Genomic DNA, 121289 nt, shown 5'->3' on the forward strand with positions numbered 1-121289 from the left:
TATTAATGAAAAATAGTTCATAGTGTGAATATGTTATTTTCACCATTCTGGCTAAATTATAGCTAAGATATTTTTGGCCAAAAAGGATTTTTCCTAATCAAAATTATCAATAATTATTTTCATAATCAACATATGACAAATAAAAATTAACGTTAAAATATTTTACTAATATAAAAATATTCTCGTAAAAAATTCGAATAACTTTGAATATAAAAAACGGAAAACTAAAGGTTAATGTGCATACATTTCTAATTATATTATTACTATCGAGTATAATCTTTCTACCTCGTATAAATATAAAGGTAAAACTTATATATATCAAATATATTGTTGTTGAGTATTATTTTTGTTGCTCCCTTTTAATTGTTATAATTTTACTTTTTAGAATTAAATTATATTTTATGATATATTTATTCATCATATGATATATAATTTATAATACTTTATATAATTTTTAAATATCTAATTTTTTTAATTATATAATCTATACAATTTAAAAAATAATTCAATGTAGACGGAGGGAATAAAAAGATAGAAAAGGAGTAGAGAATTTGGAAAGCACAACATTGATGGTGATGAGGGACGAAAAACTAAAAAAAGAGAGAGAAAAAAACGCTACGTGTTACAAACTAGGCATAGCTATGTACGTTTAGGGAAGAGAGAGAAAAAAAATGAAAAATCAGAAATGCGTACAATTATAAAAGCACCTAATTCCAATGGTGAAATATCACACTAAGCTTTATTGAGAAAAAAAAATGGAGGAATTGGAGAAGAAGAATATTACTAGTATGAAGGAAGAAGAAGCAGAAGAAGAAATTGATAATAGTTTTGTACCTGTTTATCACTCTTTTGCTTCTAAAAGTTATCATTCTCACCTTGTTTCTGATGATTATTTGTCGATTTTAGCATCCAAAGATGGCGAATTTCTCCTTTCTCCCACCGGAGCTCAGGTATGATTTGCGTTTTCGTTGTTGAAATAAACTATTAACTGAATACAGAGAAAACTGTAGCTTATATCCTATAACAGTAGCATTACGGCGAAAAATTAACTTACAGAGTTTGCGTATAATGTTGTTGTTGGTGATGAGATGTATACGATTCCTTTTCATTAAACTATAAGTCTCGGATTTGAGTTTCGAGTATGAGAAAGAATGTGATAGAGAGTGTTTAACGGGTGCCGATTCAAATTAATGGAGATCTATGGAAACTGAAGGGCTCAGATTCGGCTCTGATCCCTACTAGGAAAATAGAATTAATTATCATTTATCAATGGGAATTCAAGAGTATATGAAATGAAGTTTACATATTTGAAAATTACAAGTAGAAGCCTAATAGATACATTGATTTGAGGAAGTGAATATGTATTCTTTAAGTTATAATCTTTTTGTTCTAAGTAGCACTTGAGAAATCACGAACGTAGATCTCGAATTACGATCTACTTTAGATGATTTGAATAAGGACATGTTGGTATCTCAAAGTAACAATAGTAAATGGACTAATGTAAATTTGATATCTTTGGTATGACCATTATCTAATTGGAGAGTTACAACTCGAAACATTGTGAAGCTGCAATTGGTATAGTTATGGTCCGCGATTTGTTAGTATCTTGAATTTTGCACTATAGGCGTATATGATAGCATCCCCTTTTATGTATTTATCCGTTCTCTATTGATGTAAAAGGTCCATTTCTCTCCGGACATGATAGTCTGCGTGTTTGTGTGTGTGTAATCGTTAAACTCAATGAGATGATCTTATCTTTTGCTCCATTGGAATAATCTTACATGTACTTTAATGATGTAGTGGTTGTGTTGGTGAATGACACAGGTGAAAGTTTCGGAACTTGAGGGCAAAGTTGTTGGCCTTTACTTTTCAGCTAACTGGTATTCACCATGTACGAAGTTTACAAACCTGTTAGTCAATGTGTATCAGCAGCTTAAGGAATGCAGCAATATCAATCTCGGTTTCGAAATCGTCTTTGTTTCGTCTGATGAAGACTTAAATGCCTTCAATACTTATAGGTCATCAATGCCTTGGCTTGCAATTCCTTTCTCTGATTTGGAAACAAGGAGAGCCCTTACCCAAAAGTTTGATGTCGAAGGTATCCCTTGTTTGATAGTTCTACTACCTAACGATGACAAATTAGACACTGCAGTTATTAAAGACGGAGTTGAACTCGTGTATCGATATGGAGTCCAAGCTTTTCCGTTTACCAAAGAAAGGTTGGACGAGTTACGAAAGAAGGAGAAGGAGAAACGTGACAACCAGACATTGAGCAGTTTGCTAACACACGATGCCAGAGATGTTCTTTCGGGGCATCCTAGTCCTAAACAAGTGAGTCAGTCTTTCATACATGAATAGATTGTGAAACGTAGTGCCTCTTGATTACAACTTGTTACATGTTAAATGCGTACTCGAGATATTCACCACTTCTATTGTGCATACTTTTATACATTTCACTTTGTAGGTGTCTGTTGCTTCTTTAAAGGGGAAAACAGTTGGACTTTACTTCTCAGCTCAATGGTGCAATCCTGCGAAAAAATTTACTCCGAGGTTAATTTCAGTCTACAAAAAGATTAAGCAGCAGCTAGAGGGAAAGGATGATGAGGATTTCGAGATAGTGTTCGTATCAAGTGACCATAACCAAGTTGATTTCACAACGTATTTTGAGACCATGCCCTGGCTAGCAATCCCATTTGATGATCCAACAATCAAAGCTCTAGCTAAGTATTTTGATATCCGAGGGATTCCGAGCCTAGTGATATTGGGCCCTGATGGTAAAACAGTGACCAAACAAGGTATGTAGTATTATCACGTGTTACCATCTCATTTGAAAGCTTTCATTACTTAATGTTATGTCTCGACAGGTAGGAGCCTCATCAACTTATACAAAGAGAACGCTTACCCATTCACAAAGACTAGAATAGATATATTAGAGAAGCAAATGGATGAAATAGCAAAAGGCCTTCCTAAGACAGAGAACCATTCGGGCCATCGACACGAGCTCACTTTAGTACCAGAGGGCCATGGGGGTGGAGCTTTTATCTGTTGTGATTGTGATGAACAGGGCTATGGATGGGCTTACCAATGCCTTGAGTGTGGCTATGAGGTACATCCCAAGTGTGTGAAGCCCGTGCGCCACGACCCAGAAAACTAATATATTGGGCTGATCTTAGGTTCTTACATGTTATATGTAGAGATAAATAGGTAAAAGGATACCATGATGTATAATTGGGTATAAATCATGTCTTAATGACATGTTATTGTGAATTTTTAATGGGCCTTTGTTTATGGAATTCACAACTTGTAGTTGTTGGTTTGAGAAGTCATCAGATATGAGCCTTAAGAAAATCACAAATGTACATAAAAATGTTTTTATAATACTCCAGGACGAGTCATTATCATTCTTTGTGCTATTATGATAAACATGTTATGAAGAATGAAGCCCCATCTCCACCAACCCACACCCCATACTCTTACACCTCACTTCAATTTCATAGTATTTATCAAAATTATATATAAATATTTTCAAAACGATATTTATTATTTATATATATGATATGAAAAAATTTACTTATTTTCTTAAAAAGTATTTTTCTTGAACATTTTCCATGAATAGTGAAGTTAGTCGCTCAATTAGTTTGACTTAAGTTGATTGGTGGTGTGTGATTTACTTTTTTTTATTTCATTTGAAAAGAAATGTCCCTTTTAAATAATTTTTTAAATTTTAATTTTTTCACTCGACATGTTTAAGAATTAAAATAATTTTTGATTTATTTGATAAATCTTTAATTTCAAATTATAAGATTCAATTTTTTTTTATACTTTTTAAAATTCGCTAGTAAAAACAAATTGAAACGAAGAAAATGTATTAAAAGTAATCAATATTAACCATTTGATTGTGATAATTTATGAAAGAATTTTGTCATCTAATTCAACACGTTAAAGTAACGACTGGAAAGTTCAAAATCATTTCTTTCTTTTCATATAGATACAACTTTTAACACAGTAGTTCAAAAATACTAGACGTGACATTTAATATAATTTTCTGAATTCCCTAATTAGAATTTTTTATTGCATTCGATCTAAGGATTAAGGGTGTAGTCTATTAATCAATAATATACATTATGTATTATGATTCTCAAGTGACAAAAAATAGTTAGTAATTCTTTTTTATGTGTTTAAGCTTTAGTAAATAGAGTTATCTGTTACGTATGATAATAATAAGTAACAAGTATGCAATAAAATTAGTCAAAATATTGTTGGGAAAGACAAGACACTAACAAAGAATGCCTGACAGGATAACAGCGGAAGAATACCCAAGTCTATACTTTCCCTTTTCGATTTGAACCAAGAGAAAACAAACAACCACAAGCAATATGATAGTAAGGCAGCAAGTAATTCAACCAAACAAATATAACAAGACAATAATAAACCAATCACACAAGACATCAAGATTTACGTGGAAAACCCTTCGATGTGAAGAGTAAAAAACCACGGGACCAAAAGCTCCACTATAATCACCAAGAGTTACAATATTGTTCTCCAAAATTGGCCACAAAACAAAGTGTCAAACAACGAGCAACAACAAAATAAGATTGCACCAAATCTAGAGAATTAAAGGAGCAAAATCACCAATTTCGCAGCTACTGTTCACGACAGCAAAACTGAAGCTGCAGACCACCAAATCCAACTCTGTCAGTTCCTAATCAAAGATTGAGATGAAGATAATATGCTGTCCAAAAATCAGCTCAATCGGACAAGAAACGAAGCGGGAATCGCAATTTGAAGTTGGTTGTTATGGCTGGATTTTTGACTGCGAATTTCTCTCTTTTTTCTCTCTTTTAGCTGCTGAAAAACTCTCTCTGAAAAATCTGAAAATAAGACCTAAAATAGGCTTATATTTGCCTCATAAGAATGGGCTTATGGACAAAAATGGGTTGGTCCAAATTGGGCTTTTATTTGTTTGGTTGAATTACTTTGTGTAAATTAGGTATATAGCATTTTTTATAGTAATATTCTCAAGTTATAGCACTAGAGTTTGAATTTCATTGTATAACATTTAATATCTCAAGTTATAGCATTTTAAAAAAATATATAATGTTAATTTTAAATTATTAAAAAGAGTTGTTAAAATAAAAAATAAATTTAAAAAAGGGAAAAATTAATAATGGAAAATGAGATCTTTTATTAAATAAATTAAATATAATTATTAATTACTGTTAATAAAATGCCATGTTTTAAGGGATTTTAATTTTTTTTAGATTAGTTAGTGCCTTAATTCTCTCAAATTAGTTTAAATGACATTAATTTTTGATTTAATTCCTTGAAAAGCTCTACCAAATTGGCATAAACGTACATGTCATTTTGTTTTCCAAAATTTCACATTCTTTTTGAGATTTGCAGATTTTACTTTCATTTTTTATTAGTAGTTGAATAAATTTTGGCGTTGAAAACAATTTGATTTGATTTGATGGAGAACAATGTGTCGATATTAATAAAACATGGTGGAAAGTGGAATTCATCATATTGATTTTTGTTATGATTTGTTGTTTTAATTATGAATTGTTGGTTTTAATTATATTTATTGTTTTGTACATGTATAAAAGTGTTCGATTTTTTTTTTATTATTGCTAGATCTAAAATATAGTTTGTATGTTCTTTTTTTTGGATAAACAATCAAGTTACGTATGGCATTTTGAAAAACGATAAGTAAATATAAATGTGTTTGAGTTGTAATTAAATTGAAGATTCGCGTGTCAGCTGATTTGTGAATAAAATAGAAAAACGTACATTTATTAACTAGACAAATAATAATTAGATATAATTCTTTGTACAAGTGAAGTATTACAAATATATGAATAATGTCTAAAAATTATATAAAATTTGTATTTAATGGTAAAACTTGCTCAGATAATATTCAAAAAGTAAGAAAATGTAATTCTGTGTACTGGTGAAGTATGAAAATTGTATTAATTGTGTATGAAATTTATAAGAAACTTGTATTAATTGTGTATGAAAATCTATATTTTGTTAAACTTACAATATATGTTTCTGTTGAAATTATAATATATATTTTGTATTAATTTTGTATAGAAACTATATTTTTTTTGTTTAATTGAAATAATGTATATGTCAGTGAATGATATATTAAATGTGTATGAAGTTTGTATGAATTATTTTGATAGGTACAGATACAAAATCAGAAATTGGTCCACATTTTAGACCGGTTACAACAACAAATTCTTTTAACCCAAGATGTAATTTGGTCCCTGTCATTTTTAGTTTCAAGAAGAAATATATGTCGTAACATCTGACATTGGATTTTTATGTCATGCAAATCATAAAAAAATTCAAACGGTGTTTCTTGTAAGAATTGTTGAAACTTGTCTTGACCTAGGAAGGTCAACAGATCCGCAAACACAATCATGTTAATACATGAAGACAAATGTATTTGTATCTTCTTCTCCTATAAAATTGGTAAATTAAACTAATACATTTATCATACTATATAATGTCATATAAAATCATATATATATTGGTATGTTAAATGGACATTGAATTCAATTCATATACAAAGCATACAAAAATTGTACATCAGTTCATACACAATGCATACAATATTAATACATATTTAATTTTTTTTAAAAATAATAATTTATGACTTTTAAACTATAAACTACTACTCAAACAGTACCACTACATTAATTCATACATAAAAATCAGAACATAAAAAATATACAGCTTTAATACTTTTAATAATAGTAAAAAATATACGACATACAACACTAATACATTATTCATACACTGATATTGTAATAGACAATATAGCATTTCATACACATAGCATACAAAGTTAATACATTAATGCATACATTCCTATAGTGAAATATAGTAATTATTTTATACACAAAATCATACAACATTAATACATTATTATTTATCAAAAATCATACTTTGTTGTAATCCAATTATATATTCACAAATCATACAATATTAAATCATACAATATTCATATATAATTATAATATACAATACTAAAAACTCAACTCATATATAAATCATACAAATTTCATGTACTATACTATTGACAAATAAAATCAAAATTAAACATAACTAAACCGTACATTTTAATTGAAATTTGAAAAAATCTTTTTACTGACCTTAACAACTTGTTTTGGTTTATTTGTGGCTTATCTCTGACCTACCAATTTCAATGCCTTTTGTTTTTTTTTGATTTTGTATTTATTAATTCGTCAGCAAAATCATACTCGAATTCAGATGATGCTTGAATTTCTTTTCCTTTCCTCTTCTTCCCTCTTTCCTTTGCCTCTTTGTCTTTGTTTTTTTCATCTTCGATTTCACTGACTTAATTTCTCTTTTCCAGTTGATTTGTGTGTTTGAGTTTGTGACAAAATGTTAAATGAAGGAGCATGAAAGTCCTCCGATCTTGATTTATCGACCAATCTTCTACTTTTACGTGGTGTTTCACTACCTTTCTTCGACATTCTATACGAACATAGTATGGATGTTTGATTTGGGGGATGAACTGATATGTGAGGGATAATGGGAAGATTTGGGGAACAGTAAGGGAATTTGGGGAAGATGATGTTTTAGGCGTGTGAGGGAAGATTGAGTGTATTGGGGAAAAATTGTAGTGTATTGATTTGAATGGGGGTGGGTAATTATTGGGTAACTGTAAAATAGGGTGTAAATTAAAATCAAATCCCTATTATTTAATTTTTGTCTTTAAAAAGGTAACTATATAATGTGAATTTAATTAATAATAATTTTATTTTAAAAAGTTAAAACTGTAAAAAGGCAACTGTATAATTAATCAGTAAAAATTTAAAGAGTTTAGTTTAAAAAAGATAACTGAATTGTTTTAGATTTTGATAAAATCCCTAAAATTTTGTAGTTATCTTAAAAAAGGTAACTAAATATTATTTAATTTAAATAACTTTAATTAAGAGTTTTGTTTAAAAAAGGTAACTTAAAATAATAAGTGTAATTAATTACATTGGTTTAAATATGGTAATTGAATTATTTAAATAAGTTAATTATTATTTTTAAAAATTAATAAGAATAATATAATATTTCTCATTAAATGTGTGTGTAGTGTTATTTTTATAATTACTTTCTGCCTTACTATCATATTGCTTGTGGTTGTTTGTTTTCTCTTGGTTCAAATCGAAAAGGGAAAGTATAGACTTGGGTATTCTTCTCTGTTATCCTGTCAGGCATTCTTTGTTAGTGCCTTGTCTTTCCCAACAGAATGGGCTTATGGACAAAAATGGGTTCCAAATTGGACTTTTATTTATCCACATAGGAAGGGAAAAAAGACCCATAACCCAACAAATATTTATAATAATATAAACAGAGCTACTCGATATCTCGATATCTGTAACAGACAAACCAATGTCTGGTCCACGTCTTGTTCACATTTTAGTTTGTATAAACCGTAAGCTAGCTAAAAAAGTAAGAATAAACCAAAAACAGAGCAACAAAATATCCAAAAGTGACACGGCAAAGCTAAAGCAAAGCACCTCTAAAAGCTAAACAGTCTGTTGCAAAAATCATAAAAATCTCCATCAAAAACATTCTCAATATGAATTAAAATACTCAACACCCTTTAAATATCCATCAAAATCCACAAATCTCTCTCTCTCAAACCAAAAAAAAAAATAAAAAAATCTCCTTTTTCTCAAAAAAAATAAAAATAAAAATAAAATCATCAATGGGTCTCTGTTTTACTAAAGAATGTTGTTGTCCACATTATAGAGATGTACCAATTTCATCATCCCCTGAATATAATCCAATTCCAGTATCATCTCAAAAATATCCACAAAATTCGATACCAGAACCAACACCAGCACCAGCACCAGCATCGACTTTTATGCCAAATCAAATTGGTCCAATATTAGGAAAACCATATGTAGACATAAAAACACTATATGATCTTGATAAAGAATTGGGAAGAGGTCAATTTGGGATAACCTATCTCTGTAGTGATAAATCAAGTGGATTGAAATACGCGTGTAAATCGATTTCAAGGAGGAAATTGGTAACACAAAAGGATATTGAAGATGTTAGAAGGGAAGTTACAATACTTCAATATTTAAGTGGACAACCAAATATTGTTGAATTTAAAGGTGCTTATGAGGATAAAAACAATCTACATTTGGTTATGGAGTTGTGTAGTGGTGGTGAACTTTTTGATAGGATTACAGCAAAAGGGAATTATTCAGAGAAAGAAGCTGCAAGAATTGGAAGACAAATAGTGAATGTGGTTCATGTTTGTCATTTTATGGGAGTTATGCATAGAGATCTTAAACCGGAAAATTTCTTGATGGTTAGTAAAGATGATGATTCTCCATTGAAGGCTACTGATTTTGGGCTCTCTGTTTTCATTGAAGAAGGTTAGTTTGTTGCAATTTTTTCTATATTAGTCTTTGACGTAACTAGTAAAGTTGTTGTAACGTGATTGACTCAGTGTGTTAGCTGTGAAAATAACTTCCGGTAGAAACATAGGGTAAACCCGCATACAATAGATACTAGTGCTCTAATCCCGTGCATAACAGAAGCTTAGTGCACTAAATTGCTCTTTGCCTTTTTTTATCATCAATATTTTCACTCAAGTTATTTCCTTCTACTTCCTTTTTCATTTTGACCTTGATTTTAAATTAGGTTCATACACATGAGGTAAAATATTTCCTAACAAAGGTGATTAGGTTCGTATCCTTGAGCCTCCTCTATATATCACAATTCTTGTTAGGTTTATGTATTATTTTTAATTCGTTCACTTCCTACTTTAATCATGTGATATTATTTATTTTTGTCGAGCCTGATTCTCTATGACATGGATGTCTTTGATTGGATGTTATGTGATAACTACTTTGAACATTAAGCTTGATTATAAGGCTCGATATGAGGGTTGATTTTTCAGATGATTACTTAACTTAGTTGTTATTATTTTAGAAAGTTATTTTTTTTTATTTCAGCTTTATTTTTTTCCGATAAAATAATGGCTTTCTAAGATAATAAATACTATTAATTAAAAAATCAACTCTTGAATAGTCTTTTAAATTTTCAGAATAATTGATGATAATGTTAATTAGAGCAATAGTGAGTCTAGTGACCATATAAGTTAAGTTTGATTACTTTGTTGAATGAGTCATGATTAGTCACTCAAATTCTTTAATCTTTATTAAATTATTGTCCTCTGGTCTTTTTTTAATTTGTTTTTTAAGGTTTTAGCACAACACACTCATTAAAAAGCCTATTTTAAAACCCTAGGCTTATGACCTATATGCTACTCTAAAGGTTGATTAAGACTTATTAAACATGTTATAAAAAATGTAAAACGAACACATGCCTTTATTTTATTTCATCAAAATAAGTTTATATCAGAAAAGAAGACTTATGACTTACTGCTCATTTACGCGGTTTAAAGTTTTACAAAAATCATGAAACATGAATTGTTGCAATTGAGAAAAATAAAATAAAAGTGTCAATTTGATGGGACAGTGTAATAGACTTTGGTCCTGTGTTTACAAGACTTTATATATGTGGATGGTTGACCTAGTCAATTGAAAGTAACAGGTCAATGCATATTTTCTTCATGTTCCCGTGTAAAAACTGTAAACACAATGAATATAGTCATGATGATTAGAGCACAGTCTGTCGTAGTTTGATTGAACACGAAATTTTTTAAAAATTGATAGTAAAACTTACTTAGTCCTATCATTTTGGTATAATACGTAAATATATGATCTTTTACTTGATTTCAAGCTCCCATCTAACAATTATGACTTTTAATTTTAAATGTGTACAAATAGACACTTAAACGTGTATACACATTTGTCCTACACAATAAATTTGTGTTCTACGTGACCTCCTACATGTTTTATAAGACACGTGTGTTTCTTTGTTCAATTTTATACAAGTTTAAAAATCTATTTGTACAAATCTAAAATTGAAAAACATAGGTATCAACTGAAGTCAAATTAAACAATATATTTTTATGTATTATGATGCTTTTTATTTAGTTTTTCTTGGTTGTAAAAGTAGAACTTTATATCAAGTGGTTTAAAAAAATAATATTGGGTGGGACATAAGTCATAACTTTGGTACGTATTGTTCACAAAGTTGTCATATACACAATTTATGACCGATTTGTTCACTTTTGTACAAAAGGGAATTAACAAAACTTGCTATGTCTTGCTCAATCTTTCATATGCTTTGAGGTTTTGCCGGACTGTAATATTCATTCTACCTATATTGTTAAATTATTTATAAGTTTTATTGAACTGGCAAAATGTAGCAATATATAATGCACATGTTTATTAAGTTGGATCGAATTCAACAGACATATAAAAATGTTAATGATTTTGATTATCTTCGGATATTAAACTTGCAATAAGCATCACATTTTCTCGAATTTATTATTTTGTAGGAAAAATTTACAAGGATATTGTTGGAAGTGCATATTATGTTGCCCCTGAGGTGTTGAAGCGCAAGTATGGGAAGGAGATAGATGTGTGGAGTGCTGGAGTTATTTTGTACATTTTATTAAGTGGATTCCCTCCCTTCTGGGCTGGTTAGTACACTTCCTTTCGCCGTAAAATTCACATGTAACTTGTCGTAGGGTTTCAAATTTCATAATATAACTCGAAACATCATGACAATAGCTATTTTTTCAGTGACGAGGACAAAAATGGCATGTAAAGCTATGTTTACTTTTTTTTCCCCTACAATGATATGTTCTTAGGTAGAGTAGTTGCAAACTACTTTGTCAAGAAACTCATAGTGAGTTTTAACTAATTCTCTACATTGACGGTGTACTATCAGGTCGTATAAAAGATAATTACTTGTAACTAAGGTGTCGATTTTGATGCACTAGTCTTTTGTTGTAATAGATAATTCTCTCTGTAGTTTTAATATTTTTTTATACGTAGATCAACTGAACAAAATGTATTAAATTGTCATACCTCTACTATTTTAGTATATCGTTTGTAATTATTAGCTTCCGCATGATGCTCTGTGATCATCTAATGTTCTGTTTTCTTGTACGTGTACATCAGAGACTGAAAAGGGCATATTTGAAGAAATTGTTAAAGGCCAATTGGATTTTGAATCATCTCCATGGCCTTCTATATCTACCTCAGCAAAGGATCTTGTGAGGAAAATGTTAACAATGGATCCTAAAAAACGAATCACTGCAGATGAAGCCCTCCGTAAGTAGAGATACATCTCGATATGTGTTAATTTTCACGTATAATCACTAAATGTTGAATTGATAATGAAATCATTTTGAGTAATGTATGATGCAGAACATCCGTGGCTTATGAAAGACGGTGAAGCATCAGACAAGCCTATTGATAGTGCTGTTTTATCAAGGCTGAAGCAATTTAGAGCTATGAATAAGATGAAGAAACTAGCTCTTAAGGTACTGCAGAGTAACATGTACTCCCTTCGTTCCAATTTATGTGACACATTTTCGTTCTGATACTGAAAATATATATAAAATTTGCTTAATAGGTTATCGCGGAGAACTTATCAGAAGATGAAATCAAGGGACTGAAGCAGATGTTTAATAACATGGATACTGATGGGAGCGGTACAATCACATACGAAGAACTGAAAACAGGGCTATCTAGGCTAGGATCAAAGCTTACTGAATCTGAAATAAAGCAATTGATGGATGCAGTAAGAATGTTTAGATTTATTTGTGTCAATTTTATTATTAATGTATACACTTTTTTGCATTACATTTTCGTCGATTGCAGGCGGATGTTGATAACAGTGGGACGATAGACTACATCGAGTTCATTACTGCTACTATGCATCGACACAAACTCGAAAGAGAAGAGAATTTGTACAAGGCTTTCCAGTTTTTTGACAAAGATAGTAGCGGGTATGTATGTATCTTTATCTGCAAATACAGTCGAACCTCTCTGTAATAACGCTGTTTTTGTGTGGATTTTTTTAAGCTGCTATAGTGAAATGTTGTTATTGAAAACATATAATACAACATAACATCAAAAAATACGTTATGGTGAAATGTTATTCGTGAGAATTGTACATGATTCTTGGTTTTTTCGGGTTTTCTTTTCACAGATTTATCACAAGAGATGAACTTAGACACGCGATGGAAGAATATGGAATGGGGGATGAAGCTACAATAGATGAAATCCTAGATGATGTTGACACAAACAAAGTTAGTCAATTCTCTTATGATTCTTCTACTTTTTTTTAAAAATGCAACAAAGTTTTGTTATATAATTTCTGTTTTCATATATGTAGGATGGGCTGATTAACTACGATGAGTTTGTCGCGATGATGAGGAGAGGAACTGTTGATGAAGTGAAGCCAAGATGAAAAAATTGAAAATTTCTTCATCTATATGGTAGAGTTGCAAGCATTTTCCTTGAATAAGATCTCCTCCTGTTGTGTAAAAATTGTAATATAAAGTTTGGAGAGGAGTGTTCAGTTCTTTGTACAACCAGAAACTTATTTGAGTGATAAAAAAATGTAATGAAGTGCACTTTTGCGTTAAGCTTTTACCAATGTAAAATTAAGTGAAAGTTAAATAAAAACTACATAACAAAATCATGTTTAATTTAAGATTATATATTGCTCGTATTTTTTAAAAATATTATAGTATTACATTAACAGATCAACATGAATTACAATGAGATAATTTAATTCTCGATCATTAATCAGAGACATCGAGTTCAATTCCTTTGTGAATCCATATTTAGTCCACTACAATGCTAAAAGAAAAAAAAAAACCTCTATCTAAACGACACCGCTTTGTTTCATATCTTCTTTTTCACCTGTTCTGAGAATAACGCTAATCCTTTCCATCCTCACGGGACATTGGCGATGGTAGCACTCAATACTACGTCGTTCTCTTTGCTTCCACAAAACCCAAAACCAATTTCTCTTTCTAGGGTTTCAAGCTTCATTTGCAGAGCATTTACCAAATTCCCCGGAGACTCAGATTCCGACGACTCACCGGATGAAATTCCCGGCCGGAGGTCCAATTACTCCGGCGTCAAGCTCGAAGAAACAGTTGATAGCAAAACCGGAAAGCTCCGACTAGATTCATGGGTCAGTTCCCGGATCGACGGAGTTAGTAGAGCTCGTGTTCAGTCTAGCATCCGCTCTGGTCTTGTTTCCGTCAATGGACGCGTCACTGATAAGGTCCCACTGCTTTACACTCAAAATTATATATGTAGTAAAAAAGAATTTGAAATAATAATCCATCTTCCAATAATATTTGTTTTACTGGTTTTAAGCTTGATACGGAGTTTAAGAGGTAAGAGACTTTCAAATGTTGTAGAATGTACCAAAATATCATTCAAGTTCGTGTCAACATGTCACGTGGAAAATTGAAATTAAGTCGTTGTAAGAAAAGCATTTCAACTCGATATTTGAAGTCATTTCAATGGCTTATAATTCTGGATTTTTCTCAGTTTTGTTGGTAAAGATTTGTTTTTTTACTTTGCAGGTTTCACATATGGTAAAAGGTGGAGATAAGGTTGATTGTACAATAGCTGATTTGAAGCCTTTAAGAGCTGAACCAGAGGATATACCATTGGATATAGTGTATGAAGATGAGCATGTTCTTGTTGTTAACAAGCCTGCTCACATGGTAAGTTCTAGAATAATCTACTTTCCTCCGTTTTAATTTGTTTGTTTGATTTTGACTTGTCACAGAGGTGGTGAATAAAAGAAAGAACACTTTTTGAAACAGACTAAAAAGGAAAGTAAAACAAACAAATTGAAACGGAGAAAGTAGTTGTTTTGGGCTTGTTGTGCATCTATCTTTGATGGAACATCAATTTGCTTTTTTAGCATGTAAATGGAGATATTCAAGCATTGGACCACGGTGGAATCACCTACCTTAGTTCTTTTTTATGGTGTCTTGTTCGATAATCGGTATCTACATTATGTGCTCTTGGATGAGTTATTTTTTTGTCCATTTCTGGAGCACAAATTCATTAACCGTGTAGATACTCATTGTTAATCAGGAAGAGAACTTTGATAGATGAAGTTTGACGTAATTGTTCCATTCTGGATGTCAGTGTACTTGAACCTTTCCTTAGTTCTAGTAGTGATACAGATCGATTGAAACTGATAACGCGGATGTTTGAACTATTACCTGACTGTTCTGTAAAAGCTCAATGGGATTTGTTTTCTTCAATACAGGTAGTTCATCCTGCACCAGGAAATGCTACTGGAACGCTTGTAAGTGGTATTCTTCATCACTGCAGTCTTCCTACTGTTTCATTTCCGGGTGAGGAAGTGCTTTCTGATGGGGAAGATGCTTCTGATGATGAGTTGAACATATTTTCTCCCAATCGAAGTCCTAATTATGATGACTCTTCTGTTATGTGTGAGTCATCTGTTAGGCCAGGAATTGTGCATAGGTTAGACAAAGGAACAAGTGGATTGCTTGTTGTAGCGAAGGTGATTCCTACTTACAGGCTCTGAAGATGGGTAATTCATGTCTAGATATCTCCTTTACCTTTTGAGAAAATTGTGCTTGTGATACTAGATTTATCTTGCTCAACTTAAATATCTTTGATGTTGTCTCTACAGAACGAGCATTCCCTTGCCGATCTAGCTGAGCAGTTTAAGAAACATACCATTAAGAGAGTATATGTCAGCATTACTTGTGGGGTACCAGCTTCAGTCGCAGGACGCGTTGATATTCCAATTGGTCGTGATTCTAATAACAGAATCCGCATGGCTGCTATCCCTGGAACACCTAAAAGTGGAAAATCTCGTCATGCTGTCAGTAGGTGCTGGAAACTCTTTCATGCTTTGTTTTCTTTGCAATGCGTTAATCAGTATTTGAATGTCAAATTCCACAGCTCCTCCTCAACCACACACACACCACGCACGATCACCCCAAACAAATGTGTAAGTCCTTATGGAAAAGGTCTACTTGCTTCTCTTCAATCAAGTAATATTTTCAGGTATAAAGTAATCGAAAAACTTGCTGGGGGTGGCTCGGCATTGGTTGAATGGAGGCTAGAAACTGGTCGCACTCATCAGGTACACAATATCACATGGATTCTTAGTTACTCGTGACAAATTTTCACTCTTCTGCCTAAACATTGTTAACTTCATTCTTTGCATCTTGATATACTACATTCTTTGAAATCTCAAACATATGTGCTTCAAATCTTTCTAGCCCTGTTATACTTGGCATTTGGTTTAATGAAACAGATACGTGCTCATGCGAAGCACCTAGGTATACCTCTTATGGGTGATGAAGTGTACGGAGGTACGAAGAACATGGCCCTTTCGCTTCTTCAGCCTAAAACACCACCAATGTTTCATGGGGAACTTTCACAATTGGTGTCTCAAATTGACAGACCTTGCCTCCATGCTTTAACCCTCGGGTAAACATTGAATATTATGTTGCATCAATTCAACATGACTAGATACATTTACTCGCATCACTAGTGTTATGTGAATTGATTTGCAGATTTAGGCATCCATTCACAGGCGAGAATATACACTTTACGCGGTTACCCCCTCCTGATTTTGCTGAGATATTAAGCGAGCTACGTGCCATTAAAACTGAGAAGGTAACTCATCCAAACTACTACTAATACTAATAATCCCAATCCTCAGCTCACATTTGGTGCTGAGTAATTTACTTTCAGGTTTTATGAATTCAACACAACATGATACATTGTTTTGATTGAATGTCCATGTAAAAGGAGCAGCAGATTCTTTGATACTAGATCAACTTAATTTTCTCATACGCTGACATCTCGAACACAGTTGTGATAATGTAATAGATAGCTATAATGAGTTTATTCTTTTCTTGTTATATTGTTAAATTACTCTCCTATATTTAATCAGCAGAAGTCGAGAAGGCGACACCTGAAAAAGTATAACTCTTATTCCTATTTGAACTATCAATATTTGTGTTTTCACCTAAATTATTATCAACTATTTGTCAAAACACGCCTTGAAATGAATTTCCTTGTACTTCTTGTGTGTTTTTGTACCGTTACCTCTGTCTTTTTCATTTTCCGTTCCACATACATTTTTGATGAAGAAGTATAAAGAGACGCGAGGTTACAATTATATCCAAGAAGAAACAACATCACAGTTCATCAGTCTATTAAACCAAGCACCATGCAATAGAAAACATAATTCAAACTCTGATTTCTAATACATTTGGCCGCTAACTATTCTGACCTAACTAAACTACCACAACGGTATATTCAGAAACCACAAATATTCATTAGTTCTTCAAAACCGGCAAGCAAATGACCTGCGTATATGTTAATGGAAGTCTGGCAAATAAGCATCACATCTGCCCCAGAAGTCTAAACAACCCAAGCAAGCACCATTCTCCACAACTACAATAAGGTTGGGATCTATTACGACTTGTAACTCGTCCTAAATATCTGAAATGCAAGAAAAAGGTGTCAAACCAAAGAGAAATGCATTTTCCGTGAAGGCAAGAACAGATCCTCTCACATTTTACTGCTAAAGTGCATACATTTGGATATAGAGCAAAATATATAAATTCTAAGAAAGTCGTGCAATTTTGGTAGAATTGGAGATGGAGAGTTGACAACGAGTTAAGGCCTAACTCAGCCAGGATTTTATATAAAATCCTAACATCTGTTTTGTTGAATGCAAGACGAAAGCTTTCTTCTTCTCTGTGGCTATCAGAGTCAAAAAAATCAATTGCACTCACAATTTGAAAGAGAGAGATTAAGTTGGTTTTTTTCTAAAAGATGGTAGCACTTGAGAATTTGATGCGACACTAGCATGAGGCCCCAACTGTCTCACAAGCCCATTTCATTGCTACCATAGAGGAATTGACAGAAATCGCAAGTGTTTGCAAGTAATCACAAGCCTATAGGTAAACGGTTAGGGTTGTATTTTATTATTAACTCGTTCATATGCACAACATACTTCTCACGATACTTGAGACCATGTTCTAATCATCAATCAGCATATATCAAGAGAAAGTTGATTGTGAGGAGTTTTAAGCTAGATATTTGAAAATAATTTCCAAAATGGAGATACCTTTTTGAAAGAAAATTAGCTCTTGTATTCACCAACATGCATCCACTTGGTAGATGACCATTTGTTCCCTTTAATCACAGGGCAACCACCTGGAATAAAATTGTTAAGTTGCACAGATCAAAGCTGTTAGAAGACTAAAAGAAAAAACTAGTTCTTTTAGAGAGTAAAATCAGACATTCACTGCCCAAGACAAGAAGACACAGACCAAATTAAGAGTTTGCTAGCGGTAAACTTGCATCTTTTTCTATAGGAGTCCTTCTAGGGAAGGAAGGAAAGGAGAAACATTTTACATTAAATAAGGTTTAAAGGGTGTTAATAGTAGGAGAGATTAAGGAGAACAAGAAGCACCATGCAGACTTGACGGATCCAAAGTAGCATCAGGCCGCATGCTCCAGAAAAGCAAAGCATCGCCCATCTTTGGTTTGACAGAGAGGCCCCCTTTGGCACATTCTGACAACTCATTCCACCCAGGACTAGAACTGAAGTTTCCCTTTGCTGCTGGAAAAACAGTCTCACCTCCTTCTTCAACATCTGATCTGCATATGCCCCAGATAAGCAAATTATACAACCAATCTGTGTATTCATCATTATGGATGCAACTTAGAGAAAAATCAGAACTTCTACCATATTTATCATATAATTATTTGAGGAATTATAAGCCTTACAGATACATGAGAAGAGTAGCTATACGTTGGCCCCCATTTTTGGTGTTGAAGTCATCAAGGAAGTAGTCATAATGAGGCTCATACTTCTGTCCAACTTCATAATGTAAGACTTGTAGACCTTCTCCATGTTCTGTAAACAAGCTAAGCTAATCAGGGAATTCACAAGGGAAGTAAAGCATAATTATGATCCTAACAGAGGATGGATACACGTCTGCGAATCAATCTTCATTAGTGAATCTGATAAACAAAAATAGAATCACTCACTCGCGTTTTTGTTTTGTGAAGAGGAAAATCAAACTAGTAATATCATATTTTGAAAGCCAGGCAAAAGAACAGCCTAAGATATCTCTAGACAGGGACAATATACATTTAAGTTCTGCAACTAACATGAATAAAATGAAAACCTCACTTGAGTTAAGCTTAACTTCTAAACCTTCGAAATTAAAGTAATAGAAAATTTTGAAATTTAATGATTACTACTTAAGAGGTTTTAAGTTTGCAGCCATTGCTTCTTATAAAAACAAATAAGGAACGTAATCGGAGAATGTTTCCCATTTATAATTTTTTAACAAGAACTCGTGGATGACAATGACAATGACAATAATAACGACAACAAAGAGTTCATACGCTATGATTTTTGTATGGTATCACACAGTCCTCATACCTGCAGGAATGAATGTATAATCTGCTATTCTCTTCTCAATATTTCTGATAATTTTATCTCGCCCCCTCCTCAAAAACATTCCCGAACTTGTACGAACCCTGTTATATGAAACTGTCAGAACATCAGTCCATAGAAAAAACCTATGTTGATCGGACTCTCCAAAAAATGATGCCGCTCAGATGTCGTATCTTACAAAAATGCACTACTTCTGAAGGATCCGACAAACATTCGATTTCATTTTTGAAGAGTCCAAGCAACATAGGAAAAAACTATTCCTTCCTCCATCCTACTTTAGATGACACCATTTAACCCAGCATAAAAAATGTTAGTAAGATTTGTCTACTTTCTGATAGCAGTGGAAAACAGTAAGTAGCAATCGAAAAGTTAATACCTTAAGGAAAACATAGCTAAAATGTAGTTCTTATTCTGTGTAGAAGTTGCATAAAGTACTATTAAATAGGATGGAGGCAGACATCTTGAGGTGTCCTCAAACTGAAATAGTATCAGATATTGGTTTGGAATGAAGGGAAAAAAAGAATTAAGTCTCTAAACCAAGCTACTAAAAGAAAATTATTATAGAATGATGAAAAGACTTCAAAGATGCTTGTTGTGGCAAACTGGCAATCAGTGAATGTAAAGAAATCACCAACTACAAACCTGCTATCTTTACTCTGACCGGTCTTGCTATCAACAACTGATGACTTCACCATGTGAGGCTTAGCTTGATTTATCAAGTATTCACATTCTTCCTTGGACTGTCGAAATGCAAACCACATTGTCACATTCAAACTTTTTCATTTTACAATACCTTAGTGAATCACAAAAGAAAACATAGTTATAATTAGTATGATCTAACACACGTCCAGCCTCAAATTGGTCGGGTATACAATATGAATACTTTGGAACCATTATGATTTATTTTGGTCGGTCTATTCTAACACTAAATAACTAACCTTTCATACAAATGAGTGGTTCTATAAAATTAGCACGGGTGTTTCCCCGTTCCCCAAACAGATGTTTAAAAGTGAGCTATACTCAAAATGGAGCCAAACAAGTGTATGACTTTACCTTTCCATTTGACCTCTTTTCCCACATGACTCGGAGTGCTCAGTGACAACCTCTCATTGTCACCATCTGCATCTCTTGCTACTAGTGTGATCGCACCAATCATGTTCAGGCAAGTTCACTAGATCTCACCGTACACGAGCATACAAATCCTTAACCAAATACCATAACTAATTTAATGTAACAGCAATAGCTCACTGCTATGGATATCCTCATACTAAATAATGAAACATCAATGCAAATGAGTAATACTATAAAACTAGAGGCTCCCAATATCCCACCCTTACATGAGCATATAAATCTCTAACCAAATACCAAACTAATGTGATGTAACCACAACAAAACCTTAGCTCACCTCTATGGATATTTTGCTGACCATTCCTTAGACAAGAACTAATTAACAAAATCAGACCAAAAATGTCTAAGAGTAGTGACATGCTCACCAAGAAATTGTGGTAAACAAATGCACGAGGCTCCCACGATAAGATCTCTGTCCATTGTTCCCCTCTTTTCCCCAGTCCGTCACCTTCCCCTCTGCAAATGAATTTTTTACTCAGAAATACAGCCCAACAAAAACTCATTGGATCGGCAGTAACAGTTATAACATACTCTAAGCATACAAAATCAGTGCAATTAATCAATTCTCTGAAGTCCAAAACAATATACGTACATATCTAAGTTGAACCGCTTGAACTTGATGTGATCCTGAACAGTCGAAGACGACTCATCATCAGAACCAACAGGAAGATTAAAAATGCCAAGAGCGAGAAGCATTAGAAGCACAACTGTTAGCATCAGAAGCATCGAAAGCACTAAAACCACTGTCGATGATCTCTTCCCTTGATGCCGATTCAACCTCCCCTTCGCCATTGCTTCACTACAATCTTCACCGAAACCCTAGATTGATCAAATTTAATGCAGCATTCGTTTATCAAATAAGAGTATTTCCCGGCAATGGAGTTGCTTTTCCCGGTGAGAGTTCGTCGAACGGAAAAAATGAATCGGAGAAATTGAGAAAATCGTATAGGAAGTCTTATTTGACGGTGAATTGTAAAAGGAATTTATATTTATGTATTTTTAGATTATACTGGAAGAAGATTAAAAATAACGGTTTACCTGAAATGACAAATTAGTCCTTTCTGTTGTTTATTTCAAAATTACCTGATTGGGGACTGAGCTTTGGTATTTTGTTTAAAAAGGGATAAAAAAGCCCATGGTTTTCGAAAATAGAGCACACTGAATCTAATACTTTTAATTAGAAGATTGATTACTTGATTAAGTCATAGTTTTAATAGGATAAAGATATTGACGGTGAAAACAATTTCAATTAATGCTTTTGCTTATGAATAGATGTGAAAACCCAAATAGCTTTAGTACGAAACCAGGATTTGTCTTGAGAGTTCATACGAATATATACAAATTATCAATTTAAAATTCGTTAGCTCTAACAAAATTAAAATTCTGAACTCATAAGCTTCAACAAAGATTACAACGATTACATTTGTATTACATAATCTCCGTGCCAAAGAGCTTCACTTGTTAAGGTTGTTGAACTATCACTGTACATCTCATAACACCTGCACAATTAGCATAGCTAAATATCATTCAACAATGGAGAAAAGAAGGGTGGAAGGGAGAGTGAATTGAATAGCAGATCAATATTGTAAAGTTACCCAGCCCACGTTGTGACGGAGCTTGGATTTTCACTAAAGAGATTCAAAAATATGAAAGAATCCAAGAGGATTCAACATCTGCTATATATACATAAAATAATTTTAGCCTTGCAACTTTCAACAGAATCCCTTGCCCTTACTTGGCTCCGCCCCTGAGCCCACTAGTACTTTGATTGTTAAATTGACATTAATAAGCTTCAAACAGTAACATCACCCTATTATTATTGAGGAGGGGACTGAATTTTCATTTGCAAGCAATAACCAAGCTTGGGAACATTCTCCATCTCATTGGTCTACTTTTAATTCTACACGAGGAAAGCTATTTACTCCAAAATTTTGCTTCAATTTTCGAATGTCAACCTACATTTTTACAATTTAGCTCTGCTAACTATGCAATGAAAAGTACTAGTATTGTATAGTAGACAATATCAAGTTTGATTGCAAAGAAGACATACATTCATCAAATAAACATGTCTAACACTAATGACAATAGTTCCAACTTCCAAACTTCTTTCTTTTTTTTTTAAACGTTGAAACTGCGTCTGGATTTTATAGGCACTTCTTTGTAAAAGGGGAACTAAATTTGACCTTTAACTACAAGGGTTGATCTTGGGAAACCAAGTTTAGAGGGCTAAAAAGATAACAAATTGCTATCATTCGGACAAATTCATGATATTGCAGTGAGAGGAAGGCACACAACATATCAAATTGCTATAGTTCACCTTTTTCTGATTGATTTATATGGTCTCATCCATCGACCTTTTGAAACGGACACAAATTTATAAGTTTCCGGTTATGCATTTATATCCAATGTAGTTTGTTTATCTGTATTAAAGATTTTAAGTATGTACCAAAAGTCGACCAATCGGCATCTAACTTGAATCCTACTTCAGATTATTCAATCACCCATTCAGTTCCAGTAACAAACTTATCAAAAAAATAAATGAAATAATGCCCAACGCTAAAAAAACTGAAGTTAATGTCATCCTGTATGTGGTAATATATCTTGTAGATAATGTTCTGAGAAAAACTTGATATTTTGATGGGTGTGTATTGAGAGGGAAAAAATCTGACTAACCAGACTATCAAGGAGTATTTGAATTGCCATGTTGCTTTTCGATTTCTTGCTTTTGTTTCTCAGCAAGTTTATCCAAAGCAGCTTGCAGAGCATCCCGGCCTCCAATAAGCAACCTGGTGATGACTTCTGGATCTCTCTCAAATCGTGCCTCCTCAAACTCCTTTCGGACATTTTCTCTGAGCACATCACGCCACAGGTTTCCTTGAGAGTTGGCCCACATGAAGAACCGGGTAGCACGGATGACATCTCGGTAGAGACTTAGAGCCTCACGGCGGCTGCTAGTGAGTCGCTGTCTATTGAGGAGCTCGTTCTCATCATCATCAAGGCTCTTCTCCTTTTTGACCACATGTCTATCCAATAATTCCTCCATAGTGTCTGGACCATGGTGCAGAAAACGATAGTGATGCAAGAGACATCTTGACTTGAAACTATGGCTCATAGCAGTTGAAAGATTTCGGAATTTTTGGATATTAGCAGTCATCTTTCACCTCAGTAACTTGGCTGGTAGGGGCAGAGAAATAAGACTTCAAAAGCAGGCATATTTTATCAAATTGTCATATTTCACAAGAAAAAGCCAGTAGATCAAAGTGAATTGAAAGAAATGATCTGAAGTAAGAAACACGATTCTTCAAACCGTACCAATATCCATACAGAACAGTCTCGAGTTTCTTAAGAATGCCATCAAACACGATAGCAGCAAGAGAACAGAAGTGAAAGAAGCGGTGCATGTCTTGTGGTATGCAAAATACTAGGTGATGGAAAAAACTCCGACTCTCAAGACCCCTTTTTGGGATAAAATAAGAAACAAATTGTACTCGACATACAATGTGATGGAACAAATACACTAGCATGTATCTTACAAAAGCAATTTCAATGGAACTAAATACACCTTTCAACTGCAATGCACTGTAGGAATAGAGATACAACGAAACCAAAAAAACGACTTCTCTTTTTCATTTGGCTGCTGGTAGAGAAAGAGCACCAGGTCAGACAATGAGTGGACTATCGGAGAAATCTACATACTCGTTCCATTCAGTATAATCAAAATTCAAGTTTTAAAAGTTGCTAAACGATAGATTTCAAAGCAAATATATTATTGAACACCACAGTAAAAAAGAAAATTAGCAGCAAAAACCAAACTTTGGCACATATTAAAAGAAAAAAAAAAGATTGAATTAGAATATAAAAGAGGCAGCTCGATGCACTAAACTCCCATTGCAACACCAACACATAATACAACAATTTATTCTTCCCTGGCACTTTTTCTAACAGTTGACTTGCTACAGCCTACAATCCAGTTTCAATATGATTGAACATAAAAAGTGAATAAACAAAATGCAATCAACATCTCAGTTAAATCAAACACAATATCATTCAGAAAGAAGTACACAGCAGAAAAAAATAATTAAAATATGAAGAAAAGAACGTATTTTGAGCCCTAATTAGAGAAAACATTTGAGATCTAACCTGTTTCATAGAAATCTGCAAATTACTGTCTGGAATTAATGAAAGAGAGAAAGAATCTGTTTGTTGTTAGCAACAACACTTTGGGCAATTAGGCATTCTACGGAGGGAAGAGAAATTGGAAAATAGTGTAGGCAATTTCGGGTCTGAAAATGGGTCAAAAATTCAACCCGCTCATATTTCATATTAAATTTCGAGATTAATACTTCTTATTTTCTATTACTCGACTTTAGTTAATTTCACATATCAATTTTGATTAGAAATATAATTTACTAATTATAACGTTTTATTATTGCTAGTAAGTATGTTATATATCATTAACATAACATTAAGATTTTTTTTAACAAGCAAAAATAACTAAGTTATTTGTGTATTTTAGTTAAGCTAAGGATAAAGAAAAGAAGGCATAGCACAAATTATTTATATAGAATAATAAATTTACTAAATATTTTCATAAATAAGATATAAAGATTTAAAATATCTACTTGTAATTCTATATTATTACTTTGTGATTGCAAGTATTAGAATAAAAACACTTTTAAATTTTAACTCAACGTCTTAAATATTAAAAAAAAAATTATTATCAATAAATTTTTAAAAATGTTTCACATATAACCTTTTTCATTAAGTTGTACGATATCATCTTCGACACCCAATCATTTTAACGCCATTAATTAACATTGGTTCTTTGAAAAAATATAGTTCTAATTTTATTAGTATTAAAACCATTCCTAATTCGAAAAAGAATTGGATTAGTTTTTTTTTCTTTAATGATTTTAATTAAATAAAATAAATTATTATAGGGTTTAAAAGAAGTGTTGGGTGGGGTTTGGGGGATGGTAGATAGGTCAGTACTTAGTAATTAGCAGCAAATTACTGAACACAGCTGAATCCATGGCCGTCACGAAATCTATGGTACGCTTGAATTTCTGCCGCTATTTCCTCAGTTCATTCTCTTCTCAGAGCAAATTTAGATTCTTCAGCTCTGTTTCAACCTCAGAAATCGCCCTCTGCGGCGACGTCGGCGACGGTAAAGATGAAAATGGGGGACCCATATGCCGAACTGAGGTTTTATCTAAAGAAGAAGCTCAAATAGCTGAAAAGTTTCATTCTTTAATCAAAGACCATCATCGGAAAAACCCTACAGCTACTCCTACTTCAATTCCCTTAAACCCTAACATCACTTTCCCAACTCTCTCCTTCGATTTTTCTAGTATCTCCGATAACCGGTCCATTTCCCCGCCGGTCGTCAGCCGGGTTATCGAGAAATGCGGGTCGGTTCGGCATGGTATCCCATTTTCACAGGCTCTAGCTTTCTTCAATTGGGCTGCAGCTCGTGATTCGTGTGGATCTTTCTTAAACCCCGAGCCTTACAATGAAATGATTGATCTTGCTGGAAAGGTACGTCAATTTGATGTTGCTTGGCATTTGATTGATTCAATGAAACTGAAAAATATCAAAATCCCAATTGAAACTTTTTCGATTTTGATTCGTCGTTATGTTCGTGCTGGTCTTGCTTCCGAAGCTGTTCATACGTTTAATCGAATGGAGGATTATGATTGTAAGCCAGATAGGAATGCTTTTTCTGTAGTTGTAGGGATTTTGTGTAAGAAAAGAAGGGCAGCTGAAGCACAATCGTTTTTCGATAGCTTGAAGGATAAATTCGAGGCTGATGTTGTGTTATACACTAGTTTGGTTCATGGTTGGTGTCGAGCAGGTAATATATCCGAAGCAGAAAGGATTTTTCGAGATATGAAGGATGCAGGGGTTCAGCCTAATGTGTATACTTATTCTATTGTGATTGATGCATTGTGTAGGTCGGGGCAAACTACTCGTGCCTATGATGTTTTTTCGGAGATGATTGATGTTGGTTGTCAACCTAATGCTATTACGTTTAATAACCTTATGCGTGTCCATGTGAAGGCAGGGAGAACAGAGAAGGTACTCCAGGTGTATAATCAGATGAAGAGACTATCGTGCGATCCTGATGTTATCACGTATAACTTTTTGATCGATGCTCGTTGTAGGGATGAGAATCGTGATGAAGCTCTTAAGGTGGTAAACGTTATGGCTAAGAAAGGATGTGAACCAAATGCTTCTACTTTTAACCCTATTTTTAGGTGCATTGCCAAGGCTCGTGATGTAAATGCTGCTCATCGATTGTATGCCAAGATGAAGGAGTTGAACTGTAAGCCTAATACAGTGACGTGCAATATATTGATGAAGATGTTTGCAGAATCAAAATCTACTGACATGGTTTTCAAGATCAAAAACGAAATGGACGAGAATGAAGTTGAACCTAACGTGAACACTTTCAAGATTCTGATTTCCATGTACTGTGGGATGGGACATTGGAATAATGCTTATAAATATTTTAGAGAAATGATCGAGGAAAGGTGCTTGAGACCAAGTGAGTCGGTTTATGACATGGTTCTAAAACAATTAAGGAAGGCAGGACAACTAAGGAAACACGAAGAATTGGTGGAGAAGATGGTTGATCGGGGATTTGCTACTCGTTCTGTGTAAAAGGCGTTTGGAATGTAGAACATATCAAAGCTTGGAGGAGAAGCCTTTTTCGATCTTGCACTGGTACTCCACTCCACTATTGTCTACTTACTGCTTAGTGGCGAATTCATTTCCTTTTAGTAAGTTAAGTGAAGACCGTTTTACTTTCTGCTGAATGATAACTTAATGAGAAATATCTCGCGTCTGTTGATCTCGGATAATCAAGGTAAAGACATTAGAGAGTATTTGATCTTGCAGTATAGACTTTAACTCTATTGGGATGTTTTCCCTTCTAAATTTTCGAGTACATTGTACAAGATTTTGCTTCTTTTTGCTATGTAAGTCAAAGAATGATCAGATGTTTGAATACACTTATCTTGAAATATAAAGTTTAGCATAGTACATTGCATAAATGACATGTCAAATTATATTGATAGTGTAAATAATCTTTACATTGTCAACGTATACAACTTTTTCAGGGGGGCTCATCTGATTCGCTAGCCGCGGCAACGATCTAAACGACTGCAGCCTCTGTGATGATGATTAGCTGGAGTTTTTGTTTTTTTTGCTCCAACACTAAGATTTGGTGGAAATTTTATGTATTTTTTGCTGCCTGAAACCTCTGCAGAGCTTGAAAATGCGACAAGTAAAATGAAGCAAAGGACAATAACAACGTTAATGTTTTTGTTTCCACTTGTTGAAGCCATTTTCTTGGTTATGTTTTTTTCTTTTTTTTGTGGATATTAGAGACTAAAAATTCGTTCATATTTATACTAATGTTCAATTCTATTAATATGTAAAAATAGCCTAAGGTAGTACGAATTTTGAGGAATTCCATTGATATTTATTTGGATAAAGATATTTTTTATTCCCTTTTCTCATAATGTTTTGTGGATCGTCAAAATTTTGGTACTAAAAAATAGAGGTTGATTTAAAATTTTAAAGATCTATATTATTCAAAATTTAATCTATTCGATGTTGCTAGCTTTAGTTTTTGTATTGAAACCTTATTTTATTACCAATGTATGTTAAAATGATAAGAAAATATGCGTCTGAAAGAAAAATAGCTAGTGCAAGTAAAAGAGCGTATATTCTACAATAGAAATAAAATATTTTGAGAACTCTTTAACTTATATCATTCTTTAACTTATATCATTCACAAATTTTCAATCCGACTCGACCTACACGTATTATTCACAAATTCTCAATCCGAATCAACCTACACGTATCTTTATCATTCAAAAATTCACTTATCTTTATCATTCAAAAACTCTCCATCCGACTGGATCTACGCGTATCTTTATCATCCACAGATTCTCGACTCGACCTACACGTATTATACACAAATTCTCAATCCGACTCGACCTACTCGTATTATTCACAATTTCTCAGTCCAACATCGACTACATGTATCTCTATCATTCACAAATTCTCAATCCGACTCAACCTATTTCTATCATTTACAAATACTTAGGTGATCTTTTAAGGAATAGTCAAAGTTAACCTAATATTTTTTCACATTCTAATCTTTAGCGATGCTATTTTAATTTTTTTTACCAATAAGTAGAATATCAAAAGTAATATCATACATTTGGAGTACATTTTTTAAAGTAGAATGCCAATAACTTCCTATATTTGAATGTAGTTTATAAATCCATTTGAAATAAAAGAAGATAAAGAAAAAAATTAATTGTTTTTACTTTTTTTTTCCATCAGATGATTTAATTTACTTGGGGCGTTCAATTTTTGGCGCTTAAATCAGATACTTTTGTGGGCTTAATAATTATTCATTCACCTTGCGCGATAATTAAATTTTGAAAATATAATTTGATATGTGTAGTCGAATAAAGAGCGCAAATTTAAATTTCTTTCCAAAATAAAAAATAAACATCGAAATTGATTGACTAATTTGGTTATAAGAACGCGTATGTCACTATAGAGATCGAGGAGAAACCAATTATTCATGTATAATCGAAGAAGCAAATGATTTATTAATTTCTCATGTTTATTTCACATGCATGATATTTCTTACATTTTCAATATATATATAAATAATGACATGAATCAACCTTTTAGGTTAGGCTATCCACGTCTTTGCGGCAACGTTTTATAGCACTGCATCCTCTGTGATAATGATTAGGTGGATTTTGTGATTTTTTACCGCTAGTACTTTGGTTTGGTGGAAACTTTATATGTTTTTTACTATCAGAAACATCCTTTGCGGAACTTGAAAATGCGATAAGTAAAATGAAGCAAAGAACAATAACAACATTAATGGTTTCGTTTCCACTTGTTGAAGCCATTTCTTCGATATGTTATTTGGTGTATATGAATATTAAAAGTTCGTTAATATTTGTACTAACTACTTGTAAATGTTTAATTCTATTAATATGTAAAAATAGCCTAAGGTAGTACGAATTTCGAGGAATTCCGTAGAAATTTTGATAGAGACTAATATTTGTTATCCCTTGGTCTCAAAACAATTTGTGGTTAGTTAAAATTTTAACAAAAATTAGCGATGCATTGATAGTTCCTTATATTTGTAATATTGATATATTTCTGGTCCTTTTACTAATTATTGTTTATTTTTAACGTTTTATTTTGTCCACGATTTAGTATATGAACATGGAGGATCGTTAATGCTTCATGTAGAAGAACAAAGATGATATTGAATCTAACCCTAAAAATAAGGGGTCGATTTAAGATTTATCTAAAAAAAAAAGACCCATCAATAAATAAATCAAGAATCAACTTCTGATGTCGATTTAATTATTGATAAACGAAAAAGTTTCAAATTCAATAGTACAAATTATTAAAAGTTTGTTATTGATTTATTGTAACGTTGCTTTCTCTGAGCTAGAACTCGAGATTCGAGAATTAGGTGCCATCACCCGGAGTGTGGCTCAAATTACCATCACGACAACGAGTTAAAGGACTGCAGCCTCTTGTATAAGGATTTGCTGGAATTTTTGGTTGATTTTTAGTCTCAACATTTGGAGGTGATAGAAATTTTATGTAATTTATGGCATAAGAAACCTCAAAAAAACATGAAAATACAATTAGTGAAATGAAGCAAATTAGAACAATAGAGTTATTTTTTGTGTTTTCACTTGACATATTCATTTATTGGTGATGGTATATGTGAAAGTTATATGGAGTATAAATAATGCAATTAAATGAACTTGTAACTTACCTTCCAGGTATAGTAATTAAGAAAATTTAGATACATCAAGTATTGGATTTTTTTACTAATCATATTAATTAGAGAGGAACATGAATTGATAGTAAGTAGTAATAGTAATTAATTAATATGAAACGGAATGACTAATTAATTAATTAAAGGATCTCGTGTTATTTATTAATTAACTTGCAATATCAAAGGGGTGATTTACGAGAATGATTTTGAGGTGAGCGATGGTGAATCTTTTAATTTCACTTGTCCTAGGAATAAAACTTCAAATATAACAATTTTTTTACTTTTTGAATTTCGACGTTGAAGGTTTTCTTATGAGGTAAACGAGAGTCAAAAGACCATCTATTTTAAGGTCATTAGGTGTAATATACATTATTTCAATCTGATTAACGATATTTTTATTTTCCTCGAGATCAAATTTTTTTTATATATTAGACTTACGAGAACACTTAGATAAAATCTTAAATCTAGATAAAAAAAATTGATTCGTTGAAATTTTGATAATATGAGAATTTCGAACTTTTAGTTTATAAATTTTGAACTATATTTTTATTTTTATTTTTTACTTACAAAGTTTAAATAATCAAATATAATAATGGAAGCGGGTCAATAGGAGAATCCTTTAAAAACTTTGTTCTAATTGTTTCGAGATCCAATATTCTCCTCTTATCCCAAAATTTTCCCATAAAATTGTAATTAGATTCTATTCTTCTCCCACCATTCCTAACATTAAAGACGGATTATAAAATTTATGTATTTCTATAATAATATTAAATTAACATTATATAATGATAATAATAATAATAATAATAATATAATTTACAATTATGTGTGTACACATATAAATTCATAAAACTGCACTATAGATTCGTATGGACAATGTCACTTTAATTTAATTATCAACTTATAATACATTCCACTATTATAACGATTTTAAGTTAATAATATATGATAATAATATTTTTTATAGTCAAATATTTATAAATATAAGAATAATCCAATATATTCACGTGAATTTATAACTATTTTTATAGATCCGTCCTTACGAACATCACCCACACGAAATTGACAGCTAGTCGGACGTATTTTAAATTAAAATCTTGTAGTAGGTCAATGCCAGTATTGGTTTTATAATTATTAAGAGTTAACCAAGTAAACGTAAACAATCAACCAATATTATTTTTTCTAATTTATTATTTAAAAATCAAAGGAATTGTAAATCAGAAGGCAACAATTAAATGGTAGTAGCTGCTTCCACGTTACATTACTTATATTACATGTAAGGTTCAATTTTTTTTTAATTTATATATATCATACCCTTCTTGTATATAATTATATAATAAGAGTATATATTCATGAGTTATATAAATTTTGTCTATTAGTTCACATTACGTAATATGCTTACGAAATTCTGCAGCTATTAGATTGTAATTGACTTTATATACATCAATATAAACGTCTTTTTCTTAATAATAATTATATATACGTATCAAACTTTATAACATTTACCAATTTAAGATATGATAAAATGATAAATGTTTCTTCGATTTTAATTGTCAGTCTCAAATTTGATATTACAAATGAAATTATGTTTGTTTGGTATGCCATACTTTTCTATATGGATTTCCTTAATCGAATCAATAAGTTTTGAATGCTAAATAGTCAAAATACATTATATTTTAAAATTTTAACCTTAGAAAAAGTCATATTATATTCATTTTACGAATAAATGTGAGTCTAGTAAAGATAATTCTCGAGAGAAACAAAGCGCAATTAAATCATACATAGGATTGTTATCAATCTTGGACAAATGAAGGATATAAAACTTTAGTAATTACATGTAAATGTATATTTTTAAACGTGCAAAAATTTTATACACCAAACAAAAACTAAAAAAAATTCAAAAATATGCTCTAACAAATTATCAGTACAACATTAAAATATGTGAAATATCTTTGAAAACTACGGTCCAAAATCAATTTTGGCTGCTTATTTGGACCCTACCCAGAAACTGCATAATAATAGTTGCCACCAAACAAAACTTGTTGTTAGATGTGAAGTGTGAGCATACATATATCAATTACTTGTGTGTACCAAAAATATTACGTGTCCAATTAAAATAATATTTTATTTTATTTGATATTTGAAATTTACAGTGAAACTTTAATTATATTTGGATCGTGTGCTGCATAATCCATTTGATGCCCCCCATAAGATTTTTTAAAATCCTTTTTCTAGTCCATTTTTTCTTCATTTAATAGTGGGAGTGATATTAGGTGACTTTTTATTGTTGTTCTAATTTTGATTTTTTTCTCCCTATTTAATACTAGGATTGATAATAGACGACTTTTTTTTGTTCCAATTTTGAATTAAGAACGTGACCACAAGGTTAGTACAATTTTTTTAGTTCTATCTCGAAGTATTCGTTCAAACTGAAATTCTATCACCAAACTCGATTCAAATAATATATTTCATTTATCATTTTTATTTCTCAAATTTTTTAAAATTTTATATTACGATTTTATTTTATTTTTAGATTCACGTGTCTCTATATCTTTGAAAAATTCGAGCAAAAATTATTTACAAGTACATTAAGTATGAGATGAACAAGCTTTAATCGTAACATAAAAATATATACAGGATTTCATAAAAATAAAACATGTTAAACTAAACTATATTACTTGAATAGTTGAATTCTTTGAAAATATTGTTACACTTGCATCATAGTTTACAACATGATGATTTGTAAACTAATTCTAAGCTTAAATCAACTAAACAAAACTTATTTCTTCAATTGAAGAGGATTTGGTTTAGTCATAGTTCTTCTTTTCCATAAATTAATTTCCTTTTTTGGCTCCAAAGTAAAATTTGGTCTATTATCTCTTCCTATTAAAATTGGAGCTGAAAATGGAATTATTACCTCATCTTCATCTTCAGCTTCATGATAATCATCTCTATCATCATCGGAGTAATATTTCCGATGATCATCAGGTGTAATCTGCACGTTTTTCCAATCGAAATTCGATAAATTACCTTCACGACCACTAGCATATTTCCTCATTTGACTCAAACAGGGTGGTGCTCTGTTTTGTACCTCGCATCTCATATTTGTTTCATTTTTATCAACATCGGTTTTTCTCCGTCTTTGAAAGATATTTTTAAAATTGGATGATTTTTTTTCGAGTGATTTTGGGCGTTCCGTTTTCCTGGGTTTATTGAGTTTCTTCCTCTGTTTGATCTGACCAATGCACGAAACTTTTGGTGATGTTGGTTCTTCTTCCTTTGTTTCGCTATTCGATTTTCTAATTCTCGCTTCAGCTGGAATTATAGATATAATTGGACCAGAAAATCCTTTGTGATTATGATGTAATCTTTTATCTCTACCTGGACTAAAAGGGTGGTTTTGGAATATAACGGTTGCTGCTGCTGCTTTTGGTAAAAATTTCAAAATCATGTTTTTCTTTGGCTTGCTTGGTTTTTCCTTCTCCATTTTTGTACTTTTTTGTTGGTGTTGATATGAAGAACAAAAATATATCTTAGCTTTTTTGGTGTTGAAATGATTAAATTTGAGATGTTTAGGTTGGATTTATATAGGGGGTAAGGATTGGATTATTGACTGAGAAAATGTCTAAAGAGTCAAAAATAGATAAATATTGACTAAGCAAAACCACAGGACAAATCAGTGTAATAAATAAGATTTTATTTTTTGGAAATTTTTTATAAATATAAAGTTTTTAAAAATATTAATGTTTTTGTCTCGGTGAGATAGAGGTAAGATCTGTAACTCTAGCATATTGCCTGTGAAACTAGACCATAATTATTGTTGATATTTTGTATTCAATCAACTTACACGTTTCAGAATTGAATTTTAAATATTAAGTTTACAAATTTTCAATGCTAATAATTTCAATAGTCTTTAAGTTATATGACTAAAATAGGTTTTAAATAACTCTATCCTACTAAAATTAAACGTGAGCAAATTGGAAGATATACTTAATATTCTTTGCCTAGTTAAATTTGAACATGAGATCTTTCTTGTTTCTTGTTCACTTCATTAAGCAATGCAATTAATAGTTCAAAACTAAGTATTTACTATTTTGTTTGCGTCATATTAGTTATTTATTTTTTTCTTTTTGTATCTTTTACGTAATTATAAATAAGAAAAAACAATTTTTCTAATTTATTATTTTTTAGAAACATTCTTACGCTTTCAAAAGCATTGATTATAAAAAATTAAAAATAACTATTTTTAATAACATTAACAACGTAGAATCGCAGAAGTATATTCAAAAATCTTAAAAGGTGTGAAACTACGTGCTAAATCAGCTTTGCCGACATACTAGGAGTTGTTGTCCAATACAAGTTGCCATCGCTAATTAATTAGTACATTAATTGACCTGTTAAACTTATCAAGTTAAATCCTAAGCATTTTCTTAATCTTTGTTTTACTTTTTCTCTTTTGGATAGCTAGAGAATTAGTGTCACGTAACATAATATATACAACAACAACAATAAAAAGAACGACTCAATCTCAAATTATATTATATTATGTCATGCTTCTGATTTGTTTTTTTTTAATATAAATAAATTCAATTTATTTATCATTAATGAAGCTTACCTAATTGCTTAATTTTTTACTATTTGATTGGATAGAATTAAAATAATGAATAATCAAAACCTCCTTTGTCATAACGTTTAGTGGCAAAGGTGAACTCTAGATATAAAATTATAATCAAAATTGTATATAATATTAGTGATAAAACTAGAAATTTTGTGAGGAATATGTAAAATTTAATATATATGTATGAAAAACATTTTCTTATCGATATGTTCTGCACAATTTTCTTTATGTAAATTTATGTAAGTGACCTTAACTTCTGTACAGCTGTTCGATAAGCACCTAACTACCTATTGCGATATAATATCATCACATGACTCGACTAGAACATAAGAAGGAGCTCTAGTTGAGTCATGTAATGATAGAACTCACCAACTCAATAATATTTCACTCTCTTCCCATCCTTCACATTTTTTTAAGTTAAAGATTTTTCGCGCGCTTTAATTAAGATCATTTCAAGCTAAATGATTCAACTAAATCAAGGCTAATAACATTCTCATTCAAAATCAATTATCATGACAATCTTTGATCACTTACAACATAGTTTTACAAACTAAACATACCAAAACTTAAATCTCAACCAAGTCAACTTGGTTTTTTCCCCACTTAACTAGTCCATAATCATTTAACACAAAATCAAATGTCCCAATTAAGTATATAATATGACTTCAACAATATTAATAAGTAACCCTAACTCCTTGATATCTAAGAATTTCTCCAATAAGTTCACCTTTCCCAGAACCAACATACCTTCCACAAATTTCACCATCTCTTATAAACAAAAACGTAGGCACTTCAATAACATCCATGTCTTTCAAAAACTGCATACAACTATCATTCTCATCACCATTCATTCTCGCGAACACGACTGTATCAGCCATCTGTTTCGATAGCTTAATCACTGTTGGATAAACTTTCACACATGGTCCACAATGCTTCAATCCAACGTCGAGGACTATTAATTTTTTATCGATTTTGTGGTCTTGGATTACCTTTTCAACGTCTTCTCTGCTGTGGAGCTGCACTACTTCGGAGTGGCTGTCACCGTAGTAGAGTACATCACCGGCAAGTTGGTCCGGGCCAATGCCTTCTTCCTCGTGGATCTTCTCCATGCTTTTGTAGAAGTTGAAATGTGGTACCTATTGGGAAAAAAAGAGAGCTTATATTAGCTAAAATATTCCATTTATCTTTGAGTTTGATCGTAATTGATAACAATAGGGTTATATATGAGTCACTTTCATAACGAGGGGTATATCAGCTCATGACAAAGTTAAGGGGTATATATATCAGACCTTTTTCCCTACTATTATCAGATCGTGCACGTTATATGGGTGGAAGTTGTAGCAAGATAGTAAGGGTCATAGTGTGTTTAATACGGGTTCAATCGAAACTAGTAACTAATTTAGCCCATTCTATATATTTAATTCACTTAGTAAATTATACATATAAACTTCAAGTTTTGAACCAATAAATTTCAAATACTCGATCCACATCTGGTTATCAAAGAGATTATCTTAAGAAGGGGTTGTAGCTTTCTTTGATATGGATTCACTATACTTAGTATTATAATGCGAAATATATACACTACAAAAAAAACTATGAATTACATGGAGAATTTTCTGAGAATTAATATGAAAATTTACAGAAAAATAAAATTCACACTTTCTTTTTAGTGATACAAAAATCGCTAAAATTTTAATCAATATTATAGTTTTGAAGTTATGATTTCAAAATTGAACCTATCTATGGATCTAAGTCTAAATATTGAAATCGCCTCTTATCGAAAGCTAGATCTAGTCATACTCAATCCATTATATATATTAGATATACACCAATCTTTTTACTAATTAAGTTATATTTCATGTATATCTCCATCCATTTCAATGCAGGTAACATAAAGATCCACAAGTAATTATTTTTTTAAACTATCGTCACATAAATTGAAACAGACGTAATAATACGTGTGAATTTCTAAAATTACCTTGTCAATCTTTTCTCTCCGGCAGAGTGCCTTAGTCTTCTCCGTTTCATCTCCGATCACCAACAAGAAATCGACATCGTTACATGTCTTACTTAAATTCACCATAAAAGGATAAATATTTTTCGAACGTTCACTATCTTTGCCTGCAAATTCAACCACAACTAGTCGATTTTTCGCATTTTTTAATGCTTCATCCAATTCCTCCATACTATTAACCTTTTGTACTCTTTCACTTTTAGCCACTTTTTTCTCAACATCAGGTGCTGCTGTTGCCTTTGTAATCAATAAGGGCTTGTTTGTTTTGAGGTTCTTGAAAATTGATTGTTTGGATTTCTCAAAAGGGAAATTGGAGTAAAGTGAAGGGCTAATTTTTGTAATTGAAGCTAGATTTGGAGAGGGTTTGAGCAAAAAATTTGTGAGAGTAGCCATAGATTAAAGATTTTTTTTTTCAAGAATAGCCACAAAAGGAAGAGGGATGTCAAGTTTAGAAGAAAGGGAGAAATGGAAATGTAGTTTGATATGAGGTTGTGACACTATTGGATTGAGTATCTATAAAAATCAACTTGATAGACTTTGGTTACATAGGAGCCACATATATAAAGAGAATATCAAGTTATCTAGATTTTTTGCTTCTTTTGTTTTTATGTGTGATTTTCTTTGGGTCTTATAAAAATCATAATTTGATAGGTAATTAACTTTGTAATTTGTTTGGCCATTTTTTTCTTAATTGATAAGAAATAATTTGTGGGACAAGAAATTTTTAAAGAATAATTAGTGTTTGATGAAACTTTTAAAAACTATAATTGTATTTATCTAAAAAATGTTTTTAACAAAAATTTACTTTTTAGCTTCTGAAAAGCAGTTACATATGTATAAAAGCACCTTCGAAAATAACAAATAAATTTTTTGACCTCCCGAAAGCTTTGCCAAATAGACTATTAGTTAAAAGTTGAACAGCTTGGTAAAGTTATGCAAGCATCAACGACTAATTTCACAGCTCGAATCTATAATCTATAGGTATTACGAAAATGACTTTACCATTGATTTAAAACTTGTTCTCCTAATAGACTTGGTTGAAGATTTTTATTGATTTTATGTATACACTTCTTACATAATAGAAATAGATGTATTTGTTATATTATACGTGGACTAGCTTATTTCTTTTGCCGTAAAAGGTTTGATAATATAATCTTAGTTTGACTTAGACATATTTGTTTTCTTTTTAAGAGTTCTAAAATGTCAAGTGCTTGATATTTTGTAAGAAAGTTGAAATGAGAAGCGACGTGTTAGGCATACGATTTTTCTATCTGTTTTTATTAGGTTTTGAAGTTTATCGGATTGGCTTATTGGTTATCGATTTATAGAGATGCTAAATTGTTATAGAACCATTAAGATATTGGCTTATCGGTTATTAATTTATCAGTTTTTTATCGTTATCGGTTCGGTTATCGATTTAACCATTAAGATTTGACACAAAAGCAGAAACATTGAAAATCACTTTGAAACAAAATGACAAATCAAATAAACCATGCACTTGAGTTCACAAGTTACATCTTGCTCAAAAGCAAACACTTTTACTTTGTAGAATAATCAAGTGTTTGAGACAACTAAAAATAAAAGTAGAAAATTAATTATCGGGTTATCGGTTAACCTATTAAGAAAAAACTTTAAACCGTTAAGAACCAATAACCCGATAACAAAAAAAATCAAAATCGTTATCAAAATCACTAAACCAATAACTCAATACTATAAATCAATAACTTTTTTATCGATTCGGCTTATCAATTTCGATTCGATTTTGAACAGTCCTAGTTCTTATCATATTTTTTTTCTAGTCTGTTTCAGAAAAAAATGTTTTATTAGAAACAATTTAACTTAAAACTTCAAATTTTAGTCTTGATAAGATAATTTATATCGAGAACGTCTAGTTGTCTAGATTTGTTTTAGATCACGTATTTCAAAAATCTTTCCTTCTTTCTTGTTCAATTAAACACTGTAACATAAATAGAGAAATAAAAATTGAGGAGAAATCCACACAGGACTGGATAAAAAGCCCAAAGGAGAATCAACATGAAATCTCAAGGGTTCTAACAGGCCAATATCAATTGTAGAGTCCAAAGACCAGTCTTATTGGAGACCACATAAACATCCTAGTACTAAAATTTAGTCTTGGCCCATTTTTAAAACCAGTATGGGTATATTCTAAATTTCTTACAATTGCAGCAGTGGGCTTTAATATTTTAATTTTTCTTATCTGTCCGAGTTCTATTGAACATAATAATTTGATATTTGCAACAAGAATTATGGTGAAATGGTAAGTATTCTTTCATTATTAATGAGAAGTCTTGTTCGAGTCCCCCTATTAAGCTTTCAGCTTTGAACTTGCTAGCTACATTGGTGCTCTTTCATTACTCTCTAACATGTATGACTCATCCTCAACACCAATAACAACATAACCACTATGATCCCACATGGTGGATCTAAGGGGTGTACACAAACTTTATCCCTACCTTGTGCCGGAGAGAGACTATTCCCGATGGATTCTAGACTCTTCGTGTTGAACCAAACTTCAACCACTTTGTTATTCCTGTTTTTACATGCTTATGTATCAATTGTCTCGTTTTATTACATATGAGCACCATCTGGATTCACTAACGAGATAGCTATCTTCGATACACTTGAAGAGATTTATTATTGGCAAAAAATTGAGACAGGATATGAAAAACTGGACACAACAGAGTTTATATTTCAGAGTTTAAATAGCACCAACATGGAAAACAACAACAAGAAGAAAGATAATCACAATTATTCTACAAGAGTTGTCTATTTACATATCATACTGAGAAATGGATGGGGTACCATTTCTTACCTCAATAGACTCCTCAATCCATAGCTTTTCGCTTTTCAAGGAGAATTTGGCGAAACAAGACTTTCTACATATAGATTAAGCTCGCTTCCACGGTCACATTCACAACGTGTTTGATCCTCAGGACGATCAACACTGTCATCATCTCGTGAAACATACCACCACACTAAACCTGAAACGTCTTGCAATAGAATTTCATCATTATGAGAGATGAATATCGGCCAAACCACCTTATTTACAAATTTAGGGATCGAACCCACAATAGTCCACGACTCTGCAAGTCCATACTCCTTCATTATCCACACATCTGTCTTGTTTCTATAGTCACAAGTCATACATAGATTACCAGATGAAGACACTAATTTCCAGTTACAAGTGTCACCACTTGGGTTCGGCAATGCTACATTGCCAAACCCCTCATCTCCGGGGTTGAACCATGTCGCGTTACTACCACTACCACCACCAGTGATCCAATGGAACTTTCCTTTAATAAATTTAACATTTTCAGGCAAAGAGATACTTGGGAACTCATGAATGGTTTTCCACGAATTATTTCTTAAACTATAAACACTAATATCAGCAATGAGATAACTAGGTTTACTTGCCACAATTTCAACAATATGGTAATCATTTTGAGATTCAATATAACCAAATCCATAAGCAAATCTACGATTGAACACATCAATTCCTGAATAAGGAAGTTTACTCAACTTTCTAATAGACGGATTCCATAGAAACAGATCCTCAATGTCATTATTATACCAGGTTTTTGAAATAACGAACAATCCATCACATGAACACAAAACATAATAACTTATACCAAAATTATGAAGCTCAACAGGTAAACAGGGAGATTCTCCATACAGGATTGCATTAAGAGAATATGTGCGGAAATTTTTCCATCTACTAGTACGTCCGTCGTCGTGAGTGTGAGTACCTGACCTGATACTAAGAAGCCTGTGGTGAGCAAATTCTCGATTATTGGCTGAAAATTTTACATGTGCTTTGACAAATTCGGGAGTTGAGATGAGAGAACTCCAGGATTTTGAAACAGATCTCATCTTCAGCAATGTTTTTACAGGCAATCTTATGAGTATTTCAACTATTAATTCTATAGGAAGAACTGAATTATCAATGGTTAATCCAGTAATTGACGTTGTTGCTGCTGCTCTGCGCTTCGTGGTTTTCATCGGCGGCGGCGGCGGCGACTCCATTACAGAGGAAACCTAGGGTTTGAAGATTAGTGAATTGGGAGAATCGGTTGACTGGAGAAGTGTTCTTTTAGAGTAGTAGTTTTTTTTTTTTTTTGTAGTCGTAATTTCCGGGATTATTTACTTCTTATTTTACTTTAATTTGGTTTAAGTTTAGATTTAAAAAAATGGAAAAATCATGTAACACATCAACTTAGAAGTGTTATTTTACATGGCATATCTCTGTATAAGTAGATATATAAGTTCTATTTGATTTTTTACGTGACAATTCATGTTTTACACGATATTTTGCGTATTATTTTACATATATTATGTTATTTAAGATGTATATGTTTGCTTGTGCAATATTACACAAATTAAAGCATTTATTTGTGTATATTCAAAATTAAAAGAATGTGCACGGAGATAAATTTATATGGACTAAAAAGGTTCACTCGAAACCCTGAACCAAACGATTATATCGTGTGTATATATGTTTTTTATGTTTATATGTTTAACATTAAACTCTCACGTGCCACAACACAAGTAAATGACTTTGTTAGAGCGACTGTGGTTCAGAAACTAGTAGGCGGATGGGTTTGAATTTGGTTAGCAACATTTTTCAATATTTTTCGCTTGAAATTTTGTACGACATTATTTAGCATATTAATCTCCTCAACGATAATTTTAGCTCATTTATTAGGTGTGCATTAATATACACTTAAATTTATATAGAGTTGAGCAAGTAGGTACATATTCTATTTGGCTTTAAGGTAGTGTCTATTTATTTATTTGTACAAACTTAAAAATAAAAAATATAAATATCTACTAAAATTAAATTAAAAGACATATTCATATACTAAGTAATTAAATTCTCAATATTGTGAGTTTTTCAATTATTTCATAAAGAAAGGAGAAATTTAAACTGTGTTAGCATGTGAATTTTACTTGAAAAGAAAATAGTAATTTGTGAGTGGAAAACTTAAAATAGAGAAATTTGAAGTTTGGGAAACTCCTAAAAGAAGAAATTCCAACTTTAAATTCTTTATTATAAAGTTATGTTATCAAAATATGGAATATTGATTTGCTTATAAAAAACTTATTTGAGATCTTTTACATTTTTTATTTCTTTAAATAAGATGCTATGTGTATCTCATAAGCAACTTACGTTTATAATTCTCTATTTTCTTTTTCTATACTTCCAAATTCCAATAGCTACATCGTGTGAATCCAAGTAGTGAAAACAAAATATTACTCTATAGTATTGGAGAGTTGGAATGGGGTGTGGATAAGGGCTATTAGACTAAGAGTGAAGATAAAAAGCGTGTTGTTAGAGTGCGAAAGACATAATTAATTTGAAATATCACGTGTAAAATTAGATTTTTATATTTTATTTGAAAAGTCATTTTTTCTCATTTTAAAAAACACAAGTTAAAAAAAAAGAATTTATATATTTAACAAACCAAACTTGTAAAAGTTAAAAGAACTTATAATGAACACATCGTTAATAGTTTGTATTTATCTTTTGGAGTTAACGTACCCATTAAAGAAAATTTCATTTAACTAAGCAAGTAATTTTAATATCACATAAAGTGAAAAAAGGACTACACAAATAACCCATGCATATTGAGGGTCGTTTTATAGACAGTAAAGAGATAACTCACTAATCTATATTTTTTCAAGTTATACGATATTTGATAGTTACTAGCTAGTTAGAAAGTAAGTTATTTATATATAAAAATCAAAATATTATCTTACCCAAATAAAGAAAAATAGCTAATATTTACATAAAATTATCTACTCAATGAACTAATGAATTTAATTACCATATCAATCCAAAAGATTAGATAAAGAATAGAACAAGCTTAACTAAATTCTCTCAACCGAAAGTTAAAATTGCTACTATTATAGAGTAAAGGCCTAATATACAAAAATATCTGCTAGTGTAAGTAATGTAATACATATTAAAAAAGAAAAAAAAAAGACAAAATCAAATGACAAAGATGGGTCCTGCCAAAGTGTGAGTCTTTTTGATTAAAATTATATTTTCAAATATATATAAATCACTTTTATAATAATACGAATCTATTTATACGTGAATTATGAAGGAATATGAAGGAGTGCGGAGTTAAAAGGGTAAAAAAAACTGTCAAAAATTCCAAAAGGGCATATCAATTTCTTTTAAAACCAAAACGGTAAAAACGCTAGCGACTTGTACCTTCTGAAAAAGCGAAATCGCTGCAATAGTAGCGATTTCTTAAAATTGTCTTTTCTTTCTTTCTTTTTTTTTTAAAAAAATAAACAAATCGCTCCACACTGAGCGATTTTCAAAATAAAAAATTAATTAATTTTTTCTATAAGTCGCTGCTTCTGCAGCGACTTCCATCAAATTTTTTTAATTTTTTTTTGCTTTATTTAAAAGAAAAATTGATTCAATTTTTTTTAAATCATTGGCAACGATTTTTAATTAGTTTTTTTTTAAAAAAATTAAATCGCTGTAAAGGCAGAGATTTACACTAAATTTATATATATATTTTAAAAAAATCAATTAAATTGCTGCAAAAAAAAATTAGACGATTAAATTAAGTTTTCAAAAAAAATAAAAAATTAAGTGTAAAGCAAAAAATGTGTTAATTAAGAATTCATTTTATGAAAAAGCGGTAAAATCGCTCACGATGTAGCGACTTGTAACTTATGAAAAAGCGAAATCGCTGCAATAGCAGCGATTTCTTAAATTTGCCTTTTTTTAAAAAAAAAATTAAACAAATCGCTCCACACGGAGCGATTTTCAAAATTAAAAATAAATAATTTTTTTCTATAAGTCGCTGCATATGCAGCGACTTCCATCAATTTTTTATTTATTTTTTGCTTTATTTAAAAGAAAAATTGATTCAATTTTTTTTTCAAAAAAAATCATTGGCAACGATTTTTAATAAGTTTTTTTTAAAAAAAAATCAAATCGCTGTAAAGGCAGCGATTTACATTAAATTTATATAATTTTTTTAAAAACATCAATTAAATCGCAGCAAAAAAATTAGCCGATTAAATTAAGTTTTCAAAAAAAAATAAATTTAAGTGTAAAGCAAAAAATGTGTTAATTAAGAATTCATAACATAAAATGAATTCTTAATTAACACATTTTTTGCTTTACACTTATATTTTTATTTTTTTTGAAAACTTAATTTAATCGGCTAATTTTTTTTGCAGCGATTTAATTGATTTTTTTTTAAAAAAATATATAAATTTAGTGTAAATCGCTGTCTTTATGGCGATTTGATTTTTTTTTAAAAAAAATTAATTAAAAATCGCTGCCAATGATTTTTTTTAAATAAAGCAAAAAAAAATTAAAAAAATTTGATGGAAGTCGCTGCTTCTGCAGCGACTTATATAAAAAATTATTATTTTTTATTTTGAAAATCGCTCCGTGTGGAGCGATTTGTTTAATTTTTTTTTTTGAAAAAAAGAAAAGGCAATTTTAAGAAATCGCTGCTATTGCAGCGATTTCACTCTTTGAGAGTACAAGTCGCTAGCGTTTTTACCGTTTTAGTTTTAAAAGAAATTGATATGCCCTTTTGGAATTTTTGACAATTTTTTTTACCGTTTTAACTCCGCACTCTACTCGAATATGAAGTGGCATAGGTTTAGTTTGGTGGTATGTTTGAAGACAAGACAACATTTTTCATAAAGCATACGAGCTTAGTCATTACGTTTGACACTTTGTTAGGATGAGTGTTAACTTCTGCATCATAATATATCGTTGTATTGATTGTTATGTATTATCTCATAATGTATATTACCATACAACAGATAACAACTTCCCAAACAAGGTATGGAAGTCTTAGTTCACCAGATTCTCGTGTTAATGATGTTTACACTTTGTTGGATCGTTCATATACATAATGTAATATAAATATATTATATTGTATTGTAATGTATTGAATATATTGTACTTGTGTTATATTGTATTGTACTTTTATTATATTATATTGTGTAGTAATAACTAGATAAAATATGGCATATCTTTCATGAATATTAAAGATGTGTATATAAAGAAAAATTTATTAACTAGGCAAGTATATGTTTTTTATTTCTCATCCTGTAATACTAATTTCTAACAAAGACGAGTAATAAGAATGAGTATTATTTGAACTCGAAAAACTATGGTAATTAAGCATAGAAATTACTTTATCACTCTAGTGATAGTGTCACGTAAAGTAAAAAAAAGTACACAAATAAAAGTTTTTTAAAAAAAAGTATAACAATTAACTATATAATTTTTATGTTTAAGAATCTGAAAAGGGTTTGGTAAACATTTGCTAGCTATCGAGAAGTAAGTTATTTATGCTTAAATTAATATGAATTTTGGCTTAATTTAAATATTCACATAATTAATATATGTATTATCTAGGTATGAGGAAATCGATCATTTATCTCATGTTAGATTGAAGATGAAATAATTAATATTAATATAGTTAATATTTACGTAATTCTAACTATGCTATTAAAAGATCTCCAAAATATAATTTGTAAATGAACTAGTGATTTTAATTAGCATATTAATGAAAGTATTAGATAAATAAAAGAACAAATTTAAGTAAATTCTCTCAACCGAAAGGTTTAAATTGCTATTATTATTATTATTATTATAATTACCTTCTAGTGTACGTAAAGAAATAAAAAGAAATAAAAGACAAAAAAATAAAATGACGAAGATGGCCCTACTAAAGTGTGAGTTGCTCATCCTCTCGCTTGTACGCTTTAATGCGTAAGCCACACTAGAAAAGAGCTTGTGGTTGATGCACTATATATATATATATATTTTTTTTTTGTTATCTCGATTATTTTTAATTAAAAATTTTAAATTAATTTTTGAAATATAATTTTTTAAAGAAGGTGCACTTGGAATTTTAAGTGGGAAAAAAACTTTTTACTCATTAATTTATTTTTTAAGAAAAGGGGAAAAATTAAAAATTGATAAATTTAATGGAGAAGTAGAAAAAGAAATAAGGGTGACTTGTTCCAAAGCATCTAACCATTATATCCGCAATGATAAGTCATGCTATTATAACCTAGAAATATATGATAACAATAATAATAGTAATTGTTATAATTATTGCAAAAATAAAAAGAAAAAGTCCTCTCAATATTCAAGTGATCTCTGTTGAAGATATTTGAAGCAACAACTTTGTATTATGATAGGCTATTTATTTAAAACGTCATTAAATATAGTAATAACTCTTCAAATTTTACGTGAAAGTGAGATGCTTTGTGTATTAAATTAGTTTTTTATGATATAACGATATTCGAAAGATTAATCTCTCTTTTTATCTATCTATCTATCTATCTATCTATCTATATATATATATATATATACCTCTTCAATCTGAAATTACAGATTGATTTAGTGATTGAGTGAATTTAAAATTTACGTTCGAGGTCAAATCTCAAATATTGTATTTTTATTTTCAAACCTCATTAGTAAATTTTAGTAAAAAAAAAAGAATCTGACGCGTGAATTTTTCGCTTTTTACCATATGTTTCTCTTGCAAGCTACGCATCATTTCATCGTCGCACTTTCATTACGCTTTTGACTTATATGACTCCTCTTTGTATATATTATTAATGTTCCATTATATTCCCCCCTTAAACCAAATATTACAACCACTTTTTCTTTTTTTTCCCCTCTGTTTTTACATGCTTTTATCTTTTATTTTAATATAATAAAATATCTTTTTTTTCCTCATTTCCTTTTACTTTAAACTGCATAAATACTTTTGCTAGCTAGAGTAAATATAATTTATCAAATTGTCATGCAAAAAATAAAAAAAAAAAGACATTAACTTAGAAGAAACATAGTAGAGACAATATTTCTCCTATGATGTGCTGTCTTAGTTTCTTTTACTACTTTTTATAAGATTGTCTTTTTGCTCTTTTCATTTTCTTTAAATTCAGTGTGTGTTTTTGGGATTTTGAAAGAGAAAAATAAGTTAAAGCAATGGAGAAATGTTGTGGTTTGAGTCACTTATTCATGACAGTATTTTTGAGTTGCTTCTCCACATTCATGGTGATTCCACCTATGACTGATATTACATTATCAGCCATTTGTCCAGGCCAAGATGAATGCTCACTAGCTATTTACCTCACCGGAGTTCAACAAGCGGTAATCTTTCATCCTCTCTAACAATCTGATTCATCGTTTTGAACTTATTTGTATTTGATATAACTGTTGTTATCAGTAACGAAGTCAGGATTCTTATTGAGGAATTCAAGAAAATTCACTATATAATTCACTTAATTATGTTATTGTATATGACTATACGATTATGTAAAATAGTTGAAATTCTGTTAAACTTAACTATAATATGAGATTTTGAGTTTGTATATTGATAATTTCTTAATACAAAGTGTTTTCTCATTCGATGTGAATTAAGATCAGTTGAATTAGTCTAAAGAAAAAAAAGAAAAGTTTTTTTTAATATGCTTTTCCTTTTATTAACGTTACTTTAATTTGTGGAGTTACAATCATACTAATACGTATAACCATTTCAAGAAAAAAAAAAAGTAGCAACTAATTTGCTTTTATCATCCATGTGAGTTGTGGCTGTTACTATCTACTTTTTCTACTTATACATAGGGAATCACTTTTAAGATTTTTTTGAGTACCGTAAAAATTATTTACATTGAATATTTGTATCAAATTAATAAAAGTAGAACATATATCATACATATACTTTTTTAATAAAAATATGTTTTTATGATTAAGTAATATACATCTCTATAAAATAATCAATAATATTTATTCATTGCTTATCTTACAATCAAAGCTATCTCTTTAGAGTTTCTATTAAGTTTGATGGTAGGTTTCACCACAAAAATTTGAGGGGAAAAAAATACAAAAATATAAGGACTTAATGTTTGAACTTTTACAAATCTATTATATAAGATATTTGTATACTATTGATATAATTTAACATGTCGTAACAGATTATATCGATTTTATTTTTCCTGATTATTTCTTAAATATACCTTTTTGCTAATAGAACATTAAATTTGTTTCATTATTGGTACAAAAAAGTTGAACTCTAAATGAAATGTACTAATATATATAGTAGGGTAAAGTGAATGCTTTTAATTTGATAGCTAGATAAAGAATCTTAGTACGATGATGAAATATTTCTTCTTTTCCATTAGGTGATTAAAACTTTGATTGAGTTCTGATTAATTCACGTGTAAGATATATTTTTGAACAAATATTCTTTAATATTTTTTAATCAAAAAATTAAACCTAAATTTTCGATTAAAAATGGAGAAATTGTATCCATCCTAATAACAATATGGATCATATATATTAGTACATTTATGGACCGGTTCATAATAGGAAGTTTCATTTAAGAAAAAAGTTAAATACCGTATATGGTCTATTTTATTTTTTTTTGTATAAGAAGTTTCTTCTTCATTGGCTCTTTCAGAAACTTCCTTTTTAACTTTTTTGATCTGATATCTCATGTTATTATTTGTCCAGTAAAACTTTATCTTTTTAGTTAGCTAAAATAAAGAATGAGTTATCTTTTATCGCCTCAGTTTTAATTTACATGGTAGTTTTTGAATTTCGAAATTCAAATAAGTTTATTTTTTACTGTAAATATTTTATATATCTTTTAATTATTTTAAATTGTCATTATCCCCTACAATACTTTTTCCGTCATTTACAAATATATAATTTTACGTAAATTTCTGATTAAACTTAAGTCGTTTGACTTTCAAAAATAAAAGTTTCGCATGACAAAGAAAGTATATAACTAATAGTAGCAATATAGCTTCAAACTTCTTATCTTACTATTAATGAAATTATTTTGTAGTAAACATAAATTTTTGTGATTTGTTCTATATTACAAATTTCTAAAACAATTCTTTTTCCTTGTAAACTCTATGTTTAGCCACACTTTCATATAAATTGGAATGAAAAAAGACATGTTTTCAGAATTTGAATTCGAGACCTCTAACGAATATTTTGGGGCATGGTTTTTTTCACAACATTTCAGATAGTAGGTTTGGGATCATTGGTGATGATGCCAGTATTGGGGAACTTATCAGACACATATGGGAGAAAAGTAATGCTTACTCTTCCTATGACTCTTTCCATCTTCCCTTTAGGTAATCTCTACATTTTCTTATTCAATATAACCTAATCTAATTATTATATTTCCTAAATTTTTTTCAAATCGAGCGTTAAAGTACAGAGTTTAAATTATATGTACTAACGAACGACTTATTATTGAAATGGCCACTAGCCATACTGGCATATAGCAGGACAAAATACTATTTCTATGCTTACTACGTGCTAAGAACACTCATTGCCATGATTTGTGAAGGAAGTGTTCAGTGTCTTGCTTTTGCCTATGTGGTAATTCTCACACTTTAAAACATGAATTTTGTTATCGGATTTTTTTTTTTAAAGATCAAATAGTAGTAGTTTAATATAATAAAATTACGCGATTTTTTGTTCATTTCAGGCTGATAATGTTCCAGAAAGTCGTCGTGCCTCTGTTTTTGGAGTCCTCTCTGGAATTGCTTCCTCTGCTTTTGTCTGTGGAAACCTCTCCGCTCGCTTCTTATCCACTGCTTCCACTTTCCAAGTACGCGATATTTTCAACTAGTATGATTTAAGTTATATATACTGACCGTTTAATTGTTGTTGAATCGATTATTACATGTGTGTAGGTTGCTGCAGCAATGGCAGTGATAGCTTTAGTATACATGAAAATGTTCCTCCCTGAATCGATAACGAATGGTAACATTTGCTCGAAAATATCAGAGACTAGTTGTTTATTGGAAAAAGCTCCAAAGAAAGGATTCCAATTTTTCAAGACATTGCCTTCATTCAGTGATATGCTCTGTTTGTTAAAGACCAGGTTTGGTTAAGACTTGTTTTTTTTTAATCAATCGATCAGAGTCGAATTCAGTATTTGAAATTTATAGTCATTTTGAATGGACTTTGCAGCTCGACATTTTTACATGCAGCTATTGTTACATTCTTTGCCAATGTTGCACAAGTTGGCCTTGAAGCTTCTTTACTTGTAAGTTTAATATCGTATCATATGATACTTCTTTCGTTTCATTTTATATGTTGACGTTTTAAAATGAATAAAGTCTCTAAACATAGATACATGTCATTGAACATTGACGTTCTTTATATATGGATTATTGAACTTAAAAATCTCTGCAGTTTTTCTTGAAGGCACAATTTCACTTTAACAAAATTCAATTTGCTGATTTGTTGATAATTTCTGGGATAGCAGGATCCATATCACAGGTAATTAACTTGATTTAATTTTTTTAATTTGTATATATTCATTTTTTTCTGAAGTTTAATTGGTTTTAAAAATATTCTGATTTCTTTTTGTGCTATTGCAGCTACTTCTCATGCCCATATTAGCTCCTGCTTTTGGAGAAGAGAAGTTGCTTTCTATTGGCCTCTTCTTCAGTTGTCTTCATGTACAAAACAATTTATCTATATATACTTAACTACATAGCCCCTTCGTTTCAATTTATTTGTCTAGTTTTGACTTGACACAGAATTTGAGCAAGTAAACAAGACTTTTGAATCTAGTCATCTTAAACATGTCAGGTAGAATTAAAGTTGTTAAAAAAGGAAGTAAGACAAACAGATTGAAACAGAGGGCGTGTATATTTTTTGAAGCAATTCAAAAACTTTGTTTTATTGATGTTGTCTCCAAATCCAATTGCAGATGTTGCTTTACAGCATTGCTTGGTCCTCCTGGGTAGGTCCCTCCCCTCTTACAACACTATGTTGTTCGGTTTCTTTAAAAACACAGTCGCACTCATGTCAGATTCTTCATTTTCGAAGAAACTAACACGAGTGTTATAACATTTTTAAAGAATCCGAGCAACATGACTTTCTCCCCCCTTCATGCTCCATTGGTTTTTATATGAGTTGAGGTGCTTCTAACAAGTAAAATTCATGCAGGTCCCTTATGCAAGTGCTATGATCTCAATGTTGTCTATTTTTGCAATGCCATGTGTAAGTTCATTTCAAATTAATCCATCTCCTGTTCATTAGTTATAAACATCAAAAATTGACAAGGGTTTATACTAATTACAGTTAAAGAGCATTGCGTCAAAACAAATTGGGCCAAATGAGCAGGTACATATCCAACAATCACTACTTAGTTTGTTCGGGTTTAACTTTAAGCCACTAATTTTATTGAGCCGCCACTGACAACAAGTAATTTTACTTTTAACTTTTTCGTTTTTAGGGAAAAGTCCAGGGATGCATCACAGGCATATGTTCATTTGCAAGTGTAGTTTCACCACTAATTTTTAGTCCTTTAACAGGTAACTAAATAAGCCCTCTTTCTTTTGTTCTGTCAATTCTCTGTTTTTTACATTTTTCGAACTTAGGTCAACTTAATCTGATGATATCGTTTCATTTTCAGCTTTATTTCTATCGCAAAACGCCCCGTTCCATTACCCGGGATTCGGTTTAGCTTGTGCTGCATTTGGATCAGTAAGCACTTTCTCATAATTCATAATTCAATTTTATTTTTGTTGCAATTACTTATATAATATGATTCAATTATATTGCAGATGCTAGCCTTCATTCAGAGTCTTATGATAAAGCCTGATAATAATGTAACCAATTGGAGTGTAAATGATTCAAACTTAGCATAGCCATAGCCAAGCAATTGGAGTAAATTGATTGTATATAGTCTCATGCAATTAGTACTTTATTACAAATTTATTCCAATTTGAAGCCAAAATTTTAGTTACTTGAGGCTCTTCCTAATAGGATATTAAGAATGTGTAGAAATGTATGATAATCCAAGTAGATCCACTAGTACATTGTTTTTTTCATGAAATATTGTAATTTATCAAATCATCATCATGAATGTGATGGAATATCTTTGAATGGAACATGTTTCCTTAAACTTGATAATACTATTTATTATTTCTTTATTTTTCATTAACATCTTCGATAATTTCTTTTATTTGAATACTCTATTTGTAGGAATTAATGAAGTATAGTATTTAGTGAGTTGGTGTAATTGTTCTTTTCTGAAAAATGTGATTCCATTCATGTATACTAGGCAGGCGATAGACTTAATTAATATCGATATAAAAATGAATGTGGTACCACGTAACTAAAAATTCTACCATTAATAGTGAATTCAATGAAATGGGGCCTTATAAAGTGACATAGATATATAAAAATTCATTGACTCGGCTCTATGGAAGGTGAGTAGGGATCAAGAGAAGGAAGAAAATCGTTTTTAATTATTCTAAGGCGGACATAGTCTAATCAATTAAATAATTAAACTTTTGTATTTTGAACTATGTGAACTTCTTCTTTTTTTAGTTGATGATATGAGGTTTTGTTTGGTAAAAGATTGAGTTCAACCCATAACGAGTTACAAAATTATGAATAAATACTCATTTGTTAACAAATAGAAATTACTGCCTAAAGAAACAAATAACCAAAAAAAAAAAAGGCAAAGCAAGTATCCCACCATCATCGATAGAAAAGAGCGCACTTGGAAGAGTGTGATATAAATTATTCAAAGTTAATAACTGTTTTTACGATTTAAATTCGTAATTTATAGATTATATATAATTTAAATTCGTAATTTATAGATTATATATAAATAATTTTATCGTTATTTTAAAATTTACGACATTTAAAAAAAATATATTAAACTCTTTGTTCTGGTTGTTTCGTGACTTGCGAGGATTAACTTGCTTAATTTATAAATTAAGTAATGACAATTAGCCGATTGATCACATGAGTTAATTTGTGCACAACATTCAAAAACAATTTATCTTGGAACTGAAAAAAATAAGAAAACATTGTTGCTGTTTTGTTGGAACCACAGAGAATCAAATAACATATATATTTTAAATTCGTGACAGAATTATATAGTAATTTAAGAAACATTAATTATGTGATACTATTACTCAAAAATTAACACTAATAATAATTAAAGAAACATTAATTTGTCTAAACATATTTAAAAACATTCCAAAATTGAACATTGATATACTCCCTCCGTCCGGTATTGTTTATCATGATTTTTATTTTTAGAGTCAAACAATAAAAACTTTGACTAACATTTTAAGATGCATTTTTCCATCATATTAATATACAATTAAATTATAATTTATAATATTTTTCATATAGTTTTGAAATATCTAATTTTTTTGTTTAAAATATTAAATTAATGTGATTTAATTTAATTTTAAAATTTAGTCAAATTAACTTTTTGATAAACGCAACATAATAAATATTTCTGAACGGAGAGAATATAATTTAAAAAAAAATAATTTGTCTCAAAAAATTTGCTTGTGTTCTATAATTTGTTTTGATATGGCCATGGTAAATATAGACCTTGCGAAAAGCATAACAAAAGTAAACGCATAAATGCAAACTTCCGAAATCTATTGGTTTATTTATTCCCCATCGTCCATTTTATTTTATCATATTTTTTTTCACATTTTAGGAAAACATTAAATAAAAGAATTTAATTATTCTTGATTTTATTAATATTATCTTTTTTTTTTCTTCATGTTTATTTGATTAGGGATAAAGATAACAATTATCAATTTATTATATCTTTTCGATTCTTTAAGTAGCAATTTACTATATTAAAATTGCGAGAAACTTTGAATTAGACGTATTCATTTTTTTATTAACATCTTATCCATTATTTTAGCTCAATTACATAAATACGATAATTAAAATATAAGAAACTAAAAATTAGACGTTTTCATCTTTTCTAATTTTAATAGGCATCCTAACTAATTTATTAGATCAATTACATAAATACGATAATTAAAATGATCTTTTCTATTGATATGCATCCTATCCATTATATAAGATCAATTACATAAACACGATGAATAAAATAGATAGAAGAAATATTTAGTAAAAGACATTTTTTGAAATTTACTCATTCCAAACAAAAATAAGAATTTTGGGGGCAATTTGACCAAAACTTAGCATTTAACACGGAAAATAGCCACGTGTAAAACTATTTATTGTAAACTTCAAAGTCCAACGCATCGAACGTGTGCTCCAATTCTCACACAAATGTATTAATTTGCTGATTTTCTGTTTCTTCTAACCACCACCTTTCTACTTTTTTCCACCACCGTTGGCTACGGCGGAGACACCAATTTTTGTTCATTTTCCCCCCTTCCCGTCGGTTAACCACTCCGCCATAGCTGGCGGTTACACGATTCACCTTCAACTTTTTATATATCACATTGCCTCAAGGATCGTTTTTGTTTTGTGTGTGTAAATTTGTGTGTGTGTATATATATATATATATATATATATATATATATATATTATATATCAATGGCGGATGAGAATTGTGAAAATGTGGTATATCTTCATGGAGACTTTGATTTGAAGATTATAGAAGCTCGAAGGTTACCTAACATGGATTTAGTAACCGAACGTCTCAGTCGATGCTTTACAGCTTTAGATATCTGCCGGAAACCGTTTACTCGCCGGAGAAGGAAAGGTCATCGCCGGAAAATCATCACCAGTGATCCGTATGTGACGGTTTGCTTAACCGGCGCTACTGTGGCGCGTACGCGCGTGATATCGAATTGTCAGGATCCTGTTTGGAACGAGCATTTTAAAATCCCGCTTGCTCATCCGGTTTCGGTTGTAGAGTTTCTGGTTAAGGATAATGATGTATTCGGTGCGGATTATATCGGAGTTGCTACCGTGCTGGCTGAGAAGATCAAGTCCGGTGAGCTAATTGATGATTGGTTTCCTATAATTGGACCTTATGGAAAACCTCCAAAGCCTGATTGTGCAATTCGGCTGCAAATGAGATTCATACATTGTGATGGTAATCCGTCTTATAACGGCGGTATATCAGAAGATTTTGGCCTGAAAGCGAGTTATTTCCCGGTGAGGCACGGAGGATCTGTTACTCTGTATCAGGACGCTCACGTGCCTGACGGGATGTTGCCGGAGATTAAATTGGATGATGATAAGATATTTGAGCATAGCAAGTGTTGGGAAGATATATGTCATGCGATATTGGAGGCACATCATTTGGTGTACGTGGTAGGGTGGTCAATTTTTCACAAGGTGAAGCTGGTTAGGGAGCCAAGTAAGCCGTTGCCGAGCGGCGGAGATTTGACACTTGGAGAGTTGCTTAAGTACAAATCGGAGGAAGGTGTGAGGGTATTGCTGTTGGTTTGGGATGATAAAACTTCTCACAGCAAGTTCTTCATTCAAACGGTATGATATTTGTGCCTTCGTGGATAATTTTATGGTGAATGATTTTCAATTTGATTAATAGATTGTGAAACTTGGTATTATATAGCATTTGACTAGTTGGTGAGGCACATTATAATAATCTACTTTTCCTTTTTGGAACTTTACATGTATGTTGGGATCATGTAGATTGTACAGTGAAGTAATTCTCTCTCACCCTTTTCCCTTTTTGAATCTTTGTTCCTGTTCATTTTAGGAAATGTTTTTCTAGGTTGTATCTTTTCTCTCCTAACATGGAAAGTTAAAAATTCTGGCTCTTTTCTTGGTATTATGGATGAACAGTGAATTCTTTCATTGCAGCTGATAACTATGCTAGGTCCAGGGCTCTGCATAAGTACAAACCGATAACTTTATTCTTGCTTTTTAAACCAACCGGAAAAAGAGGGAAATACCGTGATTCCATATTTTGGAAGTTGTTAATGGAGTAATGGACTATGATATAGGTCAAAGATCTAGTGGCTTTTGAAGATTGAGGCATCACTAGCTAGATCTTATGGTAATGATGGTCCTTTTTGCCTATTATCTGCTTGTGTAATGTGAGTTCATGAAGAAGTAGCAACTCTATAGGTGCTTGGCTTCATTCGCTGGAGGGCCTGATATTCCTTAAGCTTACACTTTTCGATGTTTTTGGCACTACCTTTATGCCTTCAACAAGAATTGTTCTATGGAGGACACTTGTTACCCTCATGCACTTTTGGAAGTTGATGGTATTACTGGACACCTCCCTTGAGCGCATTTAAAGCTCTTGTTAAGTCTATCCCCATAGCTTATTCTGTAAGAGACCCCAATAACCATTTTGTTGAGCTTTCCTGTTTATGTGTGCAGTACCGGCTTAATTTGATCGGTCAAACTGTGTTTGAAGTTTGTTAGGTGGTAGTCTACCTCAGGGAATGAGTGGATTGTAAAGGTAGAATCTTTTATAGCTAGAAGATTACTGGTGCTTGTTTCAAAAAAAAGTTTTTAAAAGCCTTCTCAAGAATATATACTTTGAAGAATGATGTAAGGCAACTGAATGGGGCCTTTCAAGGGCCATAACTGAATCTCAGACTGTGGGGCTCTGTAGCCTTTCATGTAGTTTACCCCTGTGCATCTACTATGCCTTGCTTTTCTTAATATTTGAATTAGTTGTGTAAGATGTTAACTTAATTGCATATATTATTCTTTTGGCAATTTTCGTGTAGTTGATAGTATTTTGATACTGTACTTCTGATTCAATAAGCACCAAATTGTGCAGGATGGAGTGATGCAAACTCATGATGAAGAAACTCGGAAATTTTTTAAGCACTCATCCGTCAACTGTGTGCTGGCACCTCGTTATGCGAGCAGTAAGCTAAGCATTTTCAAGCAACAGGCATGCTTCACACCATACCAATATTTTGTTTGACTCGAGTAGATGATAGTCTGATTATGGATGATTTCTGGCTTTTAAGTTCAAGGGACAATTTTCAAGCCTGAAAACTCAAAATTCTTGATCTTTGTGGCAAACTGCTTCCTCTTTGTCCATGGTATCTGTTTGCCATTTTAATTATCATATTAAAGACCTACAATAAGAAAATTTTCATTCCTTATCTGAGATAGGAGATGTTGAGAGACCTACATGGAAAAAGTAATTTAACTTTGTCAAAAGTTTACTTTAAAATGTGACGGAGAAAAGCATAGGCATAAATATTCAGCCTATATATCAATCACTTGTAAGATGTGCTTGTGTATGCATTTTACATTATTTCTGTGAAAATACTTGTGTCCTACGATCTTGCATAAGATCGCTCCCTCCAAAGACCTGACAAACTATACAAGTTCCTTTTCATTTAAACCATCCAGATAACTTACATTTCTGTTTATATAATATCCAGGTGGTGGGAACACTTTATACGCACCATCAGAAGTGTGTGATTGTGGACACACAAGCCAGTGGCAATAACCGAAAGGTTTCAGCTTTCCTTGGCGGTCTAGACCTCTGTGACGGCCGTTATGATACACCTGAGCATAGATTATTCCGTGATCTTGACACAGTCTTCAAGGATGATTTTCATAATCCAACATTTAGTGTGAGTATTTTTCATTGTAGACCTCTGTGATGGGAAATATATAACACCTGAGCGGTACATTCTTTTAGTAATCTCAACCTGCCAAAATATTACATATAGGCAATTCAAAAAATCTGTTTTTTTAAGCAGTTGATATTTTAGTTTTCAGTTATCTTTTTCTCTTGCAAGCCTAAAAAAATGATGACACACTTTCTCTCTGAACTAATGTTGTTCCTCTCTATCCGACCTTCATTTATTGACCCGGTATCATGTTTTTTATCCCCGAGTGATGTTTTGGGATTTTCCTGGCAAAGATATAATTTTGTCTTTTTTATAGACAGGAACCAAGGCACCGAGACAGCCATGGCATGACTTGCATTGCAAGATTGAAGGACCTGCCGCATATGATGTACTCACAAACTTTGAGCAGCGATGGAGAAAAGCCACAAAATGGTCAGAGTTTGGAAGACGTTTGAAAAAGATATCTCATTGGCATGACGATGCTTTGATCAAAATAGAAAGAATTTCTTGGATTACAAGCCCTTCCTCTTCTGTTCCAAATGATGACCAATCTTTGTGGGTTTCCAAGGAAGAAGATCCTGAAAACTGGCATGTTCAGGTTCACAGGAACTAACTTTTTTCTTCACAACGTAAAATATTGAGTCATTGATTAGGTTTAACTAAGTTAAAGCTAACACTATGTTGTTTGAATGCTTACAGGTCTTTCGATCTATTGATTCAGGGTCTTTGAAAGGATTCCCAAAAGATGTTCTTTTGGCAGAATCACAGGTGCATCACATGCCATCTTTATATAACGTTTGTTTTGAAATTTTTTAAACTTTCTAAAAGGTCCTTGACATTTTTCATTGCAGAACCTTGTCTGTGCAAAAAATTTGGTGATTGATAGAAGTATCCAGATGGCATATATTCAAGCAATTAGACAGGCACAACATTTTATCTATATTGAAAATCAATATTTCCTTGGGTCATCATACGCTTGGCCTTCATACAAAGAAGCAGGTTTATCATCTTTATTCGGAATGATTGTTGTTCCTAATCTTATTTAGCATCATTTGTCTTCTTCTGTGCTTTTGGATTGTCAAAGGAAAGTAAGAACCGTAACTGCCATGAGATATGATACAAATCCAATGTCTCTAACTAATGGAGTTCTTGCTCATTTTATGTTTGGTTGGGTTAAAGAGGAGGATAGGTGGAAGGTGATTAACATGGATCGGAAGGATCATTTACCTTGTTTAATCATGAATAAATAACAGGATAAAGTAAATTGTAGGCCATGGTACTCTTCTACTTCAGAAGTTGTGATGCCTTCAGTTTTGGAGAGAAATATTGTGCTTTTAATGACAAATAGTTAAATTACACTCATGATTCAAATCCCCTTCTTTATCAAAAGATAGGTGATTTCTTCCCATTTGTTTACACATTGGTGGATAGAGTTAGTTGGTACTTGTGCTGGTGAGGTACCGGAGGATTAGTTGAGACTTTTTCTTGTACTTTCATTTATATTTAATATGGAGAATAACCCTTTTTCTTTGAAGTGAACAATGCTAATCCACTTTGGTTCCCTTCTTTTTCCTGTCGTTTTAACCAAATTAAGTGTTAAAGACATACTTTGAGCTGAAATTCATCATTGTATGCCTACTGTTTTTTCACCCAATCATGGCCATTAACATGAATCATATTAGAAAAGACATGAATCATCTCTACTCAAGGAGTCGTACCTTAATGAGGCTGTTTGGTCACCTAGACTACGCCAGTGAAGAGCGGTTTCCTTGGTTCTGTGTGCAACTCTTTATGGCTCCATTGTTTTTTGTTCCCTGATCAGTGTTTGCTTATACTTTAGGTGCTGATAATTTAATTCCCATGGAGCTTGCTTTAAAAATAGCCAGCAAAATTCGGGCAAAAGAGCGGTTTGCTGTTTATATTGTCATTCCAATGTGGCCCGAGGGAGTCCCCACTTCTGCCTCAGTGCAAGAAATTCTGTATTGGCAGGTTATGCAGCATACTATTCTTTAAATGTCAGCATTGTATGATTTGTCTGCTTGACTGTTTTAATCAATAAAATAAGAATGTGATTTAACTTGATCGACTGAAAGAGTGATATACAGTGTCCAACTTTTCGGATCACCAGTGCATGATTTGGTAATTCTTGCCCCTAACACGGGGATAAGTGAGCCAAACGTGATAATCTAATTAGTTTGGTGGATAATTGAATAATTGAGTATATATCTACCTGTATAAGTCCTCCTTTTAGTTTGGTGCTCCTCCTCTTTTACTTGTTTCTCTGTTTTCTCTTCTCTTTTGGATGTAATGAACACTTTCTTAGTTCTGTTGCCATTTCCGAAAGAGAATATAGTAAAGACCTCTTCTTTGCTGAAGGGTACTGACAATTCCATTACACTTCTTGGACTTCAGTTTTACTCCGTTTAATTTATTGAGTTTGTTGTAGTTTGATTCCAGAAACGATCGAAGATTGTTCTTAGTTCCTAAGAGACTATATCCTACGCTGCTATTCTCATTATCATGTTTATCTTGCAGAGGCAAACTATGAAAATGATGTATGGAATCATTGCTCAAGAGCTAAAATCTTCTCAACTTCAAGATGTACATCTTTCTGACTATCTAAACTTCTATTGTCTGGGTAATCGAGAAGAATTACATGGAGAGTCAAAGTCTAACTATGCTTCAAATGGCGATTTGGTAGGAATCTTTTTTTTCATTATGTCTGCCAAGTAATTGTCATGTTACCCTTTCGCTTAACGATGCTTTAAAATCTATCTGATGTTTTTTGGAATTGAAGTGGTTCAATATACTCAAGGATACCCTCTTTCCTTCAGTTAGGCTACTTCTCCAACTGTATGTGCTTGATTGTGAATTTCTGATCACTGAGACAATCTTTTAAGTAAAATTAGAAACATGTTTGTCACTTTGTATACTCTGTATGTACAAGTATCTATGCTAGTTTTCTAGATTAAAAGAAATAAAACTATTCTAACTCGTGAACGGATCTAAATTTATTTCTCTGTAATTTGATCATTTCATGACATCGGCTGAGTACCCATCAACTCTTCTGTATACATTATAAACCAAGAGAATACCTTAAACAACATTTGACCAGTTATAGGAGCTGTCTCTCAAATATTTCCGAAGAACAAATAGTAGCCTAGTAGTAAATGGATCTATTTTTTTCTTTTGTATGTTCAACATAATAGAAGTACGCCAAATTGGCGTGCTGTTACAAAAGAAATCACAAAAGGTTCAGAGATGGTTGTATGAATCTTTTGAAATCCTAGACATTATCTCATTATAGATATCTGTATATGTCCTTTTCTTACTTGAGCCGAGGATCTACGAAAAAACAGACTCTCAACCTTCACCAAAAACTATCTGTGTTGTTGTTATAGATAGACTTGTAAGTACACATAATGATGAGGGCTAATTTTGCCATGAAACTGCCATCAGATTTCAGCTTCACAGAAATTTGGACGGTTTATGATATATGTACATGCCAAGGGGATGATAGTGGACGATGAGTATGTCATTTTAGGATCTGCCAATATTAACCAAAGATCTATGGCTGGTTCAAGAGACACAGAGATAGCTATGGGCGCGTATCAACCTCATCACACTTGGGCTATGAAGAAAAGACATCCACATGGCCAGGTCCGTGAATCTCCTTCCCCAAATAAAGCAAACTAGAACATTTTTGTTTTTGATCAAAAGTAGCAGGAAAATTTTTTTAGATCATGCTACCCTGTCTACATAAGAATCTTCTTGACATATCTGGTTAAAATTAACAACTACAGCTGAATGTAGAGGCGGATAGATCTTCTATTTGATTGGTTCAACCGAACTCAGTATTTTCAACATTGAACATAGATATTGATGTAAAAAAAATCAGTAACACTGCAATAAATGTTACGTTCTGAACACGTAAAAGTTGAAATCACGTTGATCCGCCTTTGGCTGCAGGTATATGGTTATAGAATGTCTCTATGGGCAGAGCACATGGGCAAGTTAGACGATATCTTCACAAAGCCAGAAAGTTTGAACTGCGTGAAGCATGTAAATGAGGTTGCTGAAGATAACTGGAAAAGATTTACAGCTCATGAATTCAAACCTTTACAAGGTCATCTTCTCAAGTATCCCGTCCAAGTAGGTACTGATGGGCAAGTAAGTTCCTTGCCTGGTCATGAATATTTTCCTGATGTTGGTGGTAAAATACTAGGAGCTCGAACCAATCTTCCTGATGCTTTAACCACATAACTCTTCCCGTCTTCCGGTTTTGTAATGCCTGTAAATCAAACCAATTTCGTATAGAATTGGTGAGAATAACTAGCAGAATTCCAACTCAGTGAGCAAGAAATATATCATCTTGGTTGCTGTCGAAGTTGCGCATCATGTTTACTAATGTTATACCATTCTTTGTTATACTAATAATGTAATATATATCTTGTTCATGATGATCTCAAGAATCTCTCCAAATGTACAGTTAACTTTAAGGTAATTTCAACAGATGCAGAGTGAAAATTTTCGGCCATTTGCGGTTATCTATATCCCTTTCTACTATGAGAATTATATTTTTATTCTTTAGTTTCATTGCTGTGAATACGGATAAGTCCATAAAGGTCAGGAGATACTATGTTGCTCGGATTCTCCAAAAACGCTCTACTTATGGATGATTGACAACATTTTTGAAGAGTTTAAGCAACTGAAACGGGTATGTTATTTTACCATCAGGAGGAAGGTTGAACTTTTTGATGTTACAAAAGCAACATTACAGTCCAAAAAAGCTGGTATTAATCACAAAATGACATTACATGGATACATATGCAACTTTAATTTCCTGAGTTTTCATTACACCTCAAAAAGAGAAGGGCAATACTAAAAGGAAAATGTTGAAATTGATGGGAACTCAAATCAACTTTTACAAAACAGAGGTGTGAAAAAAATTAGTTGACAGTAACTTTGCCAACCATTCCAGCTCCCTGGTGAGGTGCACAGTAGAAAGTGTAAGTTCCTTTCTCACTCAAAGTGACACTGTATGTCTCTCCTGCTGCATTCAGAAGATCCTCTTCAGACATGGAAATCTTACTAGCATCCACACCAGCTGGGATTTCATCTTCATCAAATACGACGTTGTGTGGGAACCCTGCATTGTTCTTGAATGTAATTTTCTCACCAGCACTAACGCTGAAGTTCCCAGGAATAAAAGCTAGACTCCCATCATCACCACCAAGCAACACTTCAAGTGCCATGGCATTGCTAGCAAGCATCGCGCTAACAGCGGTGGCAGCAACCACAGCACCGACATCTTTCAAAGACGCCTTCACAGTCAATCTGGCAACTGGGGCAGCTGCCACCTTAGCGGATGCACCGGTGCTAACTCTGGAAGATGATGAAGCACCAGCCTTAAGGCCAGTGAAAGATGGAATAGCAACAGCAGCAGAGGTAACAGTGGCCATTGTTTATTAATATGCTTCTTGTTGTTGCTTTTGTGATTGAAAATTTGGAATCAAGAAAAGGGGAGTAGGAGTTGATGGGGTTTTAATATGTGAGGTTGTAGATAGAGTAACGAAGGAAGAGGTTGATTCTTTGTATAAATGAGTGGTGTACACTTTGATGAGAGGATGGACAGTTATCTGCTGTGAAACAATGCTATTGGTTGATATGGATTATATATCCTATGACGTGTATATGTTTATCTAAAGATGGAAATTGAAGGGCTACAATTATATTGAATGTACAAAAAGTTTAAACTAGTAGAATACATAGAAATTTCAATACGTAGATATTCCATTATGTGGCTCGTCACAATTCCCCTTTGAAAGATGCAGACATGTAATTTATGATAGGTTTAAGATGCGTTTTCGACTTGAATTATATATCTATAGTTAAAAGAAGCTTAGTTATGTTAATGGAAAATACTAATGTGATTATCGATTATTGTGTGGTATGGAACGAGACACGATTAACTTAACCATAGCTCACAAGAGAAGATATTTTCAAAACAAATAAACCCTCGTATACAAAATATAAATATAACTTTACTTGTACATACTAGTAAGTAAAAATATCTACAGTATAAGTGTAAATTTATCTATTACTTGCATTTTCCCCTCGATTAATCTAAAAACCCTTTAACACGATGAAAGGGATGTGATCTATAGGCTTTACTATCCTAATGTAAGCACTAATGATTGCTCCTACGATTCAAACTTCTGGACCTATAGATCAAACGGAGACGACTATACATTATTTGATATGGGGTTCTTTACATGAAGAGAGGACTAACCTGCAAAGTTACCACAAATTTGATGCTCCATGCATTGACATAGAATAGGCCATAAACATTAGGAAATGCAAACTCATATATATATTTATGCTTCTTGTAGGGTACTCTAATGTACTACCCTTATTTCAGTTGTACTGCAATTGTACTAAGTACCCTCAAGGCCTATTCCATCTAATTCTGCTTTACAATTCTAATTCAAAATATCATCACATGTGGACTGTACTTAAAATATACCTTGAGTGAAGGTTTCATACTTAACAAAGCATACATAGAGCAACAGAAAATGATAAGCCCCAAAGCCACACTCTTACAGTGAGAATGGGTATTAATCAGCTTCTCCTGCTCCTATGGTAACAGTAAGGATGAGCTTAGTGCAAAGGACCATTAACCTCATTGCAGAGGCGAATTTAAGATTTTAAGCTTATGGGTTTCCTACAATGTCCTTGAGTTTATACAATAATAATTGGGGCCAAATTCAAATATTTAGAGAAACTGTAATACATATAGAGAGCTTGTGCAGGAGCTACTGAGTTCACTTGAACCCCTAGGTTACCATTTAACCTCACACCAAATCACCTTAAGTGGTAAGTAGGAAAAGCCACTATCTGACCTTCAAATGAAGTGCCAGCAACACAGTTCCCTCAATGGAAAACCAAAATCAAGCAAGGTTCCATTCTGGATAAGTAGCCTATCAAAAAGATTCCCTAACATAACCAACTGGCTTACATCGCATCGCCAGTCATGCTCACTGTCTTGCTTGTAAAAGAAAAAACAATAAATTCCAGCTCAAAAGGTTGACAGCCCTTGAATCTAGAGCTGCTTTTCATTCCAACCAAGTTAGTACTCGATTTCCCAAGTTCACAACAGGCATATAATGTCAAGATGAACCAGCAAAAACAAAAACTCTGGCATGATATTCCAGGGGTACAAAAACGCTTTGCTTTGTTCAATAAAGCCAAAAGGGAAAAAAGGGGTAGAAACAATCTAGCTCAGAAATCATGCAGCTAATTTATCTCATTTCTGACTCTACTAGGGGTACTGAAGTAACCATCGCTGTTACATCCCCCCCTATGGACCACTTATTCACCCAAACCAACCATAGTGTATAAAAATAAAAAGAAACCAGCAGAGTTAGTAAGCACATGTAAACAAAAGCCAAAAAGTGGCTGGCATTTTGACATCCTAGCCCCAAACGAAGCATAGATAGGATATCCTTCAGCGAGATTGTGATTAGAAAATATGGAATAAATTCATCACAAATATTAGAACCCAGCAGCACAAATGTATACGCAAACATCAATAAGGACAGGGCACTTGTCCAAACAAACTCCATAATGGAATCCACAAGATTCAAGACCTAACCAAGATAAGACACATCAATATGCATATTCAATTATTAACAGTCATATAAACAGGGTGTACTTGTTATTTACAGTCATGTGATTAAAGAAACTGCCTAATAGAAGCAAGGGAATGTATAACAATCTAATTTTTACACATCCTTCTATCAGACCTTAAAAAAGCGGAAAGACCTCATCGTTGTCATCATCCATATCAAAATACTTGAAGCCAATATCATTGTCTGGATTTGGATTGAAGTCAGGACTCACGTAGCATTTCATCTCATGGAACAGGTTCAAATTGTCCACAAGCTTGTGAAATACATTGCATCCACAACACTGCCAAAACAAGAAACCAAAAATAAATTAGCTTACATGCCAAGCAGCAGAGAATGCTAAACATTTGGCAGTTTATCCTCCGATAAAGATAAAAGATTCCATAGAAGCGGCTAGTCCCAGGCATATTGTATGGACATTTTGTCGCACAAATTACACAATATCATAAATATTCACCCCAGCTATTACCCAGCCCCCGGAGAGTTTATCAACAAATGCAAATCTTTGGTCTCATCCTCGATATTGAAATATATAAGACCAATACAATGATTCAAAATCTCGTCCGATCCCTCACCCTAAAAAGTTATGTTTCTCAATAAACTTGGTTGATTAGGGTAAAATTGCATCCCTTAGAAACAAGTCCTCTTTACTTTTCTCTAGAAAGTTCCTTACCAAGTCCTCATTACTTTTTTCCAGAAAGATCCTTTCTTACTTCTGAGGGAAGCATTTGTCTTCTATTTTTCGATAAAGATATGAAATAATAAGCTACATAAGAAAGGGTCACTGTTTCATTCTTTCATCAACCAATGTAACTTGTAAGGTTCTTGTTAGTAAAGTACCTGGACAAAAACAGTGCCATCAGTATAGGCGTGAGGATTGATGGCACGAGTAGTTCGTTGGCCACAGACGTTGCAAGTAAAGGCCACACGCATACGCCTTCGCGGAGATTTAGTAAAGAGAGACCAAGGGAAGGTGGAAATCTGGTCAGTATTGGATTCAGAATCAGAACCAGCAGGCACAGGTGGCCCCTCCATACCCGAGCCAGTAGTCCAGCCTCTTACATTAGCTGCACTAAGGACCAAACCCATAGCTGCATCCTGGTGAAAATCCCCGAAAGAGACACTGATCAGAACCCCAAATTCACCACAATATAGTTAAAAACCAACAATTTAAACAAAGAAATAACTCAATTTTGAGGACGATAACTCAAAATCCAGCACAATCCACCGACTAGAATCCCAAATGACCTCAACTTCCTGGAGAACTCGAAAATTAAACCAACGAACGAAACGAACTTTAAAGTGAAAAATCAAAACTACTCTTGCACCCCCCATCAATCAGAACCCCAAATTCACCATATTTTTGTGGAAACCCAACAATTCATTGAATGAAACCGAAGTATATTCGAGATGTGATGTTTCAGAATTACCTTAAATCAGAACCCAACAATTAAATCAAAGAAAATAAATTTAAGCAACTTCGAGGTTGATGAATCAAAAATACCCCTAAATAAAGTAGACCCACAGATGAAAACCTCAAAATCAACATAATTTCATGGAAACCCAACAATAAAATCAAAAAAAAATTGAACTTTCAGGTCAATGGATCAAAAATACCTCTAGATAGAACAGAACCACAAATAAAAACCTCAAAAATCACCATAATTTCATGGAAATATAACAATCAGATCAAATAAAAGTAACAAGTTTAAGCTCGATCAATCAAAAATACCTTGGAGAGAGTAGGATTGTTGAAGATGGGAACGATACTGGTGTTGTCATTCGCATCAGATTGAAGATCGGATTCATTTCCATTATCTGAAAAAACAAAAACAAAAAGATTAGCATTAGAATCAATAAATGATTGAAAAAACATGAGAAAAAATGAGCAAATTACATACTTTTGCGTGAAACTGAAAACTTGACAAATTTACGAGAAGAGAGATGTTTGGATTTAGGAGCAAAAACGGATAGAGAAGGGGTAGTTGTGGCAGAAGACGTCAAAGTTTCCATGGCTATCAGTGAAGCTTTGCAGATTTTTATTTACTTTGTAATGTAAGGAAGATGAAAAAAAGGGGAAAAAAATTGAGACAATATATACTGTTGCCTTTGCCGACTTTACTGTATAAAATTTTACGCTGTTTTAAACAAAATTCCTTTTGTGGTTACCATAGCCGTAACGAAGACGTTAGTAATTCAGTTGATTAAATTTAATTTATGATATAATTTGAACTGTTGAGTTAATTTTTTGCATATTATTTTTGTAATTTAAAATTTATCCGATGATTCGAGTGAATAGTCTTTCGTTTTTCTAGATTTTGTTTGGTTGGTAAGAATATTTTTGCTTTATAATTCTCTTCGCTTACGTAAGTTCGTTTTCCATTCTTACAATTTTTGTATCATACAATTCTTTTTTTTTTATTGTTTTAGACATGACATTTTGCTACTATATTTATTTTAATTGAAGATATATGAAAAAACGGACTCTCTATTTCCTAATTATGTCATTAGTCATGATTACGTGGAAACAACTTTGCTTCTTTAGGAAAATTTCCACATTTTGGGCCCAAGCCCACGGAGAATTGGACTTTAATAGAAAGCCCACACAGATATGGACTTTAATAGAGAAGCCTTGGATCTGTTAGTGAAATGTTCATTTCCTTTTTAAAGTGTAACTCAAATTAGACCTAAGATTTCACAGTTGATCATAAATACCGTATTTTCGTAAATATTATGTGTACGGTTCCTCTCCAAATCTCACTCCTGAAATTATTCAGATATGTTGTTATTTATTCTTAATACATAGGAGCAAAATGTATCAGGCAAAATATAATTAATTGATAAAATGATCTTTTACTCTATAGAAAAAACATTTAAATTCTATTAATAACGAAGATTCTTTATTATTCTTTTCTTTTGGAATGGTATAGGTTCAAGATTCAAGTTATACTATCGAAGCTATTGTTCTTGAAAAATAACTCAGTATAACCTATTCTTCGAAATAAGTTATTCGCTTAAATGGCTGAATCTCAAATATATATATATATATATATATATATATATATATATATATAATTAATTAATTAAGCTCATGTCATGAGATCAAGAACCAAATCGCAGTTTAAGATTTGGAAAATTAAGTTACTCATTTAAATTATTGAATAATTTTATCTTAATTAAACTATTCTTTGGCATTACCTAAAATCTAGGCTTAATTTAAAACTAATATCATTTTGACCATTCACTTGCCCCTTTTTATTTTATTCAACAAAAGAGAAAGAACAAACATACCCTACCAAATACTTATATTTAATCTTTTCTCTTTTGTGTATTCTTCTCATTGGTAGTAGATTTTTTATTTAAAAAAGACCACCATGATGTAATAGGAACAAACATTTAATAGTGTACCTACTTTTTCTTCTTCTTTTTTGTATGTGTTATATTAAAAATAATCACATAAAATAGTTTGATGAAATATTAGTGTAAATGAAGATATACTACTATATGATGTCACCAAGTCCACTTATGATTCACCATAGATTCAAATAGAAATTAATATAGTTTTAAAATACTTACTATTTGATGATGAAACAAAATCACAATGTTTGTTTTTTTCACTACCATAATTTACATGATTAAAACTTAGAAGGTGTCAACAATAATTAAAATAGGAAAGTTTATTTAATCATTATCAATCGTCTTTCTTAAGAATTATTAGAATATATAACTCATTTATTTTTAAAAATTATTTGAATGTGTCAATACTTTCAACTTGTTTATTTCAATCGGTCATTCTAATAGAATAACATGACATACTACAAAGCACTCACAATTGTTTTCTTGATATGCTCTATTATTCGTCATTTATTTGATACTTTTTATTTATTAATAAATGACTTTTTCAAATTTTAAAATTAAATTGAATTAAATTAATTCCTAAAAGTTAAATTAATATACTTAGATGTAGTGTATTTACTATTACTTCAACTTGTAATGTTTCATATGTTAAAAATAATAAATGTTATTTCCTTTGTTCCTTTTTATTGCCTTTTGAGCTTCATATCAAAAAAATCATATAATATTAATTCCTAACGTTCTAATTCATATCGCTCCAATCACCTTTCCAATGATCTTTACGAAATTATATTTAAATTCATGATTAAATTACTAATTTCAATTCTTGAATTTAAATAATATCATCTTTGATTAAGATAAAATAAAAAACGTTTATGAGCTACCTATCTCTTCGAATAGTAAAGGTGAAACTAGATAGAAAGAATATTTTCTAGATTTTTAATAAAGTGATGAATATTTAACTAGTGGTTGTTTTAGAAATGACAATATTATGAGAATATATAAATTTAAAGTAGGGTTTCACTTTATTTATTGGATTTGTCGTCATTTAGGTAGGTGGTTTCTTCCAATAATTTAGGAGGGAATCACCTTCTTTGTCTCCCAGCATTATTAGCTCAATATAAATATAATTTGGCTCTAATTTAATTTTTACTTCCACTTCATAATCTTTTAATTTCTACCTTTTAAAATTTATCATTAACGAACATGGTTTTATGATTACATAAGATATAATCATAAAAAAAAAATTGAAATGAATATAGTGAATATTACAAGTATTTGTTCAATTTATACATTATGTTGAATAATATAGCTCGAATCTCAAAATATATTTTCAAAACATGATGAATTGTGGATAGAGTAAGTGGTAAGACTAATTTATATGCCACAATTTCGATTCTATTAAAGAGTTTGGAAGAATCAATGTACCTCGAGTTCAACTTGCTCTTTTATTGAGTCTCAAGATTCTTTCATGAGAGAATATATGACATATCTTTCATAATTTGTAAATCATAATTGATATATACGAATAGTTTTGCTTTTCTATATTTGTTATATCGACTCAAATATACTTTTATCATATTCTGATTGATGTGTAACGGGCAATTCAAATCACATGGCCCACCCGTGCAATTGATTGCGGTGGTGCATGGTCTATAACGTGGGGGGAAATGCTTATCAAATATAAATAGTCTTATTTTTTCGATTCATTTTTTGAATTTTATGAGTTTAATTTGAGAAATTTCAAGCAAGGATTTCATATTTAAACTTGAGGTAGTTAAGTGAATTAAACATAACTTGAATTTATATCATAAATTTAATTTGTTTAGGTTTATTTTTCATCCGGTTTCTAGAGTACCAACTAAATTTGGATCACTTTCTCTTATTATAGGACTTATTCAAATGGTGACGATCTCAATATAATTTTCTTCCTACAAACATTAATTCGAACACAAAATTCAATACATGAAATTGGATTATTTAGACATAAAATATAAGTACATGCAAATCCAATTGACTAATCCTTGCTTATCTTATGAGACCAAAAAGAAAAAAGAAACTACAAGCTGATTGGAAAATAAATTACCAAACAAGAACAAAATTAGAAGAAAAAAAATTACAATGACCATGCTAATTAAAGCCTAATTAATCATTAGTTTGGATAAGCATAAGCAAGGTGAGTAACAATGGCGGATGTGTTAAATCCATTGAAATTTGATCCAGCAGCTTTTGTATAAGCACCCATATTAGGAAAAATCAGCCAGTCATTAACCTGTAGCTCCGGTAACTGGTAATCCCTTAACACGGTATCAAGTGCATCACAGGTGGGCCCGAATACAGTCGACGGAAACGTTTTCGACCCGCCGCAGTTGAGGTTATTACGATTCGACATGCACGCTAATGGCGTCGCCGTCACCGTCGCATGGTCGTAAAGTACACAGTTCATCGATCCGTATAACCCATCGTTGATCCAGTATTCTTTTAATTCACCTCTGACTCTTTTGCCGATGATGGTTGTTGCTAAAGTGAACGCTGTTTCGGCGAAGAAACGACCTGGTTCAGCGATGATGGTTAGCTCAGGGAAGTCGTGGAAGTGGGTTTCCAGAGCTGATTTAACGGCGGGAGCAGCGGTGGTGAATTGGTGGCCGGAGGTAAATCCGCCGCCGATGTCGAGTACCGTCATTTTTGGCATTCCGAGTTGAGCTGCTGTTTCGAAAACCTGTTTCGCTGCGGCTATGGCTCCTAGATAAGCGTTGGAATCGGCGTCTCCGCTGCCGATATGGAAGGACACGCCGGAGACGGTGAGTCTAGCGGCTTGAGCTGTACGGAGGAGCGGCTCGATTTCCTCCGGTAATGCGCCGTATTTTGGACCCATTGGGCATCTCGCGTTGCCGTCGGTCATGGGTTTGATTCGAAGCAAAAGCTCGCATTTTGGGTGATGTTTACGGATCTTGTAAACTTCATCCTCGGAATCGTAAGTAGTGAGATTAACCCCAATTTTCTCGGCGAAGATAATATCGGATTCCGGCTTACAAGGGTTAGCGAAAACAATCCGGTCCGGCGAGATACCATGAGACAAAACATACTCAATTTCAGCACGGCTAGCACAATCAAAATTGGAACCCATAGCAGACAACATGGAGAGAAATGAAGGTTCAGGGTTACATTTAACAGCATAAAACGGACGGATATTTGGTAAAGCAGAGTTCCATTGTTCCATAAGGGAAACAACTTCACCCAAATCTAGAACATAAAAGGGTTGTTTATCGTCCTGTAATTTCTGTGTTATGATTGAAACCATGAAATCCTGAAGGGCATCTTTTGACAGAGGAACAACTTTTCTCGTATGGCCGTTCTCCGCCGCCGCTGCCACCGGAGCTCCACCGATTGTGGACTGAAGAATGGCCGCCGGATTCAAACCGGAAACAATGACTGTTTGGCCGGCCATTCAAAGAGAAGAAGGAATACCGAAAAATATATGAATTTCTCTGTTCCCTTTGAGACGGAGTAACCTCAAATAATATTAACCATAATATATAGAGTGAAAAATGTGTTATTTTTTTTTTATTATTTATTTTAAGAAAAAAAATAATAGTTGTTAAAAGGGGTAGGTGGTCAACGAAATTAAATTTAATTAATTACCATTTATATTAATCAAATCATAAAGTGCCTACTTTTTAGTATGTCAATTCAAATCAAATCTATTATATCAAATAAATAAATTTTCTTATTACTTATATGTTTATCATTACTCAAAAAAATTTAAATATTATATTAATTTTAACATCCTAATTAGTACTAAACATAATGTTATATTGTATATAGAGAATATATAGTTGCGTAATTCAACTGCAAGCCAACTTCCAAATAATTCGTTAGTACATATTATAGGACCACAAAATAAAACGTAGCAAAAGTCCAAATTGTCATATTATATGCTACATTCCAATTATTCTTTTGGTGGTAATTATCAACCGAAGAAAGTTATTCCTGTTGGAATATTTTTTTTTATAGAATTGAAATTTGAGAATTAATTAAAAGTGAAAAATTTATACTTATTCCATAATATCGACTTAATAAATAATTATTTTATATAATATATTTGTTACAAATTGTATTTTTAAAAATTGATGTCTATTGTTTATCATATTAATAAACTTGTATGATAATACGTGACATTCATCATATTGCTTGAGTTAAAGTATAGAATATATATTTTCTTATTATTATAATTATTATTATTTGGTTTATATGCTTGTAGTTTCACTTGGTACATAATATTAATTCTATTAGAGTCGTTCTTTTAGTTTATCTTCTCCTCTTTCACAATACGATTATTATTAGTCAAATTAATATCGTATAAAGAAATATGTCATTTAATCTAGTTTATATATAAAAAAAAAAGTAAAAAAAAATAATATATTTTTCTAAAAAGAGATTATGCATGATTGATTTGTGGCAGTGTGTCTTTTTTCAACTTTATTCTAATTTTTTTAAAAAATTTAAAATCTCGATGTAAATAATGAAAAGAGCACATGAAAAATGTGAATCTTGTCACAAGGGTGGTCTCAAGGCACTTTGTTTTCGTTTAACTGTTTAATTATGTTTTTTTTAAAAAAATAATTAAGAAGTATGATCAAATAATTCCTTATTAACAATTTAAAACATATATATTTCAAATCAATACAAAATTACTTTTTAAAAGATATTGATCAAGTAAAATATGCTTATTAAATAGTAAAAAAAAATATTTTCCAAACGAATTAGTCAAATACAATTTCTTAAATATGTTTTACTTTTACAAAATACATACAGAACGAATAAAATTTTCAATAAGAAAGCTATAATAAAGAAGTTTTGGAAATTACTTAGTAAACTCCTAATATTAAGAAGGACTAAGTATCGTGCCCATAATAAACGTTATGAATCTCTTTGAATATGGACTCATTTTTATCATAAATATTTTATGTTGACTTTAAAAATTTTCAATATAAATTTTAATTTAATTGAAATTTAATATCAAATAAAAACGTGAAGAAATTACACACCATATAAAAACCAAATAATAAATATATACACCCCTTTTCAACGTTTTCAAGACTCAACTTGTTCAAGTCTCACCAACCCTTTACCAACAAGTAAACAACCCCTTTGGCTTTAATTAATTTTGGCTAGTGGTTTTTTATTTTTATTTTTTTAAAAAAAAAAAAAATTCTTATTGCATACTAGATCTGATTTTCTAAATAATAAAATAAAAGAATTGCACGTTAACATATTATTGCTACATGACCTAATTTGTTAGATCAATTTTACAGCTTCACAAAAATAGATAGTGTGCATGATATTTTCTTTATTATATATTATCTGTATTCTAATAATAAAATTAAAATTTATTGATTAAACTAATTTAGATTCACACAACAAGATTAAAATATACAAACAATAGTGTTACTTATTAATTATTTTTTCATTTTTTTTAGCTTGTACTTAGAAATTTTTTGTTACGAGTAAAAGAAAATTCATTTAATTAATCATGTAAGATTGTAATAGAAGTGTTAGCATCAAGTAACACTGCTTTATTCTCGAGTTATATGCAACAAAGATCTTTATTTTATTGGTAATCTATGTAACAAAGATCTTTTATTTTATTGGTAATATATGCAACAAAGATTTAATAATAAAATAGTGAAGAAGCAATAATGACAATAAAGATAATAATAATAATATATTTTAATGTCATTAGTAGCTACTAAGCTAGAAATTGTCTCTTGTAGTTAATCGACAAAGTTCCAATATAATTAATTATACGGATTGTTTTATACATTTTTAAATTATTTTTGTAATCATGATCCTTGATATATATGTTAGAAAAATTAGAGCTAGAGGATATTGACTTGTTCGTATATAGACCGTTAATAAGTAGTTGAGTGTTGTCCCGTTCTTTTATTTTATTTAAATTCTTTAATTCTATTATTACTAGATTTTTCCTTTACCTTTGTTTAATTACCATAACAATATTGACTTTCTTTTTATTTTTAGCATATGTTTTTTAGTATTATATATTTTCTATACTTAATTTTGTTATATTACTCTATTTAAGTTGAAAATTTATCAAAAATGAATATATATACATCATTCTTTTTAAATCTCACTCGGTGAAATTACATTTCGTACATTATTATTAATATTAGGGGGAAAAAAAGTTAATACACACATCCACTAAAATAATATCTTAAACGCATGTCATCATATAATCAATTGCTTGTGTAAAATAAAGTGTATATAAATTATGCGTATAAAAGCCAAACTCGTGCTAATATTTCATTACATCACAAGCTTTACAAGTAAGTTCTTTTAATTTTCTTTATTAAGAAAAAGTTTTTTTGGTACTTGGATTTTAATAGAAAATATAAACAAATTTATCTAAATAATGTCGTGTTAGACGTGAGGATAAATATGAGGGTCATTTAATTATAATATAATTTTACATATGTCTTTGGATGACTAAACAGACCTAACTATTTCACATGCAAGCAAATTAGGTCAATGACGAGAATATAATTAGAAAATTAGAAATTTGAATTGGCATTTTTATGTCGAATTATTTGTGGAGGGTCCACATTAACGTGGTAACAATAAAGTAGCAGGTTATAGCATGGTCCTTTTTCAATTTTTCCTTCATACAAAGAATCGAATCGATTCGAAATTTGATTTCAGTTTATTTGAAAACAATTAATATATGTGTATATATAAAAGAATTAAGATAACTTTATATATTGTTGTTTCAAAACATTCATTATATCATATAACTTATTGTGAGTATTATATAATACCACCAATCAAATATCGCAACAAGCTAAATAAATATTCATATAATTATTTTTTTACTATTCATCACTCGAACCCGATGTTAATTTTATAATTATTTGTATACAAACTAATTAAATTTTAAGATTATTTTTTTTAATTACTTCAATTAAATAATTATATTTAAATATTATTTTGTAATTGGACCGAACTGTCTCATGACATTTTGGTACATTAGTTAAGACCTACACGTGAATAAGGAGCTTCCTAGCACAAGTTGTTCACAATTATTGCTGAAAAAAGACGTTGAATTTTGTCATATATTAAAAAAAATTGCCTCATTTTGTAGGTTAATGGGGTAGGTGAGAATACTATGTGTAGATTAATGTTTTTAAAAGGAAAATTTTCTAGTCTCCACAAGAAATATATGTTGCTAAATTTAAAGGGGTAGGTAATAAACAGTTATACGTGTCATGATTTTATGAATATATTATAATTGACCCTAAATATTTACTTTACTTGATATTTATATCAAGTTAAACATATAATATATTTGTAGATAAACTTATTACTACATAATAATAATTAATTGACATGTATTTTTATTTTACTAAATTGCTTGTTTGATGTAAACATCCGAAGAAATTCATGTTTAGAGAGGAAAATTTCTGGGTTTCACAAGAAACACACCTTGCTTAATTAAAGGGGTAGGTAACAGTATTGGTGTGCTATAATTAAACACATTATGTTTATCTAGAATATGTTTATGTTGTCCTCCTAACTGAACTTAATTAAACGCAACCTTGATCTGCCACATAACAGTAAGTGATTTATAAAAGTATCAAACTTTTAATAAAAAGTTAAAAAAATATTGAAAATGCGTCTAAACTTAACGAGTATTTAGGGGTGTATTTCACTCATGTGACATGATTAGAAATATATAGATTTAATAGTAAAAGAAAATATATTTTTAAAACTGTCGACGATTAGAAGTGATTTCAATACTTTTATTTTTTTAATAGTAGTTGTATATTTGTGTATTACTTTCTTCTAAAAGTGAAGCAACACGTGATAATGTGAAGCAACCAACGGACTATCTTCTTCCACTTGATTTTTTTTATGGCGCTACTACGATCTTAATCAATACGGATATTTTGTCTTTGTTATTGTTGAAATTAACAATAAGATATTAAATTTTTCAAAGCTAATATCATGAATCGTGACTTTGATAAAAATTAGAAATCACAATTTTTTGGTCAAGCTGCCACAATATTCCAATACATGTCTTGAATATTTGCAACTTATCTTAAAAGTATTTCAACTCATACATCCAAAATTAAGATGTCAAACTCGAGGGGCGCTTCCATTGTTTCTAGTGAATACAAATTGAAATTAGCTGGACTAGTCATTTTCACTTTCTTTCTCTTTTGCCAAGGTGTCTATCAAAACAACTACCTTCACTAGATCGAATGGTTAAGGTTGTGTATCCACTATCCACCACTCTCCTCGGACTCCATCAATCTAATTATACTAGGTAAATTATTTGGAAAAATTACGTAACAAAGTAAATTTATACTATTTAATTACTCATCATAGCTATAATTTGCTATAATTATCACTCGCGACTAACATTATACATTAATTACGTAGTCTGACTTCGAGTTTGTATAATTAATCAGGTTTGTATATGTATAATTTGCCAGAATTTACAAATACATATGTATAATATACAATTATTTGACTTATATACATATACAATTCACCTCTCTCCCACTCTCTGCCCTCTCTTGCTTACCTCTCTCCTCCCTCTCCTAATTTTTCTCGCCTCTCTCCTCCTTCTCTCAATCTCGGTTGCCCTATGTACAAATGTGTATAATATAGAATTATATACATATACAATTTACCTCTCTCCCTCTCTCGCTTGTTTCTCTCCTCCATCTCCCAATCTCACTCGTCTCTCTCCTCCCTCTTCCAGTCTCGCTTACCATATATACAAATCCATATATATATAATATACAATTATCTAACCGATATACATATACAATTCACCTTTCTTCCACTCTTTTCTCCCTCTCTCTCCCAGTCTCACTCGCCTCTCTCCTCGATATAACATGTATCTACAAATTGTAATTATTAAACTATAGCTATGTAAAATAATTAGATTATTTTTAAGTGGCTATATGTGAGAGTTCCCTTTATTATTGTCGCAAAAAGTTCACAATACATTAAGCCATTAATATATGAGTTTTTCTATAATGAAGTCATGGGCTATAATACAGCCCAAATATCGCAATGGGCTAAACCTATTTGGGCCTGAAAGAAATATAGCCCAAATTTGTGTAAAGATCTTTGATATCATTTTAGTAGTTACACTAAGGTCCAATAAGCAATCATAATACATGATGGACAAATAAAGCCTCTATTCGAAGGTAATCGAAGCCCAAATGATCTAATGGATTAGCCCATGCTTGACGATGAACATAATTCTTGAGAGAAGTGAACAAATATCCACTTTTGGACTTAGGTTTAACTTTAAAGTATGGAAAAATACATGAATTAATATATTTTAAAAAGTAATTACTGATTTTAGCGATACTTTTTGTTTATTATCATTTATAGCAATACTGTGATAAATATGTAATATGTATTAAAAGTGAATTATTTATGCAATATATTTGAATTATAATTGTTTTTTAAATATATTGTGTTTGTTTGGTAAAAAATGGTCACATTTGTATTATAAGTGTATTAAAATGTGTGATAAATGTATTATCCATCATTAAAACTTGTATTATATGTGAATGATAAATTGTTCTTTGTAATATGTATTAAATTTTGTATTATAAATAAATTAAAAGTGATCAAGTGAAAAAAAAATTATTATTACTATAAATGATAAATATTTTTTTATTATACCACATTTATGTAAATTTCCATTTAAAGTATGCTATTAAAGTTAAAAAATTGCATATAAGTTTGAAAGTTTTTATTTGTAGCGTGAACTTGTGAAGGCTAAACATCAAACACTATGCCTAAAATTTAGTATGACTAGCTTGGGACTCGAAAAATAGTCTAACTTCAAGTATGTTTAGCTGAAATTTTGATCTTGACGACATTTTAAATAGTTTGCAAAAGTATTTAGATATTTTTTGTTGAACTTGTTGTCTTGTTGACAACTTCATACATATATCGCTGAATGTGGCCTTAATAATATTAAAGTTCATACACATACGATTGAAGATGACCTTCATAAGGCTAAACTTTGAAATTGTAGCTATAACTATACCAAAATTCAAACATATTAATTTGAAGCTAAATTTTACTCTCGGAATATCTTTCAATGATTTTAACAAATCTAATACTTGATTTATTAAATTACTCAAATAATTTATTCATAGGAAGAGTCTTAAATTTTATTTATGCAAGAATTTAAAGCTCTATAACTAATGATTTTCTCCCCCCCCCCCCCCCCCCAAAAAAAAAAAAAATCAATCATAATTTTAATCTTCTTGTTCAACATCTATTCACAAAATAAATAAAAAACCATTTTTTTCTGAAAAAGAATAAAAATTATCTTAGTATTTAATTCAACATTCAAATCTAACACCTACCATTTTACCACAAAGCAAGAACACCACCCAACCTACTATACCAAAATCTAAAAGTAAAATAAAACAAAATCACATTTAATCCATACACCTTTTTTTAAAAAAAGATAAGTTACACATCAATAATCCAACGAATTATTAATTTCTAAAACGACAAGATGCAGTGCACATGACCGAAATTGCCTTGTACAAATTTCGAAGTAAAGTTCGAGAGATTGATTTAAAATTTAAATTTTATGAAGGTTATTTTCGATATTTTTAATTTTAGATCTATAATTATTTAGTTTTGTAGGATCAGGGATATTGAATCTTGGTAAACCCAATACTATATTGCTCCATTCTCCAATAATTTTATGCCATCTCTTTGAATTATTAAAATACTTATAAATATTTAGGTTGTTGACAAATGTTTGTATGTACACGTAGGTCTCACTTGTATTTTTTTAATTATTTGATGCACAATAATTCAATACATACTTTGTTAGTTAGTTAATGCTGCTTGTACGAAATAGGTATTACCACGTTTTTTTAATATAATTAAATCTCAGTATGGAGTAGTTAATTAGGCAATGACATGAGTCACGACTATAGGTTTAATCTGTTCCGCTAATCACTAATCTCATTTGCTACGTCTCTTCGCATTAGTAGAGTACCCTTAAATTATTTAAAATGTATATCATAATTTAGTTAGGTCTGATATTATTTTTAAAAAAATTATGATTAGTTTAAATATGTGATATGAGTAAATTATAATTCATAAATATAATATCAAAATATTCCGAGGAATTACATTAATAAATTCTACATTTTTATGTTTATTTTTCAAATACACAATTTTATGTGTAGATATATTTAACATATAAATAGCAGGGGAGTCAAATATTTAAGTGTGTCAATGGACACTCCTCCATTAAAATATTACACCATATAGCTAAAATAAAAAAAACATATACCATATATTTCATATTGATACTAAACTGTAAAAAAAAATTGATACTATATAATTTCTACACGATTTATATTCAATTTTTCTTAATCAAAATTCTGAATCCACCACCGAATATTAACACAACTCATCTATATAATGTTGGTTGTTATCATGACTTTCAGAAAGATAACATATTTTATATTATAACATGTTATAACTAGTTTAACTTTATTAAAAAATCTTTATATTATATAAATAATTATATTAGATTATTCTTCCATGAATACATTAAAAAGATAGAAAACATGCAGCAATGTTCAAATATAAATTTACGAATACCGATACCATCATTTACGTCCTAAAATAATGAGTTTCAGATTTAAATACTCCACATATTTTTGATTTATTATAGGTTTGATGACAGAATAATAATATACCTATATCAAATTACTAATGAAAAAGAACAAATATTCAATAAAATAATTAAAAGGAAACTTACATAAATATACTAAAATAAAAAAATATTTACCATTTATAGCAATAATATCTTTTTTTCACTTGATCATTTTTAATTCATTTTTAATACAAGTTTAATACATATTACAAATAACAATTTATTATTCATATATAATACAAATTTTAATAATGGATAATACATTTATCGCACATTTTAATACACTTATAATACAATATGTCAAATTTTTAACAAACAAACATAATATATTTCAAAAAACAATTATAATTCATATATATTGCATACATAATTCACTTTTAATTCATATATAAATGGTAATAAATAAAAAGTATTGCTAAAATCAGTAATTATTTATTAAAATGTACTAATTTATGTAATTTTTCCATAATTAAAATACATATAAACTATGATATATTAAATCGAAAAAAAGGTAGGTGAAAAATTAACTTAAAAAGAAAACTTTTACCTTTGCTTACAAACTGTCGTTTAGCTGTTTTCCCCCCTAAGGAAAGAGTATATGATTTCGATGGTATATTAGAAGTTAGTATATCAATTTTCAAAAGATTAAGGAAAAAAATAATATTAAAGTTTGTTCATTTACTATTTCAACTTGAGCAATTTTATTCTTAGTTAAATTTTTATCGTTACATAATAATTCCGTTTCTATGATTCATAACGAAATTTGAATTTGAGAGTATTATAAAATAATATTTCAAAAAATTTGAACCATTTTTCTTGATGAATTTGGATACTCAAAGTTTATTTTTTTCAAAACTGAAGCTCCATTAATAACAAATAGAATACAAGCTAATTTAAACGGATGACCAAGTTATTCAATTGAAAATATAAACCTTTTTAGAGTAACTCAAAGAAAAAAAATTAATCCCTAAGTCCTCCAAAATGAGTTATTAATATATTTCGCTTTTCAAAAATAAATCTAACTAATTTTTAATTTAATCAAATTAAATCAATATTTCGTAATTAAATATAAAAAACTTGAACTATAATTTATTCATATCAATATAAATAAATACTTATATTTCAAAATATTAATTAAAATTCACGTAATTTTATTTTCTCTCGAAAATGTGAAACATGACGAAATTGTGATACATGTCAATCGTTGAAATATATTTTTTGTTCGAATTAGTGTGACTAATGTTATAAAAAAGAATATTACATGTTCTTTTTATTTATAGTAGCAAAGGACCACACGGACGAGTCTCCGAGTAAAGGATTTTTGTCCATATAATTAACAACTCAACATCGAACTAATAAATATTTTTATTTATCCTTAATTAGAAATATCAAATTCTAATTTTAAATAAAAGATTATAAATTAATTTTTTTTCCATTTTCAGATTTTGTATACGCAAATACTATAAACTTTCTTATTAAAAAAATCATCAATTTTTACAAGTAGTATTTAAATTTAAGTAAAGAACCTTTTAACGTAATAAAATTTAATTGAGTTCTTGTTTCAATGTGACATTTTTCAAATTTTTATATTCAAACATGTTATTTTTTCCTTGGTTCTTTTAGATATTTTTTAATTTTTTTAAATAATTAATTATTATATTTTATAATATTTTTTATATAATTATATATATATATATATATATATATATATAAAAATCTTATTTGATAAAAACTTAAAAATTTCATATCTTAAGGGACGCAAATATTTTATATTATGATATTTTTATGGCTCGAAATCAGATCACAATAGTATGCATCCTCACGCATCCCTATGGACGCAACTGTACGGTCTTGATTTACCGGTCTGATTCCTCCATTAATGGAACACAAGCTCAATTACCCTTTCCCCTTTCAGTTTCGTTCCAATTTTCAAAGTTGCAAACTTTTTCTCTCTTGTATCTACGAAAAAGCTCACTTTTTTTATTCACACACTAAAAAAAATTCAACTGTGTTAATCTCTCTCTGTCGCTCTGTTAATCTCACCGCCATTGCCGTATTAAAATATTCATTTGTTTCAGACTTTGTTTAGTATTGACCCTTTTTCTTTGTTTCCTCTGTTTTAATGGAAAAGTTGAGGTCTTTCAAATCTCTGTCTCCAGTTCATCATCTTCATCGTGCTAACTCTCCTTCACATCCAATAGAAGAACGTCAAAATTTATTGAAAGAAACCTCAATACCCAGTGTTTCTACTTTGGGTTCTCAAGCTATGGATGGAACTGAGGGTAAAGAAGTAGTTGTCAAACCGAATATCAGAGAAACCTCCAAAACCCATAAAGAAACAGAGCTCTCCTCTTCTTCATCTTCTTCGAAAACCCAGTTGAGTAACAATGCCAGTACCGATGAGAGTACACTGAATAAGATATATAGAGATTGCAGTTACGATTTCTCTAACGATGCAGCAATGAAACGCATGAGGGATAACAGCAAAGATTTCGATTTTGTAACGGAATCGCCATTTTCACAGCCGTCTCCGTTATCTAGGGTGGAAGAAAGCCCCAACCACGGCGTCCTTACACCGAGGGAAGTTCGGGTTTCTTTCAATGAGAAACTTGCCGGTAACGGATCGATTCGCCGGCGGTCCAATTTGAGTACTGGACCGGGTTTACAAGATGAGGTTGTGCTCAGTACCAGCTCTTCGTTTAGGAGAAAATCGAATCTTTTAGCTGCTACTAGAACAAAATCGAGGTTAATGGACCCACCTGAGCAAGATCAAAGGTCACAGAAGATTACTATGAAATCTGGGATTTTGGGGAGAAGTACTGAATTTGAAGATGATGACCCTTTTTCAGATGAGGATTTACCAGAAGAGTATAAGAAAATGAAGTTTAATTTATTCTCTGTTCTTCAGATGGTGAGTTTGATTTTGATAATTGCAGCTTTTGTTTGTAGTCTTACTATTAGAAAATTCAAGGGGAGGAGTATATTTGGGCTTGCATTGTGGAAATGGGAGTTAATGGTTTTAGTGTTGATTTGTGGGAGATTAGTTTCCGGATGGGGGATTAGATTGGCTGTGTTCTTTATTGAGAGGAATTTCGTGTTGCGTAAAAGAGTGTTGTATTTTGTCTATGGTTTGAGGAACTCAGTGCAGAATTGCATTTGGTTGAGTCTTGTTTTGATTGCTTGGCAATGTATTTTTGATAAGAAAGTTGAGAGTATTACGAATACGAAGGTATTAAGGTATGTGTCTCGGATTTGGGTGTGTCTTTTGTTGGGAACATTCATTTGGTTGCTGAAGACACTGTTGGTGAAGGTTTTGGCTACATCATTTCATGTTACTGCATTCTTTGATCGGATTCAAGAAGCCTTGTTTACACAGTATGTGATTGAGACGTTGTCTGGACCGCCGTTGGTTGAGATTAAGATGGAGTTAGAGGAGGAGGAGAGGGTAATTGCTGAAGTCCAGAAGCTTCAGAGTGCTGGGGCTACATTGCCCCCTGATCTCAAGGCCAGTATATTTCCAAAGAGACCGATTGGGACTCCACGGAAGTCCACTGCTGCTGCTACTCCTAGGAGTCCTGTATTTTCGAGAGCTGCTTCAAGAAAGGAAAAAGAAGAACAGGGAGGCATAACTATAGATCATCTACATAGACTGAATCAGAAGAACATTTCAGCTTGGAATATGAAAAGGTTGATAAATATTGTTCGTAAAGGTGTGCTGTCAACTTTGGATGAGAAACTTGAACAGTCAAATGGCGATGATGAAGCTGCAGTGCAAATCACAAGTGAGAAACAGGCAAAAATTGCTGCCAAGAAGGTTTTTATTAATGTGGCGAAGCCTGACTCAAAGTAAGTATCCTGTTAAGGGGTCATTTGGTTGACGGTTAGAAAGTGATTGATTCACGTATTAATAACAGTAATATCATGTTTAGTAGCATTTTAGTTGCTATATATAAAATATAGCACACCAAGAATGGTGTTTAGTTACCAATTTACGTTCTCGCATAACTAATACATAAGTTATAAGAGAATCTCTATATTATTTTATGCAAGTTAGATGATGGAATAACAGATAACTATACATGAATAACTAGACCATACATTACTAATACTTGCATAACTCTAGCTTCAACCAAACGACCCCTTAAGATGTATGAGTTAAGTTCCTAATTGTAACTTATTTAGCATTTTGTTTGCTGATTAAACAAGGTAAATCACAGCTTAATTGCTTTATTGATAATCTTCAAGTAGGAATTGCAGTTTATATGTTTGGCTAAACATCCTTTTGTTTTGTGGTTTCATCAACTTGCTGCCCTTTTAAATGCTTTTTTTTTATAAGAGTTCATGCTTATTCCCAACAATTCCCTTTTACTTTTACCTTTAATGGCCTTTCTGTGGTATCTAGTTTCAGATCTAATTGATTTACTGATTTTGTTGTTTATTGTTGCCCTCAGGTTCATCTATCTGGAGGATATAATGCGTTTTATGAGAGAAGATGAAGCTTTGAAAACAATGCAGCTCTTTGAAGGCGGAACTGAAGCCAAAGGAATTAGTAAACGCGCGCTGAAAAATTGGGTGGTGAGTATATGGGCAATTTTCTTCGATATTCTCTTTCCCCATATATGCATTCCATTCTTTTTCTTTTTCCTACTTCTGGTGCATAATGTTAGTTGCAAATTATTTATGGAGTTTTCAGAAGCTTAAATTTCTCTTATCTCCAAATTTCAACAAAATGAATGCTACTCAAAAGTGTAACCAATAGACGGTTTCTGAATTCATTTTCTGGCCTATAGGCTATATGCATAAGTTATTCACTTTAACTGTTCATTTTGGAGATGTTGTGTTTCCCAATAAATAGCCTCTAGCTGAGTAGCTCTATTTGTTAAAAACAAAAATGAACTAAGAGTTGTGAAATTTAGCAACCGGGCAGAAAGGGGAAAGCACTATTGCTCAAATTTAGATTTTGAATTGAAGATCTAGACTTAAAGATTTCTATTTCTTGATGATTTCTAACTATGATCTTTATTCCTTTCAGGTGAATGCATTTAGAGAACGGAGAGCTCTTGCTTTGTCTTTAAACGACACAAAGACTGCCGTTAACAAACTACATCACATGTTGAACGTCTTAGTAGGGGTTATCATACTTGTCGTCTGGCTTCTTATACTCAAAGTTGCCACTACACATTTCCTGGTCTTTATGAGCTCTCAGGTTCTTCTGGTTGTATTCATGTTTGGGAACACTGCCAAGACAACATTCGAGGCAATCATATTCTTATTTGTGATGCACCCATTTGATGTAGGCGATCGTGTTGAAATTGACGGAGTTCATGTAAGAATTCTTCCACACTTAAATAGATCATTGGATAACATTCTGATTTGTATATTAAAGGACCTTCTCTGGTGTTTGTATACCAGATGATTGTAGAAGAGATGAATATATTGACTACGGTTCTCCTGAGATTTGATAACCTGAAGATCATATATCCCAACAGTGTCTTATCTACAAAGCCCATAAGTAACTACTATCGCAGTCCAGACATGGGTGATGCAATCGAATTCTGCATTCATATCTCAACTCCTATGGAAAAAATAGCATCAATGAAAGAGAAAATAACAAGGTATATACAACTATTCATCTTCCGATAATTTTTTTTAGCTGTTTTCTTTTTGTATCTCGAGTTATAGTGGTTGACTTGCTCTTTTCTGATTACTCGACATAAGAATACACTCATCTTAGTAGTCTGTCTACACAGAAATCAGCAATCCTTGCTCTTTTTTGGAAATATCCTTTTTGCCTTGCCTCTCAGCTTAAACAAGAAACGAAGTGAGTAGTATTCTTTCCGTTATAATAATTTATGGTATGGCTTCTGTACTATCAGGTATATTCAGAACAAAAGTGATCATTGGTATCCAGATCCCTCAGTTGTGATGAGGGATGTTGAAGACTTGAACAGGATAAAGTGGTCAGTATGGATTTCACACACAATGAATTTCCAAGACATGGGAGAGAGATGGGCAAGGAGAGCTCTTTTAATTGAGGAAATGGTTAAGATATTCAGAGAGCTAGATATCGAATATCGTATGCTCCCTCTTGATGTCAATGTTCGTAATATGCCACAGATATCATCGAGCAGAGTCCCTTCTAACTGGTCTCTCTGTGCTTAATCGATGATTGAAACGTCTACTCATCTGAAAATTCTCGCCAGAGACCATTGAAGATAGGTGAGTTTGTTAATGAAGCATTGCAATCTTGAAAATTATCTATGGTAAAGCAGTTTTGATCAGTCAATATTTGGTGAGTTATGTACATAATGAGCTGGTCTCATTTTTAGTTGAAAATTTCTCAAGTTGAAGGTGAAATTCCATAGAAATTGCCACAATTATGTAGTTATATATACTTTCTAGTACCTAATCTTAAATCTTATAATTGTCATGAAAAGTTCTATCTTTTTATATTTTTATAATTGTCACTCTGAGCAATTGAACTTATTAAGGACCAGCACAAAATAAGAGAAGTGCATAATGAATGACCCATTAAATGGATTTGAGAATGTCAAGTGGCCCAGGATTTTGACGACAAATAAAGCCTGCTTAGTTGTGAAGAAACTACAATTGGGCCCATAAATAAAGCTTAACCAAGGAATTTGGTGACCCCCACCCCCTCTAATGTTGACTAGCGTTTGATCGGATTTTCAAGTTCTCGACTCATACTTATAAAACTTTAAACAAAAATTCAAGTAAAATGCATGTTTAAGTTCTCGACTCATACTTATAGAACTTCAATAAAAATCCAAGCAAAATGCATGCCCAAACACTTTGAGTACTCAAAGTTTCATCACTTTGAGAACTCAAATCAAAGTAATGTGTCACTTGTCACATAGCTCGTAAACCTATCATTCTTTTTTCCATAGTTGGATTATTTTTTTATTTTCTTGACCATGACACTCTTACCTTTGAAAACAAAATATATATGTGTTGGAATTATATTCGAGAATCACTTTCACTTTTGCTTTAAAAAATAAGGAAGTTAATCCATATCTTAAAATATTTTCGTATCAAGATACAAGCTGGTGGACCGACATAGCTAATTAAACCAAAAACTATGTGCCTCAGACTAATTCTAATATTTTATTTTATTCTATTTAATTCATTGTGCTTAACCCTTTTCTTGTGCACATTTGGATAATATTGTTTCTTTAAATTCAAAATAAAGTGAATTTTTTATTTAATTATGTTAACATGTATTGTTTTCATTTGACTAAATTTAGTCAACTCTGGGTTATTGTCAAAATATAATACAAATAAGATATTAATGTGTGTTAGGTATTACTAAGGCTTCATGATTACATCATCTTCTCGATCAATTTACTTTATTTTTGTAAGAAATTTATTATAAAGAAATATGTTATATTCGTACTTTATGGCCCACGTTTATCTTCAAAACATGCATCCGGCCCATTCCAACAATAATGCAAAATATATGTATTGGTAAAGTAAATATACATCTTCGAAATATTGTCGTGAAACAATGAATAAATAATCTTTCTTCTTTAATTAAAAGTCTCACATTTGAATTCTGATAATGGAGTTTCCTTTAATGTGAAATGCTTTACTCCTCAAATGAAATTTTAAGCAAAGTTCAAACAGTTGGACTTCAAAATTAGTACAATCCAATAAACTACGAAAAAACATAAAGAAATGATACTATAGTGCTTTGGTTAAAGAAAGAACCTACGTAGACTTAAAAATAGACATACAATTTACAAGTATACATATTGTTCTATCGATAGAAAATTTTAATCTATCATTATTGCCTGGGGGTCCATTAATATCAATAAAATAAAATAAATAATGCCCCTTCAAACGTCAGAGGATCAACCAGTTATGGCCGTTTCATTATTCTTGTCCCTACTCTTTTTGTCAATATTATTCAATGATATATGAAAATAACTAAAGATAATCGATAAGCATTATGTCTCTCTCAATCTATTATATAAAGTGCCACAACATTTAAACCCCGTGGGCCTTACTTCGCCTTTTCTCTTTTAATTTTAATTAGACGTCTTACATTTGCTAACTAAAAATATCCCGAAAACACTCAAAGAGTATGATTTAATGATCAATGAAATGATTCTCATATCTAGAAAACACTCAAAGAGTATGACTTAATGATCAATGAAATGATTGAGAATCATAAAGTTTCAGGTTCATATTTCTTTCCTTCTGTTCTAAGTTTGATGAACAAAGTTACCTTATACTTATTGTTGGTGCCTAGTAAGAGATGTGCTAAAGCTGATCAGGGATCATTAAATTTAAAAAAAACATGCAGAAACACATACACACAATCTAAGAATAGGCATAGCTACCTGTACGTTGTTGCTAATAATTAATTTGAGCGAAATAATTACGCAAAAGCACTAAATGCAAGGTACATATAACTTATTATTATAAGATTCTTTTTGTCATTTAACTATATTTAGTTTAATTGTAATTTATACAACTCTTTCACGTTTTAACTTTAAAGTAATTCAGTGCTTACAAAGCTGTGAAGGAATGGGCAAAGACACATAATTCAGAGGATCTTTTCAGCTTCTATCATTCCCATATTATTATGAAAAAAATCCAAATAATCTCTTGATGGATCATCCAAAATCTAGAGTGAGACGTGGCAGATATAGTGAGCCATTGTCAGTTCACAGTTGCCTCAAAAACCCAGAAAAAGGAAGATGCCTTAGAATATACCATCCTCTCATCAATCGGTTTGGCTCTAGCCTTAAACAGACAAGACAACCCATGCACGCCGCACACAAATTATTAGACCAAACCACTCCCAACAAAGCAACTCACCGTTGTCGATTTTAGGTGCATTAATATTAACTTAAATTAAATAATAAAATAAAAAAGCAAATTAAACACTATAGCTGAAATGAAATAGATATATATGAAAAACATCTAGTACAAACAAGATGATCCACCGCGAGACCTGGATTCGAATTCAGCTATAGTGTTTATTTTGCTTTTTTATTTTAAGTTAATATTATATATATATATATATATGATTTTTTTCAAAGTTATCGAGTGCACATAGACACTCATATAAAGGGGGTGGGGTCTGCCTATGTATATAGTTGTATTTATATCATATTAATTTAAAATATATACAAACGGTAAATTTAGATCTCAATATTTGAGATATTAAAGTCATTGTTGTATAATTCAAAATTCATAAAATCTTGTGTCTTCGGTTACAAACACATGGGCTATAACTCAAAATGACTCATTAAAACTATTGAGTCAAAACGAATTAAATAATGTAATCTATCAGTCAAAATGCAACCCAAATCTAAATTTGGAGATTGAGGGAAAAAAAGGGGTAAATTTGGACTAATAATTAAGAAAACTACTTTATTTTTTCAAATAAATAGGAAAAAAACGTTCATCACTTCTACCTGCTCCTATATAAAATTGCATTTTGCAAGAAACCACCCAAACCAGAATGAAAGCAATTCTCAACTACCCCATAGGCCCCATAATCTATTTTTAAAATATAGGAACCTGTAGTACAAAAAACTGTTTTCTATCAACTTTTTTTGCCTAAGTGGTCTGAAAAAAGAACACCATGAATTCTCAAGCTTCTTTGATGACCATCTCCCTACCAGAACAAGAAAAACTTATTCACAAACTCCAACTCTTCAAGATTCAAGGTAAAGATAAACGTGGATGCTCCATCCTTAGCGTCATCGGCAAACTTTTCCCTGGTTAGTTAATTCTTTGCTTTTTCTATGTATATGTGTTTCTGTCCGGCTAAATCAACCCAAAAATACTCTATAACACGATGTGATACTGTCTATTTTGGGAAAACCTGCACGTTTTTCACCAAAAAATGGACATTTATAACACCATTAAGAGTATTGCTACTTTGTTCTCACATCTATCATATCTTTATATATAATTCTAATTCTGATTTTTTTTAATTGTACTGGTTGATTTATCAGCAAGGATTGTAAGTGTGGAGGCAGTGAACAAGTATCTACAAGAGAAGATATATCCAAGTTTAGAGCAGAGACAGTTCTCAATAGTGTACCTGCATACAGGGGTTAACAGAGCTGAGAATTTCCCCGGAATAGCTGCTCTCCGGTCGATCTGTGATGCTATGCCGGAAAACGTGAAAAATCATCTGAATGCTGTGTATTTTCTTCATCCAAGCCTACAGTCTCGACTCTTCCTTGCTCTTTTCGGCCGGCTCATCTTCAGCGGAGGGTAATTCACTATTCATTTCACTTTCTTATAGAAAACATAGATTAATGTCAAGATTCTGGTGGAATAGATAAGATCCTTTCTGTTCTTGATCAGCGATCTCATTTAAGGTATTGAGAATGATAAAATTCCGACCCGCCCATTTTCCAGCACTAATCACGCCTAATATCTTGATCCACATGTCTAATAAAGAGTTTCACCTACTGCCATAAAAATAGTATAATATATACAACGGTCTTTGCAGACCTTCCAACTTAAAATACTGAATTGATGAAATCCCTTTTTATTCTTAAAGGAATACCCCATACTAGATAATAGAAGGTTTTGAAACTAGCAGACTATACAAATCGGACCAATTAGTATTACTGCAATATTTTTTGACTTTAAGAGCAATTACTTAATTGCAGGGTGTATTGGAAGATGAATTACATGACCAGGCTAGAGTTCTTGTGGGAACACGTAAAGAGAAAGGAGATAGAAATACCCGAGTTTGTGTATGATCACGAAGAGGAGCTGGATGACTACCGTCCGATGATGGACTATGGAATGGAGGGAGATCATCCAAGGGTTTATGTTAATTCTACTGTTGAACCTGCTATTTCTATGTACTCAATGAGGTGTATTGCTTAGTTAAAAATGAGGAAGAACTGTTTTAAGGTGGGTCTTAGATGGGCTGAACTGATAATGTCTGCCGGCCTCTTAGGCTACTATCTTTTATCTTCAACCATTACTAGTATTACTGTTAGAAAAGCTGCAAAATGCTTAGTGATTATATGTGGCATTCCAATTCTAGGTTTTTTTTAGACTGTAAAATGGAAAACCAAATGAGCTTTTTTTCTTTAACATTCAGGCTTGTAGCTGAACTGAACAACTCTTCCTATCATTTCCAATGGACAAAGCCTTGTTTCCTCATTTCTTCTCTAAAACCAGCAATATATTTTTAAGAAGCAGAAGTTAGGAACTGATCATGCACATACTGAACATTGGAGGCTTAGCTAAGAGAGCTCTCACAAAAAGGCATCCTTTTGGGATCATTTGGATTCCAGGAGACATGAGAACAAAATTGAAGCACAAGGCAGTCAGAGGCAGATGTAGCATGTTTGATATAAATTCAACCGAACCCAAAATTTTGGACGCAGAGTATATCAATATGTAAGAATAACTAAAATTTCAATAAAGATTAAAAAGAATCCTCAACTGGAAACACACGACTTCTATAATGTCTTTGGTCATTCCATTTGGTTAAAGTCAATTGGCATCATACTGAAACCTGCTCAGCCGCTCCCAAATGAACATAGCCAAATTCTAGGCTATCTCCAATTCCATAAGTTCTCTCCGGTGACTGTCTTAAATTGTGGAGAAATATTCTTTTCGATGTAACTATGATGTAGTAACATTTTTAATCTACAACCCTTCCAAATACAATCATTCTAATTTTCCAAAATTCCAAACATTTCACAAGCTTAGTTAAATAAATCACCAATAGGCTATACGGACTTAGCTTTCTGGTTAGTTTACTCATCTTTATGATACTCTTTCTGGTTAGTTTACACATCTGTATGATATTACAAGAGTAGACCTCCAGGCCCTGAATCCTAGCTAATGTTCCGTTCCAGCTAATTAGGTTTTCACAATAAAAGTGAAGGTATTTACAGAAACACAAGCAGACGCAGCAAGATCATGCAATTACACAAGAACTTTGCAGGCATAAATATATATGTTGATACAGGTTTATTTACAACACATGAATATTTGATAAATAGGAATGTTGCGGTCACCCAGATAGCATCAAGAAATGTAGGTACATGTTTACTTACAGCACACCACTAATTGATAATTTGCGTCTCATATACAAATTAATTCATCCATCAAATTGAACTCTGGCCAGAAAAACATATTCACAAACCCCGTCAATGGAGGAATCCACCAAGGTCCACTGCAACAAGATAAAAGCACGATTCAAAAGGTATTATACACTGTAAGCAGAGATCAAATTAGAGGACGGATGAACAGGTCTATTAAAAAGTTCCTTCTTTTTCCTATTTTCCTAAATCAACTTTTCCCCATCCAAACTGTAAAAGAACAAAGAACTTAAGAAACATATGCATCTATGCAAATTTCTAAATTACATGCTCATGGTAGAGCTAGAGATCTCCATTATGTTTGCCCGGTTATTGGTGGGAAAAAATTGGAAATCACATGAGTTGCCTAATCAAAGAAAAACAGACAGATGAAACATCAGATAACAGTTACCCGAGAAGTTGGATAACTCAATATCTAAGCCCCTTTGACATGTAACTTAACTTAATTCAGATAGAGGAGTATCAGGACCCACAATTACAACTGAATAAAATGGTAACTGCTCAGTTCTTTATGCATAATATAAACTTATATTTTTCTAATAGGACTAGTGCAACTGGTATTACTTCATCTTAACAGAAGACTCTCTTTATCTAGCATATTCACAACATCAACACAAGCTAATATTCTAGGTCAAAGGAAGCAATTTATTTGCCATGAAATAGTCAAAATGTATTGTTCCGTTGGGGAATAACTAACGGTTATCAATGTGTTGTCCTTAAAGTCTCTCCTAACTGCAATCTTATTATTGGCACTATAAGTCTTTCAGTTGTTTGGAGGCACAAAGAATCTCCATACAAGTTTAGAAAAGTTAGCTGTGCACAGTCTATTTACACTTATATTGAATTGTGCTTCATCTATAACTTCAAATATCTTATAATCGATCCAATCAAGCTTCTGGTGAAATTCAAGAAGTTGACTGTTAATCTCTCTAGAGTTGTCAAGAGAGTAGTACAATGGATTACAGCAGTGACCAGACTAGAAATACAGTTCACAAAGTAAAACAACCTAACATACACCACAAAAGATAGGCAGACTTACATTTTCAACATGGATTTGGAGTGAACCAAATTGGAGGAGGCCAACGAAGCATAGAATGTGAACTGCGAGGACAGCAGGACAACGCTTCAATACTACCATCCGCTAAATTGTAATATCCTAAATCATGATTTCCATCGACACCATCATAGTTAGCCTCACAATAATCATCAGTAAAGTAAATCCTGTTTCCTCCACATCCAGGAAAATCAGAAGCCAACAATGCCAACGAAGAATTTTCTCCTAAAAACAACATTGTCTCGCCCAAACTGTTAATCTCCTCCCACTCACACCTTGGTCTTTCTAAAACCAACCTAAAGACACAAAATTCAACTGTCTTATACACCACATCAAGCTTATGATACGCCGCGTCAATATCAAGCTCCAAAAATCTAGTCACCAATAAAAAATCATCATTTGTTTTGACCAAATACTGCATATCACCACCAATTTGCTTAGGAGTTTCAATAAATGAAACACTAGGTGAGTCACCACTAACATCACAAACTGCAATTTCTCCAGATTTATGAACAGCATAGAACAATCCTTCAAAATAGATAACATCCTCATCGTAAAACCGCGCATCATCAATAAATTTCCATGAATGTTCTCCATTTTTGCAGTAAGCAAGCTCACCTGTTCCATTAAGGATCACCATCGTAATAAAATTCGGATCACGTGAAGGACTACTAGAAATGACAGCCTTCCTAATAAACGAATCACGCATTTCTTTCAAATTACGAGCGTGAACCTCGCCATCAGGAGACCGGAGGGTAAATTCCCGACCGACGCTATAAAAATTGAAATTCATCACATTAGGAAATTGAGAAACCGGTGGAAGATCAAAAGTTACTTTTGTAAGTGGATTAATAACGAAAATTGACGGCGATTCGTCGACGATGATGAGCCAGCCATGGGAAGAGCCGCATCGTCGTCGGCTGCTTGAAGCCTCAGGAAGATTGAGAAAGTGAACCTTGTTGTCAACGAAGTTGAAAAAACCACGTCGGTTCGTCTGGTTTTTTGGGAGCATTAACCATGGGAGCTGACATGGTAGGTTTTTGGGAGTCGCCGGCGTTGAGGAACGCCAGCTGGGACAAACCGCCCGGAAATGGAGGTAGTCACGGAGGTCAATTATCTTATTCACGATCGCGTCGAGAAGCTCCGGTGGAAGTTCCGACCAGTCATGGTCAACCGACATGGTTTTAGATAATACCATTGAAATACAATAGTAATATGCCCCTCAAAAAGCGAGAGAGACTTCATATATTAAGCTTTAATGTATATTTTATCTAGCGAATATATATGATGTACGCATAAAAATGTATATAGTAGCTTAGGAATATAAATATTTTTGGTTGAATGTCAACTTAATTACACAATTATTACTAATATTTTATTACAAAACAAAACTAGACCCTTTGATTTCTCATTCACATCTTACTTCTGACTTTTTCGAAAGCCTGTTTTTAGAGATACCAATTCGATATCACTTATCAAAGTAGATACGAAAGAGGTAAATAATATTGAAGAAAACAAAGCAACTAATAAGGAAATATTAACCACCATATAGCAACACAAAGAGGAGCATACAACTATATAAAATTTGAACAACCATTGCTAATAGCTAATTCAAAAGTTCAGCTTGCCATGTCAAATTATCAGTGTCATGTAATTTGTCAAATTACAGTTTGTTCACTTCAGCAAAAACTAAAGCATATTGCTTCACTTCCACCATAACATTTGAAGCAGTATAACAAAATTAACGAAGTTTCAACACTTAAATTTTGACATGTCCTAGAATTAGGATCAAGAACTTTCTCTATCTTTGCTCCATGGAGTTCCCTTGAAAGAATAGAACACCATAAATGATAGAACACATAGGTAAAAAGTTTACATGATATTGGTGCACAAGATGCAGAGAGTTGTTTGATAGAGCATAGCCTATGAGTTGATCAAATCAGCATCGCGCCCTGCCTCGCCATTCTTTGCATTGATGCTCTCACCATTGTTCAGAGCAACTAAATCAGCCTCAACAACAGTTTTAACAACTTCTGAATCATCACCAGCAGAATTAACATTACCAGTGCTCTCACCATTGTTGACAGCAACTAAACAAGCCTCAACAACAGTTTTAACAACTTCAGGACCAGCACCAGCAGAATTAATATTATCGGTGTTCTCACCATTGTTGACAGCACCTACACCAGCCTCAACAACAGTTTCAGTAACTTCTGGGCCAGCAACAGCAGAACTAACATTATCAGTGCTCTCACCATTGTTAACAGCACCTAAACCAGCCTCAACAGCAGTTTCAACAACTTCCAGACCACCACCAGCAGGTTTAACAATATCCACAGCACGCAGATCAGGGTAATTACGATGGTTCAGGGAATGCAGCCATACAGCCATTGTCCCTTCCTTTTGTTCTGTCGATGCAATATGACTATAGATATACTTCACTTTGAATTCTTCTGCTTCCTCTAAATAAGCTTTCAGAGACACTTCTTCATGAGTGTCCTTCCACTTACTGTTATATGAGGTGAAAAAGCATTCGTCCAAATACAAACCAACCTCAGGCGCCATGGGAACATTGATGTTGACATCCCTGATATGATCAAATTGTATCATATTAAACCATGCTTACCTACTCAAAACTTAAAAACAGAGAAGAGTACTAACACATACCTTCGGAAGGCAGTTACAATTAACGATTCAGGAGCACAGTTTCTCATGATAGCTACAGCAAGACCAATCATTTTACGGATTTGATGAAGCATGAAGCTCTGACCAATAACCTCACACTTCACAAAATCAATGCCATCAACATTCACTACAGTATTTGCATTAAAGGAAATGATAAATCGCTTGGCAGCAGGGTCATCAGCTTTTGTTCTAGTTGTGAAATTGTGAAAATTATGAGTTCCTTCAAAATACTTCAAAATTCTGTTAAATCTCTCTTTTTCTTTCTCTCCATAGCAAAACACACTCTCTTCCACTTGTTCTTCCTTTTTAGCATTTTCATCACTTCTCTCTACTACATCAATCCTTTCTTCAACCTTCTCACTTAAAGAAGCTTCATTTTCAATTATCATATTTGTATCAGTAGTCGGATCATTTGCAGTAACTACTGGTGCATCAACAATAATAACTGACTGAGTTATTGGATCGAAAACACGTCTACCCATTACTCCAGCGACTTTACGACCCCTTTCTGGACAATTTAAACACTTAACAAGCTCTTTTCCAGATCCTAAACTAGCTAACACGCTTTCTCTATCACGATGTGCATATGGATCAAGAGCAAAAACAGGAACCAAATACACATACCTACGTTTATCACAAAACTTCTTAGCACTGAACGCATTCGTTACACGTTTAAACCCAAAGATCCGGATTTGAGGAACGAGAATGGAGTTAAGCCGATCAATAAAACCAGGCGGATCGACGTAAAACCGACCCGAAACAACTTGACCGACGGCGCTAACGCCCTTATCAGTACGAGCAGAACGAGCCCACTCGTACTTTCTGGGTTGACATTTATCATGGTCAGGCACACCACCTGCTTGATAAAGTGCTTCTTCTAAATCTCCTTCGATTGTTTTTGCTCCAGGATTCTTCTGCATACCCTGATATCCTACTCCACAGTAAGCAAAGAATATTGCTACTTTCCGGCGCTTGTATCTAGGTTTCCTCTCCGGAGCAGAACCATCTCCGGCGCCGGCGGCGTATTCTTCGTCGGAAGTAGTGGTGGTGGACATTTTCTGTTTTTTGGGTTGTGGTTCTTCAGTAATTGATGAAGGAACTGGTTCTTTCTCCATGTTTGATTTCAGTAATCAGAGGGAATTGGAAATTTGGGAATGAAAGAGATGGTGGCCATTACAGAGCAATTTGTTGATTGGGGATTTTATCAAACCCTAATAAAACCCTAGAACCAACTGCCCGGCGCCACGATGGATCTGAAAATGGCATGCTGCTCTTGATTGTACCATTTGAATGGACAATAGTACTTGGAGGATTTTGGAAATTAAAAAAAAAAAAAGGTGATGCTAGACAATTTGGACATACAAAAAAGAATGAAAAATGATATTTAAATTTTTTTTTTTAAAAAAGGGTGATGCTAGACAATTTGGACATAAAAAAAAATGAAAAATGATATTTAAATCTTTTAAAAAGAAATTGATATTCTAAACAAACTTTTGAAAAAAAGTTAAAATTGATCAAAATCATTTTGTCAAAATTTAAAACTTGTATTTTTATAAAAGAAGTTACAATTTGATCGAAGTATCATGATTCAATTGGCATAGACGAAATTAGATTAGTTGAATGTAATTAAGCATGATGGTGGTTTGTAACTATATGAAAAAGTGATATGATCAATAATTTAGAGTGTTGATTTGAAGAATATATATGAGCCAAAAAAATAAATCAGAGATATTTTTAAATTAATAAATGGATATGAAAGATTATTTGTGAAGCATTTCCTATATGTTGAAAATATTTATATTCCTACAACTATCTTTTGAGATTTTTCCACTCAAAAACAATATAATTACCAACAGTTTAAAATAAAGATGCATCAAAATAGATGAAAACTTCAAAAGAAAAGGGGAAAATATAAATAACTTCTCTCCGAGCACGGGTCAAGGCCTAGGCGTCGAGCTAAAGAGAGTAAACCGAACTTTTATAGTTTGATTAATAAACTATTTTTTTTATATAAAAAAAAAGTTCAAAATATCTTTAATAAATTATCATTCATCCACGCATTGACTCCTTATCATCCACTTTCAATTCAAAATTAAATTATATTCAATAGTTGAGCACCAAAAAAACAAGTGATCAAATTTGAACTCAATAAGTGAGTGAAAAGTGAATTTAGGAGCCAATAAGTGGATGTAAAGTAGTTTTATACTATTTGTAATATTTCCACGATATATATTCTACACCCTTTTTCCGAAAAAAGAAAATTATTAGAGTACATACATATTTTAGTGTAGTTAAATGGGAATTAAATCTAATTGTCCTTGTACAAATCTTTTACATATTGAATTTAGATAGATACCTCAAAAAAAAAAAAAATTCACTTCTATAGAAACATTACCTAAAACATAAATCACGAAGAAAATAATTTAACTTGAATGAAAATCACTTATATAGAACATTACCTAAAACATGAATCATTTAACTTGAATGAAAATTACTTGTAACATAGAAGATTATCTAAAACAAAATTAAGCTACTATTGGTAGGAGGGTCTTTATATAAGAGCCAAAAGGACGAAACTTGATCATTTGCGGGAGTTGAACAGGGTTGAGGGTTTTATGACGTAAATCATAAAGAAATAAATATTTATCAGCTTTAAAGTAGAATAAAAATATACCATCTTGGATGTAGAGAGGTTTCATGATCCGATGCAGATAGTCGGGGTTACGACCTGGACCATAAGGAGTTAGATTGATGTTATATGTTTTGTTCCACGTCCACTTTTTATAGTGTTCCAAGATCCATATATCTAGTGCTAGTGCAGGCTGAGAGGCAAGCAAGTGACAGAAACACAAATTGTTTTCCATGACTAAGAGAGTCATCATGGATTTATGTTCATTGTCAATGTGGGCGACGTTGCAAACACTTCCAGGATGAGGTTTAGCATAGATTTGTTCATTATCCATTTTAAAAATGAGAATACCATTGTTGTCACAACTAGGCTTGTTTTGTAAATCATAATGTGTGATCCAATGCAATGCTCGATTAACCATTGCTGGAGATCCTTTCTTGTATAGAGGCAACAAGTTGACACTAGTACCGCGTATTTCCCTCCAAGTCTGTGTCTTGAATGTATATACTAAATATACAACTAAAGAGCCATTAATTACTCCCGCAGAAAGAAGTTTGAATTGATGATCCACTGGACAATAATAAAGAGCACATAATAAATTGTGATCTGTGCGTTGTACAATAACTTCCTCTTGTGTTGTGGGGTTCAAAACATAACAAATTTTACCACAACGTGCATCATTAACAAACAGAATAACTCCTTCACATGAGAATCTAATATGAGGAGGATGAACTCCTTGGTACTTTTTATTATTCACCAGAAGCTGAGAATGGAGATACAGATTTTCCATGTTGACGGGTTTAGTCAGATAATGGGGTTTAGTCAGATAATTAGTAACCACATAGAGTTTTTTGTTGGTACGAGTACTATCACGGAGAAGAAGCATGGGTCCTCTCGCATTAGCTTTACTCAGATGTAACGTCTTAAAATCGCGTGATGAGATCAAAGCTCCCAAATAATCCCTTTTACTTTGACATCGAACAACGACTTCTATAGGAAGTCTATTCAAGATATCAATCACAATACAATCAGGCAAACGTACCGATTCATCATCACCTTTGCATAACATGGAAATAAACAATTGTCTCAAGCATTCAAAAGCCATACCTACCTACAACAAAAATATATTATACTCAGTTATTATTAATAATATACGACATGACTATTTCATCACGATGAACAACTTACAAATTGATCCAAAGGGGTTTCAAGGACTATAAAATTACTAGGGTTTTTTTCATAATACATATATATATATATACCCAAATGATTTCGATTTTACAATTCCTTTTTCTTTGAGAAAAAAGTTCAAAATGGTCCCTTATTTCTTTCGATCGAGCACTTTTAATATAATAGGTAAGTGGAAAAAACAAAACGACCCATATTTAATTTATTCTCTATTCTTTTTCTTTTTTAGGTAGGGTTATTTTTATTTAGCTTTTTTATTAAAAAAACGACTACATAATTATATATATTTTACTACCATTTTATACTTTAAAAATATTAAAGTATCTTGCCACTAATTAAAATTTTTTTACCGTATATGAGCAACATACATATAGATACATATATTTTACTATCATATACGCTTAAAAACAAATCGGAAAAGATTCAATCACAATTCATATTTTAATAGAATGTTATATTTTATAGTGTGTGTATATGCATTTCCTTGTGCCGCACAATTTGAAGGAAAAACACATACTTCACTACCATATTTATGATTACTACCTATACTTTCAAAATATTACACCTTTGAAGAATCTATTTATAGAATTATGTACGAAAATAACTAATATATATAGTCACTAATTTCACATAACTACAATCATCAATGAATTGAATTAATCAATAATAATTTATATAATAACAAATAGAAATCAATTTATACATTTACGTAAAAAAATAAAATCATATATAAAAACTAAACTAGTTGGTAAATTTAAAGAGACCATTAATTCACTTCAGACAAAAAGCTTTAGCAATTCAACCATGTATATAGCGTTTACCCTATATGAAAGGAATTAGTAAAAGTTAATTACAATGAGAATAATATCAATAAATACTCAAGTCTCAATGTTTGGTTCTTTTCCCCTTTTATAATATAATTAATAACTAATGTATATAATTAATAAAAAAAACAAATTACAACATCTGAACTAACAACATTTATTTCCTTTCGATTCCACTACTTAAGTAATGTTTATATCGACAGTAGAATATATCTGGTTTAATCAATATGTATATAACTGTATCTAAGTGATTAGATCATAAGTTAGTGAGATTTATATAAGTTTCTATACTGAGCACCTCATAACTAAGTTAAATATAACATTTTTCATATTTTGCTATTAAACAAAGATATTAAAGTGTAAATCATTAAAAATATATCAGATAGGGTGGTGTTACTTGATTGGGTATATATATTATTAATTATGTGTTTAGATATAGTATTTTAACAATTTTCAAGATTAAACATGTAAGTAGGAAATTGTTTAAGTATAAATTATTAATCATGTTTAGATATAGTATTATGACAATTTTAAGATTAAATTTATAAATAGAAAATTATTGAATATATACTATTATTCAGTCGTTACAATAAAATATCAATAAAAATGAAAATGAAAATGAAAATGGATCCCGTAAGCGTTTAAAATGAAATTTTCATTACTACGATAGTTAATGGGTTTGAATTCTCTCTCCCTCTCCCCCCCCCCCCACCCTCAACACCCCACCCCACCTCTCTACGACACTACAATATAAAATAGAAATAATTTAAGATGGTAAAGGTCAGACCTACAAAGGAAAAATTAGCTATCTAGTCAAAATTTCAGATATAATTATTAAAAACAATAATACTTTATAATAATTATTAAAAATGTCATTATAGCAATATTTTTAAAAATATAATGTATCCTAATTTATTTCATATTAATCACATGTTTTCTCTCATATATTATTCATATAGCAAATTATCTATTTATAACTATCCTCTTAATACATTATATTGTCCCTCCTTATTAATCCCATTTTCTCTCTATTCATTAATTTTATTCCCCTTCCTGTTCTTTCAGATTTTATTATTATTATTAAAATAGAAAATATCAAATAAAATATTTGCATCATATTCTCATTTAATTGAATAACTTTCTTTTAATTTGTATTAATTGGATTAATATTTAAAAAAAATAGTTTTGATTTGTATTTTATTTGACCGTTTATGTATTTTTGTGTTCAAATTTATTCAACTTCAGAATTATTTATTTAATAAATTCCTTTTGAATTTGATTTTTTAAGTAGATCTCATTGCTTTTTAGGGTAGGTTTTGTATTTTGATGTTTACATTTTTTCAATTTTAGTTAATATATAATTTATATAATTTCATACTCAATTTTTCTTCATATTAGTATTGTCAGTTATGTTTTTTATATGTCAATTGCATTTTCAGAATATTGTATTTATTTAAATCAAATTATAGACTGATAAAATGATATATATTCTTATTTAAATTGTATTCATATTAGTATATATGTTGTATTTTTTATATTTTCATTATATTTTTCAGCAATATCAAATTTATTTAAGCATATTGTATCCATGTGCATTCAAATTAATTATTTTGTATGCTTTGTTTAAATTCAGTTTTCAAACGTATTTGTATTCAAAGTAAATGTATTTGTATGTTGTATATCAAATATTTGTACTTGTGTAATTTTATTTTTAGCTTCTGATTAACAAAAAATGTATTCTAAACTGATTTTATATTTTAAAAGTCGTATTTTGAAAATTGCATCCAAAAAGTTGTTTCATAACTGTTGATTAAATTCATTATTTACTTTTATTTGTAACTTTCGATTTATTAAAAAGTTGTATTCTAACTTGATTTGTATTCCAAAAATTGTATTTTAAAAATTGTATTCTATAAGTTGTTGTCTATAATTGTTAAACAAATTTGTATTTCAATCAAATTTATACTTCAATCATTCAATATATAAAATCTTAATCATTCAATATAAAATAGGGATAACATCATCAAAGTTATATCAAAATAAATTTATATTCTAATAATTCAATACATAATATCATCAAATTTGTATCCAAACTTATTTGTATTCCGATTATTCAATATACAATATCACTACATTAAAATTATTTTCGAATAAAATTTCAAAAATCTACTCTCATGCTGCATTACCACTAATTTTGATGAATTCTTTGAGACAATACGAGATCTATCATATTTTGAAAAATAAATGTGATTTTCTGATTGTATATTTCAATTACTTTCTTTGATCAATCATTGATTTCGAATTTTGTAGGAACATCAACAATGAATTGCTTCACTTTCGTATCTCAAAATTGCTTCCCAAATTTATCAGCAATTTTGAATTTTCTAAGAAGAACAATGATGAGCAGATACAATTTTGAATTTTAACAATGATACACATAATTTTGATTGTTATGCAATTTTGTATTTTTTAGGAGAGAAGGATGATGAACTTCTTTTTACAATTAATCCATGACTCTTGAGAATGAAAATAAAAATTCTTGCAGGAGATTTGTCCATAAATGATGATCAATTGACTTGACTTTTACGAAGAATGAGAATTATCAATGGAGAATCGAAAATCGATAACGAAATCTGAATAAAATTAATTAATTCAAAAAAAATTATCCAACAAAAGTGGGACAAATCAACGAAAACATAAATTCAATTTCAATTGAGTTATTCAAAAATAGTTAGAGATTGTTAGATACAAAGTTTAAAAGAAACAGACACATATAAAATATGTTTGGATGAACTTATAATTTTTGGCTAATAAATTAAAAATCATAAGTTAGAAAGTTTATATATATGTAACTTATTTTTATCTTTTTAGCTTAAAGAAAAGTATTTAAAAATTATTTTTCTTTTTTAATTCAAACACTAAAAAAAAAAACTTTAAAAGCACTATATTTAATGGGTTTTTCGAGGAACCAGTTCCCTCATGAAGTACTAATCTTTAATGGGCTTTTGAAAATAACTAAAGATGTTGTGCAACCTTTGTATAGAATTTTGGATCAGTAACAGTAAAGAAATATGTAATAAAGGTGAAGAAATGAAAGAAAAATGGTTGAGATTAAATGATCCATAAAATAACTCTACCAATTCCAAAAGTTACCTTAAAAGATTACTTAATTTATTCACCGTATTTTTTAAAGAAATAATATTCTTTGCCCTCTCTGGCTCGCCTCTCTCCTCCCTCCCCCGATCTCGATCGCCTCTCTCCTCCCTCTCGCAATCTCTCTTGCCATATATACAAATATACATATGTATAATATACAATTATCTAACCAATATACAGATACAATTCACCTTTCTCCCACTGTTTTCCCCCCCTCTCTCTCCTCTCTCCTCTCTCCTCTCTCCTCTCTCCTCTCTCTCCTAGTCTTGTTCGCCTCTCTCCTCCATATAACATGTAGCCACAAATTATAATTATCAAACTATAGCTATGGAGGATAATTAATTATTTTTAAGTGGCTATATGTGAAAATTTCCCTTTTTTATATATAGAGAAAAATCATATAATTAGACACCTTTCCCTATCAAGTATATACCCTTCAAAAATATTAAAATATCTTACACCTAATTAAGTGTTTTCTATCATATATTGTGCAATATACATTTAGATGCATGTATTTTTACTATTATAATGTACCGAAAACAAATCAGAAAGATTCGATCACAATTCATATTCTAATATATTGTATTAATGTTATATATTAGAGAGCGTGTGTATATACATTTCCTTGTGCAGCTCAATTTTAAGGAAAGGAAAAACTACATAATTACACACAATTCACTATCATATATATAAGGGATAATGCCCAAATACCCCCTCAACCTATGCCTAAAATTCCAGAGACACACTCATACTATACTAAGGTCTTATTAACCCCCTAAACTTATTTTATAAGTAGTTTTCTACCCCTTTTCAGCCTACGTGACACTAATTTGAAAAAAAGTCAATCATCATTGGGCCCACAAGATAGTGCCACATAGACAGAAAAGGGGCAGAAAATTATTTAAAAAGTAAGTTCAGGGGGATAATAAGACCTTAGTATAGTATAAGCGTGTCTCTGAGATTTCGAGCATAGGTTAAGGGGGTACTTGTGCGTTATCCCTATTTATAATTATTACATATAGTTTCAAAATATTATAAATCTTACCACTGATTATGAATTTCCTATCATAAATTGAGGAGTATATACTTGTATTTGCTATGAAATAGTGTTTTTTTTTTGGGATATTTACAAGGATAATAACTTTGAGGAAAATATAATCAGATTGGTATTAGATAAAAACTAAACTAGTTGGTAAATTTAGAGAGACCATTAATTCACTCCAGACAAAAAGCTTTAGCAATTCAACCATGTATATAACGTTTACCCTGTATGAAAAAATTACTAAAAATTAATTACGATGAAAATAATATCAATAAATACTAAGTCTCTTTGATTCTTTTTCCCTTTTTATATAATATACACACACAATTAGATTGTGATGAAGAAAGGAAATTAGGAATTGTAACATACGAGTATATATAATTTTAATAAAAAACAAATTATAGCATATGACATTTATTTCCTTTCCATTCCACTACTTTAGTAATGTTTATATCGACAATAGAATATGACACTTTTTGTTGACATCCAATTTTGACCCGTGTCGGTATAAGTTAATTTTCGAGCTTTGTAAGTTTTCCAAACAATTTAAATTAATTAGTTTTATAAATTTTGCGAAAATATAATAATATAATGTTTACATAGTTGTGTATATGTTGGTATATTTTACGTTATTCGAAAATCATCCCAAAAATATTTCAATTTTAATAATCATTCTATCTTAGTTTAAAATTATGATTATTTGAGTCACTATTTTTATTAATTATATTACTAAATAAAGAAGCTCGTTAATTAATTAATACGAATCCGTTTTATTTAAGGTTAGCCAAATTTATCATCTTAACTCTATTTAGTTATTTATTAAATTAACCTAATTCCCTTCTCCCTTTTATTCCCTTCCCCCATTTTAATTAAGTATAAATTTAAGGAATCCCATAGTGTAATACAATAATTACATTCTGTCCCGACAAATTTAGTATTTACTAATAATCCCTTAAAATTGTTGTAGCGTGATACATTAGTATGTTGTGATACATGGTAAATGATACACAGTAACTTTAAACTATTAAGATTAAAAGGGGATTAAAATGAAACATTTAAAAACGGATGATGGAGTAAGAAGAAAAAGAAGACCTAGAGACGGCTGATGTAATATAGCAATGAACAAAAAGAAGAAAATAAGAACAAATGATGGATTAAGAAGAAGAAGAAGAAGAACTATATACAGATGATGGAGTAAGAAGAAGAAGAACCAGAGAACAATGGTCCAATTTTCAGAAATTTCAAAAATTTTTGAATTTTGAAATTCGAAATTTTATATTAAATGTTGTGAAACGTTTTTAATTAAAATTAATAATTCAAAATTCAAAAAGTGATTTAGAAGATTGAGTGTTTTAGTAGAGAAAAAATAGGCATGATATTGGGGAAGTGTGTGTTATAGGTGTTATAGGAGAGAGAAGGTTATGTATCTCTAAACTTCTACTAAAATTAAAAAAAAAAGAATTATGTAATATTTAAAAAAAGAAGGGAAAATTAGAGAATACTAAACTTATAGTTGTATATTTAAGTTATTTTTTCTTTAATTAATTCCCAGACGGCCCACTCCAGTTTCCCTTTTCAGCAGCCCACTTCACCCTTTTCCCTTTAATTCTCAACCCAAACCCTAGGCCCATTCCCTATTCCCGGCCCAACATTTTAATCCACCCAATTTACTTTTTCTCCCATTCCCTATTCAGACGGCCCACCCACAAACTAACCCCAGGCCCAAACATCCAACCCAACCCCCTAAACTTAATCCCTAACCCGCCCCTTCCCCTTTGACCCGTCCCCCAAACCCGCCCCCCCCCCCCCCCCTTTCTTCTTCCCCAGGCGCGACAAAACCCAAAAAACAGACCCCAAACGTGGAATTTCATTCCCTCCTGTCCCCTACGCATTTCTCGTCTCCCTTCCCTCATCTCTCGCACGCGCAAAGCCCCTCCCAATGGCCCTCCTCTCTCTCCTTCTCTCCATCGCGCGACTTTGCAGTGCACAAGACGACGCGAGTTCGTCCTTGCCCATCCTTGCTCGTTTAGAGATGTGACACGTCGTCTCACCAGTACAATGAAGCGATCTCCACCCTCCACCTCCCTTTTTGCTCGATTAGTCCATTTGGATAAGATTTGGAATTCGATTTTGAATTCTAAATGGGCCGAAAATTCGGAATACCCTCGCAAAGTCCTACCCCAGAAATCAAAACCCTAAATTTTTTTCTATATAAACCCCGTCTTTCTTCAGATAAGGCGTTGGATTTTTTGGGAGGGAAAATCTCTTTTGGTTTTCTTTGTTTGTCTCGGAAGAACGTGGAAAAATTCAGAGGTTAAAAAAAATTAAGGAAATTATCGGGCAAATTTCTGTAGTCGAAAGAAAACGTAGTGTATTTCGTTGGTGTTTTATATTCACTCAGAGTTTGACGATTAAGGAGCCGTTTCTTCGTTCTAAAGAGGAGTTGTACTAGGTCCTTATTTGAGTGAAGCCGTTGAGTCTGTCCATCCAAAGCAGAGGTTGGGAAGGTCGTAGTTCTTCCTCATTCCTCTGCTCGTATCTGCCCAAGTTCGCTGCTCCAGGGAAAGGTAACCTTCTTATCCCCAGTGAAGTCGCCATTCTGTTTTATCGGAAAAATAACCGAAAGGAGTTTGTTTTGTTTTAAAGGATATTTTCGGCATTTTAGGAGTCGCCACTTAATTTTTTAAGGAAAATCAAGAAAACTTGTTTTCAAACAACTTAAACAGGAAAATCGTTTGAAAACATTTTTAAGGGTTCGGGATTTTTATTAGCATCTTAGGTGCCTTCAAAATCTTCCTAAGACGCTAATAAGAATCACGAACCCTTAAAAATGTTTTCAAACGATTTTCCTGTTTAAGTTGTTTGAAAACAAGTTTTCTTGATTTTCCTTAAAAAATTAAGTGGCGACTCCTAAAATGCCGAAAATATCCTTTAAAACAAAACAAACTCCTTTCGATTATTTTTTCCGATAAAACACTTTTTCTCCTACTTTTGCCTCCAACAGTTAATGCCCGTATATTCTTTTTGTATTGTAACCTAAAAATAATTGTCAGTAGTCTACTTTTCATCCATCTTATTTAGACTACTACTGCAGAAAAAAAAAAGCAAAAGCAATAGTACTGGTACATTAGCATATTTATACACACATTACTGTCATATTTATTATTATTACCTATATTTCAAAAAATGATGTACATTACCACTAATTATGAATTTCCTAATATAAATTGAGGAATATAAAATGTGTTTTTTTTTTGCTATTTACAAGCATAATAACCTGACGAAATTATAATCAGATTGATATAAATAAAAACTAAACTAGATGGTAACTCTAGAGAGACCATTAATTTACTTTAGAGAAAAAGCATTAACACTATATGAAGGAATTACTAAAAGTTAATTACGATGAAAATAATATTAATAATATTGTTCATTCGTTTAGTATTTTAACACTAATTTATGTTTCCCTTTTCATAGTAGTTTGCTTTTTCTTTTTTATTTTCCATGATTTGATAAGTTAACATATGAACCATATATAAACATCAAATTATACGTCTCATTATGGTTTGTTTCTTTTACCCTTATATATAGTAAATATATGTACAATAAGGCAGACCACTACTGAAGAAAAAAAACAAAAGCTATAGTACGTTACTGATTGCAATTGATTTAACAACAGAACAAAAATCAAAAGCAATAACTGACACTTGGTTCTATAACTATTGCAGAAAAAAACAACAGCTATTGTACGTTACTGATTGCAATTGGTTTAACAGGAGAACAAAAACCAAAAGCAATATCTGGTACTGGGTTTTATAACTAATGCAGAAAAAAACAACAAAAGCTATAATACGTTACTAATTGCAATTGATTTAACAGCAGAACAAAAATCAAAAGCAATAACTGGTACTCGGTTCTATAACTACTGCAGAAATCAAAAGCAATAACTGATACTGAGTTCTATAACTACTGCAAAAAAAAAAAATAGTACGTTACTGAGTTACTGATTGCAATTGATTTAAAAGCAGAACAAAAACCAAAAGCAATAACTGGTACTTGATTCTATAACTACTGCAGAAAAAAACAACAAAAACTATAGTACGTTACTGATTGCAATTGATTTAACAGCAGAACAAAAACCAAAAGCAATATCTGGTACTTGGTTCTATTTAATTTGCCTTGTCTCAACCCTACACATTAGATGGTAATAATTGAAAAAATATAAACAAATAAAGAAATGTGTCAGAAAAAAATGAAAATAAAGAAAAGCCATGAAAATTTTTCACTCCAAAACTATTATGTATTCTTATAATAGTTTTCAATTATGTCGTGCAAAAATAAATATATGAATTAATGAATGAATAATTAGCTTATTGGACTGATATTTATTGTCATGAAAAAAAATTAAGTTTTGAAATTATTTTCAAATTATGAACGTAAAAATATCCTTTATTTTCTGAAAATGAGGTATAAATTTATGGTTTAAATTAGTTTCTTTTATAACCTTCTTTTAATCAGAATAACCAACGTTTGACTAACACATGTATATATATCTCTTGCTAAATAATGTTATTACTATATTTTAAAATAATTAGAAACAATATTGAAGTAGGTATGTGATGAAAATCCTTTGAGAAAAATACAAGTAAGAATTTATTTCTTTGAAGTGTAGTTACTAACACTACTTTTCTTAGTACTTATAATTCATTAGCAATGCTAATAATTTCTTTCTTTCAGTAGGTTGTACAAAAAAGTTGGAATGTGGATTTTACAGACTTAAAAAGTTAAAAATTGATATCTTTTTTCTTAGTGTGCTGTAACAAGAGCAGACTACTGCAGAATAAAACAAAAGCAATAATGGTGGTACTGGTACTCAAATGCAAATGGAATATATGCAAAGTCTGTGATCTCGAATACCTAAGATAATTAAAATTAGAGCTGTCAAAATGGGTTAGCCCACCCCATTCGGGCTAACCCATACATGCTTTGACATTTTACGGGTCAGATCGGGCTAGCCCATACATGCTTTGACATTTTACGGGTCAGATCGGGCTAGCCCATTTTTGGTGTGAACTAGAAAATGATCGGCCCAGCCCACAAGTACATGGGCTACAGGCTTGTCGGGCCAAGCCACTTTTTAAAAAATTAAATTTTTTTATAATTATTAAATTAAATTATAAATTACAATTTAAAAATATTATTATAAATATCGACAAAATAAAATTACATTATGTTAGGCCTCATTTGTTTGCACTTAATGAGGTTTGAATCTTAATCATTCAGATTTGCCTCATTAAATTTATTTGTTTTTAAAAACTGGATCTTAATTATTAAGATTCAGTTCATTAAGTTCGTTTGTTTTATTTTCTTATAAGCCTCTTAATGGGTCTAGATATATCTAAATGAATCAGATCTGCAAGACATCCTTAACACTATTCAGACTAAAAAATAAGACTCCTGTCTTAATTTAACTAGATCACAACTCAAAAAAGTTGTTTTTTATTTTAATTACATGCTTGCCATTATTAGAGGCTTAAGTCATCTACAACCACCTAAAGTTGTCCGCATTATTCACTTAGATACTTTAACTAAGGCTATTACCTATTAGACACCAAAAATATACAAAACCTTAACCTATTAAACACAAAAAGTTAACATAATAATTGTAAACTTTGAAAAAATCTATTTATTTTTAAGTTTTAAAACAAAATAAAATATTTCAGCCACTATAAATATCATTATCAACTGTTGCAATATGTTAGTATGGATCCAAACACTCAAATGGACTCTAGCAATATGTTGGTAAGTATTCCAGTTGCTCAAAATTGAAGAAGAGGTTCCTCCTCCTTCACAAATTGAAGAAGAGGTTTTACTAATGATTAGTTTGGAGAACAATCAAAGGAGCCTTTCTACTGATATGTGACAGCATCTTTCATCGGAGGAATAACATATATCTTCATTATATCAGTAAGAAATCCTACTTCAATCGATCTTCAAACTGATAATTGATACAAGTGGAACCTCTTCTTCATTTTGGGGAGGAGAAGGAATAACATATCTTCTGGTTCTGGTCTTTTGTGCGGCAACCCGCTAATGCCGTGTTCTGTAGTTATGACATTTGTTTCTCTAATATTGGTTATGTTTGTTTTGGCCATAACACTCTTCTTCATTGTTATGGTTATAAAGATGTGTTATTTTCTCCTCCTCCATCTCCACAAATTGAAGAAGAGGTTCCTCCTCCTTCACAAATTACAAATTAAAGAAGAGTTTTCACTGATGATTAGTTTGGAGAACAATCAAAGGAGACTTTCTACTGATATAATGAAGATATATGTTATTTCTCCGATGAAAGACGTTGTGATTTCTTCGGCTTGAGCCTCTATCTTCATTATATCAGTAGAAAGCCTACTTCGATCGCTCTCCAAACTGATAATCAATACAAGTGAAACCTCTTGTTCATTTTGGGGAGGAGAAGGAATAACATATCTTCTGGATCTGGTCTTTTGTTCGTTTTGGGGAGGAGAAGGAATAACATATCTTCTGGATCTGGTCTTTTGTTCGGCAACCCGCTAATGCCGTGTTTTGTAGTTATGACATTTGTTTCTCTAATATTGGTTATGTTTGTTTTGGCCATGTAACGATCCAATTTTTTTTATATAAATAAGAATAAATAGGTATTTAAGGGCATAATGTTCCTTTCACGTTTTAAATGAATAAATAAATAAATAAAAACATATTTGTATTTATTTATTTTAAATTTTATTTGACTAATTCTTGAATTAGTCTCCTAATCCTAATAGTTCTCTCTCTCACGCTTCTTAACTCTCTCTCACGTTTTCCATTTTCCTCACATTATTTCTGCCAAATATCAACAGTTCTTCATGCTTGAAGAACTCACATAAAATTTTAAGAAAAACAAAGCAATCAAAAAAAATATTAAGGCGAAGAGGAGTTGTTCGCTGAGTGGTGTGGACGTTGAAGTAACTTGGACTGACTTTTGGAGAGAGTTTTTGGTAGCAAATTCTTCGTTTGAACATCAATAACGGTATGAGTTTCTCTCATGGAATTCTTTCTCCAAGAGTACTTTCTTTCGAACGTTTCTTAAACTCTTGAAACTAAGGTTGTTCCCCTTTGAATGTCCTTGTCCTTAGCTCCCTAACGAATTTGTAGGATGGGTATGTTGTGCTGCTAGATTTTTTACATGAATGATGTGCTTAAATTAAATATAAATGTATTTATGTGCGGAAAATCACGATAATGATCATCAAAATATGACCGGAAAAGTTGATGCATGGGTGTGTAAATTGTATATTTATCATGTATTTTATGTGTGTACAATGTGATGTTCATTATGATAAAGTATAGTGAATTGAGCGAACCATGAAATCTCTCTAAGAACTAATGTGAAATTTGATGAAAAAGTGCAGAAAAATATCATGGAATAAATTTCCAGAACTTAGAAATAGGCTTTAAAAGAATCTGGAAATTTTTGAACGTCAAAAAAATAAAATAAAAAGTTTTGAGGCCTGCAGGGATCGAACCCAGGACCTCCCTGCAGCTGCCTTAACAAAAAAAAATAATAAAAAGGGAATGCTGGGGGCGGGGATCGAACCCACGACCCCCGTTCGCGAAAAGAAAAAAAATAATAAGGGGATGCGAGGCGGGGATTGAACCCACGACCCCCGTTCCCGAAAAGAAAAAAAATAATAATAAGGAGATGCTGGGGGCGGGGATCGAACCCACGACCCCCGTTCGCGAAAGGAAAAAAAAGAATAAAAAGGGGATGCGAGGCGTGGGGATCGAACCCACGACCTCAAGGCTGAAAGGGGGGGGGGGTAAACTATTAAGGGAATAAAGGTGAGGCTATGGGGGTTCGAACCCACCACCTCACAGCCTCCATCCCCAACGAAAATAATTGAAAAATAAGGGGGACTATGGGGGTTCGAACCCACAACCTCCCTATTCAAGCGAATTTAATTAAAAAAAAAAGATTTAAATTAAAATTCTAATTAAAGTGGAAAATTAATTCTTTCACGTAAATATTGAGATTTACATTAGAATTCTAATTAAAATAGAAAATTAATTCTTTCATATAAATGATTGAAATTTAATTTAGAATTCTAATTAAAATAGAAAAATTTATTATGTCATGAAAATGTTGAAATTTAATATAGAGTTCTAAAGTTATGAATATTAGAAATAAAATCAATGAAAAATATAGGTGTTATCCAAATAATTCAAGATTTGGGTTTCCGTGCCCAAACCTCCGTATCGATACATAAGTCATACGTGAGTAAAAATATTCAAGAATAATGTCATCTACTTAGATCAAAAATCAAGATCTTGGTATACATATACAAGATACATAAGTCTTGTAATACATAATCTTAGGAAAAATAAAAATCACTTAACGAATTATAAATGAAGCCTCATGGCTTGTATGTATAAACACATAAGTTTAACATACGTTCAAGAATAAGTGAACTTAAGATATATGTAATGAAATGAAGAATGTGGTGACAATCATGATGTGAGGCTAATGTATATGATGAGAGCAATCTCAAATGAGCCTAAGTAAATGTTACCAATACGTACTTACCAATTAGAGTGTAAGATAATGAAGAGACCAGTCTCTATGAACACTCTAATGAAAATATTGAGTTTAAAACACTTAGTACTAATGATGAGATGAGAAATCATCTATTGAGCTATGATGTCCTCATACTAGAAGCCAATTTCCATGATGTATGAGTTGAATGTAATGGAACTTTATACCGAGCACCGATAGGCTAGCTATGAGCGGTGATGCCTTCTTTCGGGAAGGGCGGAGGTTCACGTAACTCTCATGAGATGAGACTGTCCGGCTTGCCGGGTATGGGTCTCCATACATCTCCTAGTCTTTGAACCTATATTGTCACTATAGGGATCTGGCGGGGTTAAATTCTCATATGCGCTAACATGTTATTGAATCGCTTTGGCCGGTGATTCCACCACTTTTCGATGTGGGGGAGACACTGGATTTCATGATGCTCACATGATTCTATGTCGGTTAAAGTTAAAGTTCCCAATGAATTAATGAGGTCAGCCTCAAATGAATCATATAAAGAAATGAATGATACCGAAGGTGTTAGGATAAGATAACCAAGAGGTGAGCTAGATTCAGGTAATGACATTAGGTTATTCCTGATCATTGCACAGCAAACCCGATGAAAGTCTTAAACTACATCCTAGGTATAGCTGGTGTTCGCACTAGCCTATGAATGAATTGAAATGAAATACGTATGAAGGAATGAAGCAGACTCTTTGTTTGCTAAAGAAGGCTCCCTATGATAATAAGGTCTTATGGTATATGAATGAATAATATGAAAGAAATTATGTGTTATATGTTATGTGCTATATGAAGATATGTGTTGTGTGCCATACGATAATTATAATGATGCATGTCACTCTCATGGCATAATTTTCCCAATCTCAATTTAGCAAGTCCACTGACTTGACTTCCAAACATTATGTTGTTAGGAAAGAGCTCTTCTTCCTCATGCATGTCCCTGGTGTGTGCTTGCATATACCCGTACTTAGTACAAGTGTGTACTAATTCCATACAAACATCTACTTTTAGGTGCAGGCACAGGTGGACGGAAGAGCTACAGGTTCGTTGTTGCTGGTATCCAGACGTCAGCATTCATCCGGAGTTTGGTAGGTCCTCATGCCTTCGAGGATGCTACTGTTTTACATTCTAGCGTAGTTTAGAGTTGAGCTAGTGGAGCATGTTCCACTAGCGTTTCTTTTCTGTTTTGGTTCAGACTTTGTATTGGGGTTATTTTGACCGATATACAATTAATACTTAATGAATTATTTCTTTCAGTTACTTATCTCTTAATTGTTAGATGGTTGATGATGAACGATTATGAAATATAAAGAATGTTTAACAAGTATGATTAAGGAATCAAAAATTTCAAATTTTCCGCTAAAATTAACCTATATAAAATAAGAATGATGTAAGTAGGCTTGTTTGCGACCTCTGAGAGGTCAGCGACGCCGGTCTCGTCTGGGGTCTAGATTCCAGTCGTGACAGGCCATAACACTCTTCTTCATTGTTATGGTTATAAAGATAAAAAGGCTCAAACCAATGTTGAATGATTGAACATTATTCAAGGAGCAAGAGAATCTCTCGAGGTTGAAAACAATACAAACCTTGAAAATCATACTCTGTTGATACAAGTCTGGATGTATCTGCAGTTTCAATTCGTTTTTTTGGGTTTTATTTTTCTTTCTATTGTTATGAAACATTTTAAGTTAGATACAAAAGTTTTAAGAAATTAACTGTTCACACCATCATAATTAGTTAGCCTCCTATTTTCTTCACATCCCAACAATGCCAATGAGGAAAACTTTTTAAAAGCACTATATTTAATGGGTTTTCGAGGAACCAGTTCCCTCATGAAGTACTTCAATTTAATGGGTTTTGAATCAGGAACAGTAAAGTTGGTTGTTTAATTGATTATTGATTAATATGATCCCAATTTGAGATTTTTCGCCATCTTTCGGCCGCAATTTGTATGAACTGTCGCCACCCCAATGGACAGTCGCCGCCGTTACCGCCACCGCACCATTCTCGGCGCGTCGTCAATCTCCTCCACCCCATTGCCGTCAATTCCAAGCTTCCAATGAACAATTGCCACGTGTCACTGCCAATTCACCGCCAAACGTGAATATCACTGACGAACGATTTCGGAGTGGAACGAATCCGGAAAATGGATTACTTTCTGTAAATTCCTCGAATCTCAACTCCATTTCGTAAAAATAAAATTTAAAAATATTGTTCTTTTTGTATTTCTGGTTTATGTGGTGATCGAATTTTAATTTTTTTTTTACTAGCAGAGATCCCTACTTTTCTTCAATTGCAATTCTCCTTTTTTCGTTTCACGGTTGAGAATTCATGATTCCTTATTAGAGAAATCGATCCGATTTGACTAATTTCACTTTTCGTCTGTATTAAATACCAGAGTTGCTACGTTGAGGAACGTAATTTCAAGCTGCGATCGGCTTTTTTTTCCTGAACAAGCAAAGTAAAGTTGTGAGTTCGAGTTAGCAAAGAACGTGTGATGGGGTTTGATGAAAGTCAGCAGTCTGATCCATGTAAGGTTCTCTTTTCCTTTATATATGCTTCATAATTGAGAAGGAAGATTGAGATTTGAACTTAATAAAGATTTGGACAAAATATTTTGGTATTTTATTTAAAACTTTAATAGTTCTAAGAGTAAATGATTGGGATGTGCATGCTCTATTTTCTGTTAAGACTAGTGTAGTTACCTACATTAGGAGCTCTAGCAATCACTGTATTTCGTAAGACAGATTTTTGAAGGGGGACTATACTGATAAATGCTAACTGAACTATAATTTTCATGTGCTTGTAGTGGTTGTGATACGCAATGGAAAGGAGATCATATTGCAGGTGATATGTTCTTTCAAAGTAGTTTCATATAACAATTTGTTGAAGGATGAATGTTGATGCGTTATCCGTAGGTTTTGAACATAAAGAAATGGAAAATACAATTGAGAAGTAAACATTGATCTGTGTCAGTTCTGTTCATAAGTAGAAAAGTCTTTTAACTATTGTACATGCAGGCATTCAACTGGGAATCTCATAAACATGATTGGTGGAGAAATTTAGATATGAAAGTTCCTGATATTGCAAAGTCTGGTATCACAACTGCTTGGCTGCCTCCGGTGTGTCACTCATTGGCTCCTGAAGGTTGAAAGTTAAAGTGTTTTAGTCTTTTGAGTTGTTGTCTCTGCGCTCTTTCAGCTTCTCTTTTGATAGTTATTATCTTTTGTGTTGTTTTTTTTCATCATAGGTTACCTTCCACAGAACCTTTATTCTCTCAATTCTTCATATGGTTCTGAGGATCTCTTAAATGCTTTACTTGATAAGTTGAAGCAGTACAAAGTTAGAGGGATGGCAGACATAGTCATTAACCATCGTGTTGGGACTACCCAAGGGCATGGTGGAATCTACAATCGCTATGATGGAATTCCTATGTCTTGGGATGAACATGCTATTACATCTTGCACTGGTGGAAGGGTAAGGATGCTGTAACTGAAATCTTGCTTTAAGGATATGCAACTTAAGACATTTATTTATCCTTTCATCTGCATCTACTTGATCATAGAATTAACGAGTACCATTTTCTCTAGTATATGATGTTCATTTTTCGTGTACTCTATTATTTTTGAGAGTGGCATAGATGATAGATTCCTCTCCTGGAAATGAACCACCTACTTCTATTCGCCAAGCGAGATCAAGAAGCTCTGATGCTAGCATTAGTTAAAGAATGAATTGTATCTAAACATTAAGCTTGGTTTAGTGCATTAACCTTACTAAAACGTATGATTCCTTCAGTAAGTTTCAAATAATTGGAAGTAAATTACTAGATAAACCTTACTTTTTATCTTCCTATTTAAGAAGACTCATTTTAATAATTTTCATTATTAAAACTTAGCAGAGTTGTCCCCTGTTGCAAATTTTGCTGCCTATTTTTACATATCGAATATCAAAGACTACAACTTTGAGTTAATATCTTGAATTCATGTGGCTTCAGTTTCGGGCTACCTTCACCATTAGTTCTTTTAACTTCTGGAATTCAGTATCTATTATTTTGAGTGGTTTATACTCTTCAGTCTAATAATTGGTGTTCTGTAGTTTAGCCCATTTCTGTAGCGAATGAACTTTCAGATAATCAATTGAATGTGATGTCTGATGATAGATTTTACGGATAAGTGATTTTTTCTTCTTGCATATTTTCAATTTCCAAGTAAAACACCTTCAGAGTATACGCTCATACTTTTAAGGATATCTTCCAGGGTAACAAAAGCACTGGAGACAACTTTAACGGATTTCCAAATATAGATCATACACAATCCTTTGTCCGGAAAGATCTCATTGACTGGATGCGGTGGCTAAGATCCTCTGTTGGCTTCCAAGATTTTCGTTTTGATTTTGCCAAAGGGTAAATCTGCACTTGCTCTCTTTAGTTCTCTATGTACCCTTTCCCCTCAAGGCAGGATTTCCATTTTCTTTTCTTTTGTTTGATGTCTTTCCATTTGCAAAGAGCTGAGATTTCCTTTCTCTCAACTTTAGTTATGCTTCGAAGTATGTAAAGGAATATATCGAGGGAGCTAAGCCAATATTTGCAGTTGGAGAATACTGGGACACTTGCAATTACAAGGGCAGCAATTTGGATTACAACCAAGGTATCATGTGACTTAGATGTATTCACCTTTCTAACAGTTGGTACCATCAATGTTGAATTTCTTTAAGCAAGGAGAGACGAGCAAGTTTTAGGAATGACCTTTTCGAGACAAGAGAACTTATTGATGTGAAAATCGGTCTTATGTTGTGTCATAATTTAAGGTCTTTAAATTCTTAACCACCTAAGTTCCATTACAAAAAAAGAAGAAGAGAGAAATTGAAGGACAAATAAAACATCTGCAGACCATATGAAGTGCCTCAAAAGAGTCAACTTCTGAGGTAACAGGAAGCTACCTATCATCATCCAAGTTTTATAATCTTATTAAATCATCAGGGTTGAGCTACATAATGTGATCCAATTAGTTGACAATTTCCTTGTATCCAGTAACACAATGTGGAGGCAGGGCAGCGCATGCCCATACCTTGGTTTCCCCCTTCTGTAGATATCTCTGTTCTGTCTATATATCAAAGGTAGCCTTATTTGTTATATGCAGATAGTCACAGGCAAAGAATCATCAATTGGATTGATGGCGCGGGACAACTTTCAACTGCATTCGATTTTACAACAAAAGCAATCCTTCAGGTATCCATTTAAATATGAGACCTGAGTCATAGGCTTATTGACTATTAAACTTAAGATCCTAATAAAAATGATGGGTCCTTTTCATCTGATATTAGTATCAAAGACTACACGTTTTCAGATCAAATTTAGTAATGGTAGCAAATCCAAATGAATTTTGATGACATGTTTATGTTTCTTGTTCAAGTTATTTATTCGGGGATTTGTCTGTGATTCAGTGAGGATATACCAGAAAATAGTGCTAACCTTATTATCTATATGCAATGGCAGGAAGCAGTTAAAGGAGAATTCTGGCGTTTGCGCGACTCTAAGGGGAAACCACCAGGAGTTTTAGGATGGTGGCCTTCAAGGGCTGTCACTTTTATTGATAATCACGACACTGGATCAACTCAGGTTCCTGATGTTGTCTGATTTGCATCTAGTTGGCTTTAGTCTCTGCTTTGGTTTCGCTGCTTCATTTCCTATGCTACATAACTATTCTACTGTTTGATTTTGTTAATGCAGTCGCATAGGTTAATGTAATTCATTCATTTAATCTGTTTTTGAATTTAGCTAGCTTCTTGGATCATTTACTCTCTTTTATATTTTTCTTATCATGGAAACTGAAATATTTTCCCTTGATTACTCAACTAACATAATGATCTCACCTTGTAGGCGCACTGGCCTTTCCCTTCACATCATGTTATGGAGGTATTTTCAACATCTATCCTCCACATTTAGATGCTCGACTTACGAGCTTATTTTTACTTCTATATTGTATTCCTAGAGTACTTCTAGTTTACATATTTCTCCTACTATACAAATGTTCAGATCTTATTTTTCATGATCATCTTTTGTGGAATCTGGCCTTATACTTATCACTCCAGGGCTATGCATACATTCTAACGCACCCAGGGATACCATCAGTTTTCTATGACCATTTCTACGAATGGGATAATTCCATGCATGACCAAATTGTAAAGCTGGTATGTCAATATCTATTAACTATTGACACAAATTGAGTGAACAGTCAGAGTTGGACGATCCTAATGTTTGAAATGTATGCTTCAGATTGCTATTCGGAGGAATCAAGGCATACACAGTCGTTCATCTATAAGGATTATTGAGGCACAGTCAAACTTATACGCTGCAACCATTGATGAAAAGGTTAGCATGAAGATCGGGGACGGATCATGGTGCCCTGCTGGGAAAGAGTGGACTCTCGCGACCAGTGGCCATCGCTATGCAGTCTGGCAGAAGTAATCTTATATATATGTGTGTGTGTTTCAAACCCGTGCACCTACTTCTAATACTGGATCCGCCTCTATAGGTTTGGTTGGAGTGATGACTTTTTTTTTTTATTTCTGTTCATTAGACATTGCAGAAAGGTAATAAAAGTGTTCTTGAATGCAATGTAATAAGGAGGTTCAGGTTTATTTATTCAGTTATCGTTTTGTATGAGGGAAGAAGCCATTTTCATGTCAGAAAGATCAAAGGATTGTCTTTTGTTTCTCATATAAAATGAGACAATACTCTGTTATTTATTTATCTTCTTCCCAATTTCGTGATCAGTATACCTTCATCTAGGGTTTACGTTCATGTTTTTAGTAAGCTAAAACTTTTTCATGTCATATCTAAGCACCTTCCCTGTTTCTTCTTCGACATGGCTTTACCACTTCTAAGTCCTATAAAATCTAACCCCTCGTACCTTTTTGGTGGTGCATTCATGCATCTCTTCTTTATATGTTCGAACTATTTCACAATCTCATTTCTTTCATATTTTACCACGGAGATCACTCCCATCTTATCAGTATAACTATGTTCTTAATCATATTTCTTTTAGTATGCCCTCACATTTATCTGAACGTGAATATTCTTGACTAGTCAAAACACTATCTTATCTAATAATATATATCAAGGATACCTAGAAATAACCTAATGACTGTTAAATTGAAATGAAGGGATCACATGGAGTTGTGTCGAAAAAAGAGAGATTCCTCACATCACCATCATAACAAATCGTCATACATCTCATGATTTATGTCTTGAAAACTCAACGCCCCTATCAACATCTCCAAAATAAATAAAGATGAAATAAAAATTTCTATTATCATACAATAAATAACCCAAAATTATCATTATATTTTCATATTTCTCCCTCATGTATTTATCACGTGATGCACACTTTTTTTTTAAAAAAAATCATCCATCATTTAATTAAAGTTGGTCTTTTCTTTTAGTCCATAATCATCTCCCCTAGCTTCTATTCCCAATGTCTTTTTACCAATTCACGTTATCTATAGGAAAACTCAACTTTATTAGTACTAATATTCACCTTAATCATAATTTACCTAGGGTTAAAAGTAAAAAATGTAGAAGGTAGGGTTAAAAACTTTTTGTTTACTTTTGGTTGAAGGAATATTTCAAAGTTTCAACTCAATAGTGTATATATTCCAAAAACAAAAAAGTACATAACCTCAATTTACTCAAATGATCGACTACCGAGCGGTGTTATGAGTGATATACGTGGATCAAATTTTTTTATTCTTAGTCAGCTATTTATTTTAATTATGAAATGAAGTTTATTTTCATAAAAGGTGTTTTAGCCTCTT

General features: G+C 31.7%; 19 protein-coding genes across 25 annotated transcripts; 9 read left to right on the forward strand and 10 right to left on the reverse strand.

Annotated features, from left to right (window-relative positions):
- The first annotated feature begins 507 nt into the window (after positions 1-507).
- On the forward strand, positions 508-3401 carry LOC101245840 (probable nucleoredoxin 2). The gene is made up of 4 exons (XM_004238336.5): positions 508-950; positions 1825-2331; positions 2465-2795; positions 2865-3401. The coding sequence occupies exons 1-4, from the start codon at positions 756-758 to the stop codon at positions 3152-3154; spliced, it is 1323 nt and encodes a 440-aa protein (XP_004238384.1). The 5' UTR covers positions 508-755; the 3' UTR covers positions 3155-3401.
- Positions 3402-8347: 4946 nt separating this feature from the next.
- On the forward strand, positions 8348-13623 carry LOC101246133 (calcium-dependent protein kinase 29). Its single transcript, XM_004238337.5, has 8 exons — positions 8348-9416; positions 11453-11596; positions 12081-12233; positions 12330-12445; positions 12538-12705; positions 12786-12913; positions 13117-13216; positions 13303-13623. The coding sequence occupies exons 1-8, from the start codon at positions 8735-8737 to the stop codon at positions 13375-13377; spliced, it is 1566 nt and encodes a 521-aa protein (XP_004238385.1). The 5' UTR covers positions 8348-8734; the 3' UTR covers positions 13378-13623.
- A 142-nt stretch (positions 13624-13765) lies between these two features.
- Positions 13766-16987, forward strand: LOC101246422 (RNA pseudouridine synthase 2, chloroplastic). 4 transcript variants are annotated; one of them, XM_010322141.4, is made up of 8 exons: positions 13766-14205; positions 14513-14656; positions 15214-15474; positions 15607-15809; positions 15987-16065; positions 16240-16415; positions 16502-16604; positions 16683-16987. In XM_010322141.4, the coding sequence occupies exons 1-8, from the start codon at positions 13885-13887 to the stop codon at positions 16689-16691; spliced, it is 1296 nt and encodes a 431-aa protein (XP_010320443.1). In that variant the 5' UTR covers positions 13766-13884; the 3' UTR covers positions 16692-16987. The 4 variants fall into 4 exon arrangements, with proteins under 4 accessions (XP_010320443.1, XP_069152609.1, XP_004238386.1 ...); XM_069296508.1 differs by having other exon boundaries at positions 16258-16415; XM_004238338.5 differs by having other exon boundaries at positions 16502-16987.
- An 84-nt stretch (positions 16988-17071) lies between these two features.
- On the reverse strand, positions 17072-21623 carry LOC101246711 (probable prolyl 4-hydroxylase 3). Its single transcript, XM_004238339.5, has 8 exons — positions 21134-21623; positions 20907-20997; positions 20056-20153; positions 19399-19496; positions 18735-18864; positions 18418-18605; positions 18070-18158; positions 17072-17438 (listed from the first exon to the last, which is right to left on the reverse strand). Exons 1-7 carry the CDS (start codon positions 21331-21333, stop codon positions 18085-18087), a joined length of 879 nt encoding a protein of 292 aa, XP_004238387.1. The 5' UTR covers positions 21334-21623; the 3' UTR covers positions 17072-17438; positions 18070-18084.
- A 209-nt stretch (positions 21624-21832) lies between these two features.
- Positions 21833-24856, reverse strand: LOC101247214 (uncharacterized). Of its 2 annotated transcripts, none has more exons than XM_004238341.5 (3): positions 24682-24856; positions 23215-23715; positions 21833-22040 (listed from the first exon to the last, which is right to left on the reverse strand). In XM_004238341.5, exon 2 carries the CDS (start codon positions 23693-23695, stop codon positions 23222-23224), a length of 474 nt encoding a protein of 157 aa, XP_004238389.1. In that variant the 5' UTR covers positions 23696-23715; positions 24682-24856; the 3' UTR covers positions 21833-22040; positions 23215-23221. The 2 variants fall into 2 exon arrangements, with proteins under 2 accessions (XP_004238389.1, XP_010320446.1); XM_010322144.4 differs by having other exon boundaries at positions 23215-23738; positions 24682-24850.
- A 608-nt stretch (positions 24857-25464) lies between these two features.
- On the forward strand, positions 25465-28051 carry LOC101247520 (pentatricopeptide repeat-containing protein At1g20300, mitochondrial). Of its 2 annotated transcripts, none has more exons than XM_069297478.1 (2): positions 25465-27409; positions 27663-28051. In XM_069297478.1, exon 1 carries the CDS (start codon positions 25573-25575, stop codon positions 27202-27204), a length of 1632 nt encoding a protein of 543 aa, XP_069153579.1. In that variant the 5' UTR covers positions 25465-25572; the 3' UTR covers positions 27205-27409; positions 27663-28051. The 2 variants fall into 2 exon arrangements, with proteins under 2 accessions (XP_069153579.1, XP_004238390.1); XM_004238342.5 differs by having other exon boundaries at positions 25465-27267.
- A 4967-nt stretch (positions 28052-33018) lies between these two features.
- Positions 33019-34720, reverse strand: LOC101247816 (uncharacterized protein At1g76070). The gene has a single exon (XM_004238343.5). It carries the CDS (start codon positions 33864-33866, stop codon positions 33159-33161), a length of 708 nt encoding a protein of 235 aa, XP_004238391.1. The 5' UTR covers positions 33867-34720; the 3' UTR covers positions 33019-33158.
- Positions 34721-35462: 742 nt separating this feature from the next.
- Positions 35463-39562, reverse strand: LOC101248098 (thioredoxin-like protein CDSP32, chloroplastic). Its single transcript, XM_004238344.5, has 2 exons — positions 36976-39562; positions 35463-36133 (listed from the first exon to the last, which is right to left on the reverse strand). The coding sequence occupies exons 1-2, from the start codon at positions 37402-37404 to the stop codon at positions 35672-35674; spliced, it is 891 nt and encodes a 296-aa protein (XP_004238392.1). The 5' UTR covers positions 37405-39562; the 3' UTR covers positions 35463-35671.
- Positions 39563-39693: 131 nt separating this feature from the next.
- Positions 39694-41278, reverse strand: LOC101248384 (F-box/kelch-repeat protein At3g23880). The gene has a single exon (XM_004238345.5). It carries the CDS (start codon positions 41053-41055, stop codon positions 39880-39882), a length of 1176 nt encoding a protein of 391 aa, XP_004238393.1. The 5' UTR covers positions 41056-41278; the 3' UTR covers positions 39694-39879.
- A 5385-nt stretch (positions 41279-46663) lies between these two features.
- Positions 46664-52015, forward strand: LOC101248671 (uncharacterized). The gene is made up of 14 exons (XM_004238346.5): positions 46664-47191; positions 49074-49185; positions 49323-49435; positions 49545-49667; positions 49753-49943; positions 50033-50108; positions 50258-50344; positions 50446-50526; positions 50781-50813; positions 51020-51073; positions 51155-51196; positions 51309-51387; positions 51489-51559; positions 51640-52015. The coding sequence occupies exons 1-14, from the start codon at positions 47027-47029 to the stop codon at positions 51721-51723; spliced, it is 1311 nt and encodes a 436-aa protein (XP_004238394.1). The 5' UTR covers positions 46664-47026; the 3' UTR covers positions 51724-52015.
- Positions 52016-54133: 2118 nt separating this feature from the next.
- On the forward strand, positions 54134-61944 carry LOC101248969 (phospholipase D delta-like). The gene is made up of 10 exons (XM_004238347.5): positions 54134-55309; positions 56580-56696; positions 57199-57393; positions 57710-57991; positions 58093-58161; positions 58245-58392; positions 59234-59382; positions 59929-60090; positions 60853-61053; positions 61363-61944. The coding sequence occupies exons 1-10, from the start codon at positions 54407-54409 to the stop codon at positions 61654-61656; spliced, it is 2520 nt and encodes an 839-aa protein (XP_004238395.1). The 5' UTR covers positions 54134-54406; the 3' UTR covers positions 61657-61944.
- Positions 61945-62126: 182 nt separating this feature from the next.
- On the reverse strand, positions 62127-62963 carry PETE (plastocyanin, chloroplastic). The gene has a single exon (NM_001309263.1). The coding sequence runs from the start codon at positions 62853-62855 to the stop codon at positions 62343-62345; it is 513 nt and encodes a 170-aa protein (NP_001296192.1). The 5' UTR covers positions 62856-62963; the 3' UTR covers positions 62127-62342.
- A 2086-nt stretch (positions 62964-65049) lies between these two features.
- On the reverse strand, positions 65050-67147 carry LOC101055605 (Hop-interacting protein THI120). The gene is made up of 4 exons (NM_001279308.2): positions 66983-67147; positions 66814-66899; positions 65922-66179; positions 65050-65364 (listed from the first exon to the last, which is right to left on the reverse strand). Exons 1-4 carry the CDS (start codon positions 67092-67094, stop codon positions 65200-65202), a joined length of 621 nt encoding a protein of 206 aa, NP_001266237.2. The 5' UTR covers positions 67095-67147; the 3' UTR covers positions 65050-65199.
- Positions 67148-70398: 3251 nt separating this feature from the next.
- On the reverse strand, positions 70399-71979 carry ODC (ornithine decarboxylase). Its single transcript, NM_001247687.1, has one exon. The coding sequence runs from the start codon at positions 71881-71883 to the stop codon at positions 70588-70590; it is 1296 nt and encodes a 431-aa protein (NP_001234616.1). The 5' UTR covers positions 71884-71979; the 3' UTR covers positions 70399-70587.
- A 9948-nt stretch (positions 71980-81927) lies between these two features.
- On the forward strand, positions 81928-86608 carry LOC101251284 (mechanosensitive ion channel protein 8-like). Its single transcript, XM_004238578.5, has 5 exons — positions 81928-84018; positions 84624-84747; positions 85205-85498; positions 85585-85787; positions 86049-86608. The coding sequence occupies exons 1-5, from the start codon at positions 82295-82297 to the stop codon at positions 86332-86334; spliced, it is 2631 nt and encodes an 876-aa protein (XP_004238626.1). The 5' UTR covers positions 81928-82294; the 3' UTR covers positions 86335-86608.
- Positions 86609-89430: 2822 nt separating this feature from the next.
- LOC101250013 (uncharacterized) lies at positions 89431-91630 on the forward strand. 2 transcript variants are annotated; one of them, XM_069296509.1, is made up of 4 exons: positions 89431-89927; positions 90165-90429; positions 90834-91083; positions 91277-91630. In XM_069296509.1, the coding sequence occupies exons 1-3, from the start codon at positions 89789-89791 to the stop codon at positions 91054-91056; spliced, it is 627 nt and encodes a 208-aa protein (XP_069152610.1). In that variant the 5' UTR covers positions 89431-89788; the 3' UTR covers positions 91057-91083; positions 91277-91630. The 2 variants fall into 2 exon arrangements, with proteins under 2 accessions (XP_069152610.1, XP_025886677.1); XM_026030892.2 differs by lacking the exon at positions 91277-91630 and having other exon boundaries at positions 90834-91269.
- Positions 91631-92112: 482 nt separating this feature from the next.
- On the reverse strand, positions 92113-94784 carry LOC101250597 (F-box protein SKIP23). The gene is made up of 2 exons (XM_004238353.5): positions 93328-94784; positions 92113-92362 (listed from the first exon to the last, which is right to left on the reverse strand). Exon 1 carries the CDS (start codon positions 94538-94540, stop codon positions 93332-93334), a length of 1209 nt encoding a protein of 402 aa, XP_004238401.1. The 5' UTR covers positions 94541-94784; the 3' UTR covers positions 92113-92362; positions 93328-93331.
- Positions 94785-94921: 137 nt separating this feature from the next.
- On the reverse strand, positions 94922-98394 carry LOC101250299 (uncharacterized). The gene is made up of 2 exons (XM_004238352.5): positions 96010-98394; positions 94922-95929 (listed from the first exon to the last, which is right to left on the reverse strand). The coding sequence occupies exons 1-2, from the start codon at positions 97140-97142 to the stop codon at positions 95266-95268; spliced, it is 1797 nt and encodes a 598-aa protein (XP_004238400.1). The 5' UTR covers positions 97143-98394; the 3' UTR covers positions 94922-95265.
- A 16606-nt stretch (positions 98395-115000) lies between these two features.
- On the forward strand, positions 115001-120225 carry LOC101250886 (probable alpha-amylase 2). The gene is made up of 12 exons (XM_004238354.5): positions 115001-115634; positions 115873-116005; positions 116284-116321; positions 116495-116621; positions 116725-116951; positions 117731-117876; positions 118008-118120; positions 118613-118701; positions 118969-119091; positions 119353-119388; positions 119565-119663; positions 119749-120225. The coding sequence occupies exons 2-12, from the start codon at positions 115972-115974 to the stop codon at positions 119938-119940; spliced, it is 1224 nt and encodes a 407-aa protein (XP_004238402.1). The 5' UTR covers positions 115001-115634; positions 115873-115971; the 3' UTR covers positions 119941-120225.
- Positions 120226-121289: the final 1064 nt, after the last annotated feature.

The sequence above is a fragment of the Solanum lycopersicum genome, chromosome 4 (genome assembly GCF_036512215.1).
Source record: "Solanum lycopersicum chromosome 4, SLM_r2.1".
In the NCBI taxonomy this organism is placed as follows: domain Eukaryota; kingdom Viridiplantae; phylum Streptophyta; class Magnoliopsida; order Solanales; family Solanaceae; genus Solanum; species Solanum lycopersicum.

What these genes read in the sequence shown, in the direction of transcription:
- LOC101246422 (XM_004238338.5), top strand. Translation starts at nt 13,885, where the DNA reads ATGGTAGCACTCAATACTACGTCGTTCTCTTTGCTTCCACAAAACCCA. An exon ending in ATGGACGCGTCACTGATAAG is followed by an intron (nt 14,206 to 14,512) that starts GTCCCACTGCTT and finishes TTTACTTTGCAG; the next exon opens with GTTTCACATATGGTAAAAGG. An exon ending in GATTGCTTGTTGTAGCGAAG is followed by an intron (nt 15,475 to 15,606) that starts GTGATTCCTACT and finishes TTGTCTCTACAG; the next exon opens with AACGAGCATTCCCTTGCCGA.
- LOC101246133 (XM_004238337.5), top strand. Translation starts at nt 8,735, where the DNA reads ATGGGTCTCTGTTTTACTAAAGAATGTTGTTGTCCACATTATAGAGAT. An exon ending in ATTCCCTCCCTTCTGGGCTG is followed by an intron (nt 11,597 to 12,080) that starts GTTAGTACACTT and finishes CGTGTACATCAG; the next exon opens with AGACTGAAAAGGGCATATTT. An exon ending in TTTGACAAAGATAGTAGCGG is followed by an intron (nt 12,914 to 13,116) that starts GTATGTATGTAT and finishes TTCTTTTCACAG; the next exon opens with ATTTATCACAAGAGATGAAC.
- LOC101248098 (XM_004238344.5), bottom strand. Translation starts at nt 37,404, where the DNA reads ATGGCTACTCTCACAAATTTTTTGCTCAAACCCTCTCCAAATCTAGCT. An exon ending in GGAGAGAAAAGATTGACAAG is followed by an intron (nt 36,134 to 36,975) that starts GTAATTTTAGAA and finishes TTTTCCCAATAG; the next exon opens with GTACCACATTTCAACTTCTA.
- LOC101250597 (XM_004238353.5), bottom strand. Translation starts at nt 94,540, where the DNA reads ATGGTATTATCTAAAACCATGTCGGTTGACCATGACTGGTCGGAACTT.
- ODC (NM_001247687.1), bottom strand. Translation starts at nt 71,883, where the DNA reads ATGGCCGGCCAAACAGTCATTGTTTCCGGTTTGAATCCGGCGGCCATT.
- LOC101245840 (XM_004238336.5), top strand. Translation starts at nt 756, where the DNA reads ATGGAGGAATTGGAGAAGAAGAATATTACTAGTATGAAGGAAGAAGAA. An exon ending in TTTCTCCCACCGGAGCTCAG is followed by an intron (nt 951 to 1,824) that starts GTATGATTTGCG and finishes TGAATGACACAG; the next exon opens with GTGAAAGTTTCGGAACTTGA. An exon ending in GGCATCCTAGTCCTAAACAA is followed by an intron (nt 2,332 to 2,464) that starts GTGAGTCAGTCT and finishes TTCACTTTGTAG; the next exon opens with GTGTCTGTTGCTTCTTTAAA.
- LOC101247816 (XM_004238343.5), bottom strand. Translation starts at nt 33,866, where the DNA reads ATGGAGAAGGAAAAACCAAGCAAGCCAAAGAAAAACATGATTTTGAAA.
- LOC101248969 (XM_004238347.5), top strand. Translation starts at nt 54,407, where the DNA reads ATGGCGGATGAGAATTGTGAAAATGTGGTATATCTTCATGGAGACTTT. An exon ending in TTCTTTTGGCAGAATCACAG is followed by an intron (nt 58,162 to 58,244) that starts GTGCATCACATG and finishes TTTTCATTGCAG; the next exon opens with AACCTTGTCTGTGCAAAAAA. An exon ending in GCCTTCATACAAAGAAGCAG is followed by an intron (nt 58,393 to 59,233) that starts GTTTATCATCTT and finishes CTTATACTTTAG; the next exon opens with GTGCTGATAATTTAATTCCC.
- LOC101250886 (XM_004238354.5), top strand. Translation starts at nt 115,972, where the DNA reads ATGGGGTTTGATGAAAGTCAGCAGTCTGATCCAT. An exon ending in GAAAGGAGATCATATTGCAG is followed by an intron (nt 116,322 to 116,494) that starts GTGATATGTTCT and finishes TTGTACATGCAG; the next exon opens with GCATTCAACTGGGAATCTCA. An exon ending in CAACAAAAGCAATCCTTCAG is followed by an intron (nt 118,702 to 118,968) that starts GTATCCATTTAA and finishes ATGCAATGGCAG; the next exon opens with GAAGCAGTTAAAGGAGAATT.
- LOC101251284 (XM_004238578.5), top strand. Translation starts at nt 82,295, where the DNA reads ATGGAAAAGTTGAGGTCTTTCAAATCTCTGTCTCCAGTTCATCATCTT. An exon ending in GTGGCGAAGCCTGACTCAAA is followed by an intron (nt 84,019 to 84,623) that starts GTAAGTATCCTG and finishes TGTTGCCCTCAG; the next exon opens with GTTCATCTATCTGGAGGATA. An exon ending in TTGAAATTGACGGAGTTCAT is followed by an intron (nt 85,499 to 85,584) that starts GTAAGAATTCTT and finishes TTTGTATACCAG; the next exon opens with ATGATTGTAGAAGAGATGAA.
- LOC101055605 (NM_001279308.2), bottom strand. Translation starts at nt 67,094, where the DNA reads ATGGAAACTTTGACGTCTTCTGCCACAACTACCCCTTCTCTATCCGTT. An exon ending in ACAATCCTACTCTCTCCAAG is followed by an intron (nt 66,180 to 66,813) that starts GTATTTTTGATT and finishes GATTTTCACCAG; the next exon opens with GATGCAGCTATGGGTTTGGT. An exon ending in ATGGCACTGTTTTTGTCCAG is followed by an intron (nt 65,365 to 65,921) that starts GTACTTTACTAA and finishes TTGTTTTGGCAG; the next exon opens with TGTTGTGGATGCAATGTATT.
- LOC101248671 (XM_004238346.5), top strand. Translation starts at nt 47,027, where the DNA reads ATGGAGAAATGTTGTGGTTTGAGTCACTTATTCATGACAGTATTTTTG. An exon ending in TCTTTCCATCTTCCCTTTAG is followed by an intron (nt 49,186 to 49,322) that starts GTAATCTCTACA and finishes AATGGCCACTAG; the next exon opens with CCATACTGGCATATAGCAGG. An exon ending in GCATTGCTTGGTCCTCCTGG is followed by an intron (nt 50,814 to 51,019) that starts GTAGGTCCCTCC and finishes AAATTCATGCAG; the next exon opens with GTCCCTTATGCAAGTGCTAT.
- LOC101248384 (XM_004238345.5), bottom strand. Translation starts at nt 41,055, where the DNA reads ATGGAGTCGCCGCCGCCGCCGCCGATGAAAACCACGAAGCGCAGAGCA.
- LOC101247214 (XM_004238341.5), bottom strand. Translation starts at nt 23,695, where the DNA reads ATGACTGCTAATATCCAAAAATTCCGAAATCTTTCAACTGCTATGAGC.
- LOC101246711 (XM_004238339.5), bottom strand. Translation starts at nt 21,333, where the DNA reads ATGGCGAAGGGGAGGTTGAATCGGCATCAAGGGAAGAGATCATCGACA. An exon ending in GGTCAGAGTAAAGATAGCAG is followed by an intron (nt 19,497 to 20,055) that starts GTTTGTAGTTGG and finishes TTCATATAACAG; the next exon opens with GGTTCGTACAAGTTCGGGAA. An exon ending in GCTACTCTTCTCATGTATCT is followed by an intron (nt 18,606 to 18,734) that starts GTAAGGCTTATA and finishes GGGCATATGCAG; the next exon opens with ATCAGATGTTGAAGAAGGAG.
- LOC101250013 (XM_069296509.1), top strand. Translation starts at nt 89,789, where the DNA reads ATGAATTCTCAAGCTTCTTTGATGACCATCTCCCTACCAGAACAAGAA. An exon ending in CATCGGCAAACTTTTCCCTG is followed by an intron (nt 89,928 to 90,164) that starts GTTAGTTAATTC and finishes TTGATTTATCAG; the next exon opens with CAAGGATTGTAAGTGTGGAG. An exon ending in CGGCTCATCTTCAGCGGAGG is followed by an intron (nt 90,430 to 90,833) that starts GTAATTCACTAT and finishes ACTTAATTGCAG; the next exon opens with GGTGTATTGGAAGATGAATT.
- PETE (NM_001309263.1), bottom strand. Translation starts at nt 62,855, where the DNA reads ATGGCCACTGTTACCTCTGCTGCTGTTGCTATTCCATCTTTCACTGGC.
- LOC101250299 (XM_004238352.5), bottom strand. Translation starts at nt 97,142, where the DNA reads ATGGAGAAAGAACCAGTTCCTTCATCAATTACTGAAGAACCACAACCC. An exon ending in ATTGTAACTGCCTTCCGAAG is followed by an intron (nt 95,930 to 96,009) that starts GTATGTGTTAGT and finishes TGATCATATCAG; the next exon opens with GGATGTCAACATCAATGTTC.
- LOC101247520 (XM_069297478.1), top strand. Translation starts at nt 25,573, where the DNA reads ATGGCCGTCACGAAATCTATGGTACGCTTGAATTTCTGCCGCTATTTC.